The sequence below is a fragment of the Pelophylax lessonae genome, assembly GCF_965119305.1.
Source record: "Pelophylax lessonae genome assembly, chromosome: 1".
Taxonomy (NCBI): Eukaryota; Metazoa; Chordata; class Amphibia; order Anura; family Ranidae; genus Pelophylax; species Pelophylax lessonae.
The window spans coordinates 25,343,544-25,487,722 of record NC_138768.1 but is presented as its reverse complement, the minus strand read 5'-3'; the positions used below and the strand labels follow the sequence as shown (position 1 = coordinate 25,487,722).

The 144,179-nt window shown below is 43.7% G+C and overlaps 1 protein-coding gene across 1 annotated transcript; it reads right to left on the bottom strand.

Moving 5' to 3' along the window:
* Positions 1–61,282: 61,282 nt before the first annotated feature.
* LOC309563161 (vomeronasal type-2 receptor 26-like) lies at positions 61,283–115,274 on the bottom strand (the record flags this gene model as incomplete). Its single annotated transcript, XM_082267496.1, has 3 exons — positions 61,283–62,178; positions 107,806–107,929; positions 115,068–115,274. 3 exons carry the CDS (start codon positions 115,272–115,274, stop codon positions 61,283–61,285), a joined length of 1,227 nt encoding a protein of 408 aa, XP_082123622.1.
* Between the last annotated feature and the right edge of the window lie 28,905 nt (positions 115,275–144,179).

Below are 144,179 nucleotides of genomic sequence, written 5' to 3'. Positions count from 1 at the left end.
CAATATGCTCCACATGGCTTTTTACTTTTTATAAATGATTTTTTTACAGTGTTCTCTAATATTAAATACGCTTACATTTGGGACTATTGTCTTGTACAAATTATTTTATTTTTTTGTACAATTGCAAAAAGTTTATGTCTGGGTCCGGTTTGCAAGAGGTTCACAAACTTCAACAATAGTGATGTCTTTGGGAGGTGAATGTCATACTAAATGTGACAGACCTAGCCAGGGCAGGGGCTTTTGGAGAGGACTGGGATCAAGCCTCTTACCCACTGACTATGGACCCTGGCATTTAGGGGAACTCTGCTCTTTGGGGGGGGGGTGTATGCCTGGGGCATCCGTGGAGTGTTCTTGTTTCTGATTCAAGTCCATGTCTCCCCAAAACACACAGACTCTGGGAACTGGATGTTCCAAATCCATATTTGGGACCTCTATGTCTCAAACCAGCAATGACTATAGATGTTATAGAGGTATCCTGCGCTTAGGAGAAAATTACTAATCAACAAAAATTAGCTGCTGCTAATAATAAGGATGGTTTCCTTTAAGAGTGAATGATATTGGGTATCAGCGCTGCTACATCAAAGAGTGCTATGCATATATAAATCTATAAATAAATAGTAAAATTGCTATACGCATGTGAATCAATAAATAGCAACAAAGTGACATGTGCATTAATGATATAAATAAAGGTGCTTAGTAAGAAGTCCGTCAAATAAAATATTAATCTGTGTAAATTCAAAAGTACAAAAAATTCTTCCGTGCATCAAAGTGCTAGTGCTTGAAAATCCGAAGAAAGTGAATCACTCTGTGCTCCCCACTCACAGGAACAATGAGGAATATCCCCATCAAGTGCTGTGCACTATGGGACTAGATATGTAAAATGTACCAATGGATAAAACTATGGAGTGCTTCCTTAACTTTAAGACTCACTGTGTAGGACAGCTCTCAAAATTTCCACTCGCCTGCTAGCATTAGGCGAGTAGAAATAAGCTGAGGGCGAGTGTGGAGCCATATCATATCAACTTGCATCTTGGCCAAGTTGATCATCGGTGCGGGGGAGGCTGCCTGTAACACTCCCATGCCATCCAATCAAGTTGGGCTGTCCCTCTGGGATCTTCAATATCTCCAGAGGCAGCCTGAGTTGGTGGGCAGAGCCAGGGGTATGGCTGCCTCCTCCACTCCTCCCAAAGACTTGTTCACTCAGGAGTAGAGACCACAGCAGCCCCAGGAGTGTTCATATGCAGCAATGCTGTAAGTGACTGAGCATATTGCCATGGCATACAGCCCTAACCTGCCACTATTTCACCCTATTCCACCCAAACCTGCCACTATACCACCCTATACTGCCCAAACCTGCCACTATACTATCCAAACAGGCCACTATACCATCCTATACTACCAAAACCTGCCACTATACCGCCCTATACTACCCAAACCTGCCACTATACCACCCTATACTAGCCAAACCTACCACTATACCACCCTATACTACCCAAACCTGCCACTATCCTGCTATATACTACCCAAACCTGCCACTATAGTGCCCTATACTGCCCAAACCTGCCACTATACCGCCCTATACTGCCCAAACCTACCACTATACCGCCCTATACTACCCAAACCTGCCACTATACCGCCTTATACTGCCCAAACCTGCCACTATACCGCCCTATACTACCCAAACCTGCCACTATACCACCTTATACTACCCAAACCTGCCACTATACCACCCTATTCTACCCAAACCTGCCACTATACCGCCCTGTACTACCCAAACCTGTCACTATACCGCCCTGTACTACCCAAACCTGCCACTATACCGCCCTATATTACCCAAACCTGTCACTATACCACCCAAACCTGCCACTATTTGGCAGGTATAACTCCCAAACCTGCCAAATAGTGGCCAATCATATTTTATTTGTCACACTCAGATCAATGAAATATGCTTTATGTTAATATTGTTAACATTATCAATATTTATTTTTGTAACTTAATTCTGCATTAAACATTTAACAGTGTAATTTCATTAAATATTTTACGAGGGCGTGTTTATTGGTGGAATTAAGGGCGGGGTGGGGCAACTGGTAGAGAGTAACTCTTAAGACCTGGCTAGTAGCTCAGGACTTTAAATTTTGAGCCCTGGTGTAGGATATTATGAAATGGAGAGATATTATGAAATGGTTTACACTATAAGGACCTCTCTCTCCATTTCATAATATCCTACATGGAGAGTCTTAAAGTTAAGGAAACATCCCATCATTTTATCCATTGGTACATGATACATATCTAGTCCCACCAGGAAGAAGGGAAAGAATATTACTATTATCCATAGTGCTTGCATGAAACTCCTCATTGTTCCTGTGAGTGGAGACATGAGAGGGGAGCAAAGAGTGATTTACTTTCTTCGGATTTTCAAGCACTAGCACTTTGATGCACAGAAGAATTTCTTGAAATTTTGAATTTACACAGATTGATATTTTATTTGAAGTACTTCTCACCAAGCACCTTTATTTATATAATTTATGAACATGTCACTTTATTGCTATTTATTGATTCACATGTGTATAGCAATATAACTATTTATCAGACATGGGAGTAAGTCACACATGTGCAAGTCACAAGCAAGTCTCAAGTCTTAACCTTCAAGTCTCAAGCAAGTCCCAAGTTACTGTGGCGAAAAGCAAGCAAGTCAAGTCGAGTCCCTGCTAGAAGTCAAGCAAATCAAGTCAAGTCATTTATTTTGGTCAAGTCACAAATCAAGTCAAAATACTGATCTTTCCCAATTTTCACCTTTAAATCAGTTAAAAGTCAGTGATCAAGAAAGGTTTTGTTTTATTTTCAACAATGACAAAACTGCTTAGTGCTTTTTTCTTGGCATATTAAAGAAACATAAGAACCCTAAACTTCAGAAGGGCAAACTTTCCCAAACTGTGCTCAATGATAGAGGAAATAAACTGGGACCAAAACCTAGGAACACTGACCACAGAGGAAAAATGGGAATGCTTTAGGAACATATTAGTGTAAATCACCAGGCCCGGATGGCGTACATCCGAGAGTACTTAAAGAACTCAGTAAGTTTATATCTTAGACCACTGTTCCTGATCTTTGCTGAAAGTATTTTGACAGGAAATGTACCAAGGGACTGGAGAAAAGCTAACATGATACCGATATTCAAAAAAGGGCAGAGGCATGTCCCTGGAAATTATAGGCCGGTCAGCCTGACGTCAATAGTATGTAAACTTCTGGAGGGGATGATAAGGGACTATATCCAAGAGTTTGCTAAAAAAAAAAAAAAAAACATCATAAGCAGTAATCAGCACAGGTTTACAAAGGGGCGTTCTTGTCAAACCAATTTGTTAACATTCTATGAGGAGGTTAGTTGTGAGCTAGACAGTGGGAGACCTGTGGATGTGGTTTACCTGGATTTTGCTAAGGCGTTTGATACAGTTCCCCACAAATGCTTGATTTATAAATTAAGGGTGACAGGCATCGACCACAAGGTTTGCTCTTGAATACGGAACTGGTTAAAGGGGCATGTCCAAAGGGTGGTAATAAACAACTTGGACTGGTCTGGGGTGGTAAGTGGAGTCCCCCAAGGCTCAGTTCTGGGACCAATTTTGTTCAATTTATTCATAAAAAGCATTGAGGAAGGGATCAGTAGCTCAATCTCAGTTTTTGCTGATGACACAAAATTGAGCAGGGCAATAACTTCACATCGTGAGGCAGAAATCTTACAGAATGACCTGAACAAAATAACAGAATGGGCAACTACATGGCAAATGAGGTTTAATGGATAAGTGCAAGGTATTGCACTTAGGGACCAATAACATAAAAGCAATAAATAAGCTGGGGGGGAACCTCTGGGGGTATCAAAAATAGAGAAAGATCTGGGGGTCTTAGTGGAAGATAGATTAGGCAATAGCATGCAATGTCAAGCTGCAGCTGCCAAAGCTAACAGATTTTGGTATGCATAAGGAAGGGGATGTATTCCAGAGATAAAACTATAATCCTACCACTTTATAAAACTCTGGTCCGACCACATCTGGTGTATTCTGTCCAGTTCTGGTCGCCAGTCCTCAGAAGGGATGTATTGAAGCTTGAGAGAGTACAGAGAAGGGCAACTAAACTGATTAGGGGATTATAGGACCTTAATTATGAAGAGCGTTTAGAAGCACTATATTTATTCTCCCTGGAGAAGAGACGTGTGAGAGGGGACATGATAGCAATTTACAAATACCTCAACGGTGATCAGAGCATGGAAAAAACGATTCAGTCGCAAGGAATGCATGAGGACACGAGGTCATACGATGCGTTTAGAGGAGAAGAGATTTAACCTCAGGCTACGCAGGGGGTTCTTTACTGTAAGGGCTACAAGACTGTGGAATTCCCTGCCACAAATGGTAGTAACTGCTGGGAGTATGGCTACTTTTAAATGACTCTTGGATGTACATCTCAAGGATCGAAACATTCAGGGGTATGAGAAATTAATACGTTCCCACACACCTAACACAGGTTGAACTGGATGGACTATTGTCTTTATTCAACCTCACCTACTATGTAACTCTGTAACACTTTGAATGCCCAAACAGCTCAAAATCCTTCGTTCGGCCCTGTTTCAACACCACAGTCACTAAAACATGTTAAGTATTTCCATTGTTAAACAGCCAGTGTCCTAAAAATCAGAACACACTGAGGTGTTTTAAGTGACTGTGGTGTCAGAAACATAACAGGCACATTAATTTTGCTTTAACACATCTTGAGAAAATGCAAATATTCATTAACTTAAAAAAGTAAAGTCATTTTGAGTCATATGTCTCAAGTCATGAATACCAAGTCAAAGTCATGTCGAGTCTTTTATTAATTTTAGTCAAGCAAGTCTCATGTCCTCAAACTGGTGACTTAAGTCCCCCACCTCTATAAATTTAGAAGAGACAAAGCCAAACCTGGCTGGCTAAACCGTAGTGTTAAAAAACTTATTAGGGGAAAAAAATTGGCCTTCAAGAAATATAAATCAGAGGGCACAGTATCGGCTTTCCAGCAATACAAGGAGGAAAATAAGAAGTGTAAACACGAAATCAAGATGGCTAAAATCAACTTTGAGAGACAAATAGCGGAGGATAGTAAAAAAAAACCAAAGAAATTCTTTAAATATATCAACAGCAAAAAAACTAGGGCAGAGCATATTGCACACATAATTAACGATGATGGGAGGATGGTTACAGAGGACACTGAAAAAGCAACCGTGCTGAATGCTTTTTTCTCGTCAGTCTTTACGCAGGAAAAGGAGGGGTACACTGACCATGACTGTATGGGGTACACTGACCATGACTGTATGGGGTACACTGACCATGACTGTATGGTTAGTAGTAATACACAGGACTTGCCACTATGGCTAACAGAGGGGGAAATCAGGGAAAGACTGGATAAACTTAACACAAACAAATCACCAGGCCCGGATGGCGTACATCCGAGAGTGCTCAAGGAACTCAGTATGGTTATATCTAGACCACTGTTCCTAATCTTTGCTGACAGTATTAGGACAGGAGATGTACCAGGGGATTGGAGGAAGGCTAACGTGATTCCGATATTCAAAAAGGGCCAGAGACATATCCCGGGAAATTATAGGCCTGTCAGTTTGACATCAATAGTATGTAAACTTCTGGAGGGGATGATAAGGGACTATATCGTAGAGTATGCTAAAGACAACAACATCATCAGTAGTAACCAACACGGGTTTACAAATGGGCGTTCTTGTCAAACCAATCTCTTAGCATTCTACGAGGAAGTGAGCTGTGAGCTAGATAGGGGCAGACCAGTGGATGTGGTGTACTTGGATTTCGCTAAGGCGTTTGATACAGTTTCCCACAAGCGCTTAATTTATAAAATAAGGTCTGCAGGTATCGACAGCAGGGTTTGCTCTTGGATACGGAACTGGCTAAAAGGCCGTGTCCAAAGGGTGGTAATAAACAGCGCATACTCAGACTGGGCTGAGGTAGTAAGCGGGGTGCCCCAGGGCTCAGTCCTGGGACCAACCTTGTTCAATTTATTCATAAACAGCATTGAGGACGGGATCAGTAGTTCGTTATCAATTTTTGCAGATGACACAAAATTGGCCAGGGCAATAACTGCACAGCATGAAGCAGATATCCTACAGAATGACCTGGACAAAATTACGGAGTGGGCAACGACATGGCAAATGAGGTTTAATGTGGAGAAGTGTAAGGTTTTGCACTTGGGGACCAAAAACATAAAAACACAATACATGTTAGGAGGGGAACCCTTGGGGGACTCAAAAATGGAGAAAGATCTGGGAGTCTTGGTTGATGATAGATTAGGCAACAGCATGCAATGCCAAGCGGCAGCTTCCAAAGCCAACAGAATATTAGCATGCATAAAGAAAGGGATGTATTCCAGAGATAAGACTATAATCCTTCCACTTTATAAAACTCTGGTCCGACCGCATCTGGAGTATTCTGTCCAGTTCTGGTCGCCAGTCCTCAGGAGGGATGTGTTGGAGCTGGAGAGAGTCCAGAGAAGGGCAACTAAACTAATTAGGGGGTTGGAGGACCTTACCTATGAAGAGCGGCTGCAATCGCTCGATTTATTTTCCCTGGAGAAGAGACGTCTGAGAGGGGACATGATAGCAATTTATAAATATCTTAATGGGGATCTCAGCTTAGAAAAAAAGCTGTTCATTCGAAGGAATTGCATGAGGACTCGAGGACATATAATGCGATTAGAGGAGAAGCGTTTTAACCTCAGGCAACGTGGGGGGTTCTTTACTGTTAGGGCTACAAGATTGTGGAATTGTCTACCACAAGAGGTGGTTTCTGCGGGTAGTATGGTGACTTTCAAAAGACTCTTATAGAAACATAGAAACATAGAATGTGTCGGCAGATAAGAACCATTTGGCCCATCTAGTCTGCCCAATATATCTGAATCTGAATCCTATGAATAGTCCCTGGCCCTATCTTATATGAAGGATAGCCTTATGCCTATCCCATGCATGCTTAAACTCCTTTACTGTATTTGCAGCTACCACTTCTGCAGGAAGGTTATTCCATGCATCCACTACTCTCTCAGTAAAGTAATACTTCCTCATATTACTTTTAAACCTTTGCCCCTCTAATTTAAAACTGTGTCCTCTTGTGGTAGTTTTTCTTCTTTTAAATATGCTCTCCTCCTTTACCGAGTTGATTCCCTTTATGTATTTAAAAGTTTCTATCATATCCCCTCTGTCTCTTCTTTCTTCCAAGCTATACATGTTAAGGTCCTTTAACCTTTCCTGGTAAGTTTTTTCCTGCAATCCATGTACTAGTTTAGTAGCTCTTCTCTGAACTCTCTCTAGAGTATCTATATCCTTCTGGAGATATGGCCTCCAGTACTGCACACAATACTCCAAGTGAGGTCTCACCAGTGTTCTGTACAGCGGCATAAGCACTTCTCTCTTTCTACTGCTTATACCTCTCCCTATACATCCAAGCATTCTGCTGGCATTTCGTGCTGCTCTATTACATTGTCTTCCCACCTTTAAGTCTTCTGAAATAATTACTCCTAAATCCCTTTCCTCAGATACTGAGGTCAGGACTGTGTCAAATATTCTATATTCTGCCCTTGGGTTTTTACGTCCCAGGTGCATTATCTTGCACTTATCCACATTAAATTTCAGTTGCCAGAGTTCTGACCATTCTTCTAGTTTTCCTAAATCCTTTTCCATTTGGCGTTTCCCTCCAGGAACATCAACCCTGTTACATATCTTTGTGTCATCAGCAAAAAGACAAACCTTACCATCGAGGCCTTTTGCAATATCACTTATGAAGATATTAAACAAAATTGGTCCCAGTACAGATCCCTGAGGTACCCCACTGGTAACATGACCTTGTTCTGAATGTTCTCCATTGACTACAACCCTCTGTTGTCTGTCACTCAGCCACTGCCTAATCCTCTTAGACTTACATCTCAAGGATCAGGAGATAAAGGGCTATGTTAGATGATTACAGTCACACCTACACAGGTTGAACTGGATGGACTATTGTCTTTATTCAACCTCACCTACTATGTAACTATGTAACTATGTAACCTCTGCTATTTATGAAAAAGGGGTGTAAATCCACACTAAGGATGAAGGTATGTATATATGTGTCTGGCTGCTGCCTACCTCCAAAGTATAGCTCAATAGAGATATACAAGAAATGGGGGGGGGGGTGTTTGAGGTAAATGGCGCTGCCTAATACAATATTTTGGGTAAATTAGATATAACAGAGCACTATGCAGAGTATAAAATTCAGAGTAAAAAACACAATAAGTCTTATATCAAAAAATGATGTACATAAAAAGTGTAAACGTGCCATAAAGTGCAAGTGAGGAGAAATTAAAATGTTATAAACATTATGTAGTATGGGGGTGGTAGTGAAAATAATGTGCACAGTTGATAAAATAATTAGTGGGTAAACCCTAATGAAAATTGATGTAAATATAACCCTGGTGACTTCATGTGAAATATAAGGTTTGGTTATAAGATAGTAAAAAAATATATATCTAAATGGTATTTTAAAGTGCAAAGTGATTATCAGTAGTAACCAAAAGGTGTAATATCATATGCTATTATGATAAAAGTGGCTGGTGCAGCAAGAGACAACAGTGCAATGATTATTAGACAGCAATATTGCTGGATGAAAGGGGAATGGAGTAATTCAATAAATATTATTATGAAGTCCAAAAGGTGATGCTGATGTGGAATCCCAGAAAATTGAAGTGGCTCTTGATGTGCTCCAATTCGATTGGGTCATCAAGATATGGGATACACTCAATAGTGGTAAACATATATAGCTTCCAAGGGCGTAAGCAGATGTCAAATGAAATAAGAGGAATCCAGACTGTAAAGAGAAAAAGCCTCACATAGTGAAGTATTGTAATGTATAAGTACTTTATTAAATGCAGAAAAGGTACTCACAAAAGTATGAAGTAAATGGGCATAGGAAGAAAAACTGTGACCACAACGTTCCTGTTTGCAGCGAAGCTTCCGAAATGTGATGCGTTCCAATCACCGGAAGGGTGTCCCAACAGCAGTGGAAGTGATGTGAGTATGCCTTACGCGTTTTGTCATTCAGACGTCATCAGAGGCAGAGTCATTCATGTCAGCTCCGCTGGGATATATAGCAAGTGGTCACCAGGCAACCGGGAAAAACAACGGTAGGCTAATCTTATTACAGCAAATCGCTATGTGGTAGTGGTTAATTGTTGCCAGGTAGAAGAATACACTACAATAAGATCCCCTAAGTAAGGAGATAAACTGGCCAATGGAAAATACGACTATGTACCATAATCGAGTTGCTAGGTAAAATAGATATAGTCTATGGCAGGAAATTAAAACAAAACGTATGCTATAAAACAAAAATATATATATATTTAAAAGAGGAAGAACTTGCGATATCAATAATATAATTGTAATATCATGAAATTATATGTTATAAATAATTTAAAAAAAACAATTAAATCCAGGTGATTAATTAAAAAAAAATACACAGATGCAAATAGGCAATATGTATATAAATATATGTATAAAGGAGTGTATAAAATCAAATGTAAATCAATGTAAATAAATAAAACGACTCCTTTTAAATATATATAATAAATTAAGTAGAATTGAACAGAGACCCAAGAAATTGCATGTATTTTTGGATTGGTGAAATAAGGTCTCATATAGGTAATCCTGTAGTCTGGTAACACACTTATGACAATTTTATGCAAAATTAGACAACAATTGTATATATCTCCAGGTCAAAAACATTTCATTGGATATATTATATGGTAAGGTAAGACAGATGTCATACCAATAATTAATTTCAAATTGGAGGGGTTCAAAAACACTTGGTAGTGCTAGTGATAATGTCACTAATGGGTATTAAAAAGAAGGGGAACAGGAGAAGAAAATGGGAAGTTATGTAATAAGTAGTCCCTATATAAATAAAGTAAACTTAGGAACTCTTAGGGTGTATGAGTACAGGAGGTCACCTGAGGGTAAATGCCCAGTGGTCTCGCCAATAAAGGTATACTAATACTATAAAAACCAGAGAAGGTATACAAAATCTAGTTTTCATATGTTCAGAAAAGGACATAGTGTGTGTCAAACACTATGCTGGGCAAATATGGTACTCAATAAATTAGTCCAAGGGGAAGGGAAGCCAAAAGGACCATAGGTGAAAAAAAATACAATTAAAGTCTGGGGGGGTTTTGTATATCACAAAATAGCTAGAGAGAAGAAACATGAGTGGTGGTAAGGCCCTCTTATCAATAGTTGGAAATGAAACAGTTCAGGTCTATGTTATATCTAAATTCAAGCCCCCGGCGGAAGGAATTTGAGTAGATAAATCCATTTAGTCTTGTTTCTTGATATTTTTCTCATCTTGTTATCCCCCCTCCAGTGTCCTTGAATCATGTCAATACCATAAAAAATCAATCCTTTGGGATTTCGGTTATGTACGTCAGTGAAATGCTTGGACAAACTGTGTTTGGGGAAACCATTTTTGATATTCTTAATATGTTCCCTTATGCAGACGTAAAGTGGTATTGTGGTCCTACCCATGTATTTGAGTTTACAGGGGCACTCAATGATATAGGTTACATGGGTGATCTGACAAGTGATAAATTCCCTTATTTGAAAGGTTTTCTTATTGACCCTTGATTTGAAGGAAGTGGTATCCTTCTCCTGAGTTGGATTATTTTTACACACCAAGCATCTTCGGCGCCTTATAAATCCTTTCATTTCTGGGAATAATTTAACCATTTTCGGTGGATCTACCACATTGTGAACCAGTCGGTTCCTCGGTGTGGGGGCTTTTTGGTATATGAACTTAGGTTTGTTTGGTAGGATCTTAGAGAGTGATTTATCTGTCTTCAGAATAGTCCAATATTTCCTAAAGATTTTTTCTACAGATCTAAATAGATTATTAAAACCAGTGATGAATGCACACTCAAATTGGCCATTATTCCTTTTTGTTTTATTGGTTAGTAGATCTCCTCTGGTTCTTGGTGGTCTCTAGTGTTCTCCTCTGATAGTCCTTTTCTTCAAACTTCTCAGTTATTACTTCTGCTTTTTTTTTGTATTCCTCCTGCTTTGCACAATTTCTCCTCACTCTCATGAATTGACCCTTAGGGATGTTTTGTTTCCACTTGGGGTGGTGACAGCTAGAAGTGGGAATGTACCCATTTTTGTCTGTAGGTTTGAAGTAGGTTTTTGTTTGTAAGTTACTTCCCTCCTTATATAGTCATAAGTCCAGAAAGTCAATTTGTTCCATGTTGTGTGTTCCTGAGAATTTGATGCCATATCTGTTGTTATTCAACTCTTGTAGGAAACTTTCAAGGGTTCCCTCTGTTCCATTCCATAACATGACAATATTGTCTATATATCAATAGTAGAAGCATAAATTAGGTCTGTGCATTTTATATACTAGCTCCTCCTCCAATTTGTTCTGGGGGCATAGCGAGCCCCCATTGCAACACCTTTTGTTTCTACGTAAAATGTGTTTTGGCGTACCAAAAGTAGTTGTTAGACTTGGCCAATTTCAATCCCTCAAGAATATATTTAATTTGGACCTGTTTCAGATCCAAATCTTCAAATAAAGCTTTTTTGACTCCTTCAAGTCCATCCTTTTGATTGATGATGGTATAGAGTGAATTTGCATCAATAGTAACTAAGATCATGGAATTGTCAATGCATAAGTCCTGGATCTCTCTAATGAGCTGGGTATTGTCTTTCAAATAAGATCTACCCTTGATTACTAATGGGTGGAGGAATTTGTCCAGATTTTCCTCCAGCCTAGAGAAGAGGGAGTCCACTACGCTAACGGCAGGTCTACCTGGTGGTTTCTCCAACCTTTTATGTATCTTGGGTAGGTGATATATGACCAGGGTTTTAGAGGATTTAGGGAGTAGGTATTTCACTTCCTTTTCCGTGAGGAACCTTATGATTTTACCCTTCAGGATGTACGATTCAAGTTTTCTCCTGTATTCCCTAGTTGGATTGGATTTTAATTTTTTATATGTGTCTGGGACCTGCAAAATATTGGTCATCTCATCCTCATAATTAGAGTTGAGCGAACACCTGGATGTCCGGGTTCAGCGGTCTGGCCGAACTTGAAAAAAAAGTCTGGGTTCGTGACCCTGGACTTAACCCAAACTTTACCCCGATCCCGAACCCCATTGAAGTCAATAGTGACCCAAACTTTTGAGCACTAAAATGGCTCTATAAAAAACATAGAAAGGGCTAGAGGGCTGAAAATGGCAGCAAAATCATCTTAAGAGCATGGCAAGTGCTGTGCAAACAAATGTAGATAGGTAAATAACTTAAAATAACATAAAAAAACTGAAAAATAAAAAATAATCTTGAATGATGTAGGAGGAGGAGGACGAGGCCCATATGGAGTAGGAGGTTGAGGTGGTGGAGGATATGGCGGTGGATATGGCGGTGTAGGTGGAAGAGGCAGCGGCGGTGGAGGAGGACGAGGTAGCCAACACTGGTTTTGGTTTTTAATTAAATTTTTTTTAAATTAGGGTACACCCCAAAAGAGTAAGAAAGATCAAATCCAACAATGGCTGGGTAAGGCCGGTACACATGTCTATTCTACAATACAACAGTATGCAATGGGTGTATCTCACTGTAACATATGAAGACTAAGCCGCAATTAACTTTTTTCCCCTAAATGGGTTTTTATTGCAATGCAACAGTATGCAATGGGTGTATCTCAATGTAACATATGCAGACTATGGCTCGGTTTCCACTACCGCGGCTACGAAGTCGTGCTACTTCTAGCGCGACTTCGTAGCTAAAGTTGTTTGCGGCTTTCAGTGAGACTTGTCCCTCATTATAGAGGGAAGTCGCACTGAAGCCGACTCAAAAGTAGTGCACAAACTACTTTTGAAGTCGCCACAACTCAAGTCGCGGCAGTGGAAACGGGCCAAATTGAAATCAATGGCTTTTGACTTGCTGTGCGACTTGACATGTGTCAAGTCGCACAGCAAGTCGCACTAGTGGAAACCGAGCCTTAGCCGCTATTAAATTTTTGTTTTCCTAAATGGGTTTTATTGCAATGCGAAATACAACAGTATGCAAAGGGTGTATCTCACTGTAATATATGCAGCATAGGCCGCAATTAACTTTTTTCCCCCTAAATGGATTTTTATTGCAATGCGCAATACAACAGTATGCAAAGGGTGTATCTCACTGTAACATATGCATAATAAGCTACAATTAACTTTTTTTCCCCCGAAATGGGCTCTTATTGCAATGCAACAGTATGCAATGGGTGTATCCCACTGTAACATATGCAGACTAGGCCACAAAATAACTTTTTACCCCTTAAATGGGTTTTTATTGCAATGCGACAGTATGCAATGGGTGTATCTCACTGTAACATATGCAGCCTAGGCCACAATTAACTTTTTTCCCCCTAAATGGGCTTTTATTGCAATGCAACAGTATGCAATGGGTGTATCTCACTGTAACATATGCAGACTAAGCTGCAATTAACTTTTTTTCCCTAAATGGGCTTTTATTGCAATGCAAAAATTATGCCATGGGTGTATCTCACTGTAAAATATGCAGACTAGGCCACAAATTAACTTTTTTCCCCTAAAAGGGTTTTTATTGCAATGTGACAGTATGCAATGGGTGTATCTCACTTTAAGATATGCAGACTAAGCCGCAATTAACTTTTTTTCCCCCCTAAATGTTTTTTTTTGCAATGCACAATACAACAGTGTGCAATGGATGTATCTCACTGTAACATATGTAGAATAAGCCGCAATTAACTTTTTTCCCCCCTAAATGGGTTTTTATTGCAATGTGCAATACAACAGTATGCAATGGGTGTATCTCACTTTAACATATGCAGACTGAGCTGCAATTATTTTCTTTCCCCCAAAATGGGTTTTTATTGCAATGCACAATGCAACAGTATGCAATGGGTGTATCTCACTGTAACATATGCAGACTAAGCTGCAATAAACTTTTTTTCCCCCAAAATTGGATTTTATTGCAATGCAACAGTAAGCAATGGGTATATCTCACTGTAACATATGCAGACTAAGCCGCACTTAACTTTTTTCCCTAAATGGGATTTAATTGCAATGCAACAGTATGCAATGGGTGTATCTCTCTATAACATATGCAGACTAGGCCGCAAATTAACTTTTTCCCCCCTAAAGGGGTTTTTATTGCAATGCAACAGTATGCAATGGGTGTAGCTCACTGTAACATATGCAGCCTAGGCCGCAATTAACTTTTTTTCCCCAAAATGGGTTTTATTGCAATGCGCAATACAACAGTATGCAAAGGGTGTTTCTCACTGTAACATATGCAGACTAAGCCGCAATAAACCTTTCTTTCCCTTAAACGGGTGTTTATTACAATGCGCAATACAACAGTATGCAATGTGTGTATCTCACTGTAACATATGAAGACTAAGACACAATTGACTTTTTTCCCCCTAAATGGGCTTTTATTGCAATGTGCAATACAACAGTATGCAATGGGTGTATCTCTCTGTAACATATGCAGACTAGGCCGCAAATTAACTTTTTTCCCCCCTAAATGGGTTTCTATTGCAATGCAACAGTATGCAATGGGTGTATCTCACTGTAACATATGCAGCCTAAGCCGCAATTAACTTTTTTTCCCCTAAATGGGTTTTATTGGAATGTGCAATACAACAGTATGCAATGGGTGTATCTCACTATAACATATGCAGACTGAGCTGCAATTATTTTTTTCCCCCGAAATGGGTTTTTATTGCAATGCGCAATGCAACAGTATGCAACGGGTGTATCTCACTGTAACATATGCAGACTAAGCCGCAATTAACTTTTTTCACCCTAAATGGGTTTTTATTGTATTGCAACAGTATGCAATGGGTGTATCTCACTGTAACATATGCAGTCTAGGCCGCAAATTAACTTTTTTTTTCCTAAATAGGTTTTTATTGCTATGCACAATACAACAGTATGCAATGGGTGTATCTCACTGTAACATATGCAGCCTAGGCCGCAATTAACTTTTTTCTTTCCCCTAAATGGGTTTTTATTGCAATGCGCCATTCAACAGTATACTGTACAATGGGTGTATCTCAATGTAAGATATGCAGACTAAGCACAATTTACTTTTTTCCCCCAAAATGGGTTTCTATTGCAATGCGCAATACAACAGTATGCCATGGGTTTATCTCACTGTAACATATGCAGACTAAAACGCATTTAACTTTTTTCCCCCAAAATGGGTTTCTATTGCAAGGCGCAATACAACAGTATGCAATGGGTGCATCTCACTGTAACATATGCAGACTAAGCCGCGATTAACATTTATTTCCTCCTAAATTGTTTTTTATTGCAATTCAACAGTATGCAATTGGTATATCTCACTGTAACATATGCAGACTAGGCCGCAATTAACTTGTTTTCCCCTAAATGGGTTTTTATTGCAATTTAACAGTAAGCAATTGGTGTATCTCACTGTAACATATGCAGACTAGGCCACAATTAACTTATTTTTCCCCTAAATGGGTTTTTATTGCAATGTGAAATAAAACAGTATGCAATGGGTGTATCTCACTGTAACTTATGCAGACTAAGCCGCAATTAACTTTTTTTCCCCTAAATGGGTTTTTATTGCAATGAGCAATACAACAGTATGCAATGGGTGTATCTCACTGTAACATATGCAGCCTAGGCGCAATTAACTTTTATTTCCCCTAAATGGGTTTTTATTGCAATGCGCAATACAACAGTATGCAATGGGTGTATCTCACTGTAACATATGCTGCCTAGGCCGCAATTAACTTCCCCCCCCCCCCCTAAAATGGGTTTTTATTGCAATGCGCAATACAACAGTATGCAATGGGTGTATCTCACCGTAACATATGCAGACTAAGCCGCAATTAACTTTTTCCCCCCTAAATGGGTTTTATTGCAATGCGCAATGCAACAGTATGCAAAGGGTGTATCTCACTGTAACTTATGCAGACAAAGCCGCAATTAACTTTTTTTCCCCTAAATGGGTTTTTATTGCAATACAAAAGTATGCAAAGGGTGTATCTCACTGTATAATATGCTGCCTAGGCCGCAATTAACTTTATTCCCCCTAAAATTGTTTTTTATTGCAATGCGCAATACAACAGTTTGCAGTGGGTGTATCTCACCATAACATATGCTGACTAAGCCGCAATTAACTTTTTTTCCCCCTAAATGGGTTTTTATTGCAATGCAGAATTCAACAGTAGTCAAAGGGTGTATCTCACTGTAACATATGCAGACCAAGCCGCAATTAACTTTTTTTCCCCTAAATGGGTTTTTATTGCAATACAAAAGTATGCAATGGGTGTATCTCACTGTATAATATGCTGCCTAGGCCGCAATTAACTTTTCCCCCCCTAAAATGGGTTTTTATTGCAATGCGCAATACAACAGTATGCACTGGGTTTATCTCTCTATAACATATGCAGCCTAGGCCGCAATTAAATTTTTTATTTCCCCTAAGTAGTTTTTTATTGCAATGCGCAATTCAACAGTATGCAATGGGTGTATACCACTGTAACATATGCAGACTAAGCCGCAATTTACTTTTTTAACCCTAAATGGGTGTTTATTGCAATGCGCAATACAACAGTATGCAATGGGTGTATCTCACTGTAACATATGCAACCTAGGCTGCAATTAACTTTTTCCCCCCTAAATGGGTTTTTATTAAAATGCGCAATACAACAGTATGTAATAGGTGAATCTTACTGTAACATATGCAGACTAAGCCTCAATTAACTTTCCCCCCCAAGTGGGTTTTTATTGCAATGCAACAGTATGCAATGGGTGTATCTCACTGTAACATATGCAGACTAGGCCGCAAATTAACTTTTCTTTCCTAAATGGGTTTTTATTGCAATGCGCAATACAACAGTATGCAATGGGTGTATCTCTCTGTAACATATGCAGCCTAGGCCGCAATTAACTTTTTCCCCCCTCAATGGGTTTTTATTGCAATGTGCAATATAACAGTATACAATGGGTGTATCTCACTGTAACATGTGCAGACCTAGCCACATTTAACTTTTTTTCCCTATAAATGGGTTTTTATTGCAATGCAACAGTATGCAATGGGTGTATCTCACTGTAACCTATGCAGACTAGGCCGCATATTAACTTCTTTTTTCCTAAATGGGTTTTTATTGTAATGTGCAATACAACAGTATGCAATGGGTGTATATCACTGTAATATATGCAGACTAAGCCGCAATTTACTTTTTTCCCCCAAAATGGGTGTTTATTGCAATGCGCAATACAACAGTATGCAATGGGTGTATCTTACTGTAACATATGCAGACTAATCCGCAATTAACTTTTTTCCCCCCTAAATGGGTTTTTATTGCAATGCAACAGTATGCAATGGGTGTATCTCACTGTAACATATGAAGACTATCCCGCAAATTAACTTTTTTTTCCTAAATGGGTTTTTATTGCAATGCGCAATACAACAGTATGCAATGGGTGTATCTCTCTGTAACATATACAGCCTAGGCCGCCATTAACTTTTTCGCCCTCAATGGGTTTTTATTGCAATGTGCAATGCAACACTATGCAATGGGTGTATCTCACTGTAACATGTGCAGACCTAGCTGCAATTAACATTTTTCCCCCTAAATGGGTTTTTATTGCAATGCAACAGTATGCAATGGGTGTATCTCACTGTAACATATATAGACTAGGCCGCAAATTAACTTCTTTTTTCCTAAATGGGTTTTTATTGCAATGCGCAATATAACAGTATGCAATGGGTATATCTTACTGTTACATATGCAGACTAAACCACATTTTTTTTTTCCCCTAAATCGGTTTTTATTGCAATGCGCAATGCAACAGTATGCAATGGGTGTATCTCACTGTAACATATGCAGCCTAGGCCGCAATCAACTTTTTTCTTTCCCCTAAATGGGTTTTTATTGCAATGCGCAATACAACAACATGCAATGGGTGTATCTCACTGTAACATATGCAGACTAAGCCGCAATTTACTTTTTTCCCCCTAAATGGGTGTTTATTGCAATGCGCAATACAACCGTATGCAATGGGTGTATCTCACTGTAACATATGCCAACTAAGCTGCAATTAACTTTTTTCCCCTAAATGGGTTTTTATTGCAATGCAACAGTATGCAATTGGTGTGTCTCACTGTAACATATGCAGATTAGGCCGCAATTAATATTTTTCCCCTAAATGGGTTTTTATTGCAATGTGAAATAAAACAGTATGCAATGGGTGTATCTCACTGTAACTTATGCAGACTAAGCCGCAATTTCCTTTTTTTCCCCTAAATGGATTTTTATTGCAATGAGCAATACAACAGTATGCAATGGGTGTATCTCACTGTAACATATGCAGCCTAGGCGCAATTAACTTTTTTTCCCCTAAATGGGTTTTTATTGCAATGCGCAATACAACAGTATGCAATGGGTGTATCTCCCTGTAACATATGCTGCCTAGGCCGCAATTAACTTTTTTTCCCCCCTAAAATGGGTTTTTATTGCAATGCGCAATACAACAGTATGCAATGGGTTTATCTCACCGTAACTTATGCAGACTAAGCCGCAATTAACTTTTTTTTCCTCTAAATGGGTTTTTTTTTGCAATACAAAAGTATGCAATGGGTGTATCTCACTGTATAATATGCTGCCTAGGCCGCAATTAACTTTTTTTCCCCAAAAATGGGTTTTAATTGCAATGCGTAATACAACAGTTTGCAGTGGGTGTATCTCACCATAACATTTGCAGACTAAGCCGCAATTAACTTTTTTCCCCCCTAAATGGGTTTTTATTGCAATGCAAAATTCAACAGTAGTCAAAGGGTGTATCTCACTGTAACATATGCAGACCAAGCCGCAATTAACTTTTTTCCCCCTAAATGGGTTTTTATTGCAATACAAAAGTATGCAATGGGTGTATCTCACTGTATAATATGCTGCCTAGGCCGCAATTAACTTTTTCCCCCCTAAAATGGGTTTTTATTGCAATGCGCAATACAACAGTATGCAATGGGTGTATCTCTCTATAACATATGCAGCCTAGGCCGCAATTACATTTTTTATTTCCCCTAAATAGTTTTTTATTGCAATGCGCAATTCAACAGTATGCAATGGGAGTATATCACTGTAACATATGCAGACTAAGCCGTAATTTACTTTTTTAACCCTAAATGGGTGTTTATTGCAATGCGCAATACAACCGTATGCAATGGGTGTATCTCAATTTAACGTATGCAGACTATGCTGCAATTAACTTTTTTCCCCTAAAAATGTTTTTATTGCAATGCAAAATACAACAGTATGCAATGGGTGTATCTCACTGTAACATATGCAGTCTAAGCCGCAATTTACTTTTTTAACCCTAAATGGGTGTTTATTGCAATGCGCAATACAACCGTATGCAATGGGTGTATCTCACTGTAACATATGCCATCTAAGCTGCAATTAACTTTTTTCCCCTAAATGGGTTTTTATTGCAATGCAACAGTATGCAATTGGTGTATCTCACTGTAACATATGCAGATTAGGCCGCAATTAATATTTTTCCCCTAAATGGGTTTTTATTGCAATTTGAAATAAAACAGTATGCAATGGGTGTATCTCACTGTAACTTATGCAGACTAAGCCGCAATTTCCTTTTTTTCCCCTAAATGGATTTTTATTGCAATGAGCAATACAACAGTATGCAATGGGTGTATCTCACTGTAACATATGCAGCCTAGGCGCAATTAACTTTTTTTCCCCTAAATGGGTTTTTATTGCAATGCGCAATACAACAGTATGCAATGGGTGTATCTCCCTGTAACATATGCTGCCTAGGCCGCAATTAACTTTTTTTCCCCCCTAAAATGGGTTTTTATTGCAATGCGCAATACAACAGTATGCAATGGGTTTATCTCACCGTAACTTATGCAGACTAAGCCGCAATTAACTTTTTTTTCCTCTAAATGGGTTTTTTTTTGCAATACAAAAGTATGCAATGGGTGTATCTCACTGTATAATATGCTGCCTAGGCCGCAATTAACTTTTTTTCCCCAAAAATGGGTTTTAATTGCAATGCGTAATACAACAGTTTGCAGTGGGTGTATCTCACCATAACATTTGCAGACTAAGCCGCAATTAACTTTTTTCCCCCCTAAATGGGTTTTTATTGCAATGCAAAATTCAACAGTAGTCAAAGGGTGTATCTCACTGTAACATATGCAGACCAAGCCGCAATTAACTTTTTTCCCCCTAAATGGGTTTTTATTGCAATACAAAAGTATGCAATGGGTGTATCTCACTGTATAATATGCTGCCTAGGCCGCAATTAACTTTTTCCCCCCTAAAATGGGTTTTTATTGCAATGCGCAATACAACAGTATGCAATGGGTGTATCTCTCTATAACATATGCAGCCTAGGCCGCAATTACATTTTTTATTTCCCCTAAATAGTTTTTTATTGCAATGCGCAATTCAACAGTATGCAATGGGAGTATATCACTGTAACATATGCAGACTAAGCCGTAATTTACTTTTTTAACCCTAAATGGGTGTTTATTGCAATGCGCAATACAACCGTATGCAATGGGTGTATCTCAATTTAACGTATGCAGACTATGCTGCAATTAACTTTTTTCCCCTAAAAATGTTTTTATTGCAATGCAAAATACAACAGTATGCAATGGGTGTATCTCACTGTAACATATGCAGTCTAAGCCGCAATTTACTTTTTTAACCCTAAATGGGTGTTTATTGCAATGCGCAATACAACCGTATGCAATGGGTGTATCTCACTGTAACATATGCCATCTAAGCTGCAATTAACTTTTTTCCCCTAAATGGGTTTTTATTGCAATGCAACAGTATGCAATTGGTGTATCTCACTGTAACATATGCAGATTAGGCCGCAATTAATATTTTTCCCCTAAATGGGTTTTTATTGCAATTTGAAATAAAACAGTATGCAATGGGTGTATCTCACTGTAACTTATGCAGACTAAGCCGCAATTTCCTTTTTTTCCCCTAAATGGATTTTTATTGCAATGAGCAATACAACAGTATGCAATGGGTGTATCTCACTGTAACATATGCAGCCTAGGCGCAATTAACTTTTTTTCCCCTAAATGGGTTTTTATTGCAATGCGCAATACAACAGTATGCAATGGGTGTATCTCCCTGTAACATATGCTGCCTAGGCCGCAATTAACTTTTTTTCCCCCCTAAAATGGGTTTTTATTGCAATGCGCAATACAACAGTATGCAATGGGTTTATCTCACCGTAATATTTGCAGACTAAGCCGCAATTAACTTTTTTTCCCCTAAATGGGTTTTTATTGCAATACAAAAGTATGCAATGGGTGTATCTCACTGTATAATATGCTGCCTAGGCTGCAATTAACTTTTTCCCCCCTAAAATGGGTTTTTATTGCAATGCGCAATACAACAGTATGCAATGGGTGTATCTCTATATAACATATGCAGCCTAGGCCGCAATTACATTTTTTATTTTCCCTAAATAGTTTTTTATTGCAATGCGCAATTCAACAGTATGCAATGGGAGTATATCACTGTAACATATGCAGACTAAGCCGCAATTTACTTTTTTAACCCTAAATGGGTGTTTATTGCAATGCGCAATACAACCGTATGCAATGGGTGTATCTCACTGTAACATATGCCAACTAAGCTGCAATTAACTTTTTTCCCCTAAATGGGTTTTTATTGCAATGCAACAGTATGCAATTGGTGTATCTCACTGTAACATATGCAGATTAGGCCGCAATTAATATTTTTCCCCTAAATGGGTTTTTATTGCAATTTGAAATAAAACAGTATGCAATGGGTGTATCTCACTGTAACTTATGCAGACTAAGCCGCAATTTCCTTTTTTTCCCCTAAATGGATTTTTATTGCAATGAGCAATACAACAGTATGCAATGGGTGTATCTCACTGTAACATATGCAGCCTAGGCGCAATTAACTTTTTTTCCCCTAAATGGGTTTTTATTGCAATGCGCAATACAACAGTATGCAATGGGTTTATCTCACCGTAACATATGCAGACTAAGCCGCAATTAACTTTTTTTCCCCTAAATGGGTTTTTATTGCAATACAAAAGTATGCAATGGGTGTATCTCACTGTATAATATGCTGCCTAGGCCGCAATTAACTTTTTTTCCCCAAAAATGGGTTTTAATTGCAATGCGCAATACAACAGTTTGCAGTGGGTGTATCTCACCATAACATTTGCAGACTAAGCCGCAATTAACTTTTTTTCCCCCCTAAAATGGGTTTTTATTGCAATGCAAAATTCAACAGTAGTCAAAGGGTGTATCTCACTGTAACATATGCAGACCAAGCCGCAATTAACTTTTTTCCCCCTAAATGGGTTTTTATTGCAATACAAAAGTATGCAATGGGTGTATCTCACTGTATAATATGCTGCCTAGGCCGCAATTAACTTTTTCCCCCCTAAAATGGGTTTTTATTGCAATGCGCAATACAACAGTATGCAATGGGTGTATCTCTCTATAACATATGCAGCCTAGGCCGCAATTACATTTTTTATTTCCCCTAAATAGTTTTTTATTGCAATGCGCAATTCAACAGTATGCAATGGGAGTATATCACTGTAACATATGCAGACTAAGCCGCAATTTACTTTTTTAACCCTAAATGGGTGTTTATTGCAATGCGCAATACAACCGTATGCAATGGGTGTATCTCAATTTAACGTATGCAGACTATGCTGCAATTAACTTTTTTCCCCTAAAAATGTTTTTATTGCAATGCAAAATACAACAGTATGCAATGGGTGTATCTCACTGTAACATATGCAACCTAGGCTGCAATTAACTTTTTTCCCCCTAAACGGGTTTTTATTGCAATGCAACAGTATGCAGTAAGTGTATCTCACTGTAACATATGCAGACTAAGCCACAATAAACTTTTTTCCACTACATGGGTTTTTATTGCAATGCAACAGTATGCAATAGGTGTATCTCACTGTAAGATATGCAGACTAAGCCGCAATTAACTTTTTCTCCCCTAAATGGGTTTTTATTGCAATGCGCAATACAACAGTTTGTAATAGGTGTATCTTACTGTAACATATGCAGACTAAGCCGCAATTAACTTTCCCCCCCCTAAGTGGGTTTTTATTGCAATGCAACAGTATGCAATGGGTGTATCTCACTGTAACATATGCAGACTAGGCCGCAAATTAATTTTTCTTTCCTAAATGGGTTTTTATTGCAATGTGCAATACAACAGTATGCAATGGGTGTATCTCTCTGTAACATATGCAGCCTAGGCCGCAATTAACTTTTTCCCCCCTCAATGGGTTTTTATTGCAATGTGCAATACAACAGTATACAATGGGTGTATCTCACTGTAACATGTGCAGACCTAGCCACATTTAACTTTTTTTCCCCCTAAATGGGTTTTTATTGCAATGCAGCAGTATGCAATGGGTGTATCTCACTGTAACCTATGCAGACTAGGCCGCAAATTAACTTCTTTTTTCCTAAATGGGTTTTTATTGTAATGCGCAATACAACAGTATGCAATGGGTGTATATCACTGTAATATATGCAGACTAAGCCGCAATTAACTTTCCCCCCCCCCTAAATGGGTTTCTATTGCAATGCAACAGTATGCAATGGGTGTATCTCACTGTAACATATGCAGCCTAAGCCGCAATTAACTTTTTTTCCCCTAAATGGGTTTTATTGGAATGCGCAATACAACTGTATGCAATGGGTGTATCTCACTATAACATATGCAGACTGAGCTGCAATTATTTTTTTCCCCCGAAATGGGTTTTTATTGCAATGCGCAATGCAACAGTATGCAATGGGTGTATCTCACTGTAACATATGCAAACTAAGCCGCAATTAACTTTTTTCACCCTAAATGGGTTTTTATTGCATTGCAACAGTATGCAATGGGTGTATCTCACTGTAACATATGCAGTCTAGGCCGCAAATTAACTTTTTTTTTCCTAAATAGGTTTTTATTGCAATGCACAATACAACAGTATGCAATGGGTGTATCTCACTGTAACATATGCAGCCTAGGCCGCAATTAACTTCTTTCTTTCCCCTAAATGGGTTTTTATTGCAATGCGCCATTCAACAGTATACTATACAATGGGTGTATCTCAATGTAAGATATGCAGACTAAGCACAATTTACTTTTTCCCCCCTAAATGGGTGTTTATTGCAATGCGCAATACAACAGTATGCCATGGGTTTATCTCACTGTAACATATGCAGACTAAAACGCATTTAACTTTTTTCCCCCTAAATGGGTTTCTATTGCAAGGCGCAATACAACAGTATGCAATGGGTGCATCTCACTGTAACATATGCAGACTAAGCCGCAATTAACAATTATTTCCTCCTAAATTGTTTTTTATTGCAATTCAATAGTATGCAATTGGTATATCTCACTGTAACATATGCAGACTAGGCCGCAATTAACTTGTTTTCCCCTAAATGGGTTTTTATTGCAATTTAACAGTAAGCAATTGGTGTATCTCACTGTAACATATGCAGACTAGGCCACAATTAACTTATTTTCCCCCTAAATGGGTTTTTATTGCAATGTGAAATAAAACAGTATGCAATGGGTGTATCTCACTGTAACTTATGCAGACTAAGCCGCAATTAACTTTTTTCCCCTAAATGGGTTTTTATTGCAATGAGCAATACAACAGTATGCAATGGGTGTATCTCACTGTAACATATGCAGCCTAGGCGCAATTAACTTTTTTTCCCCTAAATGGGTTTTTATTGCAATGCGCAATACAACAGTATGCAATGGGTGTATCTCACTGTAACATATGCTGCCTAGGCCGCAATTAACTTTTTCCCCCCCTAAAATGGGTTTTTATTGCAATGCGCAATACAACAGTATGCAATGGGTGTATCTCACCGTAACATATGCAGACTAAGCCGCAATTAACTTTTTTCCCCCCTAAATGGGTTTTTATTGCAATGCGCAATGCAACAGTATGCAAAGGGTGTATCTCACTGTAACTTATGCAGACAAAGCCGCAATTAACTTTTTTTCCCCTAAATGGGTTTTTATTGCAATACAAAAGTATGCAAAGGGTGTATCTCACTGTATAATATGCTGCCTAGGCCGCAATTAACTTTATTCCCCCTAAAATGGGTTTTTATTTCAATGCGCAATACAACAGTTTGCAGTTGGTGTATCTCACCATAACATATGCTGACTAAGCCGCAATTAACTTTTTTTTCCCCCTAAATGGGTTTTTATTGCAATGCAGAATTCAACAGTAGTCAAAGGGTGTATCTCACTGTAACATATGCACACCAAGCCGCAATTAACTTTTTTTCCCCTTAATGGGTTTTTATTGCAATACAAAAGTATGCAATGGGTGTATCTCACTGTATAATATGCTGCCTAGGCCGCAATTAACTTTTTCCCCCCTAAAATGGGTTTTTATTGCAATGCGCAATACAACAATATGCAATGGGTGTATCTCTCTACAACATATTCAGCCTAGGCTGCAATTAAATGTTTTATTTCCCCTAAGTAGTTTTTTATTGCAATGCGCAATTCAACAGTATGCAATGGGTGTATATCACTGTAACATATGCAGACTTAGCCGCAATTTACTTTTTTAACCCTAAATGGGTGTTTATTGCAATGCACAATACAACAGTATGCAATGGGTGTATCTCACTGTAACATATGCAACCTAGGCTGCAATTAACTTTTTCCCCCTAAACGGATTTTTATTGCAATGCAACAGTATGCAGTAAGTGTATCTCACTGTAACATATGCAGACTAAGCCACAATAAACTTTTTTCACTACATGGGTTTTTATTGCAATGCAACAGTATGCAATAGGTGTATCTCACTGTAAGATATGCAGACTAAGCCGCAATTAACTTTTTCCCCCCTAAATGGGTTTTTATTAAAATGCGCAATACAACAGTATGTAATAGGTGAATCTTACTGTAACATATGCAGACTAAGCCGCAATTAACTTTCCCCCCTAATTGGGTTTTTATTGCAATGCAACAGTATGCAATGGGTGTATCTCACTGTAACATATGCAGACTAGGCCGCAAATTAACTTTTCTTTCCTAAATGGGTTTTTATTGCAATGCGCAATACAACAGTATGCAATGGGTGTATCTCTCTGTAACATATGCAGCCTAGGCCGCAATTAACTTTTTCCCCCCTCAATGGGTTTTTATTGCAATGTGCAATATAACAGTATACAATGGGTGTATCTCACTGTAACATGTGCAGACCTAGCCACATTTAACTTTTTTTCCCTATAAATGGGTTTTTATTGCAATGCAACAGTATGCAATGGGTGTATCTCACTGTAACCTATGCAGACTAGGCCGCATATTAACTTCTTTTTTCCTAAATGGGTTTTTATTGTAATGTGCAATACAACAGTATGCAATGGGTGTATATCACTGTAATATATGCAGACTAAGCCGCAATTTACTTTTTTCCCCCAAAATGGGTGTTTATTGCAATGCGCAATACAACAGTATGCAATGGGTGTATCTTACTGTAACATATGCAGACTAATCCGCAATTAACTTTTTTCCCCCCTAAATGGGTTTTTATTGCAATGCAACAGTATGCAATGGGTGTATCTCACTGTAACATATGAAGACTATCCCGCAAATTAACTTTTTTTTCCTAAATGGGTTTTTATTGCAATGCGCAATACAACAGTATGCAATGGGTGTATCTCTCTATAACATATACAGCCTAGGCCGCCATTAACTTTTTCGCCCTCAATGGGTTTTTATTGCAATGTGCAATGCAACACTATGCAATGGGTGTATCTCACTGTAACATGTGCAGACCTAGCTGCAATTAACATTTTTCCCCCTAAATGGGTTTTTATTGCAATGCAACAGTATGCAATGGGTGTATCTCACTGTAACATATATAGACTAGGCCGCAAATTAACTTCTTTTTTCCTAAATGGGTTTTTATTGCAATGCGCAATATAACAGTATGCAATGGGTGTATCTTACTGTTACATATGCAGACTAAACCACATTTTTTTTTTCCCCTAAATCGGTTTTTATTGCAATGCGCAATGCAACAGTATGCAATGGGTGTATCTCACTGTAACATATGCAGCCTAGGCCGCAATCAACTTTTTTCTTTCCCCTAAATGGGTTTTTATTGCAATGCGCAATACAACAACATGCAATGGGTGTATCTCACTGTAACATATGCAGACTAAGCCGCAATTTACTTTTTTCCCCCTAAATGGGTGTTTATTGCAATGCGCAATACAACCGTATGCAATGGGTGTATCTCACTGTAACATATGCCAACTAAGCTGCAATTAACTTTTTTCCCCTAAATGGGTTTTTATTGCAATGCAACAGTATGCAATTGGTGTGTCTCACTGTAACATATGCAGATTAGGCCGCAATTAATATTTTTCCCCTAAATGGGTTTTTATTGCAATGTGAAATAAAACAGTATGCAATGGGTGTATCTCACTGTAACTTATGCAGACTAAGCCGCAATTTCCTTTTTTTCCCCTAAATGGATTTTTATTGCAATGAGCAATACAACAGTATGCAATGGGTGTATCTCACTGTAACATATGCAGCCTAGGCGCAATTAACTTTTTTTCCCCTAAATGGGTTTTTATTGCAATGCGCAATACAACAGTATGCAATGGGTGTATCTCCCTGTAACATATGCTGCCTAGGCCGCAATTAACTTTTTTTCCCCCCTAAAATGGGTTTTTATTGCAATGCGCAATACAACAGTATGCAATGGGTTTATCTCACCGTAACTTATGCAGACTAAGCCGCAATTAACTTTTTTTTCCTCTAAATGGGTTTTTTTTTGCAATACAAAAGTATGCAATGGGTGTATCTCACTGTATAATATGCTGCCTAGGCCGCAATTAACTTTTTTTCCCCAAAAATGGGTTTTAATTGCAATGCGTAATACAACAGTTTGCAGTGGGTGTATCTCACCATAACATTTGCAGACTAAGCCGCAATTAACTTTTTTCCCCCCTAAATGGGTTTTTATTGCAATGCAAAATTCAACAGTAGTCAAAGGGTGTATCTCACTGTAACATATGCAGACCAAGCCGCAATTAACTTTTTTCCCCCTAAATGGGTTTTTATTGCAATACAAAAGTTTCCAATGGGTGTATCTCACTGTATAATATGCTGCCTAGGCCGCAATTAACTTTTTCCCCCCTAAAATGGGTTTTTATTGCAATGCGCAATACAACAGTATGCAATGGGTGTATCTCTCTATAACATATGCAGCCTAGGCCGCAATTACATTTTTTATTTCCCCTAAATAGTTTTTTATTGCAATGCGCAATTCAACAGTATGCAATGGGAGTATATCACTGTAACATATGCAGACTAAGCCGTAATTTACTTTTTTAACCCTAAATGGGTGTTTATTGCAATGCGCAATACAACCGTATGCAATGGGTGTATCTCAATTTAACGTATGCAGACTATGCTGCAATTAACTTTTTTCCCCTAAAAATGTTTTTATTGCAATGCAAAATACAACAGTATGCAATGGGTGTATCTCACTGTAACATATGCAGTCTAAGCCGCAATTTACTTTTTTAACCCTAAATGGGTGTTTATTGCAATGCGCAATACAACCGTATGCAATGGGTGTATCTCACTGTAACATATGCCATCTAAGCTGCAATTAACTTTTTTCCCCTAAATGGGTTTTTATTGCAATGCAACAGTATGCAATTGGTGTATCTCACTGTAACATATGCAGATTAGGCCGCAATTAATATTTTTCCCCTAAATGGGTTTTTATTGCAATTTGAAATAAAACAGTATGCAATGGGTGTATCTCACTGTAACTTATGCAGACTAAGCCGCAATTTCCTTTTTTTCCCCTAAATGGATTTTTATTGCAATGAGCAATACAACAGTATGCAATGGGTGTATCTCACTGTAACATATGCAGCCTAGGCGCAATTAACTTTTTTTCCCCTAAATGGGTTTTTATTGCAATGCGCAATACAACAGTATGCAATGGGTGTATCTCCCTGTAACATATGCTGCCTAGGCCGCAATTAACTTTTTTTCCCCCCTAAAATGGGTTTTTATTGCAATGCGCAATACAACAGTATGCAATGGGTTTATCTCACCGTAATATTTGCAGACTAAGCCGCAATTAACTTTTTTTCCCCTAAATGGGTTTTTATTGCAATACAAAAGTATGCAATGGGTGTATCTCACTGTATAATATGCTGCCTAGGCTGCAATTAACTTTTTCCCCCCTAAAATGGGTTTTTATTGCAATGCGCAATACAACAGTATGCAATGGGTGTATCTCTATATAACATATGCAGCCTAGGCCGCAATTACATTTTTTATTTTCCCTAAATAGTTTTTTATTGCAATGCGCAATTCAACAGTATGCAATGGGAGTATATCACTGTAACATATGCAGACTAAGCCGCAATTTACTTTTTTAACCCTAAATGGGTGTTTATTGCAATGCGCAATACAACCGTATGCAATGGGTGTATCTCACTGTAACATATGCCAACTAAGCTGCAATTAACTTTTTTCCCCTAAATGGGTTTTTATTGCAATGCAACAGTATGCAATTGGTGTATCTCACTGTAACATATGCAGATTAGGCCGCAATTAATATTTTTCCCCTAAATGGGTTTTTATTGCAATTTGAAATAAAACAGTATGCAATGGGTGTATCTCACTGTAACTTATGCAGACTAAGCCGCAATTTCCTTTTTTTCCCCTAAATGGATTTTTATTGCAATGAGCAATACAACAGTATGCAATGGGTGTATCTCACTGTAACATATGCAGCCTAGGCGCAATTAACTTTTTTTCCCCTAAATGGGTTTTTATTGCAATGCGCAATACAACAGTATGCAATGGGTGTATCTCCCTGTAACATATGCTGCCTAGGCCGCAATTAACTTTTTTTCCCCCTAAAATGGGTTTTTATTGCAATGCGCAATACAACAGTATGCAATGGGTTTATCTCACCGTAACATATGCAGACTAAGCCGCAATTAACTTTTTTTCCCCTAAATGGGTTTTTATTGCAATACAAAAGTATGCAATGGGTGTATCTCACTGTATAATATGCTGCCTAGGCCGCAATTAACTTTTTTTCCCCAAAAATGGGTTTTAATTGCAATGCGCAATACAACAGTTTGCAGTGGGTGTATCTCACCATAACATTTGCAGACTAAGCCGCAATTAACTTTTTTTCCCCCCTAAAATGGGTTTTTATTGCAATGCAAAATTCAACAGTAGTCAAAGGGTGTATCTCACTGTAACATATGCAGACCAAGCCGCAATTAACTTTTTTCCCCCTAAATGGGTTTTTATTGCAATACAAAAGTATGCAATGGGTGTATCTCACTGTATAATATGCTGCCTAGGCCGCAATTAACTTTTTCCCCCCTAAAATGGGTTTTTATTGCAATGCGCAATACAACAGTATGCAATGGGTGTATCTCTCTATAACATATGCAGCCTAGGCCGCAATTACATTTTTTATTTCCCCTAAATAGTTTTTTATTGCAATGCGCAATTCAACAGTATGCAATGGGAGTATATCACTATAACATATGCAGACTAAGCCGCAATTTACTTTTTTAACCCTAAATGGGTGTTTATTGCAATGCGCAATACAACCGTATGCAATGGGTGTATCTCAATTTAACGTATGCAGACTATGCTGCAATTAACTTTTTTCCCCTAAAAATGTTTTTATTGCAATGCAAAATACAACAGTATGCAATGGGTGTATCTCACTGTAACATATGCAACCTAGGCTGCAATTAACTTTTTTCCCCCTAAACGGGTTTTTATTGCAATGCAACAGTATGCAGTAAGTGTATCTCACTGTAACATATGCAGACTAAGCCACAATAAACTTTTTTCCACTACATGGGTTTTTATTGCAATGCAACAGTATGCAATAGGTGTATCTCACTGTAAGATATGCAGACTAAGCCGCAATTAACTTTTTCTCCCCTAAATGGGTTTTTATTGCAATGCGCAATACAACAGTTTGTAATAGGTGTATCTTACTGTAACATATGCAGACTAAGCCGCAATTAACTTTCCCCCCCCTAAGTGGGTTTTTATTGCAATGCAACAGTATGCAATGGGTGTATCTCACTGTAACATATGCAGACTAGGCCGCAAATTAATTTTTCTTTCCTAAATGGGTTTTTATTGCAATGCGCAATACAACAGTATGCAATGGGTGTATCTCTCTGTAACATATGCAGCCTAGGCCGCAATTAACTTTTTCCCCCCTCAATGGGTTTTTATTGCAATGTGCAATACAACAGTATACAATGGGTGTATCTCACTGTAACATGTGCAGACCTAGCCACATTTAACTTTTTTTCCCCCTAAATGGGTTTTTATTGCAATGCAGCAGTATGCAATGGGTGTATCTCACTGTAACCTATGCAGACTAGGCCGCAAATTAACTTCTTTTTTCCTAAATGGGTTTTTATTGTAATGCGCAATACAACAGTATGCAATGGGTGTATATCACTGTAATATATGCAGACTAAGCCGCAATTAACTTTTCCCCCCCCCTAAATGGGTTTCTATTGCAATGCAACAGTATGCAATGGGTGTATCTCACTGTAACATATGCAGCCTAAGCCGCAATTAACTTTTTTTCCCCTAAATGGGTTTTATTGGAATGCGCAATACAACTGTATGCAATGGGTGTATCTCACTATAACATATGCAGACTGAGCTGCAATTATTTTTTTCCCCCGAAATGGGTTTTTATTGCAATGCGCAATGCAACAGTATGCAATGGGTGTATCTCACTGTAACATATGCAAACTAAGCCGCAATTAACTTTTTTCACCCTAAATGGGTTTTTATTGCATTGCAACAGTATGCAATGGGTGTATCTCACTGTAACATATGCAGTCTAGGCCGCAAATTAACTTTTTTTTTCCTAAATAGGTTTTTATTGCAATGCACAATACAACAGTATGCAATGGGTGTATCTCACTGTAACATATGCAGCCTAGGCCGCAATTAACTTCTTTCTTTCCCCTAAATGGGTTTTTATTGCAATGCGCCATTCAACAGTATACTATACAATGGGTGTATCTCAATGTAAGATATGCAGACTAAGCACAATTTACTTTTTCCCCCCTAAATGGGTGTTTATTGCAATGCGCAATACAACAGTATGCCATGGGTTTATCTCACTGTAACATATGCAGACTAAAACGCATTTAACTTTTTTCCCCCTAAATGGGTTTCTATTGCAAGGCGCAATACAACAGTATGCAATGGGTGCATCTCACTGTAACATATGCAGACTAAGCCGCAATTAACAATTATTTCCTCCTAAATTGTTTTTTATTGCAATTCAATAGTATGCAATTGGTATATCTCACTGTAACATATGCAGACTAGGCCGCAATTAACTTGTTTTCCCCTAAATGGGTTTTTATTGCAATGTGAAATAAAACAGTATGCAATGGGTGTATCTCACTGTAACTTATGCAGACTAAGCCGCAATTAACTTTTTTCCCCTAAATGGGTTTTTATTGCAATGAGCAATACAACAGTATGCAATGGGTGTATCTCACTGTAACATATGCAGCCTAGGCGCAATTAACTTTTTTTCCCCTAAATGGGTTTTTATTGCAATGCGCAATACAACAGTATGCAATGGGTGTATCTCACTGTAACATATGCTGCCTAGGCCGCAATTAACTTTTTCCCCCCCTAAAATGGGTTTTTATTGCAATGCGCAATACAACAGTATGCAATGGGTGTATCTCACCGTAACATATGCAGACTAAGCCACAATTAACTTTTTTCCCCCCTAAATGGGTTTTTATTGCAATGCGCAATGCAACAGTATGCAAAGGGTGTATCTCACTGTAACTTATGCAGACAAAGCCGCAATTAACTTTTTTTCCCCTAAATGGGTTTTTATTGCAATACAAAAGTATGCAAAGGGTGTATCTCACTGTATAATATGCTGCCTAGGCCGCAATTAACTTTATTCCCCCTAAAATGGGTTTTTATTTCAATGCGCAATACAACAGTTTGCAGTTGGTGTATCTCACCATAACATATGCTGACTAAGCCGCAATTAACTTTTTTTTCCCCCTAAATGGGTTTTTATTGCAATGCAGAATTCAACAGTAGTCAAAGGGTGTATCTCACTGTAACATATGCACACCAAGCCGCAATTAACTTTTTTTCCCCTTAATGGGTTTTTATTGCAATACAAAAGTATGCAATGGGTGTATCTCACTGTATAATATGCTGCCTAGGCCGCAATTAACTTTTTCCCCCCTAAAATGGGTTTTTATTGCAATGCGCAATACAACAATATGCAATGGGTGTATCTCTCTACAACATATTCAGCCTAGGCTGCAATTAAATGTTTTATTTCCCCTAAGTAGTTTTTTATTGCAATGCGCAATTCAACAGTATGCAATGGGTGTATATCACTGTAACATATGCAGACTTAGCCGCAATTTACTTTTTTAACCCTAAATGGGTGTTTATTGCAATGCACAATACAACAGTATGCAATGGGTGTATCTCACTGTAACATATGCAACCTAGGCTGCAATTAACTTTTTCCCCCTAAACGGATTTTTATTGCAATGCAACAGTATGCAGTAAGTGTATCTCACTGTAACATATGCAGACTAAGCCACAATAAACTTTTTTCACTACATGGGTTTTTATTGCAATGCAACAGTATGCAATAGGTGTATCTCACTGTAAGATATGCAGACTAAGCCGCAATTAACTTTTTCCCCCCTAAATGGGTTTTTATTAAAATGCGCAATACAACAGTATGTAATAGGTGAATCTTACTGTAACATATGCAGACTAAGCCGCAATTAACTTTCCCCCCTAATTGGGTTTTTATTGCAATGCAACAGTATGCAATGGGTGTATCTCACTGTAACATATGCAGACTAAGCCGCAATTAACTTTTTTCCCCCCTAAATGGGTTTTTATTGCATTCAACAGTATGCAATGGGTGTATCTCACTGTAACATATGAAGACTATCCCGCAAATTAACTTTTTTTTCCTAAATGGGTTTTTATTGCAATGCGCAATACAACAGTATGCAATGGGCGTATCTCTCTGTAACATATGCAGCCTAGGCCGCAATTAACTTTTTCCCCCCTCAATGGGTTTTTATTGCAATGTGCAATATAACAGTATACAATGGGTGTATCTCACTGTAACATGTGCAGACCTAGCCACATTTAACTTTTTTTCCCTATAAATGGGTTTTTATTGCAATGCAACAGTATGCAATGGGTGTATCTCACTGTAACCTATGCAGACTAGGCCGCATATTAACTTCTTTTTTCCTAAATGGGTTTTTATTGTAATGCACAATACAACAGTATGCAATGGGTGTATATCACTGTAATATATGCATACTAAGCCGCAATTTACTTTTTTCTCCCAAAATGGGTGTTTATTGCAATGCGCAATACAACAGTATGCAATGGGTGTATCTTACTGTAACATTTGCAGACTAAGCCGCAATTAACTTTTTTCCCCCCTAAATGGGTTTTTATTGCAATGCAACAGTATGCAATGGGTGTATCTCACTGTAACATATGAAGACTATCCCGCAAATTAACTTTTTTTCCTAAATGGGTTTTTATTGCAATGCGCAATACAACAGTATGCAATGGGTGTATCTCTCTGTAACATATACAGCCTAGGCCGCCATTAACTTTTTCGCCCTCAATGGGTTTTTATTGCTATGTGCAATGCAACACTATGCAATGGGTGTATCTCACTGTAACATGTGCAGACCTAGCTGCAATTAACATTTTTCCCCCTAAATGGGTTTTTATTGCAATGCAACAGTATGCAATGGGTGTATCTCACTGTAACATGTGCAGACCTAGCTGCAATTAACATTTTTCCCCCTAAATGGGTTTTTATTGCAATGCAACAGTATGCAATGGGTGTATCTCACTGTAACATATGCAGACTAGGCCGCAAATTAACTTCTTTTTTCCTAAATGGGTTTTTATTGCAATGTGCAATGCAACAGTATGCAATGGGTGTATCTCACTGTAACATATGCAGCCTAGGCCGCAATTAACTTTTTTCTTTCCCCTAAATGGGTTTTTATTGCAATGCGCAATACAACAACATGCAATGTTGTAACACTGTAACATATGCAGACTAAGCCGCAATTTACTTTTTTCCCCCTAAATGGGTTTTTATTGCAATACAAAAGTATGCAATGGGTGTATCTCACTGTATAATATGCTGCCTAGGCCGCGATTAACTTTTTTTCCCCAAAAATGGGTTTTAATTGCAATGCGCAATACAACAGTTTGCAGTGGGTGTATCTCACCATAACAATTGCAGACTAAGCCGCAATTAACTTTTTTTCCCCCTAAATGGGTTTTTATTGCAATGCAAAATTCAACAGTAGTCAAAGGGTGTATCTCACTGTAACATATGCAGACCAAGCCGCAATTAACTTTTTTCCCCCTAAATGGGTTTTTATTGCAATACAAAAGTATGCAATGGGTGTATCTCACTGTATAATATGCTGCCTAGGCCGCAATTAACTTTTTCCCCCCTAAAATGGGTTTTTATTGCAATGCGCAATACAACAGTATGCAATGGGTGTATCTCTCTATAACATATGCAGCCTAGGCCGCAATTACATTTTTTATTTCCCCTAAATAGTTTTTTATTGCAATGCGCAATTCAACAGTATGCAATGGGAGTATATCACTATAACATATGCAGACTAAGCCGCAATTGACTTTTTTAACCCTAAATGGGTGTTTATTGCAATGCACAATACAACCGTATGCAATGGGTGTATCTCAATTTCACGTATGCAGACTATGCTGCAATTAACTTTTTTCCCCAAAAAATGTTTTTATTGCAATGCAAAATACAACAGTATGCAATTGGTGTATCTCACTGTAACATATGCAACCTAGGCTGCAATTAACTTTTTTCCCCCTAAACGGGTTTTTATTGCAATGCAACAGTATGCAGTAAGTGTATCTCACTGTAACATATGCAGACTAAGCCACAATAAACTTTTTTCCACTACATGGGTTTTTATTGCAATGCAACAGTATGCAATAGGTGTATCTCACTGTAAGATATGCAGACTAAGCCGCAATTAACTTTTCCCCCCCTAAGTGGGTTTTTATTGCAATGCAACAGTATGCAATGGGTGTATCTCACTGTAACATATGCAGACTAGGCCGCAAATTAACTTTTCTTTCCTAAATGGGTTTTTATTGCAATGCGCAATACAACAGTATGCAATGGGTGTATCTCTCTGTAACATATGCAGCCTAGGCCGCAATTAACTTTTTCCCCCCTCAATGGGTTTTTATTGCAATGTGCAATACAACAGTATACAATGGGTGTATCTCACTGTAACATGTGCAGACCTAGCCACATTTAACTTTTTTTCCCCCTAAATGGGTTTTTATTGCAATGCAACAGTATGCAATGGGTGTATCTCACTGTAACCTATGCAGACTAGGCCGCAAATTAACTTCTTTTTTTCCTAAATGGGTTTTTATTGTAATGCGCAATACAACAGTATGCAATGGGTGTATATCACTGTAATATATGCAGACTAAGCCGCAATTTACTTTTTTCCCCCTTAAATGGGTTTTTATTGCAATGCAACAGTATGCAATGGGTGTATCTCACTGTAACATATGAAGACTATCCCGCAAATTAACTTTTTTTTCCTAAATGGGTTTTTATTGCAATGCGCAATACAACAGTATGCAATGGGTGTATCTCTCTGTAACATATACAGCCTAGGCCGCCATTAACTTTTTTCCCCCTCAATGGGTTTTTATTGCAATGTGCAATACAACAGTATGAAATGGGTGTATCTAACTGTAACATGTACAGACCTAGCCGCAATCAACATTTTTCCCCCTAAATGGGTTTTTATTGCAATGCAACAGTATTCAATGGGTGTATCTCACTGTAACATATGCAGATGTCATGGGTCTGCTACCTAGGGGTTAACTTAGTGTAGAGTCTGCAGCCTAATTGCAGTGATTGGCAACAGGCTGCTCTATTTAAACTCTGCAGCAGCATTATGTCCTTGCTGTCTGATCCACAGCTTCCTGTGACCCCTGCTCCTGTTTACCTGCTTCTGTGATTGATCTCCTGTACGACCCGGCTTGACTTTGGACTTCCCTTGCTTTCTGCCTGCACCTGACCTCGGCTCCCCTCTGACCTTGTACCTGCATGCTCCTTTGGATTCCACGCTGCCCGCCTGTTGTTGACCCGGCCTGTGAACTGATCCGTTTGCCTGTGAACCCCCAGAGTGAGTGTGGACTCGGGTGTTCCGTCCTTCTGCCTGCCTGCTGTTGGGATCCTCCTACCTGCTGGTTGTCTCCTCATAAAGCATCTGGGACCTTGGAGCTACACGTCCAACAGCTGACCCGCCAGGCCCTCATACCATTCTGCTCTCCCGTGCCACCTGTCTGCTCTACCAGGGGCCGCGAGTCAGATACGTAAGGGAGGCCTTCCTCTGCACTATCGGGCTCATCAGTCAGGTACGTGAGAAGTTGACAGTATCAGACAGCCATGTCTGAGCCCGAGCGAGGAACCTCCCCCATGGAAGAACTGTGCCGACATCTGGTGGGTCTGACACAAGCTGTTAAGGATTTACAAGAGGGATATACTCGGCTGGAAGAACGAGTTCAAATTCTGTCAACTCCCGCCAACACTACAGGTGCTACCTCATCCGCACCTGCGGTAGTGATGTTACCACCAGAACCAAGGGTACCCACACCCAAAAGATTTGCGGGTGAACGTAGCAAATACAGAGCCTTTCATAATGCTTGCGAACTCTATTTTGCCCTGCAACCCCGCACCTTTTCTTTGGAAGCAACCAAAGTGGGCTTCGTTATCTCCCTGTTGACCGGAGAACCCCAAGCCTGGGCACATCGCCTTCTGGAACAAAAGGCTGAATCGCTAAGCAACCTCACCACGTTCTTTGAAGCGATGTCCCAACTTTATGAGGACCCCCAGCAGACTGCGACCGCTGAGGCCGCAATACATGCACTTCAACAAGGCCGCCGACCTGCAGAGGACTACGTAGCCGAGTTCAGGCGTTGGAGTTCTGATACCAATTGGAACGATGCGGCCCTTCGTTACCAATTTCGGATGGGACTATCTGATCTTTTGAAAGATGAACTGGCACGAGTTGGGATACCCCAATCCCTGGACGCACTTATTAACTTATCAATTCAGATTGACCGACGTCTAAGGGAACGTCGCTCCGAAAGATCCTCAGGCCAATATCAGCCAACTTGGATGCTACCTAAAGTTCCCAGTTTCTCCAGCCAGACTCCTTCTGCTCTAGTCGCTCCGGGCCCGGACACCTTCGAACCCATGCAGTTGGGCTTGCTTCGTCCCTCTCTCACCATGGAGGAACGACAGCGCAGACGAATCAATAACCTCTGTATGTACTGTGGGGAACCCGGGCATTATGTGAGGTCCTGCCCTGCTAAGATGCGTAAGTGCCTTTCAATCTCCTTAGTGCATGTTCCTGTTTCACCTAACCAGGCCTCTCATCTTACTCTCCCCATTATGTTACAGCTCCCAGGAAAGAGTATCCAGGTATCCGTCATAATTGATTCCGGAGCCTGCAGCTGCTTCATAGACTTGACGTTTGCAGCCAAACACCTCATTCCACTTCAGCCAAAGGCCCGGGGACTAGCTGTACATCTTGCTGATGGCTCTGTCATTAAATCCGGTCCAGTCACACAAGAGATGGTCCCTTTGCTTACTATCATTGCTTCCCATCACCAAGAGTTTTTACGCCTGGATGCCATTTCATCACCTCTGTTCCCCATCATCCTAGGTATGCCCTGGCTACAGGCCCATAACCCCCAAATCAACTGGGCCACTGGAGAAATCACATTTCCTTCAAGCTATTGCCAGCAACATTGCCTGCAAGAACCTTCAGTCAACCCCTCACCCTTACTCTGCCTTGACTCAGACCTTGAATTACAAAAATCAATCCCAGTGGCATACCACGATTTTCTGGACGTATTCAGTAAGAAGGGTGCAGAGACACTCCCTCCTCATAGGTCCTATGACTGCCCTATTGAACTGTTACCAGGGGCTGAGGTCCCTTTCGGAAGGATTTACCCTTTAACTGAGCTTGAATTGGGCACGCTAAAGGACTATATTGATGACAACCTAAAATAAGGGTTTATTTGCCCATCTACCTCTCCGGCTGGTGCAGGCATCTTCTTTGTTGAAAAGAAGGACCATTCACTGCGACCCTGCATAGACTACAGAGAATTGAACAAGATTACTGTAAAGAACCGTTATCCTCTGCCTCTTGTGCACGAACTGTTTCAAAGACTGGGAGCCGCAGTCATCTTCACTAAACTGGATCTGCGGGGAACATACAATCTAATGCGTATTCGAGAAGGAGACGAATGGAAAACGGCATTTCGTACTCGATTCGGGCACTTTGAGTACCTAGTTATGCCTTTTGGGTTATGCAATGCACCGGCCACCTTTCAGCACTTTGTCAATGACATTTTCCGTGACTATCTGGACTTGTACGTCATCGTGTACCTGGATGACATCCTGATTTTCTCCTCCTCTGTTGATGACCACCGTAGACATGTCCGAAATGTGCTAACCCGACTACGGCAACATGGCCTCTACGCCAAACCGGAGAAGTGAGACTTTGAACTTCAGTGTATCCAGTTCTTAGGTCTGATCATCTCTGTTGAAGGCATTAAGATGGACCCTCAGAAAGTCACCGCCATCTTAGATTGGCCAGCTCCTATGGACAGAAAGGGGGTTCAACGCTTCATCAGGTTTGCCAACTTTTACCGGAAGTTTATTAGGGGGTTCTCTGCTATTATCGCCCCCATTACCGAACTAACTAAGCAAGGAACCCGATTCCTCTGGTCTCCCAAAGCGCAATCTGCTTTTGAAGCCCTCAAGAAGCTGTTCACGTCAGCACCCATCTTGAAGCACCCTGACCCTGCCTTACCGTTTGTTCTTGAAGTTGACGCCTCAGAAGTTGCAGTGGGGGCTGTGCTGTCTCAACGGCAAGGAGCTAAACCCCTACTTTACCCAGTTGCTTTCTTTTCCCGCGAATTATCAATAGCAGAAAGAAATTATGATGTTGGAGACCGCAAGCTTTTGGCCATCAAGGCCGCATTGGAAGAATGGTGTTACTTACTTGAAGGTGCAGCACATCCCATTCTTATCTATACAGACCACAAGAATCTGGAATATCTGAGAACGGCTAAGAGATTAAAACCTCGGCAGGCAAGGTGGACACTTTTTTCTCTAGATTCTCATTCCATATAACGTACAGGCCAGGGTCAAAGAATACAAAACCAGATGCACTTTCACGTATGTTCAACGACCCTGAAAAGTCCACACTCCCAGACACCATCCTTCCCTCAGGAAACTTTCTTGTATTACAGGATAATCTCCTATCCCGACTCAAACAGGCTTCTGCTGAGATTGCTTCATCCTCTGAAACCAGCTTACAGGCACAGGATGGCCTACTGTGGCATGAAGGTAAAATTGTTGTACCTAAGGACTTAAGAATGACGGTGTTAGAGCTCTGTCATGACCACAAGCTGGCCGGACACTTCGGTGCCCTGAAGACGGCCGAACTGGTACAACGCACGTTCTGGTGGCCTCAGGTGGTAGGCGACTGTAAGAGCTATGTGGAGTCTTGTACTACTTGCTCCCGAAGCAAGAACAGCAGGGTAAAGGCCTGGGGTTTACTGAAGCCATTGCCCGTTCCAGAGAGACCCTGGAAAATGATCTCAATGGACTTCATTGTGGAACTCCCCCCAGCAGAGGGTTTTTCTACCATCTTCGTGGTGGTGGACAGACTGTCCAAAATGGCCCATTTTTTGCCCATGAAAGGTACACCCTCGGCTGTGGAAACTGCAAAAATTTTCATCAAAGAAATTGTAAGGCTCCATGGTGTTCCAGCAAACATCGTGTCCGACCGGGGTGTCAAGTTCACCTCCAGATTCTGGAAAGCTCTGTGTGGTTCTCTAGAGATTGAATTGGCTTTTTCCTCCGCATACCACCCTCAGACGAACGGACAAACAGAAAGAACCAATCAGACCCTTGAGCAGTACCTCCGTTGCTTCTCTTCCTTCTCCCAAGATGACTGGGTCTCTTTACTCCCCATTGCCGAGTTTGCTTATAATAACTCTTTCCATTCTGCCATCAAACAAACTCAGTTTTTTGCTAATTACGGCTTTCACCCATCCTTCCTGCCTAGTATTATACCTGAATGCTCAATCCCTGCAGTCTCTGAAACAATGAATTTCTTCTCTGAAAACAACAAACTTTTACAAGAGACTATGGCCAAGACACAGGAGTATAATAAAAAGATCTTTGACAGGAAGAAGCGAGGAGAACTAATTCTGGAACCTGGCAACCAGGTATGGTTGTCTACAGTAAACTTGAAAATGGCTTGCCCCTCAAAGAAATTGGGCCCTAAGTTTTTGGGTCCCTTCCCTGTTAAGAGGAAGATCAATGATGTAGCCTATGAGCTGGAATTACCCGATTCACTTAAAGTTCACCCCGTCTTCCATGTGACTCTGTTGAAACCTGTGGTTCCGAATCCTTTTCCTGAACGAAATACTGGTCCACCAGAGCCTGTATTAGTCAATGGAGAGGAGGAATTTGAGGTGGAAACAATCTTGGATTGTAGAAGGAGGTACAATCAGGTTCAGTACCTAATTAAATGGAAGGGGTATGGACCGGAAGATAACTCTTGGGAGCCTGAAAGCAATATTCATGCTAAGGAACTTCAAGAGATCCCATGCCGAGAAGTTGGCTCAATTGGGCATCCGGAGGCTGCCCTTTAGGGGGGGCAATGTCATGGGTCTGCTACCTAGGGGTTAACTTAGTGTAGAGTCTGCAGCCTAATTGCAGTGATTGGCAACAGGCTGCTCTATTTAAACTCTGCAGCAGCATTATGTCCTTGTTGTCTGATCCACAGCTTCCTGTGACCCCTGCTCCTGTTTACCTGCTTCTGTGATTGATCTCCTGTACGACCCGGCTTGACTTTGGACTTCCCTTGCTTTCTGCCTGCACCTGACCTCGGCTCCCCTCTGACCTTGTACCTGCATGCTCCTTTGGATTCCACGCTGCCCGCCTGTTGTTGACCCGGCCTGTGAACTGATCCGTTTGCCTGTGAACCCCCAGAGTGAGTGTGTAATCTCGGGTGTTCCGTCCTTCTGCCTGCCTGCTGTTGGGATCCTCCTACCTGCTGGTTGTCTCCTCTTAAAGCATCTGGGACCTTGGAGCTACCCGTCCAACAGCTGACCCGCCAGGCCCTCATACCATTCTGCTCTCCCGTGCCACCTGTCTGCTCTACCAGGGGCCGCGAGTCAGATACGTAAGGGAGGCCTTCCTCTGCACTATCGGGCTCATCAGTCAGGTACGTGAGAAGTTGACAGCAGACTAGGCCGCAAATTAACTTCTTTTTTCCTAAATGGGTTTTTATTGCAGTGTGCAATACAACAGTATGCAATGGGTGTATCTCACTGTTACATATGCAGACTAAACCGCAATTTTTCTTCTTTTTTGCCCCTAAATCGTTTTTTATTGCAATGCGTAATGCAACAGTATGCAATGGGTGTATCTCACTGTAACATATGCAGACTAAGCCACAATTTACTTTTTTCCCCCTAAATGGGTGTTTATTGCAATGCGCAATACAACAGTATGCAATGGGTGTATCTCACTGTAACCTATGCCGACTAAGCTGCAATTAACTTTTTTTTCCTCTAAATGGGTTTTTATTGCAATGCAACAGTATGTAATTTGGTGTATCTCACTGTAACATATGCAGACTAGGCCGCAATTATTTTTTTCCCCCTAAATGGGTTTTTATTGCAATGCAAAATACAACAGTATGCAATGGGTGTATCTCACTGTAAGATATGGAGACTAAGCCGCAATTAACTTTTTTCCCCCTAAACAGGATTTTATTGAAATGCAATAGTATGCAATCAGTGTATCTAACTGGAGCATATGCAGCCTAGGCCGCAATTAACTTTTTTTTCCCCCTAAATGGGTTTTTATTGCAATGCGCAATACAACAGTATGCAATGGGTATATCTCCCTGTAACATATGCAGACTAGGCTGCAAATTAACTTTTTTTCCTAAATGGGTTTTTATTGCAATGCGCAATACAACAATATGCAATGGGTGTATATCACTGTAACATATGCAGACTAAGCCGCAATTAACTTTTTTTTCCCCTAAACAGGTTTTTATTGCAATGCAACACTATGCAATAAGTGTATTTCACTGTAACATATGCAGACTAGTTTGCAATTAACTTTTTTCCCCTAAAAAGGCTTTTATTGCAATGCAAAATACAACAGAATTCAACAGGTGCATCTCACTGTAACATATGCAACCTAGGACGCAATTAACTTTTTCTTCCCCTAAATGGGTTTTTATTCCAAAGCGCAATACCACAGTATGCAATGGGTGTATCTCACTGTAACATATGCAGACTAAGCCGCATTTAACTTTTTTCCCCCTAAACAGATTTTTATTGCAATGCAATAAGTGTATCTCACTGTAACATATGCAGACCAAGCCACAATAAACTTTTTTCTACTAAATGGGTTTTTATTGCAATGCAACAGTGTGCAATAGGTGTATCTCATTGTAAGATATGCAGACTAGGCCGCAAATTAACTTTTTTTTCCCCTGAATGGGTTTTTATTGCAATGCGCAATAGAACAGTATGCAAAGGGTGTATCTTACTGTAACATATGCAGACTAAGCCGCAATTAACTTTTTTCCCCCTAAATGGGTTTTTATTGCAATGCAACTGTATGCAATGGGTGTATCTCACTGTAACATATGCAGACTAGGCCGGAAATTAACTTCTTTTTTCCTAAATGGGTTTTTCTGCAATGCGCAATACAACAGTATGCAATGGGTGTATCTCACTGTAACATATGCCGACTAAGCTGCAATTAACTTTTTTTTCCCCTAAATGGGTTTTTATTGCAATTCAACAGTATGCAATTGGTATATCTCACTGTAACATATGCAGACTAGCCTGCAATTATTTTTTTTCCCCTAAATGGGTTTTTATTGCAATGCAAAATACAACAGTATGCAATGGATGTATCTCACTGTAAGATATTGAGACTAAGCCGCAATTAACTTTTTTTCCCCCTAAACAGGTTTTTATTGCAATTCAACAGTATGCAATGAGTGTATCTAACTGTAACATATGCAGCCTAGGCCGCAATTAACTTTTTTTTCCCCTAAATGGATTTTTATTGCAATGCGCAATACAACAGTATGCAGTGGGTATATCTCCCTGTAACATATGCAGACTAGGCTGCAAATTAACTTTTTTTCCTAAATGGGTTTTTATTGCAATGCGCAATACAACAATATGCAATGGGTACATATCACTGTAACATATGCAGACTAAGCCGCAATTAACTTTTTTTCCCCTAAACAGGTTTTTATTGCAATGCAACACTATGCAATAAGTGTATCTCACTGTAACATATGCAGACTAAGCCACAATAAACTTTTTTCCACTAAATGGGTTTTTATTGCAATGCAACAGTGTGCAATAGCTGTATCTCTGTAAGGTTTGCAGACTAGGCCGCAAATTAAATTTTTTTCCCCTAAATGGGTTTTTATTGCAATGCGCAATACAACAGTATGCAATAGGTGTTTCTCACTGTAACATATGCAGCCTAGGCCGCAATTAACTTTTTTTTCCCCCTGAATAGGTTTTTATTGCAATGCGCAATACAACAGTATGCAATGGGTGTATCTTACTGTAACATATGCAGACTAAGCCGCAATTAACTTTTTCCCCCCTAAATGGGTTTTTATTGCAATGCAACAGTATGCAATAGGTGTATCTCACTGTAACATATGCAGACTTGGCTGCAAATTAACTTTTCTTTCCTAAATGGGTTTTTATTGCAATGCGCAATACAACAGTATGCAATGGTTGTATCTCACTGTAACATATGCAGACTAAGCTGCAATTAACTTTTTTCCCCTAAATGGGTTTTTATTGCAATGCAAAATACAACAGTATGCAATGGGTGCATCTCACTGTAACATATGCAACCTAGGCCGCAATTAACTTTTTTTTCCCCTAAATGGGTTTTTATTCCAAAGCGCAATACCACAGTATGCAATGGGTGTATCTCACTGTAACATATGCAGACTAAGCCGTAATTAACTTTTTTTCCCCTAAACAGATTTTTATTGCAATGCAACAGTATGCAATAAGTGTATCTCACTGTAACATATGCAGAACAAGCCACAATAAACTTTTTCCTACTAAATGGGTTTTTATTGCAATGCAACAGTGTGCAATAGGTGTATCTCACTGTAAGATATGCAGACTAGGCCGCAAATTAACTTTTTTTCCCCTGAATGGGTTTTTATTGCAATGCGCAATACAACAGTATGCAATGGGTGTATCTTACTGTAACATATGCAGACTAAGCCGCAATTAACTTTTTTCCCCCTAAATGGGTTTTTATTGCAATGCAACAGTATGCAATGGGTGTATCTCACTGTAACATATGCAGACTAGGCCGCAAATTAACTTCTTTTTTCCTAAATGGGTTTTTCTGCAATGCGCAATACAACAGTATGCAATGGGTGTATATCACTGTACCATATGCAGACTAAGCCGCAATTTACTTTTTTTTCCCCTAAATCGTTTTTTATTGCAATGCAACAGTATGCAATGGGTGTATCTCACTGTAACATATGCAGACTAAGCCGCAATTTACTTTTTTTCCCCTAAATGGGTGTTTATTGCAACGCGCAATAGAACAGTATGCAATGGGTGTATCTCACTGTAAGATATGTGTAACGCTGAGTGCTCCGGGTCCTGTGGCTTCCCCGGAGCACTCGAGGCGTCCCGCGGGCTGCAGCGCTCCGGTCATGGTCCCCGACCGTGAGCGCTGCTCCCCCGCATCCTCTGTCACTCACCCGCCGGGTTCCCTCTGCTCTGTCTCCCGGCGCACGCCGGGTTCCGGCATGTCTTCCTCCCGGCGCGCGCAGCCCCGCTCCCTAGGGCGCGCGCGCGCCGCTGCATTGAAATTTAAAGGGCCAGTGCACCACTAATTGGTGCCTGGTCCAATCAGTCCAAAATGTATAAAAACCCACTTCCCCTTCCTGTCCTTGCCGGATCTTGTTGCCTTTTGTGCCTTGAGAAAGCATTTGGTGTATCGTTCCCAGCCTGTGTATCTGACCTTCTGCTGTTGCCCCTGACTACGAACCTTGCCGCCTGCCTTGACCATTTGCTCCATCTGACCTTGCCTTTGCCTTGTCCTTCAGTACCGCGCCTGAATCAGCTGTCTTTGAGGTTGAGCCGTTACCGGAGGATACGACCTGGTTGCTACCGCCACAGCAAGTCCATCCCGCCTTGCGGCGGGCTCTGGTGAAAACCGGTAGTAACTTAGAACCGGTCCCCTGGTATGGTCCACGCCAATCCCTCACTGACACAGAGGATCCACCTCCAGTGCAGTCACCTGCCGCTAGTCCGGACCCTGACAGTAGATCCGGCCATGGATCCCGCTGATGTGCCCCTGCCTACTCTCGCTGACATCTCTACTGTGGTTGCCCAGCAGTCCCAGCAGATTGCTCAGCAAGGTCAACAGTTGGCAGAGCTGACCGCCATGCTGCAACAGCTTCTTTCCGCACGGCAGCAGCCGCCTGCTTCTGCTTCTGCTTCCGCTCCACCTCCGCAGCCGGTGGCCGCCACCTCCGCTTGAATCCGTTTGTCTCTTCCGGACAAGTTTGATGGGGATTCTAAGATGTGTCGGGGATTCTTGTCCCAATGTTCCCTGCACCTGGAGATGTTGGCCGACCAGTTTCCTACGGAACGATCTAAGGTGGCCTTCATGGTCAGCTTATTGTCTGGGAAGGCCTTGGCCTGGGCCACGCCGCTCTGGGACCGCAACGTTCCTGCCACTGCCTCCGTCCAGTCCTTCGTTTCTGAAGTCCGCAGTGTCTTCCAGGAACCTGCCCGTGCCTCGTCAGCAGAAACGGCCTTGCTAAACCTCGTCCAAGGGGACGCTACAGTAGGCGAATATGCCATACAATTTCGCACACTGGCCTCCGAACTGACTTGGAACAACAACGCCCTCTGCGCAACTTTTAAAAAAGGTTTATCCAGTCATATCAAGGATTCTCTGGCCGCACGAGAGATACCTGACTCCCTGACGGAACTCATCCAGTTGGCTACTCGCATAGATATGCGTTTCATTGAAAGACGTCAGGAACTTCGCCAAGAAAAGAATCTGGTTCGCAACAGGTGATTTCCACGCCTGGCACCTCTCTTCCAGCAACCTTTGCAGCCGGTTACTGTGCCTTCCGCCAAGGAGGCCATGCAAGTGGATCGGGCTCGCCTGACCCAGCAAGAAAGGTCTCGCCGGAGGAATGAGAATTTATGCTTATACTGTGCGAGTTCCGAACACTTCTTAAAGGACCGTCCAGTTCGTCCACAGCGTCAGGGAAACGCTCGCACCTAGTGAACGTGGGAGAGGCGTCGCTGGGTGTAAAGTCTTCCTCTCCACGCTTGATTGTTCCAGTACGGATTTCTTCTGCCGCTAAAGTCTACTTCCCTGCAGAGGCCTTCTTGGACTCTGGTTCTGCAGTAAACTTCATTAAAGCCTCCTTCATAAACCGCTTTAGCATTCCTGTGATCCGTCTCGTCAAGCCTTTCTTCATTACTACAGTTAACGGTGAACTGCACCTCTGACGTCCGAACTGCACCTCGGACGTCCTTCTTGGCCTGTCCTGGCTCCAGCGCCACTCTCCTACCCTCAACTGGACCTCTGGGGACATTAAATCATGGGGACCTACCTGCCACACTTGTTGCCTCAAGTCGGTACCTACTAGACAAGTCTCCGTCTCCTCACCATTGCTCGGCCTTCCTAAGGCTTATCAGGACTTCACTGATGTCTTTTGCAAGAAACAGGCGGAGGTCTTGCCACCACATAGACCCTATGACTGTCCCATCGATTTGCTTCCCGGTACCACACCACCTCGTGGCAGGATTTATCCTCTCTTCATTCCTGAAACCAAGGCCATGTCGGAGTACGTTCAGGAGAATCTCAAGAGAGGGTTCATCCGGAAATCTTCTCCTGCCGGAGCAGGATTTTTCTTTGTTGCCAAAAAGGATGGCTCACTACGCCCATGTATTGACTACCGCGGTCTTAACAAAATCACGGTAAAGAATCGCTACCCTTTGCCTCTCATCTCGGAGCTCTTCGACCGTCTGCGCGGAGCAAAGGTCTTCACTAAGCTTGACCTCAGGGGCGCTTATAATATCATCAGAATCCGTGATGGAGATGAGTGGAAAACCGCTTTTAATACCAGAGATGGCCACTTTGAGTATCTCGTCATGCCTTTCGGCCTGTGCAACGCTCCTGCAGTCTTTCAAGACTTTGTCAACGAGATCTTCCGGGACATGTTGTATACCTGTGTAGTGGTCTATCTTGACGACATTCTAATCTTCTCCTCCACCTTGGAGGAACACCGTCGCCATCTCCGTCAAGTGCTCCAGCGCCTTCGTGCCAACCATCTTTACGCCAAAATGGAAAAATGTCTTTTTGAACGCAGCTGTCTTCCGTTTCTGGGATACCTAGTGTCGGGACAAGGTCTTCAAATGGACCCCGACAAACTCTCTGCAGTTTTGGATTGGCCACGCCCCTCAGGACTTCGCTCTATTCAGCGCTTCCTTGGATTCGCCAACTATTACCGCCAATTTGTTCCCCACTTCTCCACTATCTTGGCACCTATTGTGGCACTAACCAAGAAAGAAGCGAATCCGAAATCCTGGCCTCCCCAAGCAGAAGAAGCCTTTACTCGCCTTAAAGCCGCCTTCACCTCTGCTCCAGTCTTAAATAGGCCCGATCCTCTGAAACCTTTCTTCCTGGAGGTGGATGCCTCCTCTGTTAGAGCCGGAGCGGTTCTTCTTCAAAAGTCTGCTAAAGGAAAAAACGTCACCTGCGGCTTCTTCTCAAAAACTTTTTCTCCTCCTGAAAAGAATTATGCCATCGAAAATCGTGAACTACTAGCCATTAAGTTGGCACTAGAAGAATGGAGACATCTTCTGGAAGGATCCCCTCATCCAATCACTATCTATACTGACCACAAAAATCTCTCGTACCTTCAGTCTGCCCAGCGCCTTAATCCACGCCAGGCCAGGTGGTCTTTGTTCTTTGCCCGATTCACTTTCCAAATCCATTTTCGCCCTGCTGATAAGAACATTAGGGCGGATGCCCTATCACGCTCCACCGATGCCTCTGAAGACGAAACCATTCCTCAACACATCATTCCTCCTGAGTGTCTGATTTCAACTGCCCCTGCTTCACTGGTATCAGTCCCTCCAGGGAAAACATTTGTTCCTCCACGTCTTCGCCTACGGACTCTCAAATGGGGTCACTCCTCTCACCTGGCGGGTCACGCTGGAATTAAAAAGACAACTCAGCTAATTGCCAGACACTATTGGTGGCCCTCCTTTGAGAAAGACGTAACGGAGTTCGTTCAGGCCTGCACTATCTGCGCACGTGATAAAACTCCCCGCCAGAAGCCTGCAGGTCTTCTCCTCCCTCTGCCAGTTCCTGAACAGCCTTGGTCCCACATAGCAATGGACTTCGTCACGGATCTTCCCCTATCCCATGGCAACACAGTCATATGGGTGGTGGTTTACAGGTTTTCAAAAATGGCACATTTTGTCCCGCTTCCTGGTCTCCCTTCTGCGCCACAGCTGGCAAAGCATTTCTTTTTGCACATTTTTCGTCTCCATGGTCTCCCAACACATATCGTCTCCGATAGAGGCGTTCAGTTTATCTCAAAGTTTTGGAGAGCTCTCTGCACCCAATTAAAGATCAAATTGAACTTTTCTTCTGCCTACCACCCTCAGTCCAATGGACAAGTGGAGAGGGTTAACCAGATCCTTGGTGACTATCTGCGACATTTCGTCTCCTCCCGTCAGGATGATTGGGTCGACCTGTTGCCCTGGGCCGAATTTTCATTTACATATTTAGAGACTCCGAGTCATCCACCAAATCTCCGTTTTTTGTGGTGTACGGCCGTCACCCGCTGCCCCCCCCTCCCCATTCCCACTTCTTCTGGAGTTCCTGCCGTTGATGACTTGACCTTGGACTTCTCCTCCATATGGAAAGAGACTCAAAAGTCGCTCACCTTGGCTTCTTCTCGCATGAAGAGACATGCAGATAGGAAAAGAAGAACTCCTCCTGTCTTTGCCCCTGGGGACAGAGTGTGGCTCTCTGCCAAATACATCCGGTTTCGGGTCCCCAGCTACAAACTGGGTCCGCGTTATCTCGGGCCTTTTAAAATCAAAAGCCAAATTAATGCTGTCTCTTACAAACTCCATCTTCCTCCCTCTCTCCGTATTCCTAACTCCTTTCATGTATCCCTTCTCAAACCCCTCATTCTTAACCGGTTCTCCCCCAAGGTCACCGTTCCTGCTCCTGTTTCTGGGTCCTCTGACGTCTTCTCAGTGAAAGAGATCCTCGCCTCCAAGGTCGTCAGAGGTAAAAAATTATTTTTGGTTGACTGGGAGAATTGTGGTCCTGAGGAGAGGTCATGGGAGCCCGAGTCCAATATTCTAGACAAGGAGCTCATCCACAAGTACCTGGGCTCCAAAAAGAGGGGGAGACCTAAGGGGGGGTACTGTAACGCCGAGTGCTCCGGGTCCTGTGGCTTCCCCGGAGCACTCGAGGCGTCCCACGGGCTGCAGCGCTCCGGTCATGGTCCCCGACCGTGAGCGCTGCTCCCCCGCATCCTCTGTCACTCACCCGCCGGGTTCCCTCTGCTCTGTCTCCCGGTGCACGCCGGGTTCCGGCATGTCTTCCTCCCGGCGCGCGCGCGGCCCCGCTCCCTAGGGCGCGCGCGCGCCGCTGCATTGAAATTTAAAGGGCCAGTGCACCACTAATTGGTGCCTGGTCCAATCAGTCCAAAATGTATAAAAACCCACTTCCCCTTCCTGTCCTTGCCGGATCTTGTTGCCTTTTGTGCCTTGAGAAAGCTTTTGGTGTATCGTTCCCAGCCTGTGTATCTGACCTTCTGCTGTTGCCCCTGACTACGAACCTTGCCGCCTGCCTTGACAATTTGCTCCGTCTGACCTTGCCTTTGCCTTGTCCTTCTGTACCGCGCCTGAATCACCTGTCTTTGAGGTTGAGCCGTTACCGGAGGATACGACCTGGTTGTTACCGCCGCAGCAAGTCCATCCCGGGCTCTGGTGAAAACCGGTAGTAACTTAGAACCGGTCCCCTGGTACGGTCCACGCCAATCCCTCACTGACACAGAGGATCCACCTCCAGTGCAGTCACCTGCCGCTAGTCCGGACCCTGACAATATGGAGACTAAGCAGCAATTAACTTTTTTTTCCCCTAAACAGGTTTTTATTGCAATGCAACAGTATGCAATGAGTGTATCTCACTGTAACGGATGCAGCCTAGGCCGCAGTTAACTCTTTTTCACCTAAATGGGTTTTTATTGCAATGCGAAATACAACAGTATGCAATGGGTGTAGCTCACTGTAACATAAGCAGACTAAGCCGCAATTAACTTTTTTCCCCCCTAAATTGTTTTTTTTTTGCAATGCGAAATACAACAGTATGCAATGGATGTATCTCACTGTAACATATGCAGCCTAGGCCGCAATTAACTTTTTTTCCCCTAAATGGGTTTTTATTGCAATGCGCAATACAACAATATGCAATGGGTGTATCTCACTGTAACATGCAGCCTAGGCCGCAATTAACTTTTTTCCCCCTCAATGGGTTTTTATTGCAATGTGCAATACAACAGTATGCAATGGGTGTATCTCACTGTAAAATGTGCAGACCTAGCCGCAATTAACATTTTTCTCCCTAAATGGGTTTTTATTACAATGCAACAGTATGCAATGGGTGTATCTCACTGTAACATATGCAGACTAGGCCGCAAATTAACTTCTTTTTTCCTAAATGGGTTCTTATTGCAATGCGCAATACAACAGTATGCAATGGGTGTATCTAACTGTTACATATGCAGACTAAACTGCAATTTACTTTTTTTCCCCCCTAAATCGGTTTTTATTGCAATGCGCAATGCAAAAGTATGCAATGGGTGTATCTCACTGTAACATATGCAGCCTAGGCCGCAATTAACTTTTTTCTTTCCCCTAAATGGGTGTTTATTGCAATGCGCAATACAACAGTATGCAATGGGTGTATCTCACTGTAATATATGCCGACTAAGCTGCAATTAACTTTTTTCCCCTAAATGGGTTTTTATTGCAATGCGACAGTATGCAATTGGTGTATTTCACTGTAACATATGCAGACTAGGCCGCAATTATTATTTTTTCCCCTAAATGGGTTTTTATTGCAATGCGCAAAACAACATTATGCAATGGGTGTATCTCACTGTTACATATGCAGACTAAGCCACAATTTACCTTTTTTCCCCCTAAATCGGTTTTTATTGCAATGCGCAATGCAACAGTATGCAATGTGTGTATCTCACTGTAACTTATGCCGACTAAGCTGCAATTAACTTTTTTTTCCCCTAAATCGGTTTTTATTGCAATGCGCAATGCAACAGTATGCAATTGGTGTATCTCACTGTAACATATGCAGACTAGGCCGCAATTAATTTTTTTCCCCCTAAATGGGTTTTTTTGCATTGCAACAGTATGCAATGAGTGTATCTAACTGTAACTTATGCAGCCTAGGCCGCAATTAACTTTTTTTTCCCCCTAAATGGGTTTTTATTGCAATGCGCAATACAACAGTATGCAATGGGTATATCTCCCTGTAACATATGCAGACTAGGCTGCAAATTAACTTTTTTTCCTAAATGGGTTTTTATTGCAATGCGCAATACAACAATATGTAATGGGTGTATATCACTGTAATATATGCAGACTAAGCCGCAATTAACTTTTTTTCCCCTAAACAGGTTTTTATTGCAATGCAACAGTATGCAATAAGTGTATCTCACTTTAACATATGCAGACTAAGCCACAATAAACTTTTTTCCACTAAATGGGCTTTTATTGCAATGCAACAGTGTGCAATAGGTGTATCTCACTGTAAGATATGCAGCCTAGGCCGCAATTAACTTTTTTTTCCCCTAAATGGGTTTTTATTGCAATGCGCAATACAACAGTATGCAATGGGTGTTTCTCACTGTAACATATGCAGCCTAGGCCGCAATTAACTTTTTTTTCCCCTAAATGGGTTTTTATTGCAATGCGCAATACAACAGTATGCAATGGGTGTTTCTCACTGTAACATATGCAGCCTAGGCCGCAATTAACTTTTTTTTCCCCCTGAATGGGTTTTTATTGCAATGCGCAATACAACAGTATGCAATCGGTGTATCTTACTGTAACATATGCAGACTAAGCCGCAATTAACTTTTTCCCCCCTAAATGGGTTTTTATTGCAATGCAACAGTATGCAATAGGTGTATCTCACTGTAACATATGCAGACTTGGTTGCAAATTAACTTTTCTTTCCTAAATGGGTTTTTATTGCAATGCGCAATACAACAGTATGCAATGGGTGTATATCACTGTAACATATACAGACTAAGCCGCAATTTCATTTTTACCCCTAAATGGGTGTTTATTGCAATGCTTAATACAACAGTATGCAATGGATGTATCTCACTGTAACATATGCAGACTAAGCTGCAATTAACTTTTTTCCCCTAAATGGGTTTTTATTGCAATGCAACAGTATGCAATTGGTATATCTCACTGTAACATGTGCAGACTAGTTTGCAATTAACTTTTTTTCCCCTAAAAAGGCTTTTATTGCAATGCAAAATACAACAGTATGCAATGGGTGCATCTCACTGTAACATATGCAACCTAGGCCGCAATTAACTTTTTTTTCCCCTAAATGGGCTTTTATTCCAAAGCGCAATACCACAGTATGCAATGGGTGATATCTCACTGTAACATATGCAGACTAAGCCACAATAAACTTTTTTCCAATAATGGGTTTTTATTGCAATGCAACAGTGTGCAATAGGTGTATCTCACTGTAAGATATGCAGCCTAGGCCGCAATTAACTTTTTTTTCCCCTAAATGGGTTTTTATTACAATGCGCAATACAACAGTATGCAATGGGTGTTTCTCACTGTAACATATGCAGCCTAGGCCGCAATTAACTTTTTTTTCCCCCTGAATGGGTTTTTATTGCAATGCGCAATACAACAGTATGCAATCGGTGTATCTTACTGTAACATATGCAGACTAAGCCGCAATTAACTTTTTCCCCCCTAAATGGGTTTTTATTGCAATGCAACAGTATGCAATAGGTGTATCTCACTGTAACATATGCAGACTTGGCTGCAAATTAACTTTTATTTCCTAAATGGGTTTTTATTGCAATGAGCAATACAACAGTATGCAATGGGTGTATATACCTGTAACATATACAGACTAAGCCGCAATTTCATTTTTACCCCTAAATGGGTGTTTATTGCAATGCTTAATACAAGGGTATGCAATGGTTGTATCTCACTGTAACATATGCAGACTAAGCTGCAATTAACTTTTTTCCCCTAAATGGGTTTTTATTGCAATGCAACAGTATGCAATTGGTATATCTCACTGTAACATGTGCAGACTAGTTTGCAATTAACTTTTTTTTCCCCTAAAAAGGCTTTTATTGCAATGTAAAATACAACAGTATGCAATGGGTGCATCTTACTGTAACATATGCAACCTAGGCCGCAATTAACTTTTTTTTCCCCTAAATGGGTTTTTATTCCAAAGCGCAATACCACAGTATGCAATGGGTGTATCTCACTGTAACATATGCAGACTAAGCCGCAATTAACTTTTTTTCCCCTAAACAGATTTTTATTGCAATGCAACAGTATGCAATAAGTGTATCTCACTGTAACATATGCAGACCAAGCCACAATAAACTTTTTTCTACTAAATGGGTTTTTATTGCAATGCAACAGTGTGCAATAGGTGTATCTCACTGTAAGATATGCAGACTAGGCTGCAAATTAACTTTTTTTTCCCCTGAATGGGTTTTTATTGCAATGTGCAAGACAACAGTATGCAATGGGTGTATCTCACTGTAACATATGCAGACTAAGCCGCAATTAACTTTTTTCCCCCTAAATGGGTTTTTATTGCAATGCAACAGTATGCAATGGATGTATCTCACTGAAACATATGCAGACTAGGCCGCAAATTAACTTCTTTTTTCCTAAATGGGTTTTTGTGCCTTGCGCAATACAACAGTATGCATTGGGTGTATCTCACTGTTACATTTGCAGACTAAGCCGCAATTTACTTTTTTTTCCCCTAAATCGGTTTTTATTGCAATGCAGCAGTATGCAATGGGTGTATCTCACTGTAACATATGCAGACTAAGCTGCAATTTACTTTTTTTACCCTAAATGGGTGTTTATTGCAATGCGCAATACAACAGTATGCAATGGGTGTATCTCACTGTAAGATATGGAGACTAAGCCGCAATTAACTTTTTTTTCCCCTAAACAGGTTTTTATTGCAATGCAACAGTATGCAATGAGTGTATCTCACTGTAACGTATGCAGCCTAGGCCGCAGTTAACTCTTTTTCCCCTAAATGGGTTTTTATTGCAATGCGAAATACAACAGTATGCAATGGTATGCAATGGATGTATCTCACTGTAACATATGCAGCCTAGGCCGCAATTAACTTTTTTTCCCCTAAATGGGTTTTTATTGCAATGCGCAATACAACAGTATGCAATGGGTGTATCTCACTGTAACATGCAGACTAGGTCGCAGTTAACTCTTTTTCCCCTAAATGGGTTTTTATTGCAATGCGAAATACAACAGTATGAAATGGGTGTATCGCACTGTAACGTATGAATGAAAATCAAATAAATAGTTATCCACTTAATTTGTGCTTGCTAAATAGCAGAATTTAAATGCAGTGTCTATTTTACTGTAAGTCACAGTAAAATATGAAGGAAAATAGTTTTTTTATTTTTTAAATGCAGATTAAGCAGACACATATGCACTGAGCTTGCATGAAATGGCCGCTACACACCGCACGCCTAACAGGGTTGATACTGTTGTTGTTCTATTCCGCTATTGAATAAAAAAAAACATTGGAATGAAAAACTGAATTTTTTTTTTTCCCTAAATACTGAAAAATAATTATTTTCCCCTTACATTGGTGCTTTTTTAATAGCAGGTTAGAAAAGCAATGTCTGTCTAAACACTGTATGTCAAAGATGTATGTCAAATATGAAGGAAAACATTTTTTTTTATTTTTTTAAATGCAGATTAAGCAGACACATATGCACTGAGCTTGCATTAAATGTGCAGCACCGCACGCTGCCCACCTAACAGACTGATAAAAGTTTTTTTTTTCTCCTCCTCACTGGGCTCAGGTCAGGGCACAAAGATTGTGCACTGCACCCCCACACAATACAATCAATGTAGATCGCTGTCTGATTAAGAAGATTCTTCCTATGCTTTCCCTCAAAGCAATCTCCAGCCTGACCCTACAATAATCTCCTATCTCTCCCTCAGCAGCAGTCAGGAACCTCTCCCTAGAATAGTTATAGCAGAGTGACGTGCGGCGCTATGTGACTCCAGCTTATATAGACTCCGGGTTCACATGCTGCACTGGTCAATCACAGCCATGCCATTAGTAGGCATGGCTGTGATGGCTTCTAAGGGCACACTAGTTAAACGCTTGCTGATTGGCTGCCTTGCACCTGTTGAAACCACGCCATTAAAACCGCACCAAAACATCAAATAACATTACCGAACAATGGACAGTACCCGAACATATAGTGAAATGTTCGGTCCGCGTCCCGGTTACCGAATACCCAAAAGTCCAGTACGAACCCGAACAATACAGTCCAGTTCTCAATAAAATATTAAGTTATAAAAAAACAATTATCAACAATTCATGACAAAATCAATATTATATGATATATAGATAAAACGTATCCCTAAACCGGGTAAAGACCCAACTGAACTGGGATCATATCGTCCAATTTCCCTGATCAACCTAGATGCTAACTTACTTTCCAAAATCATAGCAAATAGACTGGCCCAGATAATGCCCTCTCTCATTCATCCGTCACAGGCAGGCTTCACCAAAGGCCGCTCAGAAACAGCGAATATCCGCAAGGTTCTGGCTGTTCTTTCCCAACAACAAATTAATCCCTCCTCAAATCTTGCCATAATCACCCACGATGCAGAAAAAGCCTTTGACAATGTCAGCTTCCAATGGCTCCACCTCACACTCCACAAATTCGGCTTTACAGGTCCCTTCCTACATTTGATCTCAGAAATGTACGCTTCCCCCACTGCAAAAATTGTAACTCCCCAACATATTTCCAACCCCATCCCATTACACAAGGGTACTCACCAGGGATGCCCCCTCTCTCCACTTCTCTTCAACCTTGCGTTAGAGCCCCCACCCCGCTTTCTTACATTCCATGCCCCTCTGCATGGAGTCACCATAGGACAGGAGGAACTCACATCCATACTATTTGCGGATGACATCCTCTTATTCACTTTAAACCCAGCAAAGGATGCACATACCATCAAAAACATACGGTATTTGACAGGTTTAGGCATTGTTCTGGACTCCGCATTAACTATAATAAGAGTGAAATCCTTCCTCTGGGCGCTCCCCATACTTTACACTGGACCTCTTCCTCCCCCTTTGCCATTGCAAATTCCCACATTAAATACCTTGGTGTTATGATTGGTAAATCTCCTTCCACCCTATATAACTTAAATGATACCCCTCTCTTGCTTGAAATCATTCGAGACTTAGAAAATTGGGCCAAACTTCCCCTCTCCTTCCTTGGTAGATGTCATTTATTTAAGATGGTCAGCCTTCCAAAATTAATGTATCTCATGCAAATGTTACCATTATTTATCAAGCACATCAACATAAAACAACTACATAAATCTCTTTCCATGCTTCTCTGGTCTGCCAAAAAGCCCCGAATCGCCCTCCATAAATTGTTCCCCTCCCAACACAATGGAGGTGTTAACCTCCCTGATAAAAGATTGTACAATATCTGTTGTCTACTGAGAGTGGGTATGGATTGGATCAATGGCACCTCCGTATTCTCAGACTACTCAATGGAATCTCAGTTGGCTCATCCTTTTGATTTGGCAGTCATTCTTCATTGCAAGCAAAAATACCTGCCTCTTATAATGCGTCAAAATGTTCTGCTGAGAGACACTCGAGTAGCCTGGAGAGAAATAAGGAAAAAATTGTGATGTCCCCAACTTTTATCACCCCATTTACCTATCAAGGGTAACCCAGCTCTCCAACCACTGGGCCTGGAATCAATATATCCCTTATGGGCCTCCAGGGGTCTGAAAAACTTTGCTCAACTGTACGATCCTGCCTTAGGAACTCCTCTACCTTTCCAGACTCTTCAAGACCAGTACACCATCCCATCTAGCCACTATCTCTACATATACCAACTTATTGCCCATGTAAATTCACTGTGTTGAAATGACTCAACTCGCTTTGCCTCCAATGTTTTGGACTTAATCATCCAGAAAGAACCCCGCTCACTCTCTGACCTCTACCGTCCCATACAAATTTTGCTTGAATCCAACAAGAAAGACTCATTACATACCTCATGGGACAAAGCCCTATCCTGTACTGGATCAAAACCATTTATAATAGCAGGCTACAACTCTACCTGTACGTTCTTCTGCAACGAATTCTGGAGGGAGCAGCAGCTAAAGATAATGCACCATGGTTATGCACCCTTCTCCTCCTCACCGATGCATTCACTGTTTCAAGCATGCTCGTGGTGCTTGCAATGGTGCCCCACACTCTATCACCGTCTTTGGTCATGTAAAATGGTCTCCTCTTTTTGGGCACATGTTGAAACACTGGTGCTTAGGGTCCCTGGACTTCCACCCTCAAACAATCCTTTTGCCCTCCTCTTTGGCTACCTGGGTGAACTTCCTTTCCCATCAGCAAAGATACACACCAAAGCTTCTGTTAAGATTATCAATTCCCACAAACCCTGGATTATAACATGCTACATGATTGCTAAAAGAGTGATATTCAAGAAGTCAGTATGACATTCCTCTTCACTAAGGAACATTTGGACTTAACCATTAATAAAGCCAACCCTCAATGCTTTTGGAAGAAATGGACGGCGTATAAGGAAGCCCTGCAGGAGCCCTCGTCTTCTGATAGGGCTACCCATGCCTTCACGCAGGACTTTCTGGATATGAACTGCTCCATTCCTTGACTTTCCATGCTTCCAACCCCTACCCCGATGAATCAACACTATAATATACCTACTGGTTTTTATTATCAATAAGCCGAGATGTTGTATAAAGCATTACGGTCAGCTGGACCTGACGGGCAGGGCTGCTGTTGTCCCTCACTCCAATCCCTTGGTGGGCCGAGGGTGATGGCGGCTCTGCATGTCAGGGACACCTTATGCCATTGACATGCTATGGTTATGTACAGGTCCCCTACCACCCCCCTTCCTTCCTTTCTTGTTCTTTTTCTCCTGTGTACTTCGCTCTGTTCCTTACACACTTTCACCACCCCCCCCATCCCTTTTTTCTCCTTATGGCCCGAGTTGTTTTCGACAATTAGTCGGTGTTTTATTTTCTTGGATCTACTATTTTTATATGACTTTGGTTACAGTTCTCCTACAAGGTTTTTGTATTTTTGAAAACTCAAATAAAATGTATTTAAAAAAAAAAAATAAGTGAACATAATTCTATTTTTTTTTTAATGTTTTCTTCAGAATAAAACCTATGATTGATCAATGAGCACCTGGAACCTGTTTTTTTTTTGCTTTAGATGTTTTCCTTTCAGGATTTGGCAAGGTGTGGGGTAGGAGTGTTGTCTCTGCAGCATTGTATAGGGAAGCCGAATGTTCCCTTGTGGCAGCAGTTTACAAGGACTTGTATACAAAGAGAAAGATTTTTAATTAGGTCCTATATAGAAAATGTACTTTAAAATTAACTCAACATATGACCTAATATATGAACTTACTGAGAACATGCTTTCATCAACTTTAACTAATATTAAAATTAATTTAGAATACACCAAACTAAATATATTTATTAATATAGCCGGATACATCTACATACAGTATAATATAATAAAGTGACCCTGACACTAAAAATACATTACAATCAGTTTATGAAAGATCATGTTTAATATTTGTCTGTCTGCTAGGTGGTGATTGAAATCTTTCCTCTCTTGAAGAGTGATGTGTGTATCTGGTATCTGACGCTTTACAATGATTTGGATATGTTGTCCCCTTCTCGTTACTGTGGTTCCTCCTCACTAAGTGATTGCATTGTTTTGTAGTGAGATAACGGCTAGTTGGGGGAACCACTACACCCAGCAGAGAACAAGGTTTCCAAAAAAAAAACAAAGTGTCTAAAACCATTGGTGTCCAGAGCAAAAAGTACACGCACCATCCAAAGGAGTTAAAGTGATTGTAAACCCTCACATATACCCAGTGAAGTGAATAGCCTCAGATGATACACATCAATGAAAGAAATCCTCCTACATAAATTTTACCTGTATATCTGCTGTCTTCAGCATTCTACACTCATTGGAAAGTGCAGATCATGTTAAAAATCCTTCTTTCTCTTTTAGCAGCACATAGAAGTGGGTGGGGAGAATGGACTTACACTGTTTAAGAGCTGATTGGAGGAAAGTAACTCACCCCCTCTCAATATAGGCAGAGGAACAAAGGGACATGCAGAGCTGTAGTCTGGATAGACAAGCTCCCTGCTCTAAGCTTCCTCCCCAACACAAATTTTCAGCTACTGTTATCTCATGTGTTGGTGGAGAGCTTGTCAGAAGTAACTCATGCTGATAACAGAGGAACAAAGCACCAGAGAGAAATGGCAGTTAGCGCTTTGGAGAGAGATAAGTAAACAAGTAAACACTACATTTATATATGTGCTTAGTTCAACTTTCATGAATGCGGTTTACATCCACTTTAAGTATTAAATGTTTATATATGTTCATTCTTAATACACTAACTAAATACTAAAATTAACAACAATAAAGATAATGCTATAACTACTGATAACCCAGTTTTGATCCATACATATTAGTGGATACATATTTTTGTATTCAGGTCAGGTCTGAACAGAATTATGTAACATTTTGGGAAAAATATACAGCCAAGAAGTCCAATACTTGATGCCATTATAGCAAAAACCTCCATAGCCACCATGTATTTCCCTCTGGTGCTCAGATAGGCCGGGATCATGGCAATCCAGACACTGCAGAACACCAGCATGCTGAAGGTGATGTACTTGGCCTCATTAAAACTGTCCGGTAATGTCCTGGCTAAAAAGGCTATAATGAAACTCACAGCTGCCAGAAGCCCCATATAGCCCAGGACAGAGTAGAAGCCAAAAACTGAACCCTCATTACACTGAATGATAATCTTCCCCTGATAAGAATGAGTGTCCCGATCCTGGAAGGGTGGAGAAATAGACAACCAAGTGACACAGATTATGACTTGGACCAGTAAGAAGACACAAATGATCAAATTGGGCAGTTTGGCTCCCATCCATTTCCTCCAGGGACTCCCAGGTTTGGTGGCTTTAAAAGCAATACACACCATGATACTTTTGGAAAGTAGAGAAGAAATGGCAACTGAGAAGATGACACCAAAAGAGGTGACACGCAGCATGCAGGTCACATCTACTGGACGGCCGAGGAACAAGAAGACACAGAGGAAGCTCAGCATGATGGAGACCAGGAGAAGATAGCTCAGGTTCCGGTTATTAGCTTTAACAATGGGGTTGTCCCGGTAATGTATAAATATCCCCAATATTAAACCAGTCAGAAGACAACAGAAGATGGAGGAGACAGCTGAAAATACTGCAACAATGGGATCATCAGTGTAGGAGAGAAACTCCACCAATTTTGGAACACAACAATCCTTCTTCTCATTTGGCCATTCTTCATCAGGACATTTCATGCAGTTGTCACTGTCTGCAGGAAGAACAATACAAACACAATGAGCATCGGGGTCAGAGCTTCTGACAAAATCAATTGTCTTGTGTTGTCTCACAGCTAGCAATGGGATTTCTATCAGTGCATTGTGGGGGGAGGAAAAGAGAATATAATAAATATGATATACAGCAAATATAATACAAATATATTTGTAAAAAAATATAATCTAATAAATGACCTAAATACTGTATATAATTTAGTGGTCTATTGACGCAATCCCATGATGTCTGTGTCTCTTGGACACAGCGCATCACCGATCGGCATATAGGCTCTGTGATTGTCGCTTCTGATTACATGATGGATGTGATTGGACACAATTAAACAATTCTGCCTGTTACTCAATCTGCTCTATTTCTCCTCACATAGAGCTTGCAAGTGAGGAGAGAGTGAGCCAAACTGTGTTGCCAGCTGGGGATCAGCGAGTTTTGAAGAATTTTAACTGTTTTTCACATGCTGATCACCCAGCCAGTGTCCCCAATCCACATCTGTCACAGTGTCCAATCCACATCTGTTGCAGTGTACTAGTGATCAATCAACATCTGTCACAGTTTACCAATAATAATCCACATCTGTCACAGTGTACCAGTGATTAACATCTGTACCCAGTGTCAAATCAACATTTGTCACAGTGTACCAGTGATTATCATTATCAGTCACAGTGTACCAGTGACCATCAATATCGGTCACATTCTATACAGCTGTCTCATACAAGCCCTTTCTTTAGACTTCTGAACGGTTTATTTGGTCCCCCCAGGTCGTTCCAACAATTGGCCCCATTACTGAGTAGCCATTAGTCAGAATGTATGCAGACACTCATCTCACAACTCAAAACTTAACATTCTGCAATTCTCCAGCAGTAAAATTCATTTTTCTGTTTTACTCTTATAAAGCCTCAGTTATTGAGGCCTATTTGTTCATTTAATAATTATTGTTTATCTTCTCCTTTGTTGTATGCTTTTTATTACCTTATCTGTTATACAGGCTATATTGAACCTCCAAATGGGGACCAATGTTCCCTACTGAACTTTCTTACATGTGGGAGGAAGCCAGGTATGGGGATGCTAGTTTATTATTTATTATTTTTTATGGGTCCTTTTTTAAGGTACCAGGGGGACCACTTTCTAGAATGCTTACAATACAGAATGCTCTTACCGGTACATTTGCCTTTCAGCCATATGTATATCCTATAACAGGTGGATGGATTCTTTTTCCCTCCATTCCCCCACATTTCCACTCCTTCCCATCCCTCCCCTTTTCCCTTCTTTAGCTACCCTACCATTTTTTATTTATCCCATTCTTATTTCTTTATATTTAGAGTTGCCTGTCTGATGTGTATATAGTAACTGTCAGTAGGACAGGTATGTCCCTGATAGGTTCCGAATGCTTTATGATTACTATATCCTAATAAGGTTTGTTCCTTTCTTTGTTTCTGTTTAAAATTTACCCCATACAATGTTGCAGTTTACAATACTGTATATATGATTGTTTTCAATGTAATGGATCCGGATTGTGCCCCGCTTGTCCTTTGGCTCCCTGTCGGGTATGGATTCGGGCGCCAAGCAGGGGACAGCTTTTGTGCTCGCCCCCTCCGGCCGACACAGCCGGTGCGGATGTAAGCCACGGAGAGCATTTGACCTCTAGTGACGAACATCCGACAGTATGGCGCCCGCGCCGGAAGTGATGATTGCGGACATACATCACTTCCGGTGGGACCAGTCTTAAGCCGTGGGCGCGGGAGGATGAGTCATGGCGGCTCTCCCGACCCACGGCTTTACTGGTTCAAAGGTAAGACACCCAAGCCCGCACCACATGGGGCTTCTTTTTGATTCGTTTGTTTGACCACCTTTGATACTCCAGCCCTGCTTTGGGGACTGCAAAACTCCGGGCCCTGTTTGTCGATTAGACTATACATTTGGTCGATCAGACTGCATACTAGTCATATATATATGGTTGCTCTGGCCAACCCGTTGGTAGCTAATACTTTCATCTGCTGCCCCCATAAACTCGATATTTTGAATATGGATGGGAAATTTGGCTTAGCGTCCTCATCTTCTCTGCTTAGCCCCAGAGTTGACCCTTGACCCGGCAGTTCTGGAGTGCATATATATATATTTTTTGTCATCCGTGTTTTTAACCCCATAGGGGCCTTTATTAGTCCTCACACAATAATTGATGTCTACTTGTATCCAATAAAGGTGTATGACATCAGATATATTATACAACGTATATTATTTTTGTTTACAGAACCCTGGGCTCCACCTATTGTCCGTTGTGGTGGCATCCATTCAAGACTGGCCCAGTCCATACCTTTAAACCACCTCCATGGAGGACCCTCAGTGGGCTCTGCCATGGACTGTTTGGTTCAGAGCCATGAGGCAAGCTCTTGGGAGACGCAATCTTTGGTCCAATTTTTCTTTTTCTTTGTATTAGGAACAACATTCTTAAGTGTGGTAAGCTGTAGGTTTATCTTTTCATGATCTGATATATACCTTTACAAAGGTTGAAATGAAAATTGTAGATTCTTCCAACTATCAGGATATGTATTTGTACTCATATATATTTCTTTTCTTCTTTACGAATACATTTTGAAGGTCTCAATGTAGTCCTAACTCTACAAAAGGGTGAATGTATCATGCCAGAGTTCCTGACGAAGCTGAAGGCGAAATGCATTGAACATAAGGCTTTCACCCGTTTAATTGACTACTACCACGTTATATGTGAAACATGTTGTATTGTATTACCTTTTTCATTTTCTATGTGTCGACTTTTATTATTCCTTGAATAAATATTGTTAAATTTTAACATTTCTTGTTCTCCCTGCTTACCTATAAATCTTTGACCATTTAGTCCGTTATAGTCCCTACTTCCTTTCCTATCATCAGTGTATTCTGGGATCACTGTTGTGGAACATACATTCTCTCAAATTCTTGAACCGGGATGAGGACTATCTGTCCAGACATAGGCTACTTCCCATTTTTATCGGTCACATTCTATATCCATCCAGTAGGTTTTTTTTTTCACTACTATTTGATTATCCCTCAAACTTCCTAAATAGCATGCCCCTCCTTTTAATTAAACTACCAGTGAACTTCAGATTTATGTTTCCCCTGAAGACCCAGGGCCTGATGATCTTGGGGTCTAGTGCGCCCCACTGGCCATATTCCATCTGTTTTCCAGAGCCATACCTGATTCCCCTTCTTACCCCCCCCCCTCTTTGCCTGTTTCTTTCCTCCTCCCTTCCTGTTTCCCTTTTCATCTCCCAACTCCCCCATCCTCCCCCTATCCCCTCAGGATTCGTTGATCTTGATTGTGTCTTTGACCATGTTTATCCTATCAGTATTGTTTATTGATTTCCATCTCAGCTACTTGAAGGCTGATGCATAATGTTGTATGTTTTGAAAATTTTCAATAAAGTTTGTTTAAACATAAAATATCGGTCACAGTGTACCAGTGATCAACATCCCTTCCAGTGCAACATAGGTGCTGCACCCTCCCCATGTTGGGGGCAATCAGCCTGGTATGGTTAGGGTCGCTCACTCGTCTGTCCCCCCTATCATGGCCGGCCAGGCCTCATGCTCAGATAAGGGTCTGGTATTGATCGTTATGGAGGATCCCACGCCGGTTTTTTTTTTTATATATTTGGCAGGGTTTTTTTTCATTTTTTTTTATCTGTATTGCCAGCAGCCGACAAAAACATTACAGCCGCGAGCAAGTTTAAATTACATTTTTTCCTTTAGAAATGTCAGTATTGCTGCAGCAGGCTCCATACATCATACAGATGTGCCACTTTATAAGCACATTAAGGGGACCCCCCAGGCACAATATTTAAATACATTTTTCATTTATATTGTTTCACTTTAAGCATTATTAACCACTTCAATACAGGGCACTTTCACCCCCTTCCTGCCCAGGCCAATTTTCCCCTTTTAGCGCTGTTGCATTTTGAATGGCAAATGCGCGGTCATGCAACACTGTACCTACACCAAATTTATGTCATTTCCCCCCCACAAATAGAGCTTTCTTTTGGTGGTATTTGATCACCTCTGGGTTTTTTCCTTTTTGCGAAATAAATAAAAAAATACCGAAAAGTTTGGAAAAAAAATTTTTTTTTGTTTATGTTATACAATTTTGTAAATAAATAAGTTTTTTCCTGCACTGATGAGCACTGATGAGACTGCACTGACAGGCACTGATGAGGAGGCACTGATGGGGTGGCACTGATGGGGTGGCACTGATGGGGTGGCACTGATAGGCGGCACTGATAGGTAGCACTAATAGGCGGCACTGGTAGACACTGATATGTTGCACTGATAGGTAGCACTGATATGCAGTATTGGTGGGCACTGATAGGCAGCACTGCTGAACACTGATGGGCGACATTGATGGGCACTGATAGGTGACACTGATGGGCAATGATAGGTGGCACTGATGGGCACTGATAGGCGGCACTGGTGGGCACTGATAGGCGGCACTGATCGGCATTGACGGGCAGCACTGATGGGCACTAATGGGCACTGATAGGCGGCACTGGCGGGCAATAATGGGCACTGGTGGGCGACACTGATAGGTGGCAATGATGGGCACTGGTGGGCAGCACTGATAGGGAGGGCACTGGTGGGCAGCACTGATGGGGAGGGCAATGGGGGGCTCCCTGAGCCCTGATTGCCATCCCTGGTGGCCATAGCGGGTGTGACGAGACCCTTGCTCGCCCTGTCCGCTCTCCCGACACTCCTCTGTTTCTAGTCAGTCAGCTTGCAGATCGCATCGTCTAATGGTTCGGTCAACCAAGGATCCGGGATCCGAACTACAGCTATGTGCCGTTCGGAATCCATTAGAACACACACCAGGCAGGCTGTATGTATGTTCAAACAGGAAGACCATTTATTGGAAGAACACAGCACACTTTATACAGAAAGTGGAATATCCATGCAAATGAGGGCTTGAAATGAGTCAACAGGGATTGGTCAGATAGCTTTGACCAATGCAAATGAGGGCTTGAAAATGAGTCAGTAGTGATTGGTCAGATAACTTTGACCAATGCAAGGAGACAGAAGCCCCAGGGGGCAATCAATGTACACAATAGTCAGACACAGAACAGTGGTTGTCTAACGAGCCCTGAATACACATTACTCTGTGTCAATACCTCCCTTAGCAGACAACAGGTGCGGTCATTAGCATTAGCCCACCTGACAATAGTTGAATGGGGAGCCACCCCAGACAGTCCGGCTCCTCAGAACTTCCTGGGATGACCATATTAGGAATGCACTTCCTGCTCAGAAACCTCATGGCAAAGGGAACAATTGACCTTGCTGACAAAAATGAAGCAATTCAACCCCTCACCCATCTGTCCTTAAATTCCAGTGATGGTGAACACCATCACAGTGGGCATTCCTGGGGTCATAAGTGGGCATCCCTGGGGTCATGGGTGGGCATCTCTGGTGGTTCTAGTGGCACCCCCCGAGGGTCTGCACTGGTAATCAATGATCTGATTACCAGTGCCGACCCCCCCCCCTGTCAGAGGAGCCGCCGATCGGCGCTCCTTTACTCGTGCCTGTCAGGCACGTACTGAGGAAAGCCGATCAACGGCTTTTCCTGTTTACTATGTGATCAGCCATGATTGGACACGGCTGATCAGATGGTAAAGAGCATACATAAGTAGGCTCTTTACCGAGATTCGAGATGCAGGGAGTCAGACTGACACCTCGCATCACCGATTGCCGCTCTGGGGGGCGCGCAGAGCTGTATTATCCTGCCGCCGTCATATATCGTCCGGTCAGGATAATACAACCACAATCCCGCCGTCAATTTGCTATAGGGCGGGCGGGATGTGGTTAAAATCGCTGCTCCTGTAAAAATTATAGTTTAAAAAAAAAAAAAAAGTTTGCAGTGATACATGTCCCTTAGGACAGTACCCGGGTCCCCATACACTTTTATGGCAATAACTTGCAAATAAGCCTTTAAAATGAGGACCTTTGACTTTTCATGTTCATGCCCCATAAACTTTAATAGAGTTTGCATGTTCACTAGAACTTTTTCTCTGTTCGAGATGTTCTGGTGCAAACTCTGTGGATGGTAAACTCACATGGGAGAACATTATTGGATTCAACCTAACATTTGAGATATGTTTAATTGCAACTAGGACATAATTATAAAAATTGACTTAATTGTAATAGTAAATATTATCTTTTTTTTGTCTTCAATTGCTAAAGGATGCCTCCGGCCTATGTCCCCTCTTTTTCTTTCCATCTTGCTGGTGCCATTTGCACGGTGTGTCATTGTGTCTTTCCCAACTATGAGTGGGTGCGTGGCCCATCTGGCTGGAGCATCACTGTTGGTTCCTCCATTTTTCTAAATTTTTGGAGGGCATGTACTGGGGCATGGCTGCTGTTGTGCCCATGCCGGGTTGCAGCTCGCCATGGGTGTTGAGGGGTGCCTTGGCCTTTGCATGGCTGTGTACACATATAGGTGCATTGGTTTATGGCTTTTTACCTCTGTTGCCTTTTTGACCTTTTTATTCTCTTTTTTGTTCTATTTGATTTGATGATCATGCATTGGTTTCTATGTGCGTATGCTCCTTGTGGTTTGACGTTTTGTTCTGACCATCAGGGGGTTACCTCTGTGCAATGGCAACTCTGTCTGACACTGTAATTTCCACACCTGTGCACTGTATGCTCTGGGGGGTGGTGACTGATGGCGTCACTTTACTTGAGACAGATTGTGGCCGGCACCATTTTGCAGACCATGCAGTGGCCAGCGATTAGAGGGGAGAGGCCCGTCCCAGGCTTTGGGCACACTCCAGCACATATGGGGTCTTGCCCTCGGTTGGGGGTGGCCCTTGGACACGCTCACTGACTATATATATATATATATGGACCTGTGCTAAAACTTGAAAAATGTGTCTGGTGTAAATCCAAACAAATATGCAAAAATCTAGAAATAAATGTACATTCTGATATACAGGGTGAGTAAATGAATATGCGATTGATGAAAAAACAATATGCTCATGTGGAATAGATAGGAAGAAAGATACTTCTGGTGTCAACATGAGAAAATTTAACACTTATACGTTTTATAATATATTGGAGAAGAGTTTTTACTCGTTTGCACCAATAATTTTAATTTGGGACACATTTTATATGGTTTTAATGAATTAATTTAGAGCGTTACCTTTCAATTCATTTTATACCAATTTGAAGGATCTATATATCCATTTCCGGTATTTCTTTGCGGACACCAGAAGGATTGTGTCCTCCTAGGTGTATAAATAGGCGGATGTGATGGCGCGCACGTCCCTCCTATCTCAGTTGAAGTCTACTCGGAGAAAACGCGTCAGTGAGGAGGCGTGCCGTCACACACGTCATCCACAGTCCGTGCTGCAGCCGGACGCGGTGAGGCCACAGGGTATTCTATGCATTGATCGTATTAAGACACACGAAATGTAAGTGCATTTAACCATCTGCTTTAATAAAGTTTGAGGGTAATGCACTATTGGCCACATTTTCTTTATTTCATATGACACTCTGGTGGAGTCAAAAAGAGAAGTGCCTAAGCCACATCGGTTTGTGCGTGGAGATCATTTACTTTCCAATCTGCTGACGTAGAAGGAAGGAAACCCCTAGCGGGATATATTTTCAAGTGCAGTAACACTATGCTCTGGTAAGAGGCTTATTATTTTGTCCTTATCACTGGGTGTGTCTGCAGTATTGGAGATTCTTTTCTTACACTAGGATTGATTTGGAGTAATTTACACCTTACTTTTATCCATCGGGTAAGGAGGAAACCTTTAAGGTGGTGGGAGTCACACATGTTTTTCTTGAAGTGAAAAAAGCACCTATTTGATTTCCAGCACTTGGATCCTACATTTCATTTTTGGAGAAGCATGGTGGAGGAATTTGATTTGAATTGGACATTTGTTTCTGCACTTTTGAATATTGTTTTTTCATCAATCACATATTCATTTACTCACCTTGTACTGTATATCAGATTGTAGATTTATTTGTAGATTTTCGCATATTCATTTGGATTTACACCAGACACATTTTTCAAGTTTTAGCGCACCATATTTATTTAACATTCACAATTTCTATAATAGGCAAAATAATCTTGGTTGCAGCTTCAACACTTATCAGCGCACCCATTACACAATTGAATTTGTTTATATTCACCTACATGGGTAGCAGCGGATAATACACATGGATATTTTTGAATACCATAGCTCAAGAAAATTAGCAGTGGAGGAGGTATTTGATAAGAATTTATCAGACCCCACAGATCTTAGAAGCATTTTTATGCGGCTTAAGAACATTATGGTGGCAGAGTTACATGCCTCATGGGATATTGTATTCCGGGAAAATATGTTCAAGAGAAAATGGTCCCAAGGAGCCTAAGATGGAATATATATCCAGATCAGGGGGACTCAGATCTCTTGGAATGGTTCCAATTCTTTAATGGAGAAGAAATGAGCCTTCTCAACTTTCTGATAGATAGGAAGAGAAGAAAGGGTTTAAATTGAATAAAGAAATTTTAGAAATTAAGGAGAAATTGTCCCCTTCCATGCAAGATGAAGCCTATAAAATTTATAATTAGGAAATTAGAGAAATAATGGCTATTGAAGAAGAGGAACAAAAAGCAAAGAAAAGAAAGACATACTTTAGGGATTTGGAAGATTATCATTCCTCTAAAGTCTTTAAATGACAACTTAACCTAGTAGACAAAGAAGGACCTAATTTTGATCCACAGAATTCACTTGGGGAAGGTACATCTAGGGGAACTATCGTACAAGTGGGTTTTAAAGATCCCAAGGAAATACCTAAAAGGGAATTTGTTCCCCAAGAATCATCTAAGAAGGTCCAAGGATCATCTAATCTAAGGAATAATAATACATTTAAACCTTTGAAAGAAAACTCACAAAGTCATAATAATACAGGGAAACACAAAGGGGAAAATAAGAAGGGAAACCCACGTCCAGTTGGACAAGATCAGACAAGATCATCACAGATTATGATAATCAATATACTTCACCAGAGAGGTATTATAGACGTTCGAGATCCAGATCCCCGAGAAGAGTCCCTTTGGACTATATGGGAAATTACCCCGACACACCACATACCCCGAGACCCTATCCTCAAGTTTTTTATATAACAGGCTTGAACCCCTTAGACATGAAGAATATGGAGAAAGGGAAGAAGTGGTAGCAACACAACAATCTAAAACACCTATCATTTCCAAAAAACAAGTTTTTTTAGGACAGGGCCCCAAGAAGGGCAAAAGAAGAAAATAATGCGGGGCTGTAGAGGGGGATCCACTTGGAAGAAGGATAAAACAGAAGAACCAGGCATTTTTAATGGCGCTTTTCCACTGAATGGAACAGAACGGTTCGGTTTGCTTTTTTGCTTTTCCACTGCTGGTACCACATGGTACGGTATAGGAACGGTTCGGTACGGTACGGCGGCGCTTTTCCACTGCATGGAACCAAACGGTACGGCTCGCTAAAACAGTACCACCTCGATTGTGGTTCCAAGCGTACCGTACCAGTACTAAATTCCACAACCCCTCCCATGCAGCCTGATTGGTCCTCACTACAAGGCAGTAATTGGTCAATAATCATCACTGTCATTGTTTATGCGACACCACTGCAGTGAGAAGCGCTGTGTGTTGAGAGGCCATAGGATTGTGAGTATTTTATTTTAGTGAGAAATGTGTTAACCCCCCAATGACCTGTCTGCAGTGTAGTGCAGCTATATTTCCAGGCTCAGTATTCTTCATTGGATGTGCTACAGCAAAAGTGACATACAAAAAAAAAATAATGATACCCTATATTGTTGACAAATGATGTTTCATTGCCTGCTAAAAAAGAAGAAATGGCTCCTGCAAAGGTCCCCCAAAATAAATAGCAGACCCCTTTTTTTTTCAATGAAGCCATCAGAGAAATGTAATTTATTGGCCAATTAAACACTTTTTTGTAAATGTCAGTCATTGCTCCTGGCTGAATGGAATTTTTTATGTATATATATTTTTTTTGCATTGGTACTTCCCAGGGCAGTGCTCTGCCCCCATGCTATTTTTTTCCCTCCATAGGCTCCATTGCTGTGTCTCCTTAAGATGATGTCACGGCAGTAGAGGCGGTGCAACTACAGAGTAATCTTGCCCACTACTTATCAGTAATATAAACAGTGGAAAAGCAAACCATACCGTACCGTACTGAACCATTTCAACAGTGTACCATGTGGTACCAGCAGTGGAAAAGCAAACCGGGCCAAGCAGGGCCAAGCGGGGCCGACTAGAGCCGAGCCGGTACTTGCAGTGGAAAAGTGCCATTATTTGAGTGGAGTACAACTAACAGACTCGGAATAACACACTCTCAACAAAGGATTAAAATATGCTTCAAGGAAACCCCTTAATAAGCTTGAAACCTTTGTAGACATTCATAAATTCATCAGAAAATGGAATGTTAAAAGACACTTCTTATCAAAAGCTAATGAGAGAAACTATGTATCCTACCAACAAACCTCATTCATCCCTACAGGTCTTAGGAATGCTTCTTTGTTTAATCCCCCAGGAACACAGAGTAACAACACTATGGTGTTTAAAGACCTGGTGTTAAAATAATTAGATGATAAGGAGATACAATATAAGCTGCAATAAGATCTAATGAGGGAAATTAAAACATTGTGTAAAAATAAAAACCTCATCATCAGACCAGAGGATAAAGGAGGGGGGGTCGTGTTATTAAAAAAAGAAGAATACACAGAGGAAATGCAAAACCTCCTGTCCGATAAAAATACATGCGGAATTTTGAAAAGAGACCCTACTCATTTGTATAAGAAGAAATTGGAAAAATTAATCTGCAAAGGTTTCGAAAATGGTATTCTGAATAAAAAAGAAAAATAGTTTTTAGTACCTTTGTCACCGAGAATACCAACCATCTACTATCTCCCAAAGGTGCACAAGAGTCCAACGAAGCCACCAGGAAGAGCCATTGTAAGTGGCATAGATTCGGTGACATCCAGAATTGGGAAATATATAGACTTTTTTCTACAGCCACTAGTCCAAGACACCCCCGCATACCTGAAAGACACAACTCAGTGCATGCGGGAAATTACACAGTTAGAAGTGAAGGGAGAAGTGTTACTAGTTACTGCCGATGTAGCAAATTTTTACATGGTTATTCCGCATAGTATGGGGTATGAAGCCATCAGTACATTCTTGGATTCGAATTATGAAATACCACTGAAACAAAAACAATTCATTCTTGACCTTCTTATTTTTGGAATAGAGCATAATTACTTTTATTATGGTAATAAGTTTTATCTACAACATACAGGTGTAGCCATGGGAGCTAAGTTTGCCCCAAGTCTTGCAAATCTGTTCATGGGTCTATGGGAGGACAGGAATGTCATCTCAAATAGAGCCAAGGAGTTGATATTATGGAGACGCTATATTGATGACACGTTGTTATGGAAGGGAAGTAAAGATTCATTACGATCTTATATGGAAAATTTGAACTGTAACAGTTGGGGGATCAGGTTCACATATGAATACAGCTTCAATTCCATACACTTTCTAGATTTAATCCTCTCTAGAAGAGGCTCTGATTTCTCAACCAAGTCATACTCCAAACCAACAGATACAAATGGCTTTATAGCACTGGATAGCTGTCACCATCCAGCTTGGTTAAGGCCAGCGCCTAAGGGACAGTTTAGAAGAATAAGGAGGAATTGTACTGAAGACTTAGACTTCAAAGAGCAAGCCTTGATCTTAAAACAAAGATTTGTGGAGAAAGGATACAGTTCACAGGTCCTGGATGAAGAAATTCGGAATATAGGTCAATCTAAACAGAAAACATTGGAATCTGTGACCTTCGAAGATAAAAAATTTGAAATTTGAATATGCTTTTATTACTCAATTTTCGAGTAACTATAGATGGTTAAACCACATATTCTGTAAACATTGGGGAATTCTACAGGTGTCAGAGAAACGGCCATGCTGCAACTGGCAACTCCGCCAGTATTTCCAATGGCCGCAATGGACTCAGGCCATAGACTCATTGTCAGTGAAATGGCTGTGCTGCAACTGGCAACTTTGCCAGTACTTCCCATGGCTCCAATGGACTCAGGCCATAGACTAATTCACTGGCCTATAAAAGGACTCTGCTCAGCCCATCAAATTGCTGGATTGTCTTCAGCTCTTCCTGTTTCCTGAGCATTGCTACTTCCTGGATTATCGTTTGACCCGGCTTGTTCCTGACCTGTCTGCTCTTTCCTGGCTTTGACCCACGGCTTCCTCTGACCCTTCGATCCTGCTCCAGTGTTTGACCCTCGGCTTGTGTGACCATCCTTGCTCTTTTGTCCTCTGCCTGACTTCTAGTGTACCGATCCCGGCTTGCTCAACGGACTTGCTTCTGCTCAATCCCCTTGTTTTGGCGACCTGTTTGGACTGATACCTGGGTATGACCCTCGGCCTGGCTTTTACCTGCACATTGCTTGATTCCCTAGAGGCCCTGCAAGTTGTTCCGGATACCCTTGTGGACCTTTACCTGCACTCCACAAGTCCAGTGCTCCTTGGGACGTGTCACCTCCTGTCCCACTTCCAGGGGTGATTCACACCGAGCTGCAAGGGAAGCCCTCTCAGCATTTCGGCCTCTACCAAGAAGTGATCTGACAACAGGGGGATAAAATACTTGGATCAACACTCCCAGATAAACCGCAAATCATCTATGGAAAAGCCCAGAATCTTAAAGATCTGGTAGCTCCAAACCTGGTAGACAAACCAACCATCTCAAGGATATTTCCTGACATGAAGGGCTTATTTCCATGTAAAAATTACAGAATATGTAAGGAAGCGAAAATTATCAGAACTAAAAAGTTCAGTTCTTCAGTTACTGGAAAGGAATACCCAATTAAAGAATTCATCTCCTGTCATACCAAGGGGGTTGTATATCTCCTTCAATGTGGTTGTAGACAACAATATGTGGGAAGAACTATACGTACAGCCAGAATACGTATAGGGGAACATTTAGTCAATATCTATAAAGACTTTACTGGGGACAGTTTATCACAACATTTTGCAAAGTGTCACAGGAAAGACTCTAAAAATCTTGAAATAAAAGACATTGAAAAATATTTACCCCGTTGGAGGGGGAGTAATCTCAAGAGATCAATAGTGATGGATGAACATCGGCCGGGGCGGTTCGCGAACATTAGCCGCAAACATCATCAAATGTCCGTGAACCGCAAGTTTGCGACGGGCCCCATTGACTTTAATGGGAGGCAAACTTTAAAAATGTTTAGGTCATATTTTCAGTCACAAAAGACTTACTAGCTGTGCACAAATAGTCCCACCACATGGACAATGTCATAACAGAAGTATTGCAATTGGAAAAGTTGCCCTAAATTTTTTATTTTTTTTTCTACAGCAAAAAAAAATTTTTTTTTCATAAATCAGCTAGAACTGACAGCAGCCAGTAAATAGATGTCAAATACATATAGAGTCCATTCACACATCTGTAAAATGGGTCCACATCCATTCCACAATTTGACGGAACATTTACAGACCCATTGATTTTCAATTCCAGTCTGAAAAATTAGGCATTCACAGGATAAAGAAGTAAGTGTCGGCCAGTACAGGCCCCAAAAATTAGCCCACATGCATTTACCTGACAGCTAAGAACGCTGTATTCTGTGGCTGAAGGTACATTGGGCATTCACAGGATACAGAAGTAAGTGTCGGCCATAAAAGTCCCCAAAAATTAGCCCACATGGGTTTACCTGACAGGAAAGAACGTTGTATTCTGTGGCTGAAGGCACATTAGGCATTCACAGGATAAATAAGTAAGTGTCGGCCATGAAAGGCCCCAGAAAGTTAGCCCACATGGGTTTAACTGACAGCTAAGAACGTTGTATTCTGTGGCTTAAGGCACATTAGGCATTCACAGAATAAATAATTAAGTGTCGCCAATTCCAGGCCCCAAAAATTAGCCCACATGGGTTTACCTGACAGCTAAGAATGTTGCATTCTGTGGCTGGAGGTACATTAGGCATTCACAGAATACAGAAGTAAGTGTCGGCCATAAAAGGCCTCAAAAATTAGGCATTCAATGGACATGAAATGCCTTTTCTGCCGCTTTATGTACCGAAGACAAGGACCATGAATTGTTGTGGGTGGATGGCGGTCTGGGGGATATTTGTGGCCTGTCATGAGGAATTTTAATGAAACATGGTTTACTGGTCACATGTGCTGAATTCCTCCAAAATCCATGCCTCATTCATTTTTATAAATGTGAGGTAGTCAACACTGTCATGAGCTAGGCGAGTGCGCTTATTGGTCACGATCCCCCCTGCTGCACTGAACGTCCTTTCGGACAGGACAGTGGATGAGGGGCAAGCCAACAGTTCCATTGCAAATTGTGCAAGCTCTGGTAAGAGGTCAAGCCTGCCCACCCAGTAGTCCAGGGGTTCATCACTCCTCAGAGCGTCCACATCGGCCGTTAACCTGATGTAGATGGACACCTGTCGGTCTAGGCGTTCCCTGATGCTGGATCCGGAGTACAGCTGTCGATGGGTCGGTTGAAAGAAGGATCTCATATCTGAAGTGACCAACACATCGTCAAACCACCCTCTTCTTGCAGGCGCTGTTGGGTTGCTACCCGCAACTGTTTCTCTGTAAGTGGAAATTCCACTGCCAGCGCACGCAAAAGCAAAATGCAGCATTTATTGCAGCAAAGCCTGGAAGTGCTGCATTCTGACCGCCCTCAGTGATGGTGGTAACATTTCCACCATTTTTTGTTTGTACCGGGGTTCAAAGTACGTTGCCACCCAGTACTGGTTCTTGCCCTTTATGCTTTTTATATGGGGGTCCCCCTTAAAACACTGGAGCATGAAGGCCCCCATTCGCACTAAAATGGACGCGGTGTAGTGGCCTGGCTCCAGCTCATCATCCAGGATAATGTCGTCTTTGTTCTTTTCCCCCCTTCCATGGACAAACTCTGACAGACCAAACTCCCCATTTAACGCACCGCAAACAGTCCATTTGCAGTGGGCGCAGTACAGTCTGTGGGCCTGACACTCACTGGCAGGCAACTGCAATTATATTACAGAGGAAAAATTAAATATATAAATATCACTACTTGTTAGGGCTGCCACGACGCGTCGACTACAAAAAATCGTCGACGTGCGGAAAAAGCATCGACGTGTCAGCACGTGACGTGACGTCACACGCATCTCGCGCGAGTTGCATTAAAATAGAGGAACAGCAGCGGTAATGGCGACATCTGATCCTGGGGGAGAAAAAGCCAGCAGCAGCAGCGGTTCCACGTCCAGCAGCAGAGTACAAAAGGCTTCCAGCAGCAGTTCCAGCAGCACACCACCAGTACAAAAGACAGCGAGAGCCCAATCACGGTCATCAAGGGTATGGGAATACTTTCAGCAGAGGCCAAATAAAATGGTCCTCTGTTCCCTTTGCAAAAGTGAAATGGCATACCACGGCAGCACAACTGCTATGCATGAGCACCTCAGAAGAAAGCATCCTGGCGCACTGACCACAAAGGACGAGCCATCTTTGTAAGTACTAGTACTACTAATTTCAACAATATTAATTAATGCATTGCTAGCTGATGATTGCTTAGGCCGGGCCAGCTCACTTTTCTTAAATGGAGTGGACTACATACAAGGCATTTTGCATTTGCAGCCCTCAGTGTCTGTCTTGTGGATCCCTCAGGTCATGATTGACAACAAGTGAGTGCAGTGAGTGCAATGATCATGACCACCAGCACACCTGAGAGCTATTTTGACTGTCACTGCACTCTGTCTGCAGCATTATTAATTACAACATTGGCCATGGATATCTCAAAATTCTACTAGAAAAAATACAATTAATATTGTTAGCGTTGAGGCTGAGCATTCATAGATGTGTGTAAATTGGTAATGTTATTAATTATTATTATTATCATTAATTATTATTATTGTTGTTTTTCCTCAGGAAGAGGCAAAGCTGTGTACAAGATTTTTTCTTTCATAAAAAGGATGTCACTGCTTGCACACCCCAAGTGGCCATTACACTTACCAATAGCATACTCAACATGATTGTTAAAGATATGAGACCTCTTTCTATTGTAGACGGTCAAGGATTTCGTGAGATGATCAGCACATTTTACCCAGGATACACACTTCCCTCCAGGTCCCATTTCACGAAGCTGATGGAGAGGAAATATGAGGAGAATTTTGAAAGATTGAAAGCGTCAATCAAAGATGTCAAATCCAAAATGGCTCTCACCACAGACGCATGGACCAGTATTGCCACAGAGGCATACTTGGGTGTCACATGCCACTTCATTAATGAAGACTGGAAGCTTATATCCTACAATCTGACCACTATGCCACTTGAAGATCGCCACACAGCTGAAAACATTGCTAACTGGGTGGAAAAAGCAGCTGAGAAGTTTGAGATATCCATGGCCAATGTAATTGCAGTTGTTCATGATAATGCTTCAAATGTTGTCGCTGCTCTGCGTATTTTGGAAGAAAAGCATCCTGGCATCTCTTCTCTCAGGTGTGCTGGTCATACATTGCAGCTAGTTGTCAACCATGCCCTGAGGGATCCCCAGATCAGCAAGACACTGAGGGCTGCGAAGTGCCTTGTGGAACATTTTAAAAAAAGTGAGCTGGCCACTACAAAGCTTAAAGCAAAGCAACAACAAATGGGTACCCCTGATCATGCACTAATAAATGATGTATCTGTAAGATGGAACAGTACTTTACACATGATCAGTCGCCTGCTTGAACAGAGGTGGCCTGTGACTGCCACACTTTCCGATCCTGATGTCACACCACGAGGGAAGCGCTTCCTGGATTTAAAACATGATCAGTGGAGCTTACTTGAGGAAGTGGAACAAGTCTTGAAGCCTTTTGAGTGTGCTACTGTTTTTTTGAGTGGAGAGTCCTATGTGACTGGTTCCGCTCTACCTCCTTTGGTAAAAGGCCTCCAGAAATCCATACAGAGCACAATTTGCGAGATAGCGGCAGTCAAGGCTTTCCAAAATGTTGCTGCACAGGAGATGACCACAAGATGGGAGAGGGAAACTAAATTCAGAGATGACGGAGGAGAAAATATATGTCTTATTGCAGCAGCCCTGGACCCCAGATTCCGCAAGCTAAAATTCCTGGCAGCAGAGGATAGTTTAAAAGTTCACCTCAAGGTCCAAGCTCTTGCTCTTGAAGAGAAAAGAAGATATGAGGAAGAGCAAACACATCAACGTCAATGTGAGGAACAGGTTCAGTCAGCCAGTGCAATGAGTCCAGACATGAAACTTTCAGAAAAGAGGCAAGTGTCTATGTTGGACTCTTTGCTCGGTTCAGATTCAGATGAACACCACAGTAATGGTGAGGATGACACTCACATCCAAGATCCAGAAATTCACAGTGAAGTTGTGAGGAATGAGATACACATGTACTTTAGTGAGCAGGCCATTCCAAAGGAAGACAATCCACTGAAATGGTGGAAGGAAAATGAAGGGAGGTTTCCCATCTTGGCCATGCTGGTAAAGAGTTACTTGTGTGTGCCTGCAACATCAACCCCATCTGAAAGGCTTTTCTCAGTTGCTGGCAACATTGTGACTAAAAAAAGAGCAAGCCTAACTGCAGAGCATGTCGATATGCTAACCTTCCTCCATTGCAATGCTATATTATAGGTAAAGGCCCCCAACCTGTACCTGTTTCACTCTCTTGGGTTGTATTGTTGGACTTCTTTAAACTCTAAGATGGCTGTTGACTGCCTTCAGGTAATCTTTCCTCAGTATTGGCCATTATAATTTGCACAGTGTTGAGCGATGCTTGCTTTTTGTTGGACTTGGCTCCTTTAAAACTATGTTAGTTTTTAGGTATGTTTTACATTTACAAGTAACACACACACACCAAAAAAATACTGGTCAAACACTGTATGTGGAAAACATACCTAAAAAGTAACCAAGTTTTAAAGGAGCCAACTTGTCCAACAAAAGCACTGCTCAACACTGTGCAAAAGTAATGGCCAATACAGCAAAAGATTACCTGAAGGCAGAGAGCTGACTTGTAGTTTAAAGAAGTTAAAGTACTGTTAGGCAGATATGGCATTTTTCATGCCTGATGCCCTAAAGTGTTTGGCACTTTATGTGTCTCACTCTCTTGTATTTTTGCACAAGTGTTGGATCTGCTAACCTTCTTCCATTGCAAATGCTATATTATAGGTAGGTACAGGCCCCCAACCTGTACCTGTTGCACTCTCTTGGGTTGTGTTGTTGGACTTCTTTAAACTAGAAGATGGCTGTTGGCTGCCTTCAGGTAATCTTTCCTCAGTATTGGCCATTATAATTTGCACAGTGTTGAGCGGTGCTTGCTTTTTGTTGGACTTGGCTCCTTTAAAACTATGTTAGTTTTTAGGTATGTTTTACATTTACAAGTAACACACACACCAAAAAAATACTGGTCAAACAGTATATGGAAAACATACCTAAAAAAGTAACCAAGTTTTAAAGGAGCCAACTAGTCCAACAAAAGCACTGCTCAACACTGTGCAAAATTAATGGCCAAAAATAATGGCCAATACAGCAAAAGATTGCCTGAAGGCAGAGAGCTGACTTGTAGTTTAAAGAAGTTAAAGTACTGTTAGGCAGATATGGCATTTTTCATGCCTGATGCCCTAAAGTGTTTGGCACTTCATGTGTCTCTTGTATTTTTGCACAGTTGCACAAGTTAGTGTTGTTGAGCACTGCAGTGCTTTATAATTTATATGGCAGTTTGAATGCTTTTGGTTTTGAATTAATGGCATTATTCCTGCCTGATGTTAAAGTGTTGTTTACATTTTATTTTTGCCACTGAAACTTCAACCACATTGAAGTATTTTTTGGAAAAACTTTAATAAAAGTTGAAATATTATATTAGAAGTTGTACGTATCATTTTTTGTAAAGTTATTCAAAGGATTATTTAACTAATCAAAGAAAGAACACTAGATTAAGCAAAAAAACAAAAAAATTAAATAATCGTTAGATTAGTCGACTAATCGTAAAAATAATCGATAGATTAGTCGACAGACAAATTAATCGTTAGTTGCAGCCCTACTACTTGTACTAAGTTAATAGACGATGTTGTAATCCACTGCGCTTTAGGAAATTCAGGTAACACAAACCTGACAGAATAACACAAATAACACATATATGGGTAGTCCCCATAAGTTGCACCTGTGATCCTTCATGTTTGCACTTTCATTGCTCTATGCACTTTATACCTATGGAATTTATGGACTCCTATTGATGTGATTTCATGCTTTTATGTATTTATGATTTTATGCTTATATTTATCACATCTGATTCATATATTTTGGTATATGTTATCATCCTATTTATTTGGTAAGAGGTTATCACCATCCCTGCGCTACTGAATTTCGAATGAAAAAGCCAGTTCCTGTTTTTTCTGGATGAATTTTATTTTTTATTATAGGAAAAATTAAATTAATTTTTATATGCAAGGTGCTGTGACACCCTATATGAGTGGTGCTCAGTGGGCATAGTACGATCTGTGGGCCTGACACTCACTGGCAGGCAACTGCAATTATATTACAGAGAAAAAATGAAATTAATTTTTTATCTGCAAGGTGCTGTGCCACCCAAAATGAGTAGTGGGCAGTGGGCACAGTACAGTCTGTGGACCTGACACTCATTGGCAGGCAACTGCAATTATATTACAGAGGAAAAATTAAATACATTTTTTATCTGCAAGGTGCTGTGCCACCCTATATGAGTGGTGGGCACTGGCAATGGGCACAGTTCAGTCAGTGGGCCTGACACACACTGGCAGGAAACTGCAATTATATTAAAGGGCAAAAATTAAATTACTTTTTTATCTGCAAGGTACTGTGCCACCCGATATGAGTGGTTTGCACACAGTACAGTCTGTATATATATATATATATATATATATAGAAAAAAATAAATAAAAGCAGAGTGATATACCAGCCCTAAAAAGGGCTTTTTAGGGTGCTGTCAGGATGCTGTCCTTACAGCAGGAGTGGACACAGAACACTGGCCTAGCTAATGATTTCCCTATTAATTAAGCAGCAGCAGCACTCTCCCTGCTGTAACTAACTCTGCAGCTTCAGAATGAATCTAAGATGGATGCTGTCCTTGCTTTTTTATAGGAGGTGGGAGGGTCTGGGAGGGAGGGTATGCTGATTGGCTGGAATGTGTCTGCTGATTGTGAGGTACAGGGTCAAAGTTTGCTCAATGATGATGTATAGGGGGCGGACCAAACATTGCATATGTTCGCCCGCCGAGGAGAACGAGAACAAGCGATGTTCGCCGGCGAATAGTTTGGGACATCTCTACTGTCAAATTGAGTGGTGTCAGCCACTGATCTGCCTGTGAACGCAAAGCTGAAAGGAGTGCAGGACCAGTGTGGCTCTTGGCTTCCAGGCACAACAGACGCAGCACAGCATGTCAACGTCTCACCTGGCATGTGGAATAGGTTCTGGGGATCTTTCGAGGCGCAGCGGAAGAGACGGTAGCAGCGTAAAAGGAGGAGTCAGCCGAGGAGGAGGGGGAGGATGGAGTAGGAGGAGGAGAAGAAGAGGCAGGCCTGCATGCAATCCGTGGCGGTACAACCAAAACTACACGTGTGCCACGGGTTACATGCTTGACGGCCATCAGAAGGTTCACCCAGTGGGCAGTAAAGTGATATACCTTCCCTGCCCGTGTTTGCTAGACCCTGTGTCTGTGGTCAGATTTATCTTAGCACCGACACTGTGCCAGAGATACATTCACTTGCCGCTGAACATGGCCATATAGCTCTGGATTGACCTTCTGCAAGAAATATTTCCTGCCTTGGACCTTCCATTCTGGTGTTCCAATGGCCACAAATTTCTGAAAGGCCTCAGAGTCCACCAGTTGATATGGCAGTAGTTGGCGGGCTATCAGTTTCCGACAAATCCGACAATCCAGCAGTCAAATGTTGGGCAAGAGGGTTATCCGGCGTCATCATTTTTTTACGCTCCAAAATTTGGGCCACGGAAGCCTGCCTTTTTCCAGAACAAAGTGAGGATGGCATGATGGAAGGTGGAGTGGAGGACAATTGTGAGGAGAGAGGAGAAGGAGAAGAGGCTGGATGGTGAGAGCCTGGAGTGTGGCTTTGTGGGTTCACACCACTATCACACCAGCTATAATTAGGGTTGAGCGAACACGGACTGTATTATTCGTGTTCGTACCGAATAATTGTTTTTTTGTTACCCGAACACGGACCCGAAAACTTTACTGTATATTCGGGTAAAAATCCGTGTTCGGTCGTTTTATTTCCGGGTTTTGTATGCATTGGCGCGCTTTTCATGGCGGGCTTTCAACAGCAATCAACAAGCGTTTAACTGGTGTGCCTTAAGCCATCCCAGCCATGCCTACAAATGTATTAGTAGCTGTGATTGGCCATCTGAAGCATGTGACCAAGTCTTTATAAGTTCGAGCCAGCGCCGCTGCGGCGTCATTCTGCTGTGTAGTTCAGGGACAGAGCACACATTATACGTGCTGGCTGCTGATTAGGGACAGACAGGCAGGCAAAACTCATTTGTGTCCGCATAGAATTGAGGGACAGGTCGGAGTGTGTTAGGCAGGGCGAGTTGTAGGCATTTTAGGACGAGGCTGCTGATTTTTAGGGTCAGAAGATTTGAGGGTGCTGCCTGTTCCAAACTCCTCCTACTCCTCATCCTGCCTTTTAGGGGTACAAACAATAGTAATTGGGGCCTAGTGTGGTTCTGTACGTGTGAGATACATACACTTTTTTTGATCATATTTTCTATTCCGCTATTCAATAAAAACCTTTGGGTATAAACAATTAAATTGCGGGATAGTCTGTGTTGGTACGTGTGAGATACACCTTTCCAAGTTTTTGGGGTTCATCATGTACTTCTGAAGATTTGAGGGTGTTGCCTGTTCCAAACTCCTCCTACTCCTCATCCTGCCTTTAGGGGTACAAACAATAGTAATTGGGGCCTAGTGTGGTTCTGTATGTGTGAGATACATACACTTTTTTTGATCATATTTTCTATTCCGCTATTCAATAAAAACCTTTGGGTATAAACAATTAAATTGCGGGATAGTCTGTGTTGGTACGTGTGAGATCCACCTTTCCAAGTTTTTGGGGTTCATCTCATACTTCTGAAGATTTGAGGGTGCTGCCTGTTCCAAACTCCTCCTACTCCTCATCCTGCCTTTAGGGGTACAAACAATAGTAATTGGGGCCTAGTGTGGTTCTGTACGTATGAGATACATACACTTTTTTTTGATCATATTTTCTATTCCGCTATTCAATAAAAACCTTTGGGTATCAATTAAATTGCGGGATAGTCTGTGTTGGTACGTGTGAGATACACCTTTCCAAGTTTTTGGGGTTCATCTCATACTTCTGAATATTTGAGGGTGCTGCCTGTTCCAAACTCCTCCTACTCCTCATCCTGCCTTTTAGGGGTACAAACAATAGTAATTGGGGCCTAGTGTGGTTCTGTACGTGTGAGATACATACACTTTTTTTGATCATATTTTCTATTCCGCTATTCAATAAAAACCTTTGGGTATCAATTAAATTGCGGGATAGTCTGTGTTGGTACGTGTGAGATACACCTTTCCAGGGGGAGTGGCCAGCGCGGGACCTAGATGGACGCCTGATCCTCTGCTCCGGCTCCAGGCACATTGAATCCAGCGACATCCGCACACCAACAGCCGCCATCCAGCTATCGACAGCCTTCCTACGCTGCCCAGCACCTGCAGCCATGTCGGGGAAGAGAAAGAAGGACAAGGGGCTGAAAAAACTCACGGCCTTCTTCCCGTCGCCGTGTCGAGCAGTCGACAAGATGGCGCCGGCGGCTCGGGCCATGCTGCTCCGGAGCAGCGGCGGGCACACTACTCGGACTTACCTGACGAAAATCCTCCCGGGGACAGCTCCAATCCAGGTACTGTTTCTCCCCGCACCCCGGAGCCATCCAGCCCCTCTTGCAGCAGCCCCGCCAAGTCTAAGCTTAGACTAGACCCACAAGACCGGGCCTTGCTCGCAGGCCGCGCCTCGATGGCGCCAGTCTTTTTGGGACCTTCCCCTATTGCAGATTTCCCTACCCAAGGCAAGCCTATAATGGACACTGCCCTTAAAGATATGATGTATACAATCCATACATCCCTGCAAGCCGACATAATGGCGCTTGCTAACAGACTGACCTCTGAGATCCACTCATTGGGTGATAGAGTACATAATGTAGAATCTTCCATGATGGATATGGTTACCACGGTCAACGACCTTGTAGAAGCCCACGAGGAAAATGTCACAGAACGCCAGTGGATAAAAGCCAAAATCGCAGATCTGGAGGATCGCTCCAGACGCAATAACTTGAAAATACGGGGCATCCCTGAGTCTGTTCCGCCAGCAGAGCTACACAAATTTGCTCTGGAGCTATTTACTACACTTATCCCTGAGGCGACCGCTCTTGATCTTACCATTGATCGTATCCACAGGGTACCGAAGCCACCATTTCTATCCCAGCAAGTCCCTCGTGACACCCTCCTGAGGGTGCATTTCTACCATATCAAGGAATCAATCTTGCAAAGATCGAGGCAACTTGGTCGCTTTCCGGATCCGTACTCTGGCATCCAGATATTTGCAGATCTATCTAAGCACACCCTAGATATGAGGAAACAGCTGTCCACCATCACTAAAGCCCTCCGCAATCATAACCTTCCCTATAAATGGAAACATCCCTCCAAGCTTATAATTGATAAGGATGGTGCCTCGCACACCGTTACAAGTCTGCAAAGGGGACTCGACCTGTTAAAGTTATGGGGTATTATCCCGGAAATTGCACCCCCAGCGGAAGCACACAGGACCCCGAGCAGGGTACCCCAACAGTGGTACGCAGTGCCCCAACGCAACCCTTCTGAAGTTTGACCCTTCTGTTTGATTCCCACACTACCACCACTTTGGATGCTAGGCTGTCGCAGCAGCTGTGCCTGGAGCCACCTAGCCTGTTTGGCTAAATAACTGTTTCACCCCACTAGGAGATGGCTTTCTTGCCGTTAGTCTCCGCTTCATTTTGTTTGTCTCTGTTATCCTCTTTTTTTTTTTTTTATCTTGGAACGTTCTCTTTTCTATTCCTCTCCCTCCCTGCAAGCAGGAACATCCCTTTTATATTTCAGACTGTACTGCACACGCAAGATCACCGAGATCTCCATTCGACCACAAGTCTTCAACATCTCTCCAACCATTGCCCGGACCTGCTTTCTCCGGGTTTCCTAGCTCGGCTCCACCTGTGACCTGTACCATCCTAACTGTGAGTAGCTACACCACACGCTGGCCCTTAGTCTTCAATGACAGTAAAAATTCTGTCGATGAACGTTAACGGCTTGAACCACCCGGCCAAACGGACCTCGCTGTGGAAGACAGCGTCCGCACATAAAGCGCAGATTGTCTGCGTACAAGAGACTCATTTCTTGGACACCCACACGCCTATTTGCTCGCACAAGGACTTTCCTGTAGTCTACACTGCATCATGCCCTAAAAAGAGGAAAGGCGTGCTGATAGCATTCCATAAATCGCTGGACTTTGACCTTGTTTCCTCCATCGTAGATCCGAATGGGAGGTATCTAGTGGTGATTGGCACCATTGACGGCTTTGCTGTGACGATTGCCTCAGTATATGCACCCAATGTGCGACAACTTTGTTTTTTGAACCGTACCATTAAATCTATACGCGCTGCCCAGAAGGGCCCTTTGATTTTGTGCGGAGACTTTAACCTGCCACCAGACAGGCTTTTGGACACCTCTTCCACATCCACCAGGCATCAAGCGTCACTGCAGGATTTTATCCACAAGCATTAACTGTTCGATGTGTGGAGGTGTCACCACCCCTCTGACAGGGAATACTCGCATCATTCTGCTGTCCATAACACCTACGCCCGAATTGATGTGATTTTGACTGACTGTGCGGTCCTTCGGAGGGCCGTGGATTCCGAGATCTCCCCCATCACATGGTCGGACCATGCCCCGGTTACATTATCATTTACAATCTCATCTGCGTCTCCAACGCCTAAACCGTGGAGAGCGAGAGCTGACGTCATTAAAGTCCCGGAAAATGCTGAACACCTCAGCAAATCCGTATCGGAATTCTTTAAGACCAATGCGGGGTCGGTCTCGGAGTCTGCGGTCCTCTGGAATGCACACAAGGCATTTAGCAGGGGTATACTGACACAGTTGCAGCATAGAATTAACAAAAAGAGATCGAGAGAAATTGACAGGATCACTAGGGAAATAGTGGCTGTAGAAGCTAGGAACCAAGCCGCACCTGCGGTGGCTCTTAACCAGCAGCTGATTAGACTCCGGCAGGAACTCAGGGCGCACTTACTAGGCTCCTATGAACGTAACCTCAGAAAGGCTAGGGCGAAGTACTATGCTACCAGCAACAAGGCAGGCAAAGTGCTTGCGGCAAAAATAAAGGGTCAACGTATTAAGAGCAGGATTAAATCCATCAAACACCCAATCACGGGCGCGTCACTCCAAGACCCCAAAGACATAGCAAATGCGTTTAGTAGCTATTACGACTCCCTGTATAATCTCCAAGCGACTCAATCCTCATCTCCCACGCCCGCTCTTATACAGGCCTTTCTAGATTCCATTGCTCTCCCTACCCTGTCCCTTGCACAACTAGCCCACCTTAATAGCCCATTCACGGTAGATGAAATAACTTCTGCCATTGAGTCCCTACCGTCCGGGAAATCTCCTGGTCCGGATGGGATGATCAATGAATATTATAAGCAGCTTAAGGACATTTTGGCCCCCCACCTATGCTCCGTCTTCAATGAAGCCGGGGAGTCGGCCTCCTTCCCCCCCGGAAATGCTTTCAGCGACCATCATTACACTGCCTAAACCGGGCAAGGACCCCAACACTCCCCAAAACTTCCGCCCAATTTCGCTGTTAAATACAGATGTTAAGATCTATGCTAAGACAGTGGCCACTAGACTGATGACTTACCTTCCACAGCTAATCCATACAGACCAAGCTGGTTTTACCAAGGGCAGACAGTCGGCTGACGCGACTAGACGCCTCATCAATATAGTGCATGCCGCCCGGACATCTGGAACGCCTTCTCTGCTCCTTTCTTTGGATGCAGAGAAGGCGTTTGACAGGGTACACTGGGGATACCTGCGCGAGGTGCTTAGACGCTTCGGAATAGAGGGAAGAATGCACTCGGCGATTATGGCCCTATATTCGGACCCCTCGGCCCAGGTTCTGGTGGGCGGCACTCTCTCGTCGCCGTTCAGGATTACGAACGGTACGAGACAGGGCTGTCCACTTTCACCACTCATTTTCAATATGGCTATAGAGCCCTTAGTCCAAAAGATTAGATCGGACCCCAATATCTCGGGGATAAGCGTGGGATCTCAGGAACATCGCATCAGCCTCTTTGCGGACGATGTCATACTGATGTTATCTAACTCGACTGCTTCCCTCACGCGCGTAAAACAAATCCTGGAGGACTTTGGAGACATATCTCTCTACAAAGTCAACGAAACCAAGTCCAATATCTTAGACCTAGGGGTGGATGGTACTACCAGAAACCTTCTCGAACGCACCTTCCCGTATAAATGGTCGGACTCCGGCGTGACTTATCTGGGTATCAAACTCACTAGATCTACTACTGCATTATTCCAGGCTAACTTTGTCCCTTTTAAGTCCCAAATGTCCATAGAACTCCAGTCTCTCTCCAGGCATGAACTTACCTGGACTGGGAGACTGGCGGCATTTAAGATGTGTACCCTGCCTAAGATACTCTACCTATTTAGATCCCTTCCGATTCCCATTCCCAAATCGCATGTAAACGCGCTTCAGAGTATGGTCTCCAGGTACCTCTGGCGGGGCAAACGTGCCAGGTGTGCCGGGAGTCTGCTGATGAAGTCCACATCTGTGGGAGGTGCAGCCGTGCCGAACCTGCTTGATTACTATTGGGCTACCCTACTATCTTCATTACGGACGTGGTTCCAGCAGCCACCTGACAAGAGTTGGGGTAAGATGGAAAGTGAGGGGATCCCGCGTCGAGACCTGAGCACCTAGCTGTGTAGCAGACGGCGGGGAGCGCGATTACCTAAACATATACCGCCAACTGTTCAGGCCTCTGTCTCGGCATGGCTGCACCTGACGCACACCAAGTGGAAGGCCACACCGCTCATCAACATTGTTCTGCTGATTTCCAGCATCCTGCAGATTGTCCCTGACATGGACTTGTCAGCTTGGCATAGATCTTCCCCTATACGCGTACATGATCTCTACAGTGGGGACCACTTGAAACCCTTCCAACAAATTAAAACAGACTTCTGTATTCACAACAGAGAATGGTTTAGGTATGGCCAAATTGCTTCCTGCCTACGTAGTAATCCACAATTGAGGGCTAAAATTCCGGTTAACGCATGGCACTTCTTAACAGCGAACATGCCGACAGCTAAGGGTATATCGCTTTTCTACCCTCTGCTGGGTGAAAAGGATGCGTTTGTTAAAAGCCGCCCCTTCCGAGGGCGTGGCTTCCGGCGCTGAAGATGGCCGCTTAATTCTTCAGCTCCGCTCGGCCACCCGGGACATCCTCCGACTACAGCCTCCACAGCGGGCGCCAAACGCCGCAACTTTTCCCTATCGACTCCGGGAACGATGAGGAACAAGAAGGGATCGTCTCAGTCGCGCAAGCTGGACGGATTTCTTATATCCAGCTCGGCTGGACTCCGGCAAGATGGCGCCGGCCGGCCCCCGCAGCAAGCACCCAGCCGAGGAGGGAATCAGGGCGGCGGAGCACAGCCATACAGGCAAGTGGCCAACCCGGACAGTGGCAACTCATCCGGAGCATCCTCTCCCCCTTCTCCCTCCTCAAGGAGTCCGGCCAAGCAGCGTCCCGCTGGGGCTCTCCCCCCCCCGATCCCGCTCAGCCATGCGGGATGGATCAATCTGCACCTTCCTCTGGGGAGCCTGGGGGATCGAGCACAATGTCTGCGGATCCTTTTGCCGCCTTCCCAGTGGGTGATCACCCGATTTCTGGCACTCTGCTTAAAGGAATGCTACATTCCCTATGGTCATCGCTTCATACAGATTTAATGCAAGGCCTTAACCGAACAAGACATGATGTGCAGCAGCTGGAGGTGAGGATGGATGCTGCTGAGGCCTCCATGTCTAAATGCTCTTTGTCTCTCAATACCCTCATTTCAGCTCATAATGACCACACGGAGGATATAGATTGGATAAAAGACAAGCTTGCAGACCTGGAGGACAGGTCTCGGAGGAACAATTTAAAGTTAAGGGGGATCCCCGAATCTGTGCAGCCCCAACATCTGCGTAAAATGGCTACTGATCTCTTTTCTGCACTGGTTCCTACTCTAACCGCGGCAGAATTGGAGATAGATAGAATCCACAGGATTCCTAAGCCTCACTTCATTGCACAAGACCTGCCTCGGGATGTGCTCCTCCGTGTGCATTTTTTTCAGACAAAGGACAAAATCCTTCTGGCCTCTAGACAACTTCAGGCTCTCCCTGGGGATTTCCCGCAGGCCCAGATACTGCCAGACTTATCCAGGCACACGCTCCAGAAGCGAAGGAACCTCGCCACCATAACAAAAGCCCTGAGGAACCACCAAATCGTGCACAAATGGAAACACCCGGCTCAATTGTCTATTACCCATCTGGGCAACACTGTTACGATCGCTTCCCTGGAGGAAGGTATGGCCCTTTTGCATCGCTGGGGCATCATTCCGGATCCGCCAGCCGCTCAGTCGCGGTCTTCCAGATCTCCCTCGCCGCAGACCCTCCCAGAAGATTGGCAAGTGGCTTCCCGCAAGCGGTCCAGCTCTAAACACTTCTCACCCGGAGGTGAACGCAGCACGACGCCTGTTCAACGTTAGTCCCTGGCCTAGGTAATGTTGACCTACTGGCCCCTCTCTTTTGGTTGCAGGTTTTACCTGCCCCTAGACTCTTTTTTACTGTTTACCAGACCTACCCTGCCTCCCTGCCTTTCCTCCCTTCCTCCTCGTTTTGCTCCAGTCGGACTTTTGGACCTTTTGTTACTGAACGAACTGCACCTCCCTTGGCCCCCGACCAGACCATCCGCTCCGTCTCTCCGATGATTCCATGACCATCAAATTTTTGTCGTTAAATGTGAACGGCTTGAACCATCCAGTTAAGCGGTTCTCCCTGTGGACCGAGTTATGCAATAGTGGTGCTGATGTGGTATGCATCCAAGAGACCCACTTCAAGCTTCACCATCAGCCCAAGTTCTCCCACAGGAATTTTCCTACTTTGTTTTTCGCCAACGCCTCGGAGAAGAAGCGTGGAGTACTGATAGCTCTGAGAGACTCGATTGCCTTCTCGATGCATAAGCTGATTCAAGATCCTGACGGCAGATACCTCATCCTGCAGGGTGACTTTAACGCAATGCCATTAACCCTGGTGGCTGTCTATGCTCCCAACACTCATCAGAAACGCTTCCTCTCTAGGTTGCTGAAAAAGGTTTCCGGTGACATTTACGGTAATCTGGTGATCTGTGGTGATATGAACTCAGTGGTCGACCCGGGGCTTGACACCTCGGTGCCCGCCCGGGGCCGACAACTCTCCTTGGGCTCTCTTTTAGCCTCGGAACAACTATTTGATGTTTGGCGCTGCCAACATGGTTCGGAAAGGGACTACTCGTTTTATTCCTCAAGACACAACTCCTATTCACGTATTGATATGTTCTGGGCTGACCTCCCTATCCTGGGTAGAGTCTCCTCCTCGGCTATCAAAAACATCACGTGGTCTGACCACGCAGCTGTTGAGATGGTCCTGGAGGAGTCTGGACCCAGGGAACGGACGTCGGTATGGCGATGTGATGTCAAGGTACTCCAGGATCCAGTTGCTGGTAAGCTGATTAGAGACCAGCTTTCTGAATATTTTAATCTCAATGCTCCCTCCGTTTCGGACTCCTGGGTGCTCTGGGGAGCGCACAAGGCGGTCATCCGCGGTGTGTGCATTCAACAATCTGCCAGAATGCGTAGGGCTTATAGTCGCAAACTCGCGGCTCTCCTAACCGAGATACGCGATCTTGAGACTACACACAAATCCACTCCCACACAAGCCATTGCCTCGCAGCTCTCCAGAGTGAGAGACTCTCTGAAGTCCCACCTCATGGAACGCTACGACCGCCAATTGAGAGTGCTCAAACTCAAATATTACGCGCAGGCGAATAGGGCAGGCAAGTTTCTGGCAGCAAGGATCAAACAACGCAGGGTATCCACACGCATCTCCCACCTTTCCCAGCGCACTACTGGATCCAGACTAACCCATCCCCGGGATATAGCGAATGAATTCGCGAACTTCTATGGGTCCCTATACAATCTGGCCCTAGACCCAAACACTACCCAACCGACAACAACCCTCATTCGTCAGTTCCTAGACAAACTACAATTACCGTCCCTGACTGTGGATCAGCTGCAATCCTTATCATCCCCATTCACCCTGACTGAAGTATCCAAAGCCATAAAACTGCTCCCCACTGGGAAATCACCGGGTCCAGATGGCCTTGGTAATGAATATTACAAAATTCACGTTGATACCTTGGGCCCCCATCTAGTTGAGGTATTCAATCTGGCGATCCACAGGGCTGAATTCCCAAGAGAGATGTTGAGTGCCTACATCACCACCATCCCCAAACCCGGCAAAGATGCCAGTCTCCCAGCAAACTATCGTCCCATTTCTTTATTGAACAGCGACCTCAAGATTTATGCCAAAATCTTGGCGTCCAGACTTCAGCCCCTCCTCCCCCAGCTGGTGAGGGATGACCAAATGGGCTTTATGCCGGGCAGGCAGACGTCTGATGCCACCCGGCGAATCATAAATTTAGTCCACCTTGCGGAGTCGTCTAAAACGCCTTCTCTGCTCCTCACCTTGGATGCAGAGAAGGCGTTTGATAGGGTGAACTGGTTGTTCATGCGACTCACACTGGAAAAGTTTGGCTTCTCGGGTGGTATACTCTCTGCGATTCTTGCCCTTTATTCATGTCCCTCTGCTCAGGTCCTCACTGCTGGCACAACCTCGATTCCGTTTAATATAACTAATGGCACCCGCCAGGGCTGTCCCCTCTCACCTACGATCTTCAATTTGATGATCGAACCCCTGGCGGAGGCCATTAGATCGGATACTGATGTGATGGGATTTCAGCTGGGTTCCGTCTCCCATACGGTTAATTTGTTCGCGGACGACGTCGTGCTCGCTCTCACCAATCCAAACCAGTCTCTCCCGGCCGTTCATAGAATTCTCTCAGAATTTAGCTCAATATCCTACCATAAGGTGAACACGTCCAAGTCTTTAGTACTGAACATGGGTGTCAGCAAGCGAGATGCTGACCGCCTTCAGAGGGACTTTCCCTACCCCTGGACCGAAGTCTCCATCCCTTATTTAGGAATTCATATCACCCCCTCCACCAAACGCCTACTTCCTGCTAATATCGACGCCTTATTAAAAAAAACTTCTAAAGAAATGTCGGTAATATCCAAAACAGAACTCTCCTGGGTTGGCCGGATGGCCGCCTACAAAATGTCAATCCTGCCCCAAATATTATATATATTTAGAGCGCTCCCCCTCACCTTTCCCAAAAAACATCTGGATGCACTCTCTAGGGCTATGCGTGGCTTCGTATGGGGTGGTAAGAGAGCCCGTGTGGCTACCTCTACCTTAACCCTTCCCAAATCCCTGGGCGGCGCTAAACTCCCTGACTTGGCCCTTTATCTATGGTCCACTAGATTGGTTCAGATCCAAACTTGGTTCTCTAACTCCCACCCCCTTCCATGGGTCCACCTTGAAAGCCATCTCACTCCCACTAGGGACCTCCGTCTGTTTCTCCTCGGCGACTTATGGATCCCTTGGTCCTTAGCTCAGCTGCCACCCACGTCGCAGTCTTCGCTTTTGGCGTGGCGCAAACTTGCTCTCTCCGGCGAGAGGCAGGCGGATAGTCACTCACAGGCTTCTTTGTCGCTCCCTATCTCCATCCTGGCTGCCCACCTTCCCTCCCTGCAACTGACCCAACTAGTCAATCTAGGTATGACCTCTCTCTCTCACTTTTATCTACATGGCGCACTACGCTCTCCAGCCTCATTGGTAAGGGATTTCAATGTCCCTCCCACGCTAATCTTCACAATTCATCGTATATACAGCTTCCTAGTCAAACACCCTCCAACGACGGCCCGTGTCCCCGCCAAATCCTGGGAGTACTATCATGTGGAACCTAGTCCGCCCAAAGGTATCTCCCTCTTTTATGAGAACCTACTCCGTTCTGCAGACAACCCTAAGTCTATGTCTATGTTAAGGTGGGAGAAAGATTTAGCGACCACTTTTACTACAACTCAATGGTCCAGAGCTTTGTTGTCCACATATCGGTACTCGCATTGTACTTCACATTGGGAATTAATGCTCAAGATCGTAAATCGGTGGTATTATACCCCATTTCGGCTCTCGAAGTTGTTCCCCTCCACTTCAGCGCACTGTTGGCGGGAGTGTGGGGGAACGGGTACACTGGTACATATCCTCTGGGAGTGTCCTTCACTCACTAGTTATTGGAAGAAAGTATTTTGTAGTATTGCGGACTGCACAGGTATCCTTAGTCCCCCCAGAAAGGAGCTTGCGCTGTTGAACCTGGGCATCGACGGCTACCCACTGCTCTTCCGACAAATGGTGGTGCATATCCTGTTAGCGGCAAGAACGCTCATTCTACGTAGGTGGAAATCGCTGGAGATTCCGGGTTTTTCTGACCTGGTCTTACTAGTGAACGCTAATTACCGCTTGGAAAAAGCCCTGGCAACCAATGATATCTCCCTGCAAAAATTTACCGAATCATGGCGTTATTGGAAATATCACCAAACGTGACCTTGACGCTTGGTAGTCTTGTGGGATTCGGCCTCTTCCCTGGCAAGTATGTTCCCACTGGGATGTCGGGGGAGGGGCGATTGAAGCCCTCCGGGCCGGCCCGGCCTCATTGTCCTTTTTTTTTCTCACGTCCCTGTTTTAGGCCCTTCACAAGTCAGCTGGGTCTTGGAGTACATCCTAGTTTGTTTTGGGATATGATCTAGGGCTGAATGACGTGCATTATTTTCATGACTTGTTTTCTTTTTCTCTATTCTATATATTTTTTTCTTTTTTTTGGGTTCACACGAGACAGTATCCATGTCTGTTTGATTTCCGCTGTTCACCTGTTGACCATTAACTGGTTGTGGCATATGACCTTCCTCGTTGCATATTTGTTTCATGCCTGTTATTAGACTTTACTGATATTTTGTTAGGTCCAATCTGGAACAATGCTCCCCCCCCCCTCCCCCCCCTTTTTTCCTTCTTTCTTCCCTTCCCTCCTGCTTTCCCCCCCCCCCCCCCACATCGTTGCCTTTTTGAGTTATGTTCTACGTGTCCTGTAAACTATGCTCATGCATCTTGAATGTTTGTATACCTTTTCTTCATGTGAAAAATCAATAAAAATTATTGTTTAAAAAAAAAAAAAAAAAAAAGCCGCCCCTTCCTGCAATGGGAACGGGAGCTGGGGGGATCCTTCTCTCCGCTCCAATGGAAAAAGGCCTTGAGATCCAGCTCAACAGCCACGTTAAGCGCATCCCTGAGAGAACTCCACATTAAACTGACCCTGGGGTGGTACCTAACTCCCAGTGTGATAGCGAGGTTTTTCCCCACAGCCCCATCCACATGTTGGAGGGGCTGCGGAGCTCAGGGAACACTTATGCACATCATGTGGGCATGCCCTCCCATCCTGTCGTTATGGGAGGACGTATTCGCATTAATCTCAACAATATCCAGGACCCCGGTGAAACCATCGCCTGACCTCGCACTGCTTCACCTATCGGCTGATATAATACCACCAATGTCCCGTAAGCCTGTACTTAACATACTACTCGCCACAAAAATCAACATCACTAGAAGATGGAAGGAGGTTCTTCCTCCATCCCTCTCTGAGGTAATAAACACTACCCAAACGCACAAAACATTTGAATTGTTAATGGCCCCTTCCCATGACAGATATCTGAGAGAGCTGGAGTGGTGGAAACCATGGGAACAATGGTATTCCTCCTATATAGCTTAGTGGAAGTATAATCTGAAAACATTATCTTGCTAAGTCACTAGGTGGAGCTGAGGAGCTAACATTTTGGACATGTATGATGAAGTATGCAACGTTTGGTACTATGTAATGATAGTTACTGTTACAGTCATTGTTATTCAACTGATGTGCATTGATGTACTTGTCGACTGCTTGCTTTCCCCCTTTCTCCCCCCCCCTTTTTCCGTTCATTTCCTGTTACAATTTTGTATGACAAAATGCAATAAAAACTATTTGAAAGAGAGATACACCTTTCCAAGTTTTTGGGGTTCATCTCATACTTCTGAAGATTTGAGGGTGCTGCCTGTTCCAAACTCATCCTACTCCTCATCCTGCCTTTTAGGGGTACAAACAATAGTAATTGGGGCCTAGTGTGGTTCTGTACGCGTGAGATACATACACTTTTTTTGATCATATTTTCTATTCCGCTATTTAATAAAAACCTTTGGGTATAAACAATTAAATTGTGGGATAGTCTGGTGTTGGTACGTGTGAGATACACCTTTCCAAGTTTTTGGGGTTCATCTCATACTTCTGAAGATTTGAGGGTGCTGCATGTTCCAAACTCCTCCTACTCCTCATCCTGCCTTTAGGGGTACAAACAATAGTAATTGGGGCCTAGTGTGGTTCTGTACGTGTGAGATACATACACTTTTTTTGATCATATTTTCTATTCCGCTATTCAATAAAAACCTTTGGGTATAAACAATTAAATTGCGGGATAGTCTCTGTTGGTACGTGTGAGATACACCTTTCCAAGTTTTTGGGGTTCATCTCATACTTCTGAAGATTTGAGGGTGCTGCATGTTCCAAACTCCTCCTACTCCTCATCCTGCCCTTTAGGGGTACAAACAATAGTAATTGGGGCCTAGTGTGGTTCTGTACGTGTGAGATACATATACTTTTTTTGATCATATTTTCTATTCCGCTATTCAATAAAAACCTTTGGGTATCAATTAAATTGCGGGATAGTCGGTGTTGGTACGTGTGAGATACACCTTTCCAAGTTTTTGGGGTTCATCTCATAATTCTGAAGATTTGAGGGTGCTGCCTGTTCCAAACTCCTCCTACTCCTCATCCTGCATTTTAGGGGTACAAACAATAGTAATTGGGGCCTAGTGTGGTTCTGTACGTGTGAAATACATACACTTTTTTTGATCATATTTTCTATTCCGCTATTCAATAAAAACCTTTGGGTATAAACAATTAAATTGCGGGATAGTCTGTGTTGGTACGTGTGAGATACTACTTTCCAAGTTTTTGGGTTTCATCTCATACTTCTGAAGATTTGAGGGTGCTGCCTGTTCCAAACCCCTCCTACTTCTCATCCTGCCTTTTAGGGGTACAAACAATAGTAATTGGGGCCTAGTGTGGTTCTGTACGTGTGAGATACATACACTTTTTTTGATCATATTTTCTATTCCGCTATTCAATAAAAACCTTTGGGTATCAATTAAATTGCGGGATAGTCTGTGTTGGTACGTGTGAGATACACCTTTCCAAGTTTTTGGGGTTCATCATGTACTTCTGAAGATTTGAGGGTGTTGCCTGTTCCAAACTCCTCCTACTCCTCATCCTGCCTTTAGGGGTACAAACAATAGTAATTGGGGCCTAGTGTGGTTCTGTACGTGTGAGATACATACACTTTTTTTGATCATATTTTCTATTCCGCTATTCAATAAAAACCTTTGGGTATCAATTAAATTGCGGGATAGTCTGTGTTGGTACGTGTGAGATACACCTTTCCAAGTTTTTGGGGTTCATCTCATACTTCTGAAGATTTGAGGGTGCTTCCTGTTCCAAACTCCTCCTACTCCTCATCCTGCCTTTAGGGGTACAAACAATAGTAATTGGGGCCTAGTGTGGTTCTGTACGTGTGAGATACATACACTTTTTTGATCATATTTTCTATTCCGCTATTCAATAAAAGCCTTTGGATATCAATTAAATTGCGGGATAGTCTGTGTTGGTACGTGTTAGATACACCTTTCCAATTTTTTGGGCGCATCTCATACTGCCGAGGATTTGAGGGTGCTTCAGTCTGCCTCCTGCCTGTTCCGAACTCCTCCTACTCCTCATCCTGCCTTTAGGGTACAAAAAATTGTAATTGGGGCCTAGTTTGTGTTTGTACGTGTGAGATACACCGTTGTGTAAAATTTGTCCTATTCCGCTATTCAATATACACCCTGTTTGAGTGTAAAAAATTTAATTGCAGGATAGTCTGTATCGGTACTTGTGAGATACACCTTTTTAAATTTGTTTGGCGCATCTCCTTCTACCGCCGAGGATTGCAGGGCGCTTCAGTTTGCCTCCTGTTCCCAACTCCTCCTACTCCTCTTCCTCATCCTGCTTTTAGGGTACAAAAAATTGTAATTGGGGCCTAGTCTGTGTTTGTACGTGTGAGATACACCGTATTATAAAATTTTTCCTATTCCGCTATTCAATATACACCCTTTTGGAGTGTAAAAAATTAAATTACGGCATAGTCTGTATCGGTACGTGTGAGATACACCTTTTAAATTTGTTTGGCGCATCTCCTTCCACCGCCAAGGATTGCAGGGCACTTCAGTTTGGCTCCTGTTCCCAACTCCTCCTACTCCTCTTCCTCATCCTGCCTTTAGGGTACAAAAAATTGTAATCGGGGCCTAGTCTGTGTTTGTACGTGTGAGATACACCGTATTATAACATTTTTCCTATTCCGCTATTCAATATACACCCTTTTGGAGTGTAAAAAATTAAATTACGGCATAGTCTATATCGGTACGTGTGAGATACACCTTTTAAATTTGTTTGGCGCATCTCCTTTCACCGCCAAGGATTGCAGGGCGCTTCAGTTTGCCTCCTGTTCTGAACTCCTCCTACTCCTCTTCCTCATCCTCATCCTGCCTTTAGGGTACAAAAAATTTTAATCGGGGCCTAGTCTGTGTTTGTACGTGTGAGATACACCGTTTTTTATCCTATTCCGCTATTCAATATACACCCTTTTGGGGTATAAAACATTAAATTGCGGCAAAGTTTGCATATTTGACTGTGAGATACACCCGTGCGATACTGTTGTTGTTTTGTTCCGCTATTCAATAAACACCTTTCTAGGGCAAGATCTTAAATTACAGAAATATGAGGAGACCGTCAAATAGGGGCCGTGGCCTGGGTCGTGGTGCTGCTGGTAGAGCTCCTGTTGCAAGGAGAGGACGTGGTCGATCTGTGCCAGCTACACGCACAAGTGAAACACCTTCCTCAAGTGTTAGTAGGCAACAGAACCTGCATCAGTATTTTGTAGGGCATCATACGCCTCTAGAAGTGATGAGGCCAGAACACGTAGAGGCAATAGTAGATTGGTTTGCTGCTGACACTGCCTCCAGTTCCTTCACATTGTCTCCCACCCAGTCTACTGCAGAAAGGTCAGAGTTGGCACATGCAGCCGATGTCCAACCATCTTTCACCTCACCCCCTTGCAAATCAGGCAAGCAGTCTGAGCCCCAAGCCATACAGCAGTCTCTTGTTCTTTTTGAGGACTCTGTCAGCAGGGTTTCCCAGGGCCATCCACCTAGCCCTTCCCCAGAAGTGGAAGAGATTGAGTGCAGCGATGCCCAACCACTTATTTCTCAAGATGAGTACATGCAAGGACCATCGCAGCACGTCTCCGATGATGACGAAACGCAGGTGCCAACTGCTGCGGAATTCCGAATTGTGGAGACCGACAAGGAGGGCAGGGGTGAAGACTGGGTGGAAGATGATGTGGAGGACGATGAGGTCCTCGACCCCACATGGAATGAAGGTCATGCAGGTGACCTGAGTAGTTTGGAGGAAGAGGCGGTGGTCGCACAGAGCCACCAGCACAGCAGAAGAGGGAGCAGGGTGCAGAAGCGGAGCGGCCGTGCCCTAGACACTACGCCTGCTACTGCCCAGCGCAGCAAGGGAACAAGCGCACCAAAGCCAGCTCAAAGGAGTTCTCTAGCGTGGAAGTTCTTTAGAAAATGTGCTGATGACAGGACACGAGTGGTTTGCACCCTGTGCAATCAGAGCCTGAAGCGAGGCATAAACCTTCTCAACCTGAGCACAACCTGCATTATCAGGCATCTAAGTGCAAAGCACGAGCTGCAGTGGAGTAGACACCTTCAAAACCAAGAAACGTCTCTGGCTCATCCTGCTTCCTCTTCTGCTGCAGTTTCAGCCGCTCCAGCCACATCTGTAGTGATACCGGCACCTGCCACCCCGCAAACAGACAATCTGTCAGCAACACCACCACCTGGGTCACCAACCATCTCCACAATGTCCCGTGGAAGCGTTCAGCTTTCCATCTCCCAAACACTTGAGAGGAAGAGGAAGTACCACCCTACCCACCCGCGATCCCTGGCCCTGAATGCCAGCATTTCAAAATTCTTGGCCTTTGAAATGCTGTCATTCCGTCTGGTGGAAACGCACAGTTTTAAAAACCTTATGTCGGTGGCTGTCCCACAGTACGTCGTGCCCAGCCGCCACTACTTTTCCAGGCAAGCCATCCCTTCCCTGCACAACCAAGTGGGGGAAAAAATCAGGTGTGCACTGCGCAACGCCATCTGTGGCAAGGTCCACCTAACTACCGATACGTGGACCAGTAAGCACGGTCAGGGGCATTATATCTCCCTAACGGCACACTGGGTAAATGCAGTGGCGGATGGGCCTGAGGCGGATAGCAATTTGGCGCATGTCCTTCCACCACGAGGATTGCAGGGCGCTTCAGTTTGCCTCCTGTTCCTAACTCCTCCTACTCTGCTTCCTCATCCTCTACTGCCTCCTCATCCGGACAGCGTAACACCTTCACCACCAACTTCAGCACGGCCAGGGGTAAACGACAGCAGGCAGTTTTAAAACTTGCCTGTTTGGGGGAAAAACCACACACCGCGCAGGAGTTGTGGAGGAGCATGGAACAGCAGACAAATGAGTGGTTGCTGCCAGCGAGCCTCAAGCCCGGCCTGGTGGTGTGCGATAACGGGCGAAATCTCATAGCAGCTCTGGGCCTAGCCGGTTTGACACACATCCCTTGCCTGGCGCATGTGCTGAATTTGGTGGTGCAGAGGTTCCTTAAAAACTACCCCGCCTGTGCGCACTTTCGGCGTTCTCACCCTGCTGCTGCTCGCCTGTCAGCGTTGCAGCGTAACTTCGGCCTTCCCACTCACCGCCTCATATGTGACGTGCCCACAAGGTGTAACTCCACCTTGCACATGCTGGAAAGACTGTGCGAGCAGCAGCAGGCCATAGTGGAGTTTCAGCTGCAGCACGCACGCGTGAGTCGCTCTGCGGAACAGCACCACTTCACCACCAATAACTAGGCCTCCATGCCAGACCTGTGTGCCTTGTTGCGCTGTTTTTGAGTACTCCACCAACATGGCCAGTGCCGATGACGCCGTTGTCAGCTTAACTATCCCACTTCTATGCCTCCTTGAAAAAACAATTCGGGCGATAATGGAAGAGGATGTGGCACAGGATGAGGAGGAGGATGAAGAGGTAACATTTCCAAGGCTTTCAGGGCAGTCATTCACAAGGGGCTCTGAGGGTGGTTTCCTGCACACACAAACGCCAGGGACACAATTGTCCCTCAGGGGCACAGTTCTGGAGGATGAGGAGGATGAGGAGGAGGAGCTGGAGGAGGAGATGGAACCATGTTCACAGCAGGGTGGCCCCCAGGCCAGCTCATGGCCATCACTGGTGCGTGGCTGGGGGGATACAGAGGACACAGACGATACATCTCCCACAGAGGACAGCCTTTCGTTGCCTCTGGGCAGCCTGTTGCCCACATTCTAACTTGTGCTGATTACTGGGTGGCCACGCTGCTGGATCCCCGTTACAAGGACAACGTACCGTCCTTAATTCACTCACTGGAGCGCGATCGCAAGATGCGCGAGTACAAGCGCACGCTGGTAGACGCGATGCTGCTGGCATTCCCAACTGACAGCGGGGCCACAGTGGAAGCACAAGGCAGATTAGGAGGAGGAGGAGGAGGAAGAGGTCGCCAACGCAACCAGGGCACCGCCAGCACCTCAGAAGGCAGGGTTAGCATGGCCGAAATGTGGAAAAGCTTTGTCAGCACGCCACAACAAACAGCAGCACCAGCAGCTCATATGGAACGTCTTAGCAGGAGGCAGCATTTCACCAACATGGTGGAGCAGTATGTGTGCACATGCCTAGACCGGTAAGCCCCCTTCAACTTCTGGGTCTCCATGTTGGGCACATGGCTGGAGCTTGCCCTTTACGCCTTGGAGGTGCTGGCGTGTCCTGCAGCCAGTGTATTATCTGAACGGGTATTTAGCACGGCTGGGGGCGTTATCACAGACAAGCGCAGCCGCCTGTCCAGAGACAATGTGGACAAGCTCACGTTCATTAAAATGAACCAGGCATGGATCCCACGTGACTTTTCCGTACCTTGTGCAGAATAGCGATGGATACCGATCTTACCCAGCCATTGTTCTATTTTTGCTCTTTATCACTCTTTTGGGGTGTACCCTCATTTAAAATTTCTGAAAAGAAGCAGTGTTGGCTACCTTGTCCTCCTCAGGGCCAGATTAACGTAGGGGCTATTGGAGCTGCACTTTATATAGGCCCCGGGTTGGCCATATTCACTGTTACCGCTCTTCTGTCACTTGTAAACACAGAAGTCTGGCTTCTATGCTCGCTTCCCCAGGCAGCTCCCTCAGAACCTCCCCACACAGCACGAAGGCCGGACAAGGAGGGACAGTTGCCGATGCATGGATGTGTTTATGGGCTTCAGAGACAGCTTCCCATGTTGAATTAGGCATGCATGGCTGCACCCTTCCTCCTCTGGGTGCATGCCAAGGCACGGCCCTTAAGGCCCTTCAAAATCCTCAGCACCAAGCCCATGATGCTCTTAATCCGGCCCTGGTCCTCCTCCACCGCCACTTCCACCTACACCGCCCATAGGTGTGCGCAGCCTATTGCATTAGGGTGTGCACCCCAAAGTTTAAATACACATGCATGTGTTTGCCTACATGTACATGGAGCAGAGCAGGTCCGAGGGAGATCTTTCCCATCTCCTCACTGGCAAACAGAGCGATAATGCTATGTGCCCTAGGTGATTAGGGTGTGCCCAGGTACACCCGGCACACCCTGTGCGCACGCTTATGACACCGCCACATCCACCACCACCTCAACCTCCCTCCTACTCCATATGGGCCTCGTCCTTCAGAGATGAAGAACATTGTTTTATTTTTTTGTTTTTTTTTGTTGTTTTAAGTTATTTCCCTATCCACATTTGTTTGCAGAGCACTCGCCATGGTCTTAACTACGTCTTGCTGCCATTTGCAGCACTCTAGCCCTTTCCTTTGGTGTTTTAGATCCATTTTAGTGCCTGAAAGTTCGGGTCCCCATTGACTTCAATGGGGTTCAGTGTCCGGGAAAAGTTCGGCAAAAGTCCGGGACACGGACCTGGACTTTTTTTTAAAGTTCGGCCGAACCCGCCGAACACGGACATCCAGGTGTTCGCTCAACTCTAGTTATAATACTTTTTTAAAAGTGCTTTTGTCACTGTTTGTAGTATTGCTGCAGAAACTCTCAACACACCAGTCACATGCTGCACAGTGCACAATACAAATCCACTATATTATGCTTTCTATATTAGAAAGTATATTATAAGTGTATTACACCCCTATATAGTGCACTGCACACCAAAGAATAGTACACCTATACCAAATACTATATATATATATACTAAATAAAAGGACTTTTGTGGAACTTAACAGAGTGATTTGTGTCACTGACGATCTGTCCCTGTTGCACACAGCAAACCTCTCCCTACACTGACAAAAATCAGAATGTGAAATGGCTGCCAGCTCAGGTCTATTTATAAGGTAGGGGGTATGTCCGTGTGCTGAAATGTTTCAATTGGCTGTCCTGTTCCACCTGATGGCTGTGTCATAGGTCAAAGTTCTCCCCAATGTAAACTAATATGGCCGCCGTGAACAACACCATATGTTCGCAAAATCGGCGGGCTGCGATCGAGCAAAGTTCGCCGTGAACCGACCGGGGCGAACCGCAAGGCCATCCCTAGTTCTGTGTTCATACTTAGGATAATGTTTAATTTTGTATTTATTTTTAGCTTTTTTGCCAGCAGTTTTGTCATCCCCGCTGGTTTAAGTGCGCTGAGTTAATTAGCATGTAGTCAGCTGTACCTCATTATATATCCATTGTGTGATGTTTTGGGTAAATATTTCGGTCATTGTTCATGTAGTGACTGACATACTTCTCAAGTGTATAAAAGTATTTTTCTTGTTTAATAAAGGAGTTAGTTATTTTCAGGCACAGATACGATTGGAAGAGAGCTACAGAGCTCTCCAATGGTGTGTAACACAAGTGTGCTCATGGACAGTGGACAACAGCCCAATGGAAGGCTTTGGCTTGGGTGGCCTGGGACTGTCCTTAGAGAAGTGGTCAGAGGACCCTAACTTTGGGAGTGATTTGGAGTGGCAATTAGAGGAAATTATGGATTCCATAGAAAAGATCCTGAACATCTCGGAAGTGCTCTGGGCACTGGAAGATATGGAGTTTCTATCCATTCAGGAATGGTAGCTGGAGATTGCCTACAGACAGCTGCTAGACTCTGCTCAGCACCAGCCAGTGTTACTGGGAGAGGATATTGTAGGTCCCTCACCCCAGCAGCAACCAACAGCACTGGGAATGGAGACGGTCAGTCCCACTGCCCAGCACCAGCCAGCGTTACTGGGAGAGGAGATTGTAGGTCCCTCATCCCAGAAGCAGCCAAAAGCACTGGGGGTGGAGATGGTCAGTCCCACTACCCAGCCCCAGCCCCAGATTACAGATTTAATTGACTTTTCCTCGGAGGATGATATGGATGATAAATCACTTGCCAATGTGTTGGCACTGGGCTCAAGTGCCACCAGCCTGTGCCCTGGACTTTCAGCAATTCCAGAGACTGAGGATTTAATAGACTTTTCTGCTGAGGAGGAATGTCCCAGTGAGCTTACAGCAGAAGAGTGGGCATCCAGGCCTAGCGCTGCTAACCTCTGCCTGCAACAATTAGTGATCTAGGAAGATGTGTGCAAGGCCACTGACTTTTCAGTTTACTTCCCTCAGAACAGTGTCTGTCAGGGCCTAACATCACTGAACTCTGCTCAACACCAACAGAAGCTCCAGCATCCCTGAGAGTAGAGGCAGCCGGCCTTTCTGCAACACTGACAGGGACATGGGATTTCCTGCCAGCAGCATCTATGGAGTTACAAGAAACTTCTACAGCAGAAGTGCTGACAATGTGACAGAGGATGCAAGACCACTGCCCCACACCTGCGGTAGTTCTGGAGGCACAGGGTGAGAAGGTGGCGGTCACTCCCCAGCAGCAGATCCATATCCAGGGGGAGAAGGGGGAGGAGGTTGTTGTCCTCTCTCCCCAACAGTCAGTCAGAGTGGAGGGAACTGTCTTCCCTCCCCAGCCAGGATCTGTGCACCTGGGAGACGGTACCAAAGAAAGGTTGCCCTCAACAGCCAGATGAGGGTAAGGAAGATGGAGCAGCCGACTTCCCTTCCCAGCAGCAGACGGCACCCCAGAATGATGACACCAACCCAGCAGAAGAGCTGGCAACAGGGCAGAGTGCTGCTGGCCTCTGCACTCAACTAACAAAAGATGGGTTTCCTTAGAAAGTGGATGGGACTACAGTCTTGTATACCCCAGGGATGCTGGGCAGTCAGCCCAGATCCCTAATAGCCTGACGAAGTGAGCCCCAATACCCTGTCTTCTCTCTAGAAGCCATTGCCATTGTCTGTATAATAAGGTGTTCTGTGTTTATACTTAGGATAATGTGTAAATTTGTATTTTGTTTTAGCTTTTTTGCTGGCAGTCTTGTCATCCCAGCTGGTTTCAGTGCGCTGAGTTAATTAGCATGTGAATGATAACCTTGTCTAGATGGAATTAGCCATGAGTCTGCTGTACCTGATTTATCTAGCATCTGAACTGATAAACATTAGAATCCCCCCCCCCCCAATTATCACCGTGCCTACCAAGTGAGGAGAAAGGGTAGCCAACATGGAGGAGAAGAATTGTGTTTGGCCTCAGTTAGGGGCATAATAGAAGACAAATGTATATCTGGCCCCTTCCAAAGAACCTAGTAGGAGTATGTATCTACCCTCAGGATCTTTGATGTTCTGTGATGGTGAGAAGGTGTTTTTTGGAGAAGAAAATCCCCACCCCCTTAGTCTTATACCTTATGTTGGCCAAATAGAATTGAGGAAATTTAGGGTGGATACATTTTGGATTAAACTGCTTGGGGAAATTAGTCTCTTGTAGGAGAAGCACTTCTATCTGTTGGGAATGGGAATGTTGGAAGTATTTGCGTTGTTTTAATGGGGAATTCATACCCTGGACGTTAAGGGAAGTGACATGAATAGGCGGGGAAGTCCTGCCACTAAGTCTAATATTTTTAACTTCTTTTGACAGAATAAGCTGTCCAGCAAAAGTGGCAGTTAGAGAGTTGAGCCAAACCATTTATCACTGACAGGGGTGCCTACACTGACCAGCTTATATTTATTAATGTAAATGCCAAAAGGAAAAATGTTGTTACTATAACTGTTTAAAAAGTGTTATTTGGAGTCCGGCTTTAATTTGTAAGTCAAGTCCATCTAAATCTACAAGTGCATCTAAAACTCCCCTCCCCCAAACTGACAATACTGCTGTCCAGAGGTGTCCTCTATCAATGCCTTGGCAATGCCTTCATCTGCTTTTCTCTCTAGAAGGATGGAGCCATCCTTATTCAGGCATCATACAGGGTCACCACCTACAGTACTTCCTGGACGGAGAGATGACACAATCATGTGAATACTGGTGCCTGTGAAGCTCTTAGCTGTGTTATTGGATGCCCGACATAGAACAGCCCCTGCTGCAGACTCTGACTTGCTACAAAGTTACAATATTGCAGTCTGATCACTGGAGGAGAAGAGACTGATAAAATGCTTCTTCCTGCCTGCAGCAGATTGATGACATATTCTTAGCATAGGAAAAGTCACTGACTGGGGTTTAAGAATAACTTTTTAATCATAAATGTGGAACAAAAGTTACTGTTGCTGTGCATTTTAACATATCTGGAAATATGTGTAAAAATACCTTTTGATGCTGTCAGAAAAAATGAGAAGAGGAGAGCGATTTAGTAGTTTAGTAGCATTAGTAATAGTGTTAATAGTAGTAGCAAAATACAACTGGTTAGGGCTGACACCATTTCTTTTGAATTCAGACAACAAACTCCTATATCTTGTCAGCCCATAGCAGAACTTAGGAGCTGAGTATATTCCTGGCAGGATCAACAGGTATCTTTCTGTACTTTCAGGGTCTTTAGAAGAATAAAGCATAGGGAAATGTGCACACATGGCAGAGATGTATTACATTTTTCCTGACACACTTTAACTACAGAGATAACTTCTGCCCAGTCCAACAATAACTTACTAACAAATACAAACTCTACCGGAAATGTTGGATATCTCTCCTTCTGAACACAAGACACACTCATAGCAACATTTATGTATTGAAGATCCAAACTTTTTTCTGCTGCCAGGAAAACAGGAATCTGAGCATCGAGATACCGGAATCTGAAATCAGATATTATTATTATTATTATTATTATTCATTTGTAAAGATCCATCATATCCCATGAGGTTATACAAATAAATGTTACAAATAGGGATGAGGTTCTGGTTTGCCTCTACCATGAGTTCAAGGTGAATTATGCAGGTTTGAAATCCATTCAAGATGCAATATTTTAGGGGCTTTCATTCATTTTGAGTGTTTATTCATCTCAATTGTATGGTGGCCTCTATTCTAGGCTAAATTTCTCTTTTATTTCAAGGTTATCCTTTAAAAATAGAGGATTTTGGTGCTTTTTTTGAGCATATAGCTTTAAAAGGTGTGTGTGGATGGCACCAATCAGAGGGAGAGCTTGGGTGATTAAAAAATGTCTTAGTTTGACATAGGTCAAGAAGGGAAAAGTAGAGTTATGGTACTGGTCTAATAGAACTGTTCTGCAGTGACCTTTTTGTGAGGTCAAACGTCTCTCAAGAAGTTGTTGGACCTGCCTGGAGAGTAGTTCGGATTGTGTCTGATGGGGGTAAGCAGCCCTGGGTGAGAAGAGAGGTTAAATGGTGTACACGCTGTCTGAAAACATCTTAGGGAGGGCTCTACCATTGGATGGCCTTTGTATTCTGCAGGAGAGTGTTGCAAGGGTAACCAAGGGATAAGTTGTATTGGTGTTGTAGAGTGCGCTTGTTCCAGCTGAACTCATGCCTTAGTATTGCAGTTCGAGTTCCAGTCCACTATCCTTGCTAGGTGACAGGCAATATAATATCTGCTAATGTCAGGCAATCCTATGCCTCCTATTAATTTGAGGTCAGATCCCTATAAAAGAGCTGTCAAAATCAAAGCAGCTCAGAACGCTGGAAGCGTCCGTAGAAGTGGCTTTTGTCTTTATTTTTTTTTGTACACTTTTTTGGTGAATGGGTAGGGGTACAATGTTCCCGATATCCATTGACATGGGGGGAGGGTGGGATCTGGGGGCCCCCTTGTTAAAGGGGGCTTCCAGATTCCAATAAGCCTCCCCCCGCCGACCCCCACAACCACAGTCCACTGTTGTCCGGAAGAGACCCCTGTCCCTATCAACATGGGGTCAAGGTGCTGTGGGGTGGGGGGCCAGAGCCCCCCTCCTGCCCCAAAGCACCCACCCCCCAAATGTTAGTATGTGCCACTCAGTCCCCTAGGGAAGTGATATCTCCTGCTATGATTAAACTGCTGCATGAGAGAAAGCATATCTGACTGTATCTAAGGGACCATTCACATATCCTTGAGGGTAGTGTCCAACACTGGTTGATTGATAGTAAGAAATAAGGCTATGGCATTAGGTTGTGCCCTTTGGAACCCATGAGAGATATAAGGATGGCTCGGATCATGAATGTCAGTCACAGGGGAATCTATCCGCATGCTTGCTTTAGCTGGGCTGCTGGTGACCAGAGTGCCTGGAGGAGACGCAGAAGAGTTGTCAGGGGTAATCTGGACTTCCATTGAGTTATCTTGTGGATTCATGAATGTAAAAGGCTGTGACGTTTGGAGAGCAGCTGAGATGGCTGCTGAGGCAGCGGGTTTGGCGCCATCTTTTCTCCACAGGTCTGCCAGTTAGAACATGGATGCTGCCAATTTCTGCGGAAGCCTCTCTTCTTTTCTCTTAAATTTCCTGTTTAATTTATTCATAAATGATCTAGAGGAGGGGATATCTAGTACAATCTCAGTATTTGCAGATGATACTAAATTAGGCATGCCAATATCTTCTATGCAGGATGTGGAAACCTTGCAAGCGTACCTGAACAAAATAACGGGGTGGGCAACTACATGGCAGATGAGATTTAATGTTGAAAAATGTAAAGTAATGCACTTGGGGGCCAGAAACCAGAAATCAAGCTACTCACTAGGGGGGGAATCTCTGGGTGAGTCTAGGATGGAAAAGGACTTGGGGGTACTGGTAGACAACAGGCTTGGCAGTGGTATGCAATGCCAAGCCGCTGCAAGTAAAGCCAACAGAATACTAGGATGTATAAAAAAGGGGATTCACTCCATAAATAAAGAGATTATTCTCCCGCTCTACAAGACTCTGGTCCGGCCACATCTGGAGTATGCTGTCCAGTTCTGGGCACCAGTCCTCAGGAAGGATATGCTGGAACTGGAGAAAGTCCAGAGAAGGGCAACAAAAATAATTAGGGGAATGGAGGACATCAGCTATGATGAAAGACTACAAGCACTGAACCTATTCTCTCTGGAGAAGAGACGATTGAGGGGGGATATGATATCAATGTACAAATACTGTACTGGCGACCTGAGCACAAGGAACAAACTATTCAGGGAAAGGAGATACAATAAGACACGTGGCCACTCACTAAAACTAGAGGAAAGGCGGTTTAACCTTAAAGTGCGTAAGGGGTTCTTCACTGTAAGAGCGGTAAGGATGTGGAATTCTCTTCCACAAGCAGTCGTGTCAGCAGGGAGCATTGATAGTTTCAAAAAACTATTAGATGGACACCTTAAAGACCACAACATACAGGGGTATACAATGTACGGTTAAAAGCAAACACACACACACATCATAGGTTGAACTGGATGGACTGATGTCTTTTTTCAACCTCACTAACTATGTAACTATGTAACTATGTAACTATGTAGTAGACATGCTGCCGCTATGCTGGGGAGGATTGTTCCATTACCATAGCAAATTTAAGAGACCGGAGAGGGAAAACCAGGGTCTCATATAAGCTGGACTAATTTAAATAGCAAGCCTAGGCCAACATTTGCCAAAAAAGAGCACAGGCTGGGGCTTTACTGCAAGAATTAACACAACATTAACTGCTTGACCTCCGGAAGGTTTTACCTCCTTCATGACCAGGCCATTCTTTGCGATATGGCACTGCATTATTTCAACTGACAATTGTGCGGTCGTGCAACATTGTACCCAAATAAAATTGATGTCCTTTTTTCCCCACAAATAGAGCTTTTTTGGGTGGTATTTTATCCCCTCTGAGGTTTTTATTTTTTTCACTATAAACAAAAAAGACAGACAATTTTGAAAAAAAAAAAATATTTTTTACTTACTGCTATAAAACTTATACCCCCAAAAAATTTAAAAATCCAATTTCTTCATCAGTTTAGGGCAACATGTATTCTGCTACATATTTTTGGTAAAAAAAAAAGCCCAATAAGTGTATATTGATTAGTTTGCACAAAAGTTATAGCGTAAAAAACTATGAGATATATTTATGGAACTTTTTCATTTGGTAACTACATTTACACTAGACTTAACCCCAGCTCAGTACTTGCTGAATCATACCGCTCTCCCTAACCCCACCTATTACAAATAAATGGCTTGCCATTTAGTTAATGCAACCAGATAATATATCCCTTCCAAGTGGGATACCACCACTCCTCCTACAATAACTGATTGGTATCTTGGGATCAGACAAACAGCAGAAATGGAAGAGCTGATCAGTGTCCCAAATGACAAACCATCCAAATTCACCCATATTTGGGGGTGCTGGCTCCACTTCCAAGACTCCTTGACCAACAAGGCTTCCCAAGTGACAATCAGACGACACTCCTCAAGCAACTCATCCAATTGACGGCTCCCGAACAACGAGACGGAAACATTACATTGCATCAGCCAAATATCCTTATAACCACCCATAAACAAGAACGAAGGAATCTACACAGACAAACCCCCTTCCCCTTCCTATTCACCTCCTTGCTGCTCCTCAAGTGCATTGCATACTAGCACATTATGTTAAACTTTCCTGAAAATTAAGCATTTCAGTGAAGCAATGCCACCGCTGAAGGCAGTGTCCATCTTTACCCGGTCTTCCTTCCGGATTTGCGGCTCCGGCTCTGTGACTGGCCAGAGCCACGATGACGTCACTCCCGCGCATGCGCATGAGCTGCCAGTCATGGCACACTGCTCTGAAGAAATGGCACGGACGGCCGTTCCTTCAGAGTGCATGGGCCAGTGACATAACTAGCTGCTAGCTCAGTAAATATCTCCTAAACCAATGATGGCGAACTTTGGCACCCCAGATGTTTTAGAACTATATTTCCCATGATGCCCATGCACTCTGCAGTGTAGTTGAGCATCATGGGAAATGTAGTTCCAAAACATCTGGGGTGCCAAGATTCAACATCACTGTCCTAAACGGTGCACATTTAGGAGATGTTTACACTATAGGTAAGCCTTAATATAGGCTTACCTATAGGTAAAACTTAAAGATGGAAGTTTACTTCCTCTTTAATGGAAATTAATATTATAAAAATACAGAGGGCTTAATTCAAAGACACTCTGAAAATGGAAGTGAAAAAATGATGCAGCAGGCTAGTTCATTTGGCTTAATTTTCATTACATCAACTCAAAATGATACTTAGGAGTTTGTATGGCCCCCAGGTTCTTCTATGCATTCCTGACAACATCAGGGCATGCTCCCAAAGAGAGGATGAATGGTGTCCTGGGGTATTTCCTCCCAGATATGGACCAGGGCATCCCTGAGCTCCTGAACAGACTGAGGTGCAACCTGGCAACGTCACATGGACCGAAACATAATGTCCCAGATGTGTTCTATTGGATTTAGGTCAGGCGACTGTGGGGGCCATTCAATAGTATCAATTCCTTCATCCTCCAGGAACTGGTTGCATACTCTCGCCACATGGGGCCGGGCATTGTCATGCACCAGGAGGAACCCAGGACCCACTGCACCAATATCTGACAATGGGTCCAAGGATTTCATCCCGATACCTAATGGCAGTCAGGTCTTTGCGTCCCTCCATGGATATGCCTTCCAAAACCATCACTGACCCACCACCAAATTGGTCATACGGAACGATGTTACAGGCAGCATAATGTTCTCCATGTCTTCTCCAGACCCTTTCACATCAGTCACATGTGCTCAGGGTGAACCTGATCTCATCTGTGAAAAGCACAGGGCACCAGTGGCAGACCTGCCAATTCTGGCAGTGAGCACAGGGCCCACTAAGGGATGTCAGGCCCTCAGGCTACCCTCATGAAGTCTGTTTCGGATTGTTTGGTCAGAGACATTCACCCCAGTAGCCTGCTGGAGGTAATTTTGTAGGGTTCTGGCAGGGCTCATCCTGTTCCTCCTTGCACAAAGTAGCAGATACTGGTCCTGCTGATGGGTTAAGGACCTTCCAGCTCTCCTAGAGTAACTGCCTGTCTCCTGGAATCTCCTCTGTGCTCTTGAGACTGAGCTGGGAGACACAGCAAACCTTCTGGCAATGGCACATATTGATGTGCCATCCCAGAGGAGTTGGGCTGAAGGTGAAACCTCTATAGGGTCCAGGTATCGCCTCATGCCACCAGTAGTGACACTGACTCTAGCCAAATGCGAAACTAGTGAAATGAGTCAGAAAGATGAGTAGGGAAAAACATTTCAGTGGTCTTCACCTGTAAAATAATTCCTGTTTTGGAAGTTCTCTCATTGTTGTCCATCTAGTGCACCTGTTGTTAATTTTATTAACACCAAAGCATCTGAAACTCATTAAAAAACCCCTCTGCTACTTAACTGACAAAATCAATATCCCTGGAGTTTAATTGACTTGATGCTATACTCTGATTAAAAAGTGTTCCTTTAATGTTCTTGAGCAGTGTATGTAATACCCCTGTACTCTGACATCACCAAATGAGAAACACCCTAGTCAATTACTGTTTCTATTATGAGCCAGCCCTCCTGCCACCCTAAGTGATATTTATTTCTCTACAGGCAATGGTCAACTTAGGCTACTTACTCCCCCCTCCCCCTTTTTTTTTCTTCTTCCCATTTTTTACATTTATTTTTTCCCTCACCTGATGTACAATACAGTCAGTTACAAGATTCCAGCTCATTTCAGTTACCAGTTTTACAATTTGCTAATACTTTCTAATAAAAGCAATGTACCTGATTACTTGTGTAACCTTGTATTATTTTAACTCTTTGTAAAACTCAATAATAATCTTTGAAAAAGAAAATCAGGTTCTGATCACATTCATTATATAGCAACTTTTCTCATCAACTGGAAATTAGCACCACCTGGATAATCTTCACTCAAAGCAAGATAGAGACTAATATTACAGCTATATATATGTAGCACCCTCCTAGGTAGGTGCTAGGAAAGAGCATATGGGTGGCCCTGTCTGCATATCAGGGGGGCCTGATCATTTAATTAGGCTGTCACATGTTTCCAGGTGGGACCTATTGAGCCTAGGGAGTCTCCCCACTGTTTCCAATGAGGGCTCTTATTGGACAGTGGAGGAAACCTAGCCAATAGTACACCAGAGCTTATGGCCAGAGTTTCCCGCAATGCACCCTGGGATGAGTTATAAGTCTGAGGGGAGCATGTGACAGGGTGTCTTTGGCGGGAAGCAGAGTCCCAGGAGGAGGGTGACAGATGTCTCTCCTCCAGTTAGTGAGGGTGTCCTGGGCAGTCAGCCTAGAGGACGAAGGTTGAGCTGAGCTGCAGAGAGGGATCCAGTGTGCTGTGGACCGAGTGGAGTTGCTGGGCAGAAGTTTCCAGGAAAAACAGCATCGTGAGTACTCAAAACTGCCCAAGGGTTTACCTAGGAGAGGGGACCACTCCAGAAGGTCAGAGGGATATGGGAGCCAGCTAACCTTTGAAGAAGGCTTACAAAGGGAGTGCCAGAGTCTAAGCCCTGAAGATAAGTGAGTAAAAGGGGGTGCCGGTGTGGGCCCTGAAGTGTTCAGCAGCGCAGCAGTAGTACAAATAGCTATCTCAGCAAGGAGTGCTTAAGGGAGCTCAAAGAGGACTCCTTTATACCAGAAAGCAGTCCAAAGTCACTTTGGAGTTAAAAGGAAGCAAGCCAGCGTTAACCAGTGTCAACCAGCGTTGACCAGCATCTAGCCAGCGCCAATCTGCATTTTTCAGTTGTCCCTAGCAAATTGTGCATAGTTGAGCCAAAGGAGTATCCCATTCATTCCCTTCTCCCATCCAAGTTCTCAATAAATACAAAAACCCAAAGATATTACAACATTGTAGAAAATCACTGCATGAATAGAGAATGACTCCATGAGTTACCCATTTTACTTACAGGTACTGTATTTTTGCAAGTATATCATACAATAAAACTAAACAATTCCTATAAATCCTAATTATGAGCCTCCTCAGCAAGCAATACAAACAGAAAACAATCAAGAAATGTCTTACTTTGCCTCTTTTCCAGTACATGGGATTACTCATATTGGTAAGCATTTCAGGCACAAAGTCTGGTCCTATAATGGTAATTCGATAACTGGAATAATATGTAGTGTTAACAACAATCCAGCTTTCCAAAATAAGATTGGTTGGAACTTCTCTTCTTTCATTGAAATAGATCTTGGCTCCGGATGGTTCCATGTAATAAATATTTCTCATATATTTCTGCAGCTTTTCATGGAAGACAGAAATATACATATTACCATAATACCAATTTAAAGGATACGTTCACCTTTTGTAAGGTGTTAGATGTTACATCCATATTCAGGGTGTAACATATTACAAATACTTCGACCTCCACTCCCCCGACTTCTCCATTTTGACGGCTAGTGGGGGATTTTCTCTCCCTGCCAGCTGTCACTATTTAAAAAAAGTGGCTGCATGGGGCTCCACCCGTCTAGCCGCGTCATTCATCCACAGTATTCTGTGAATGGCAAGACTATAAGTACTGACAGCCTTAGTAGCTGTCGGAACTTTCCAGTTCCGACATTTTCTTGTACCTGCAAAAAATGTGCATTTTTTTTTTTTTTAAAAAGGTGAACTTATCCTTTAACTGAACAATTTCAAACTTGTCAATTCTATTAGTGGGGAAAAAATGAGACTGTGGGACAACAACTGCTGTAAGGGAGTATCTCCCCCGCTGTGCTACTTTTTCTTGGTTATGAAGTTGTCTGTGATCATTTTACTATATTTCTTCATAATGTCTCCCTTTTTTTGTTAAATGCTGTATGTGACCTTTTTAACTACCTCAATACTGGATATTTTAACCCCCTTCCTGCCCAGGCCAATTTTCAGCATTCAGCACTCTCACACTTTGAATGACAATTACTCAGTCGTGCAACACTGTATCAAAATGAAAATTAGGTACAGTGTGGGGAATTGGGAAATGTTTGTTTTGAAATTTTAAAAAAAGAAAACATAGAAACAACATGTGAGTAGACTACATCAGTTTAAGGTACATCCAATACATGTAGTGTCAGAGTTACAATACACAGTCAACAGCAAAATTTGAATGTTAGCCATGAAACCACGGTTTTCGCATACAATCAAACTTTTTCAGGCCTGATTGTAGAGATAACACTTTTTCACATGCATACGTAATTTTAACAGAGGCCCTCATCTTGGATAGGTTAGTATCTGTAACTTTCTTTCAGTGCCTGGTAATGACTGATTTAGAGGCCAGAAGAATATGTGCAACAATTGAGAGATAACTGGATGGGAAGTTTTCGATTCTTAGATTTAGAATGGCAAGAGCTGGGGATGGGGATGTTAAAATCCCAGTGATCGAGGAGTTGAGACAGAATACTTGATTACAGAAACTAGTGATGTTTTTACATGACCAAAATGTGTGGAGGAGGTTCCCCACCCGACCACAATTTCGTCAGCACAACTGTGATCTAGAGGGATCATATTGAGACAATCTAAAGGGGGGTCAGGTACCAACGGATTATAATTTTTTGTGAGAGTTCCTAGTGGTTAACGCATGTACAGATGTTATGTGTATACTTACTGTAAAAGCCTGCAGCCATTGCACTGGAGTTTATGCGCTCCTCACATTGCAAAAGAGGGATGGATTTATAGAATGCAGTTTTACTTTGGGGGTATTCTATAGAAGGGAAGTCCCTTTCAAGGAGGTGGATCAGCGCTGTAGTATTGCCATAACTGAGGGGATAGAAGAAGGGGTTGTAGGGGATTTTTACATTAGAGATGAGCTTCGAGTTTGAACATCGGTCGCTTGATCGTTCGTGGATTGACGAAAAAATGTGCTTCTTCGTGGGAAATTTGAGATTCCCATAATGCACTGCACGCACGCTGCGCATGCAGCACGTTATGTGATTGGCAAAAGCATGCACTGTGCAACTGTGAGTGTTGTGCGACTGTGAGTGTTGTGCAACTGACCGGGTTGTGCGACTGACCAGGCTGTGCGACTGTGAGTGTTGTGCTACTGTGAGTGTTGTGCGACTGTGAGTGTTATGCGACTGTGAGTGTTGTGCGACTGTGAGTGTTGTGCTACTGACCGGGCTGTGCGACTGACCGGGCTGTGCGACTGTGAGTGTTGTGCGACTGTGAGTGTTGTGTGACTGTGAGTGTTGTGCGGCTGACCGGGTTGTGCGACTGAGTGTCAGTGAGTGTAGCGGAGTACCAGAGGGTGAGAAAATGGAGTTAGGAAGCTAGAAAACAGCCACACAGGACAGACTTAAATTACTAAATCCCCATTAGATAAGATTAGTAGGTACAATGCCCGGCGTGTGTGGAGATGTGATTCGGTGTACATCTTGTGATATGTATGCGTTCATCGATCATGCGATCGAGGGCGAATACAAATGCGCAAAATGTAAGCATGTTGCTTCCCTAGAAGCTCAGGTCCTGAATCTAGGGAAGCAGCTGGCAACACTGAGCCGAATGTCCATGCCAAAGGAGAGCTGGGATCATACCCATCAGGCGCAGGCAGGGGCCTGCACAGAGGTGGGCGGAGTATTGGAGGTGTAGGCCTCAGAGCAGAGTAGATGGGTGACAGTTAGGAGGGGTAGAAGGGGACAAGGCAAGGAGGCCGGTCCTAGGCTGGAGCACCCCAATAAATACGCCCCATTGCTTGATGTTGGGGAAACCAGTCAGGGACCAGCATTGCTGGAGCAGAGCGACGCCCCTAGCTGCCAGGGGAAGAACTCCTCCAGTGAGGCCGGGAGAAAGGGAAAGGAAAGACAGGTTCTGGTGGTAGGGGACTCAATCATTAGAAGGACAGACAGTGCTATTTGTCACAAAGACCGTGGGCGCAGAACAGTCTGTTGTTTACCGGGCGCTCGGGTTCGGCACATCGCGGATCGGGTGGACAGATTACTGGGTGGGGCTGGGGAAGACCCAGCTGTCATGGTACACGTGGGTACCAATGACATAGGCAGAGGAAGATGGAGAGTCCTAAACAATTTCAGGGACTTAGGAGCTAAGTTGAGGACTAGGACCTCCAAGGTAGTATTTTCCGAAATACTACCTGTACCTCGAGCCACACCAGAGAGGCAGCGGGAGATTAGGGAAGCTAACAAGTGGCTGAGGAGCTGGTGTAGTAAGGAGGGTTTCGGGTTCCTGGAGAACTGAGCCGAATTCTCAGTCGGCCACCGGCTCTTTGGTAGGGACAGATTGCACCTAAATGGGGAGGGTGCAGCCGTACTGGGTGAGAGGATGGCCATAAAGTTAGAGGGGCCTTTAAACTAGGTGATGGGGGGAGGGTACAGATGTAGAATTAGCCAGTGGAGAGCAAGGTTCAGAGGGCACAGATGGGGACATTAGCAGTAGGGTGTTCAGAGCTCCTAAACCCAAGGTGGGTATGGGGAAAAATCACAAGAGCAGCTTAAAAACATCAAATGAGGATATATGTAACCGGTCAAAATTACGAGGTTTGTATACCAATGCCAGAAGCCTGGCCAACAAGATGGGAGAGCTGGAGCTGCTGATGTTTGAGGAGGACTTCGAATTTGTGGAGATAACAGAGACGTGGTTCGACAGCTCTCATGACTGGATGGCGACCATTCAGGGGTATTCCCTTTATCGCAGAGATAGAGAAGGTAAAAAAGGGGGAGGGGTATGTCTGAATATTAAGAACAGTGTACAAGTAAATATGAGGGATGATATTAATAATGGAGCTATGGACAAGGTAGAATCCCTATGGGTAGAACTTCAAAGGGAAGGCACTGTGGGGAAGGTAATATTGGGCATATGTTATAGGCCCCCCAACTAGAGGGAGGAGGGGGAGGCGGACCTTCTTTTACAGATAGGATTGGCAGCAAGGATGGGAAATATCATTAAAATGGGGGACTTTAATTATCCAGATATAGACTGGGCAGAAGGAACCGCGCATTCAGCCAAGGCTCGGCAGTTCCTAAATGTTTTGCAGGACAATTTCATGGGTCAGATGGTGAATGCACCGACAAGAAACAATGCGGTACTTGACCTACTGATTACCAACAATTCAGACCTGCTCACGGATATAGAAATATGGGACAACTTAGGAAACAGTGACCATAGGTCAATTACAGTACCTTGCGAAAGTATACGGCCACCTTGAACTTTGCGACCTTTTGCCACATTTCAGGCTTCAAACATAAAGATATAAAACTGTAATTTTTTGTGAAGAATCAACAACAAGTGGGACACAATCATGAAGTGGAACGAAATTTATTGGATATTTCAAACTTTGTTAACAAATAAAAAACTGAAAACTTGGGCGTGCAAAATTATTCAGCCCTGGGGGTGTACTGGCGCAAAAAGAAATTGGAGGGATACCATCAATTTCTAACATATACTGTAAGACAAAATTGAGGAAAAACAATACTGGCGTGGCACATATAAAGTCCAAAAGTCCATAAAAAACCCAGTCTTTAAAACACTTGAAGGCTGCTCTGTCCCAAGAAAGAAGAGGAACTTGCAGTGGACTGTAAAAGAAAGGCAGGCGCCACTCTAAGTGTAATAGGACTCGACTTTTATTGAAAAAAACGGCACACTATATACTCACAAGCGAGTAAAAAGAAACAACAGTGGGTGAAAGCCGTAAAGTTCATCCGGAGGATCGATAGATCCGGGTGCCTGTGGAAAAGGATCTGACCGATCCACTGTGTGTCCCGAACCCAGGGGACACTGTCGGGGCTTCCGGCGGCGTACTTCCGGCTAGGACGTGGAGCGTGATGGCGTGGGCAGGCGACGCGTTGTCGGAGCATGCGCTCCTTCCTAGAGGCCTGAGGAAGGAGCGCATGCTCCGACAACGCGTCGCCTGCCCACGCCATCACGCTCCACGTCCTTGCCGAAAGCCGGAAGTACGCCGCCGGAAGCCCCGACAGTGTCCCCTGGGTTTGGGACAAGCCGTTTCCCATCGGCTCGAGCGGACCACACAGTGGATCGGTCGGATCCTTTTCCACAGGCACCCGGATCTATCGATCCTCTGGATGAACTTTACAGCTTTCACCCACTGTTGTTTCTTGTTACTCGCTTGTGAGTATATAGTGTGCTGTTTTTTTCCAATAAAAGTCGAGTCCTATTTCACTTACAGTGGCTACTGCCTTTCTTTTACAAAATTATTCAGCCCCTTTACTTACAGTGCAGCAAACTCTCTCCAGAAGTTCAGCGAGGATCTCTGAATGATCAAATGTTGACCTAAACGACTAATGATGATAAATAGAATCCACGTGTGTGTAATCAAGTCTCCGTATAAATGCACCTGCACTGTGATAGTCTCAGAGGTCCGTTTAAAGCGCAGAGAGCATCATGAAAAACAAGGGACACACCAGGCAGGTCCGAGATACTGTTGTGGAGAAGTTTAAAGCCGGATTTGGATACAAAAAGATTTCCTAATCTTTAAACATCCCAAGGAGCACTGTGCAAGCGATAATATTGAAATGGAAGGAGTATCAGACCACTGCAAATCTACGAAGACCTGGCCGTCCCGCTAAACTTTCAGCTCATACAAGGAGAAGACTGATCAGAGATGCAGCCAAGAGGCCCATGATCACTCTGGATGAACTGCAGAGATCTACAGCTGAGGTGGGAGACTCTGTCCATAGGACAACAATCAGTCGTATACTGCACAAATCTGGCCTTTATGGAAGAGTGGCAAGAAGAAAGTTATTTCTTAAAGACATCCATAAAAAGTGTGGTTTAAAGTTTGCCACAAGCCACCTGGGAGACACACCAAACATGTGGAAGGAGGTGCTCTGGTCAGATGAAACCAAAATCAAACTTTTTGGCAACAATGCAAAACGTTATGTTTGGCGTAAAAGCAACACAGCTCATCACCCTGAACACACCATCCCCACTGTCAAACATGGTGGTGGCAGCATCATGGTTTGGGCCTGCTTTTCTTCAGCAGGGACAGGGAAGATGGTTAAAATTGATGGGAAGATGGATGGAGCCAAATACAGGACCATTCTGGAAGAAAACCTGATGGAGTCTGCAAAAGACCTGAGACTGGGACGGAGATTTGTCTTCCAACAAGACAATGATCCAAAACAAAACAAAATCTACAATGGAATGGTTCACAAATAAACATATCCAGGTGTTAGAATGGCCAAGTCAAAGTCCAGACCTGAATCCAAATGAGAATCTGTGGAAAGAACTGAAAACTGCTGTTCACAAACGCTCTCCGTCCAACCTCACTGAGTTCGAGATTAGGGTTGAGCGGACAACTCGATGTCCGTGTTCGACGGGTTTTCGGCCGAACTTTAAAAAAAGTCCGGGTCCGTGTCCCGGACTTTTACCGAACTTTTCCCGGACACTGAACCCCATTGATGTCAATGGGGACCCGAACTTTCAGGCACTATGTTAATCTGGCCCTGAGGAGGACGAGGTAGCCAACACTGCTTCTTTTCACAAATTTTAAATGAGGGTACACCCCAAAAGAGTGAGAAAGAGCAAAAATGGAACAATGGGTGGGTAAGGTCGATATCCATTGCTATTCTGCACAAGGTACGGAAAAGTCCCGTGGGATCCATGCCTGGTTCATTTTAATGAACGTGAGCTTGTCCACATTGTCTCTGGACAGGCGGCTGCGCCTGTCTGTTATAACGCCCCCAGCCGTGCTAAATACCCGTTCAGATAATACACTGGCTGCAGGGCACGCCAGCACCTCCAAGGCGTAAAGGGCAAGCTCAGGCCATGTGCCCAATTTGGAGATCCAGAAGTTGAAGGGGGCAGACCCGTCACTCACTACATGTAGGCGTGTGCACACATACTGCTCCACCATGTTGGTAAAATGCTGCCTCCTGCTAAGACGTTCCATCTGAGCTGCTGGTGCTGCTGTTTGTTGTGGCGTCCTGACAAAGCTTTTCCACATTTCGGCCATGCTAACCCTGCCTTCTGAGGTGCTGGCGGTGCCCTGGTTGTGTTGGCGACTTCCTCCTCCTCCTCCTCCTCTGCCTTGTGCTTCCACTGTGGCCCCGCTGTCAGATGGGAATGCCAGCAGCATGGCATCTACCAGCGTGCGCTTGTACTCGCGCATCTTGCGATCGCGCTCCAGTGAGTGAATTAAGGACGGTACGTTGTCCTTGTAACGGGGATCCAGCAGCGTGGCCACCCAGTAATCAGCACAAGTTAGAATGTGGGCAACTCGGCGGTCGTTGTGGAGACACTGCAGCATGTAATCGCTCATGTGTGCCAGGCTGCCCAGAGGCAACGAAAGGCTGTCCTCTGTGGGAGGTGTATCGTCCGTGTCCTCTGTATCCCCCCAGCCACGCACCAGTGATGGCCATGAGCTGGCCTGGGTGCCACCCTGCTGTGAACATGGTTCCATCTCCTCCTCCAGCTCCTCCTCCTCCTCATCCTCCAGAACTGTGCCCCTGCTGGACAATTGTGTCCCTGGCGTTTGTGTGTGCAGGAACCCACCCTCGGAGCCCTTTACGAATGACTGCCCTGAAAGCCTTGGAAATGTTACCTCTTCATCCTCCTCCTCCTCCTCATCCTGTGCCACATCCTCTTCCATCATCGCCTAAATTGTTTTTTCAAGGAGGCATAGAAGTGGGATAGTTAAGCTGAGAACGGCGTCATCGCCACTGGCCATGTTGGTGGAGTACTCAAAACAGCGCAACAAGGCACACAGGTCTCGCATGGAGGCCCAGTTATTGGTGGTGAAGTGGTGCTGTTCCGCAGAGCGACTCACGCGTGCGTGCTGCAGCTGAAACTCCACTATGGCCTGCTGCTGCTCGCACAGTCTTTCCAGCATGTGCAAGGTGGAGTTCCACCTTGTGGGCACGTCACATATGAGGCGGTGAGCGGGAAGGCCGAAGTTACGCTGCAGCGCTACCAGGCGAGCAGCAGCAGGGTGAGAACGCCGAAAGTGCGCACAAACGGCCCGCACTTTCTGCAGCAGCTCTGACATATCGGGGTAGTTTTTAAGGAACCTCTGCACCACCAAATTCAGCACATGCGCCCGGCAAGGGATGTGCGTCAAACCGGCTAGGCCCAGAGCTGCTATGAGATTTCGCCCGTTATCGCACACCACCAGGCCGGGCTTGAGGCTCGCTGGCAGCAACCACTCATTTGTCTGCTGTTCCATGCTCCTCCACAACTCCTGCACGGTGTGTGGTTTGTCCCCCAAACAGGCAAGTTGTAAAACTGCCTGCTGTCGTTTACCCCTGGCCGTGCTGAAGTTGGTGGTGAAGGTGTTACGCTGTCTGGATGAGGAGGCGGTAGAGGATGAGTAGGATGAGTTAGGAACAGGAGGCAAACTGAAGCGCCCTGCAATCCTCGGTGGTGGAAGGACGTGCGCCAAATTGCTATCCGCCTCAGGCCCATCCGCCACTGCATTTACCCAGTGTGCCGTTAGGGAGATATAACGCCCCTGACTGTGCTTACTGGTCCACGTATCGGTAGTTAGGTGGACTTTGGCACAGATGGCGTTGCGCAGTGCACACCTGATTTTTTCCCCCACTTGGTTGTGCAGGGAAGGGATGGCTTGCCTGGAAAAGTAGTGGCGGCTGGGCACGACGTACTGTGAGACAGCCACCGACATAAGCTTTTTAAAACTGTGCGTCTCCACCAGACGGAATGACAGCATTTCAAAGGCCAATAATTGTGAAATGCTGGCATTCAGGGCCAGGGATCGCGGGTGGGTAGGGGACATTGTGGAGATGGTTGTTGGTGACCCAGGTGGTGGTGTTGCTGACAGATCGTCTGTTTGCGGGGTGGCAGGTGCCGGTATGACTACAGATGTGGCTGGAGAGGCCGAGATTGCAGCAGAAGAGGAAGCAGGATGAGCCAGAGACGTTTCTTGGTTTTGAAGGTGTGTACTCCACTGCAGCTCATGCTTCCACGCTAGAGAACTCCTTTGAGCTGACTTTGGTGCGTTCGTTCCCTTGCTGCGTTGGGCAGTAGCAGGCGTAGTGTCTAGGGCACGGCCGCTCCGCTTCTGCACCCTGCTCCCTCTTCTGCTGTGCTGGTGGCTCTGTGCGACCACCGCCTTTTCCTCCAAACTACTCAGGTCACCTGCATGACGTTCATTCCATGTGGGGTCGAGGACCTCATCATCCTCCACATCATCTTCCACCCAGTCTTCACCCCTGCCCTCCTTGTCGGTCTCCACAATGCTGAACGCCGCAGCAGTTGGCACCTGCGTTTCGTCATCATTGGAGACGTGCTGTGATGGTCCTTCCATGTACTCATCTTGAGAAATAAGTGGTTGGGCATCGCTGCACTCAATCTCTTCCACTTCTGGGGCAGGGCTAGGTGGATGGCCCTGGGAAAACCTGCTGACAGAGTCCTCAAAAAGAATAAGAGACTGCTGTATGGCTTGGGGCTCAGACTGCTTGCCTGATTTGCAAGGGGGTGAGGTGAAAGACGGTTGGACATTGGCTGCAGGTGCCAACTCTGACCTTTCTGCAGTAGACTGGGTGGCAGACAATGTGAAGGAACTGGAGGCACTGTCAGCAGCAAACCAATCTACTATCGCCTCTCTGTGTTCTGGCCTCATCACTTCTAAAGGGGTATGATGCCCTACCAAATACTGATACAGGTTCTGTCGCCTACTCACACTTGAGGAAGGTGTTTCACTTGTGCGTGTAGCTGGCACAGATCGACCACGTCCTCTCCTTGCAACAGGAGCTCTACCAGCAGCACCACGACCCAGGCCACGGCCCTTATTTGACGGTCTCCTCATATTTCTGTAATTTAAGATCTTGCCCTAGAAAGGTGTTTATTGAATAGCGGAACAAAACAACAACAGTATCGCACAGGTGTATCTCACAGTCAAATATGAAAACTATGCCGCAATTTAATGTTTTTTACACCTAATGGGTGTATGTTGAATAGCGGAATAGGATAAAAAACTGTGTATCTCACACGTACAAACACAGACTAGGCCCGATTAAATTTTTTTCTACTCTAAAGGGAGGATGAGGAAGAGGAGTAGGAGGAGTTGGGAACAGGAGGCAAACTGAAGCGCCCTGCAATCCTTGGCGGGGGAAGGAGATGCGCCAAACTAATTTAAAAGGTGTATCTCACACGTACCGATACAGACTATGCCGTAATTTAATTTTTTACACTCCAAAAGGGTGTATATTGAATAGCGGAATAGGAAAAATGTTATAATACGGTGTATCTCACACGTACAAACACAGACTAGGCCCCGATTACAATTTTTTGTACCCTAAAGGCAGGATGAGGAAGAGGAGTAGGAGGAGTTGGGAACAGGAGGCAAACTGAAGCGCCCTGCAATCCTTGGCGGGGGAAGGAGATGCGCCAAACAAATTTAAAAGGTGTATCTCACACGTACCGATACAGACTATGCTGTAATTTAATTTTTTACACTCCAAAAGGGTGTCTATTGAATAGCGGAATAGGAAAAATTTTATGATACGGTGTATCTCACACGTACAAACACAGACTAGGCCCCGCCGATTACAATTTTTTGTACCCTAAAGGCAGGATGAGTAAGAGGAGTAGGAGGAGCAGGCAGGAGGCAGACTGAAGCACCCTCAAAACCTCGGCAGTATGAGATGCGCCCCAAAAATTGGAAAGGTGTATCTCACACGTACCGACACAGACTATCATGCAATTCAATTGTTTATACCCAAAGGTTTTAATTAAATAGCGGAATAGAAAATATGATCAAAAACAAAGTGTATGTATCTCACACGTACACAACCACACTAGGCCCCAATTACTATTGTTTGTACCCCTAAAAGGATGGATGAGGCGTAGGAGGAGTATGGAACAGGCAGCACCCTCAAATCTTCAGAAGTATGAGATGAACCTCAAAAACTTGGAAAGGTTGATCTCACACGTACCGACACAGACTATCCCGCAATTTAATTGATCCCGCAATTTAATAGCGGAATAGGAAATATGATCAAAAAAAGTGTATGTATCTCACACGTACACAACCACACTAGGCCCCATGTCATGGGTCTGCTACCTAAGGGGTTAACTTAGTGTAGAGTCTGCAGCCTAATTGCAGTGATTGGCAACAGGCTGCTCTATTTAAACTCTGCAGCAGCATTATGTCCTTGCTGTCTGATCCGCAGCTTCCTGTGACCCCTGCTCCTGTTTACCTGCTTCTGTTATTGATCTCTTGTACGACCCGGCTTGACTTTGGACTTCCCTTGCTTTCTGCCTGCACCTGACCTCGCCTCCCCTCTGACCTTGTACCTGCATGCTCCTTTGGATTCCACGCTGCCCGCCTGTTGTTGACCCGGCCTGTGAACTGATCCGTTTGCCTGTGAACCCCCAGAGTGAGTGTGGACTCGGATGTTCCGTCCTTCTGCCTGCCTGCTGTTGGGATCCTCCTACCTGCTGGTTGTCTCCTCTTAAAGCATCTGGGACCTTGGAGCTACCCGTCCAACAGCTGACCCGCCAGGCCCTCATACCATTCTGCTCTCCCGTGCCACCTGTCTGCTCTACCAGGGGCCGCGAGTCAGATACGTAAGGGAGGCCTTCCTCTGCACTATCGGGATCATCAGTCAGGTACGTAAGAAGTTGACAGTATCAGACAGCCATGTCTGAGCCCGAGCGAGGAACCTCCCCCATGGAAGAACTGTGCCGACATCTGGCGGGTCTGACACAAGCTGTTAAGGATTTACAAGAGGGATATACTCGGCTGGAAGAACGAGTTCAAATTCTGTCATCTCCCGCCAACACTACAGGTGCTACCTCATCCGCACCTGCGGTAATGATGTTACCACCAGAACCAAGGGTACCCACACCCGAAAGATTTGCGGGTGAACGTAGCAAATACAGAGCCTTTCATAATGCTTGCAAACTCTATTTTGCCCTGCAACCCCGCACCTTTTCTTTGGAAGCAACCAAAGTGGGCTTCGTTATCTCCCTTTTGACCGGAGAACCCCAAGCCTGGGCACATTGCCTTCTGGAACAAAAGGCCAAATCACTAAGCAACCTCACCACGTTCTTTGAAGCGATGTCCCAACTTTATGAGGACCCCCAGCAGACTGCGACCGCTGAGGCCGCAATACATGCACTTCAACAAGGTCGCAGAGCCGCCGAAGACTACGTGGCCGAGTTCAGGCGTTGGAGTTCTGATACCAATTGGAACGATGCGGCCCTTTGTTACCAATTTCGGATGGGACTATCTGATCCTTTAAAAGATGAACTGGCACGAGTTGGGATACCCCAATCCCTGGACGCACTTATTAACTTGTCAATTCAGATTGACCGACGTCTAAGGGAACGTCGCTCCGAAAGATCCTCAGGCCAATATCGGCCAACTTGGATGCTACCTAAAGTTCCCAGTTTCTCCAGCCAGACTCCTTCTGCTCCAGTCGCTCCAGGCCCGGACACCTCCGAACCCATGCAGTTGGGATTGCTTCGTCCCTCTCTCACCATGGAGGAACGACAGCGCAGAGAAATCAATAACCTCTGTATGTACTGTGGGGAACCCGGGCATTATGTGAGGTCCTGCCCTGCAAAGATGCGTAAGTGCCTTTCAATCTCCTTAGTGCATGTTCCTGTTTCACCTAACCAAGCCCCTCATCTTACTCTCCCCATTATGTTACAGCTCCCAGGAAGGAGTATCCAGGTATCCGTCATAATTGATTCCGGAGCCTGCAGCTGCTTCATAGACTTGACGTTTGCAGCCAAACACCTCATTCCACTTCAGCCAAAGGCCCGGGGACTGGCTGTACATCTTGCTGATGGCTCTGTCATTAAATCCGGTCCAGTCACACAAGAGACGGTCCCTTTGCTTACTATCATTGCTTCCCATCACCAAGAGTTTTTACGCCTGGATGCCATTTCATCACCTCTGTTCCCCATCATCCTAGGTATGTCCTGGCTACAGGCCCATAACCCCCAAATCAACTGGGCCACTGGAGAAATCACATTTCCTTCAAGCTATTGCCAGCAACATTGCCTGCAAGAACCTTCAGTCAACCCCTCAGCCTTACTCTGCCTTGACTCAGACCTTGAATTACAAAAATCAATCCCAGTGGCATACCACGATTTTCTGGACGTATTTAGTAAGAAGGGTGCAGAGACTCTCCCTCCTTATAGGTCCTATGACTGCCCTATTGAACTGTTACCAGGGGCTGAGGTCCCTTTCGGAAGGATTTACCCTTTAACTGAGCTTGAATTGGGCACGCTCAAGGACTATATTGATGACAACCTAAAAAAAGGGTTTATTCGCCCATCTACCTCTCCGGCTGGTGCAGGCATCTTCTTTGTTGAAAAGAAGGACCATTCACTGCGACCCTGCATAGACTACAGAGAATTGAACAAGATAACTGTAAAGAACCGTTATCCTCTGCCTCTTGTGCCCGAACTGTTTCAAAGACTGTTAGCTGCAGTCATCTTCACTAAACTGGATCTGCGGGGAGCATACAATCTAATCCGTATTCGAGAAGGAGACGAATGGAAAACGGCATTTCGTACTCGATTCGGGCACTTTGAGTACCTAGTCATGCCTTTTGGGTTATGCAATGCACCGGCCACCTTTCAGCACTTTGTCAATGACATTTTCTGTGACTATCTGGACTTGTACGTCATCGTGTACCTGGATGACATCCTGATTTTCTCCTCCTCTGTTGATGACCACCGTAGACATGTCTGAAATGTGCTAACCCGACTACGGCAACATGGCCTCTACGCCAAACCGGAGAAGTGCGACTTTGAACTTCAGTGTATCCAGTTCTTAGGTCTGATCATCTCTGTTGAAGGCATTAAGATGGACCCTGAGAAAGTCACCGCCATCTTAGATTGGCCAGCTCCTATGGACAGAAAGGGGGTTCAACGCTTCATCGGGTTTGCCAACTTTTACCGGAAGTTTATTAGGGGGTTCTCTGCTATTATCGCCCCCATTACCGAACTAACTAATCAAGGAACCCGATTCCTCTGGTTTCCCAAAGCGCAATCTGCTTTTGAAGCCCTCAAGAAGCTGTTCACGTCAGCACCCATCTTGAAGCACCCTGACCCTGCCTTACCGTTTGTTCTTGAAGTTGATGCCTCGGAAGTTGCAGTGGGGGCTGTGCTGTCTCAACGGCAAGGAGCTAAAGACCTACTTTACCCGGTTGCTTTCTTTTCCCGCAAATTATCAATAGCAGAAAGAAATTATGATGTGGGAGACCGCAAGCTTTTGGCCATCAAGGCTGCATTGGAAGAATGGCGTTACTTACTTGAAGGTGCAGCACATCCCATTCTTATCTATACAGACCACAAGAATCTAGAATATCTGAGAACGGCTAAGAGATTAAAACCTCGGCAGGCAAGGTGGGCACTTTTTTTATCTAGATTCTCATTCCATATAACGTACAGGCCAGGGTCAAAGAATACAAAACCTGATGCACTTTCACGTATGTTCAACGACCCTAAAAGGTCCACACTCCCAGACACCATCCTTCCCTCAGGAAACTTTCTTGTATTACAGGAGAATCTCCTATCCCGACTCAAACAGGCTTCTGCTGAGATTGCTTCATCCTCTGAAACCAGCTTACAGGCACAGGATGGCCTACTGTGGCATGAAGGTAAAATTGTTGTACCTAAGGACTTAAGAATGATGGTGTTAGAGCTCTGTCATGACCACAAGCTGGCCGGACACTTCGGTGCCCTGAAGACGGCCGAACTGGTACAACGCACGTTCTGGTGGCCTCAGGTGGTAGGCGACTGTAAGAGCTATGTGGAGTCTTGTACTACTTGCTCCCGAAGCAAGAACAGCAGGGTAAAGACCTGGGGTTTACTGAAGCCATTGCCCGTTCCAGAGAGACCCTGGAAAATGATCTCAATGGACTTCATTGTGGAACTCCCCCCGGCAGAGGGTTTTTCTACCATCTTCGTGGTGGTGGACAGACTGTCCAAAATGGCCCATTTTTTGCCCATGCAAGGTACACCCTCGGTTGTGGAAACTGCAAAAATTTTCGTCAAAGAAATTGTAAGGCTCCATGGTGTTCCAGCCAACATCGTGTCCGACCGGGGTGTCCAGTTCACCTCCAGGTTCTGGAAAGCTCTGTGTGGTTCTCTAGAGATTGAATTGGCTTTTTCCTCCGCATACCACCCTCAGACGAACGGACAAACAGAAAGAACCAATCAGACTCTGGAGCAGTACCTCCGTTGCTTCTCTTCCTTCTCCCAAGATGACTGGGTCTCTTTACTCCCCATTGCCGAGTTTGCTTATAATAACTCTTTCCATTCTGCCATCAAACAAACTCCGTTTTTTGCTAATTACGGCTTTCACCCGTCCTTCCTGCCTAGTATTATACCTGAATGCTAAATCCCTGCAGTCTCTGAAACAATGAATTTCTTCTCTGAAAACAACAAACTTTTACAAGAGACTATGGCCAAGACACAGGAGTATAATAAAAAGATCTTTGACAGGAAGAAGCGAGGAGAACTAATTCTGGAACCTGGCAACCAGGTATGGTTGTCTACAGTGAACTTGAAAATGGCTTGCCCCTCGAAAAAATTGGGCCCTAAGTTTTTGGGTCCCTTCCCTGTTAAGAGGAAGATCAATGATGTAGCCAATTACCCAATTCACTTAAAGTTCACCCCGTCTTCCATGTGACTCTGTTGAAACCTGTGGTTCCGAATCCTTTTCCTGAACGAAATACTGGTCCACCAGAGCCTGTAATGGTCAATGGAGAGGAGGAATTTGAGGTGGAAACAATCTTGGATTGTAGAAGGAGGTACAATCAGGTTCATTACCTAATTAAATGGAAGGGGTATGGACCGGAAGATAACTCTTGGGAGCCTGAAAGCAATATTCATGCTAAGGAACTAATGCAATCCTTCAAGAGATCCCATGCCGAGAAGTTGGCTCAATTGGGCATCCGGAGGCTGCCCTTTAGGGGGGGGGGGGCAATGTCATGGGTCTGCTACCTAAGGGGTTAACTTAGTGTAGAGTCTGCAGCCTAATTGCAGTGATTGGCAACAGGCTGCTCTATTTAAACTCTGCAGCAGCATTATGTCCTTGCTTTCTGATCCGCAGCTTCCTGTGACCCATGCTCCTGTTTACCTGCTTCTGTGATTGATCTCCTGTACGACCCGGCTTGACTTTGGACTTCCCTTGCTTTCTGCCTGCACCTGACCTCGGCTCCCCTCTGACCTTGTACCTGCATGCTCCTTTGGATTCCAAGCTGCCCGCCTGTTGTTGACCCGGCCTGTGAACTGATCCGTTTGCCTGTAAGCCCCCAGAGTGAGTGTGGACTCGGATGTTCCGTCCTTCTGCCTGCCTGCTGTTGGGATCCTCCTACCTGCTGGTTGTCTCCTCTTAAAGCATCTGGGACCTTGGAGCTACCCGTCCAACAGCTGACCCGCCAGGCCCTCATACCATTCTGCTCTCCCGTGCCACCTGTCTGCTCTACCAGGGGCCGCGATTCAGATACGTAAGGGAGGCCTTCCTCTGCACTATCGGGCTCATCAGTCAGGTACGTAAGAAGTTGACACCCCAATTACTATTGTTTGTACCCCTAAAAGGATGGATGAGGAGTAGGAGGAGTATGGAACAGGCAGCACCCTCAAATCTTCAGAAGTATGAGATGAACCTCAAAAACTTGGAAAGGTTGATCTCACACATACCGACACAGACTATCCCGCAATTTAATTGATCCCCAAAGGTTTTTATTGAATAGCGGAATAGGAAATATGATCAAAAAAAGTGTATGTATCTCACACGTACACAACCACACTAGGCCCCAATTACTATTGTTTGTACCCCTAAAAGGATGGATGAGGAGTAGGAGTATGGAACAGGCAGCACCCTCAAATCTTCAGAAGTTTGAGATGAACCCCAAAAACTTGGAAAGGTGGATCTCACACGTACCGACACAGACTATCCCGCAATTTAATTGATCCCCAAAGGTTTTTATCGAATAGCGGAATAGGAAATATGATCAAAAAAAGTGTATGTATCTCACACGTACACAACCACACTAGGCCCCAATTACTATTGTTTGTACCCCTAAAAGGACGGATGAGGAGTAGGAGGAGTATGGAACAGGCAGCACCCTCAAATCTTCAGAAGTATGAGATGAACCTCAAAAACTTGGAAAGGTTGATCTCACACGTACCGACACAGACTATCCCGCAATTTAATTGATCCCCAAAGGTTTTTATTGAATAGCGGAATAGGAAATATGATAAAAAAAGTGTATGTATCTCACACGTACACAACCACACTAGGCCCCAATTACTATTGTTTGTACCCCTAAAAGGATGGATGAGGAGTAGGAGGAGTATGGAACAGGCAGCACCCTCAAATCTTCAGAAGTATGAGATTGTGTTCACTGTACCCCACAAAGATTGTGTTCACTGCACCCCAAAAGGATTTTGTTCACTGCACCCCAAAAAGATTGTGTTCACTGCACCCCACAAAGATTGTGTTCACTGTACCCCACAAAGATTGTGTTCACTGCACCCAAAAAAGATTGTGTTCACTGCACCCCACAAAGATTGTGTTCACTGCACCCCAAAAGGATTTTGTTCACTGCACCCCACAAAGATTGTGTTCACTGCACCCCACAAAGATTGTGTTCACTGCACCCCAAAATGATTTTGTTCACTGCACCCCAAAAAGATTGTGTTCACTGCACCCCACAAAGATTGTGTTCACTGCACCCTAAAAGGATTTTGTTCACTGCACCCCAAAAAGATTGTGTTCACTGCACCCCACAAAGATTGTGTTCACTGCACCCCAAAAGGATTTTGTTCACTGCACCCCACAAAGATTGTGTTCACTGCACCCCACAAAGATTGTGTTCACTGCACCCCAAAAGGATTTTGTTCACTGCACCCCAAAAAGATTGTGTTCACTGCACCCCACAAAGATTGTGTTCACTGTACCCCACAAAGATTGTGTTCACTGCACCCAAAAAAGATTGTGTTCACTGCACCCCACAAAGATTGTGTTCACTGCACCCCAAAAGGATTTTGTTCACTACACCCCACAAAGATTGTGTTCACTGCACCCCAAAAGGATTTTGTTCACTGCACCCCACAAAGATTGTGTTCACTGCACCCCAAAAGGATTTTGTTCACTGCACCCCACAAAGATTGTGTTCACTGCACCCCAAAAGGATTTTGTTCACTGCACCCCACAAAGATTGTGTTCACTGCACCCCACAAAGATTGTGTTCACTGTACCCCAAAAAGATTGTGTTCACTGCACGCCACAAAGATTGTGTTCACTGCACCCCACAAAGATTGTGTTCACTGCACCCCAAAAGGATTTTGTTCACTGCACCCCAAAAGGATTTTGTTCACTGCACCCCACAAAGATTGTGTTCACTGCACCCTAAAAAGATTGTGTTCACTGCACCCCACAAAGATTGTGTTCACTGCACCCCAAAAGGATTTCGTTCACTGCACCCCAAAAAGATTGTGTTCACTGCACCAAGATTGTGTTCACTGCACCCCAAAAAGATTGTGTTCACTGCAGCCCACACACAGCAAAATGGATGTGGATCACTGACACCTGCCTATCTCCTATCCCACACCACACAGCAATATCGATTGTAGTTTGTAGAACACACTTTCCCTAAAATTCAGCAGACTCTATCCCTAACTGGATTGAGAAGAGATCGTAGATCAGGACTAAGTGCAGACCCCACCCCACACAGCAATATCGATTGTAGTTTGTAGAACACACTTTCCCTAAAATTCAGCAGACTCTATCCCTAAAATGCCTACAACTCGCCCTGCCTAAAACACTCCGACCTGTCCCTCAATTCTATCCGGACACAAATGTTTTTTTCCTGCCTGTCTTTCTCTAATCAGCAGCCAGCACGTTGATGTGTGCTCTCTCCCTGATCTAAGCAGCAGAATGACGCCGCTGCGGCGCTGCCTCGAACTTATAAAGACTTGGTCACATGCTTCAGACAGCCAATCACAGCTACTGATACATTTGCAGGCATGGCTGGGATGGCTTAGGCACACCAGTTAAACGCTTGTTGATTGGCTATTGAAAGCCCGCCATGAAAAGCGCGCCAAAGCATGCAAAACCCGGAAATAAAACGACCGAACACGGATTTTTACCCAAATATACAGTAAAGTGTCCGTGTCCGTGTTCGGGTAAAAAAAATCCAATTATTTGGTACGAACACGAATAATACAGTCCGTGTTCGCTCAACACTATTTGAGATGTTTTGCAAGGAGGAATGGGCAAAAATTTCAGTCTCTCAATGTGCAAAACTGATAGAGACATACCCCAAGCGACTTACAGCTGTAATCGCAGCAAAAGATGGCGCTACAAAGTATTACCTTAAGGGGGCGGAATAATTTTTGCACGCGCAATTTTTCAGTTTTTTATTTGTTAACAAAGTTTGAAATATCCAATAAATTTCGTTCCACTTCATGATTGTGTCCCACTTGTTGTTGATTCTTCACAAAAAAATTACAGTTTTATATCTTTATGTTTGAAGCCTGAAATGTGGCAAAAGGTTGCAAAGTTCAACGGGGGCGAATACTTTCGCAAGGCACTGTATCTGGTAATTTACCAACAGGCCCTAGATGTATTTCGGTCCCTCTTGGTTACTACCCATTGTATACACTGTTTTTCCACACCTTCCTTCCCCTTTATTCTATGTCATAGGTCAATTAGTTTCAGTATTAATCATAGTAATAGGAAACATAAGGGTAATATAAGAACACTGAATTTCAAAAGAGCCGATTTCACAAAACTGCACTCTCTGCTAGAAAATATCAAATGGGATAGAACCCTGGGAACAAAGAACACGGAGGAAAAATGGGAGTGCTTCAAGAGCATACTAAACAAAGGAATTGGCCAGTGCATTCCAAAGGGAAATACATTTAAAATAGCAAAACTAAACCCTGGGTGGCTAAACTCCAACATAAAAATGCATATTAATGCTAAAGAAAAGGCCTTCAAAAAATATAAGGCTGAGGTCATTGGCAGCATTAAAGCATTACAAAGAGTGTAATTAGAAATGTAAAGACGAAATCAGGGCGGCTAAAATAGAACACGAGAGACATATAGCGGAAGAGAGTAAAAAGAACCCCAAGAAATTCTTTAAGTATATAAACAGTAAGAACACATTGGCCCCATAAAAAACGACAAAGGAGATTTGGCCACAGAGGACAGAGAAAAGGCGGTAGTGTTAAATAATTTCTTCTCTTAAGTCTTCATAAAATAATTGGGAGGCTACACTAACCCAGCTTGTAAGGCCAAACTAAATAATACACCTCAGGAAGCACCGCCATGGCTAACAGAAGATAGACTTAGAACTAAACTAGAGAAATTTAACATAAATAAATCACCGGGACCGGATGGCTTGCATCCGAGGGTTCTTAAAGAGCTCAGCCAGGTGATTGCCAGACCATTATTCTTGATCTTTAAGTATAGTTTACAGACAGGTATGGTGCCAGCTGATTGGAAAAAAGCCAACGTGATACCAATATTTAAAAAAGGGCCGAGATATATCCCGGGTAACTATAGGCCAGTCAGCCTAACATCAGTAGTCTGCAAGATTTTGGAGGGGATGTTAAAGGAGTAGTCTGAAGCAAACTTTTTCTGGGGGAAATAGAGCATCACACAAAGTTATAACACATTTAAATATACTCACGTTTTCCTTATGGTCTTCTTCCTGGTCTTCTCCTCGACTTTCTCTCCGGCAGGAAGCTGGGTCTTTTCATGACGCTCGACTTCTTTCTTTGCCCAGTGACTCATCGATTCCCAGGAGTCACTGCGGGCTGCGCCGGCCTCCTCACCCGGAGTCGAATACTCCCCCTTAGCTAATTTATTCATATATGCGCTGAGCTGAGCTGTCATTGGCTCAGCTCAGCAAATGACAAACGCAGAGGCGGCCGAAAGCTCATTGGAGCTCGGCAAGCCAATAGAATAGGACGTTTTTTAAGAGGCGGGGATAGGGAAATAGGTTCGAGAGAAGGGGGTGTGTAATATTATAATTTAGGGAGGGGGCCGAGCAGAGGAGTCACAGGGGGAGGGCAGGAGATTACAGGAAGAGATGAGTGGGCATGCTGGGAGAGGTAGTTTTATCATGGCTGCCATAGAAGAAAACCAGGAAGTGCTGAAATCTTCGGGAGGGAATAAAAGAATAACCGCTGGGCCGATTTTCTTAAAAGTGGCAACATTGAAAAGGTATTTCAATTGGCTAAATTCTGGCATTTTGTGGAATGGGGCTTCAGACTACTCCTTTAAGGGACCACATACAAGACTTAAGTAATGAAAATTGTATTATTAGTAGTAATCAGCATAAATTCATGAAAAATCGTTCTTGCCAATAGAGATGGCCTTGCGGTTCACCCGGCGGTTGGTTCGTGGCAAATTTTACTTGTTCGCTACCGGCCAAATTTGCGAACACATGGCGTTGTTCGCGTCGGCCATATTAGTTTACATTGGGGAGAACTTTGACCCATGACACAGCCGTCAGGTGGAACGGGACAGCCAATTGAAACATTCCAGCACATGGACAGTCCCCCTACCCTATAAATGGACCTGAGCTGTCGGCCATTTCCCATTCCGCTTTCTGCCAGTGTAGGGAGAGGTCTGCTGTGCTCATGAGGGAGAGTTTGCTAGACACAAATAGCGCTGTGAAGATCCACAAAAGTCCTTTTCAGGGCTGGTATTTCAGTATAGGTCTACTAGTATTTTTTGAGTTTAGGGAGAGGTATCCAGTCATTGCTATAGGGGCAGTTAGAGATCGTCAGCACTTTCACAAATCGCTCTGTTAATGTCCACATAAGTCATTTAAAGGGCTGCAATTTTTCTGGTATTGCTGTGCAGTGCACTAAAAAGGGGAGGGGTGGAGGGGGGTAGTCCACAATATAATATACTTTGTAGAAAGCATATTATAATTGATTAGTAATATTATTGTGAACTGTGCAGCATTGTGACAGGTGTGGTGGTGAGACTGAGCATTTCTGCAGCAATACTACACACACAGTGACAAAAGCACTTATAATGTATTATATCTGGTGTGAAAGACCAATTGCCCTCCCCCCCCATACCACATATTGAAGTGGGGTCTTATCCGAGTATACTTTTACATGTCTATTTGTGTCCTGCAACAATATTGCCTCTTTTGCTGAGTTAAGTCTGATACACACAGTGCCAAACTCACTGGCCATTTTTTTTTGAACTGCTGTCATAGACTAGTGGCCCCCAAATACCACATATTGAAGTGGGGTATCATTTAACAGTATAATTTTCTAAGAGTGTATTTAAGTCTTGCAAAAATGTGGCTTCTTGCTGTGTAAACAGTGCTACAAACAGTGGCAACAGTTACTGGCCAATTATTTGAGAACTGGTGTAATAAACCTGTGGCCCCCCCAATACCACATATTGAAGTGGGGTTTTATCTGAGTAAACTTTTACAAGTGTATTTGTGTCCTGCAACAATATTGCCTCATTTGCTGAGTGAAGTCTGGTACACACAGCGCCAAACTCACTAGCCAATATTTTGAACTGGTGTGATACACCGATGCCACCCCCAATACCACATATTGAAGTGGGGTGTTATCTGAGTAAACTTTTACAAGTGTATTTGTGTCCTGCAACAATATTGCCTCGTTTGCTGAGTGAAGTCTGGTACACACAGGGCCAAACTCACTGGCCAATTTTTTGAACTGGTGTGATACACCAATGCCCCCCCCCCAATACCACATATTTGAAGTGGGGTGTTATCTGAGTAAACTTTTACAAGTGTACTTGTGTCCTGCAACAATATTGCCTCATTTGCTGAGTGAAGTCTGGTACACACAGCGCCAAACGCACTGGCCAATATTTTGAACTGGTGTGATACACCAATGCCCCCCCCCCCCCGACACCACATATTGAAGTGGGGTGTTATTTAACAGTATAATTTTCTAAGATTGTATTTTAGTCCTGCAAAAAATTGGCTTCTTGCTGTGTAAACAGTGCTATACACAGCGCCAAACTCACTGGCCAATATTTTGAACTGGTGTAATACACCAATGCCCCCTCAACACCACATATTGAAGTGAGGTGTTATTTAACAGTATACTTTTCTAAGATAGTATTTTAGTCCTGCAAAAATTTGGCCTCTTTTGCTGTATTAACTGTGCTACACACAGTGACAACAGTTACTGGGCAATTATTTGTAGAACTGGCGGACTGACGGACCGGCAGGTAGGGAGGAGAGGCAGGCAGAACTTGCATTGCACAAGAGGTACAAAGCAGACTGCAAATGTATCAGTAGCGAGCCATCAACCAGGTACAGTCACATTTGGCGCTTCCAGGATGCCGGAACATGGCTCCACAGTGTGGGCTTTTTTTAATGTGTCCGTTGCTGACAACAGTGTTGCCATCTGCAGCCTTTGCAGTCAACTCATAAGTCGCGGTAAGCCCAACACTCACCAAGGGACAACCGCCTTAAGAAGGCACCTGAAATCCCATCACCAAGCCCAGTGGGAGCAACACCATCAGAACCCACAAAGCCACACTCCATGCTCTCACCGTCCAGCCTCATCTCCTTCTCCTTCTCCTGTCTCCTCACAGTTGTCCAACACTCCACCTTCCATGATGCCATTGTCACATTGTTCTGGAAAAAGGCAGGCTTCTGTGGCTCAAATTTTGGAGCGTAGAAAAAGGTGTCTGACAGGTGTCCAACTACATCGGGTTAACGGCTGATGTGGACGCTCTGAGGAGTGATGGACCCCTGGAGTAATGGGTGGGCAGGCATGACCACTGGCCAGAGCTTGCAAAATTTGCAATGGAACTGTTGGCTTGCCCCCCGTCCAGTGTCCTGTCCGAAAGGATGTTCAGCGCAGCAGGGGGGATCGTGACCAATAAGCGCACTCGCCTACCTCATGACAGTGTAGACTAACTCACATTTATAAAAATGAATGAGGCATGGATCTCTGAGGAATTCAACACATTTGACCACCAGTAGACCATGTTTCATTGAAATTCCTCATCACAGGCCACAAATATCTGCCAGACCGCCATTCACCCACAACTATTCCTGGTCCTTGTCTTTGCTAAATACAGTGGCATAAAAGGCATTTCATGTCCATTGAATGGCTAATTTTTGGGGCCTATACAGGCCGACACTTCTGTATCCTGTGAATGCCTACTGTACCTCCAGCTGTCAAATACACTACGTTCTTTGTTGTCAGTTAAACACATATGGGCTAATTTTTGGGGCCTATACATGCCGACACTTCTGTATCCTGTGAACGCCTACTGTACCTCCAGCCATTATATACAATACGTTTTTTGCTGTCAGTTAAACCCATGTGGGCTAATTTTTGGGGCCTATACAGGCCGACACTTCTGTATCCAGTGAACGCCTACTGTACCTCCAGCCATCAAATACTCTACGGTCTTTGCTGTCATTTAAACCCATGTGGGCTAAATTTTGAGGGCCTATACAGGCCGACACTTCTGTATCCTGTGAACGCTTACTGTACCTCCAGCCATCAAATACACTACGTTCTTTGCTGTCAGTTAAACTCATGTGGGCTAATTTTTGGGGCCTATACAGGCCAACACTTCTGTATCCTGTGAACGCCTACTGTACCTCCAGCCGTCAAATATACTACATTCTTTGCTGTCAGTTAAACCCATGTGGGCTAATTTTTGGGGCCTATACAGGCCAACACTTCTGTATCCTGTGAACGCCTACTGTACCTCCAGCCGTCAAATACACTACGTTCTTTGCTGTCAGTTAAACCCATGTGGGCTAATTTTTGGGGCCTATACAGGCTGACACTTCTGTATCCTGTGAACACCTACTGTACCTCCAGCCGTCAAATTCAATATGTTTTTTGCTGTCAGTTAAACCCATGTGGGCTAATTTTTGGGGCCTATACAGGCCGACACTTCTGTATATAGTATATATAATATATAAAAATATAAATACTCTGAATATTAAAACGGATAATATTAAAATTAAGAATCACTAATAAAACAGTTTAAGTCCAGTTCAATGTTTAAGCCCATAGGGCTCAAAGATTGGGTCAAGAATATCCACTTGGTTTCGCACTTGGACAACTCCCTGACCCAATTTGCCCCTCTCCAAGATGGTGTAACTCGTTCTATTCCCCAAAACTGTAAACAGCTGGGGTCGCATTGGTGGTGCGATTTAAAGTGGGCCGGTACACTGTGTTCTGTCTTGCCTTTAATAATGTTGGCGACATGTTCACCCACCCTAATACTTAGCGTGCGTTTGGTCCTCCCAATATAAATTAATTTGCAGGGGCACATTAGTGCATATACTACATGCGTAGTATCGCACGTAATTTGATGTTGAATCTCAAACTCTTTATCAATCGCTTCCACATAGAACGAATAGCGTCTTCTCATATTTGCAGTGGTAAAAGAACAAGTCTTGCACCTCCCGCACTTATGGAAGCCGCGACGACCCGGAAAGAAGGATGTGCTGGGTGCATCAAATACCTTTTTAACTACCCTGTCACCAAAACTGGGGGCTTTCCGGTAGATGAACTTCGGCACGTCTGGTAACATGGGGCCCAAAGTTGCATCCATTTGTAGTATATGCCAATGTGACTTGAAGATGGCCTCTACTTTTTTATGATCCTCCGATTAATCGGACAAAAAGCACCACTGTCTTTCATCCGATTCATTCCGAGGCCTATCACTGGTTCCCAAACATGCAGATCTCGGGATGTCCAAGATGCTCTTAATTTCATTTTCCAACATCTCTTCTTTATAACCTTTTTCAACAAACCGTTTCCTTAGTACTTCGACCTGTGACACAAAATCCTCATCAAACGTGCAATTGCGTCTGACGCCCCGTGTTACCAGACGTGCCGAAGTTCATCTACCGGAAAGCCCCCAGTTTTGGTGACAGGGTAGTTAAAAAGGTATTTGATGCACCCAGCACATCCTTCTTTCCGGGTCGTCGCGGCTTCCATAAGTGCGGGAGGTGCAAGACTTGTTCTTTTACCACTGCAAATATGAGAAGACGCTATTCGTTCTATGTGGAAGCGATTGATAAAGAGTTTGAGATTCAACATCAAATTACGTGCGATACTACGCATGTAGTATATGCACTAATGTGCCCCTGCAAATTAATTTATATTGGGAGGACCAAACGCACGCTAAGTATTAGGGTGGGTGAACATGTCGCCAACATTATTAAAGGCAAGACAGAACACAGTGTACCGGCCCACTTTAAATCGCACCACCAATGCGACCCCAGCTGTTTACAGTTTTGGGGAATAGAACGAGTTACACCATCTTGGAGAGGGGCAAATTGGGTCAGGGAGTTGTCCAAGTGCGAAACCAAGTGGATATTCTTGACCCAATCTTTGAGCCCTATGGGCTTAAACATTGAACTGGACTTAAACTGTTTTATTAGTGATTCTTAATTTTAATATTATCAGTTTTAATATTCAGAGTATTTATATTTTTATATATTATATATACTATATATTTTATATATTTAATATGCACTGCACACTTTATATATGTATGTAATGTTTTCTGGTACGTTTCTGTATATATGTGATGAATCGGGGTTGTTTAGGTTTTCTCCACCCCGCACTTTGTATTTACAGATGATGATATCCTGGACTGATCAATTTATTAATTCTTGTTTGTATATATACCAATACCTCATGTGGTTGAGTTGTTGTATATGTTTCGATTTATGTATGCAATGTGGTCGAAGGAGTAGTTACCTCCCATTATTGTACATTTTATGCATGCTATGTGTTTTTATGAATGGAGTAGGTCTATCTATTTGTAATGCTATCGTTGTGCATGCGCCAATATACCTGAGTTTAGTACCCATTTGAGTAATTTTAGCCATGGCATAGTGTATTCCTATCCCGAGAGGGAGCGGGTGCAAGGCCAGAGAGGACTATAGTTGACGGGAGTCGGGACTGGTAATAGTTAACTGAGAGATTGTTAACATCAGGTGGCGCATGCCCAATGGGAGCTGGTGCATAGTTTTTGATCCGCCCGAATGGGCGTGGATGCTGAGGTATTTATTTTGCTGCCGTGCCCGCCGTGGCCACACCCCCGTGAGGAAGTCGGAAGTACGAAACGCGTCGGGGCGTGGCCAGGCGGCGTAACCTCAATCCTGTACTAGGAGTCTGTCAAACCCGGAAGGCGCGTAAACCCACGGCGTGGAGCCTGGGTCTCGATCCCGAAGGGTGAACATCTCCGTCTTGATATGCTGTGTTCCTATTGAAGACATGTGAGTGCAATATGTTTTTATGCTAATAAAGTGAGGTGTTTAACGATACTACACTAGTGGAGAAATTTCTTTTCCCCTGCATGTTTCATATCTGGGAGGTCCTCAGTTACTGTTTCCGGTTTGGAAGTGAGAGAGAAGCTGCTTTATCTGCCTGTTCGCTCTGTCACGAGAGTGGCTGAGCATATGGAGCTGGTGAGTGGGCATTGCTTACCCCCCTTCTGAGCACAAGTGGTGACGGTTTTGGTGACCCCATACATCTGCACCGACTGTTTGCTGATTATAACCGATGTTTGAGGACTAATGCTGCATATCAATCTATGAATTATATATACCCCATTGGTGATTATATTGTCAGTATCAGCTGACGAATTGGTAGGGGCTGGATTTTGATTTCCCCTTGCGCTACAGGAATACTCTACGTTCTTTGCTGTCATTTAAACCCATGTGGGCTAAATTTTGAGGGCCTATACAGGCCGACACTTCTGTATCCTGTGAACGCCTACTGTACCTCCAGCCATCAAATACACTACGTTCTTTGCTGTCAGTTAAACCCATGTGGGCTAATTTTTGGGGCCTATACAGGCCAACACTTCTGTATCCTGTGAACGCCTACTGTACCTCCAGCCGTCAAATACACTACATTTTTTGCTGTCAGTTAAACCCATGTGGGCTAATTTTTGGGGCCTATACAGGCCAACAATTCTGTATCCTGTGAACGCCTACTGTACCTCCAGCCGTCAAATACACTACATTTTTTGCTGTCAGTTAAACCCATGTGGGCTAATTTTTGGGGCCTATATAGGCCGACACTTCTGTATCCTTTGAATGCCTACTGTACCTCCAGCCGTCAAATACACTACATTCTTTGCTGTCAGATAAACCCATGTGGGCTAATTTTTGGGGCCTATACAGGCCGACACTTCTGTATCCTGTGAACGCCTACTGTACCTCCAGACGTCAAATACACTACATTCTTTGCTGTCAGTTAAACCCATGTGGGCTACTTTTTGGGGCCTATATAGACCGACACTTCTGTATTATTTGAATGCCTACTGTACCTCCATCCGTCAAATACACTACATTCTTTGCTGTCAGTTAAACCCATGTGGGCTAATTTTTGGGGCCTATACAGGCCGACACTTCTGTATCCTGTGAACACCTACTGGACCTCCAGCCGTTAAATACAATATGTTTTTTGCTGTCAGTTAAACCCATGTGGGCTAATTTTTGGGGCCTATACAGGCCAACAATTCTGTATCCTGTGAACGCCTACTGTACCTCCAGCCATCAAATACACTACATTCTTTGCTGTCAGTTAAACCCATGTGGGCTAATTTTTGGGGCCTATATAGGCCGACACTTCTGTATCCTTTGAATGCCTACTGTACCTCCAGCCGTCAAATACACTACATTCTTTGCTGTCAGATAAACCCATGTGGGCTAATTTTTGGGGCCTATACAGGCCGACACTTCTGTATCCTGTGAACACCTACTGGACCTCCAGCCGTTAAATACAATACGTTTTTTGCTGTCAGTTAAACCCATGTGGGCTAATTTTTGGGGCCTATACAGGCTGACATTTCTTTATCCTGTGAACGCCTACTGTACCTCCAGCCGTCAAATACACTACGTTCTTTGCTGTCAGTTAAACCCATGTGGGCTAATTTTTGGGGCCTATACAGGCCGACACTTCTGTATCCTGTGAACGCCTACTGTACCTCCAGCCGTAAAATTCAATAAGTTTTTTGCTGTCAGTTAAACCCATGTGGGCTAATTTTTGGGGCCTATACAGGCCGACACTTCTGTATCCTGTGAATGCCTACTGTACCTCCAGCCATCAAATACACTACGTTCTTTGCTGTCAGTTAAACCCATGTGGGCTAATTTTTGGGGCCTATACAGGCCGACACTTCTGTATCCTGTGAACGCCTACTGTACCTCCAGCCGTCAAATACTCTACGTTCTTTGCTGTCAGTTAAACCCA